The sequence below is a fragment of the Argopecten irradians genome, chromosome 15, assembly GCF_041381155.1.
Source record: "Argopecten irradians isolate NY chromosome 15, Ai_NY, whole genome shotgun sequence".
In the NCBI taxonomy this organism is placed as follows: Eukaryota; Metazoa; Mollusca; class Bivalvia; order Pectinida; family Pectinidae; genus Argopecten; species Argopecten irradians.
In genome coordinates this window covers 22,434,160-22,578,338 of record NC_091148.1, presented here as the reverse complement: position 1 = coordinate 22,578,338, position 144,179 = coordinate 22,434,160, and the positions used below count along the sequence as shown (strand labels likewise).

General features: G+C 36.0%; 6 protein-coding genes across 11 annotated transcripts in view; 5 read left to right on the top strand and 1 right to left on the bottom strand.

Moving 5' to 3' along the window:
• Window positions 1-7,871: 7,871 nt before the first annotated feature.
• LOC138309439 (peroxisomal acyl-coenzyme A oxidase 1-like) lies at window positions 7,872-25,411 on the top strand. The gene is made up of 12 exons (XM_069250635.1): window positions 7,872-8,183; window positions 13,943-14,105; window positions 15,796-15,956; window positions 16,227-16,334; window positions 18,407-18,526; window positions 19,152-19,267; window positions 20,608-20,777; window positions 22,669-22,828; window positions 23,120-23,310; window positions 23,699-24,104; window positions 24,493-24,699; window positions 25,285-25,411. Exons 1-12 carry the CDS (start codon window positions 8,051-8,053, stop codon window positions 25,354-25,356), a joined length of 2,007 nt encoding a protein of 668 aa, XP_069106736.1. The 5' UTR covers window positions 7,872-8,050; the 3' UTR covers window positions 25,357-25,411.
• Window positions 25,412-25,543: 132 nt separating this feature from the next.
• On the bottom strand, window positions 25,544-28,913 carry LOC138308673 (NXPE family member 2-like). The gene is given in 2 exon segments (XM_069249708.1): window positions 25,544-26,346; window positions 28,871-28,913. Coding segments are annotated over 2 exon segments (846 nt in total).
• A 2,067-nt stretch (window positions 28,914-30,980) lies between these two features.
• Window positions 30,981-33,223, top strand: LOC138308538 (uncharacterized). The gene is made up of 4 exons (XM_069249559.1): window positions 30,981-31,090; window positions 31,399-31,449; window positions 32,307-32,418; window positions 32,801-33,223. The coding sequence occupies exons 1-4, from the start codon at window positions 31,039-31,041 to the stop codon at window positions 32,946-32,948; spliced, it is 363 nt and encodes a 120-aa protein (XP_069105660.1). The 5' UTR covers window positions 30,981-31,038; the 3' UTR covers window positions 32,949-33,223.
• A 23,339-nt stretch (window positions 33,224-56,562) lies between these two features.
• On the top strand, window positions 56,563-92,057 carry LOC138309818 (von Willebrand factor A domain-containing protein 5A-like). Of its 4 annotated transcripts, XM_069251045.1 has the most exons (20): window positions 56,563-56,908; window positions 57,579-57,781; window positions 58,240-58,462; window positions 59,950-60,113; window positions 60,410-60,524; window positions 61,111-61,215; window positions 61,413-61,539; window positions 62,524-62,638; window positions 62,987-63,013; window positions 63,674-63,753; window positions 63,886-64,000; window positions 64,418-64,591; window positions 66,703-66,862; window positions 79,333-79,550; window positions 82,688-82,745; window positions 84,030-84,052; window positions 84,418-84,475; window positions 86,337-86,480; window positions 87,549-87,736; window positions 91,223-92,057. In XM_069251045.1, the coding sequence occupies exons 1-20, from the start codon at window positions 56,830-56,832 to the stop codon at window positions 91,241-91,243; spliced, it is 2,397 nt and encodes a 798-aa protein (XP_069107146.1). In that variant the 5' UTR covers window positions 56,563-56,829; the 3' UTR covers window positions 91,244-92,057. The 4 variants fall into 4 exon arrangements, 1 of the variants encoding a protein (XP_069107146.1); XR_011206331.1 differs by lacking the exons at window positions 79,333-79,550; window positions 82,688-82,745; window positions 84,030-84,052; ... (2 more) ...; window positions 87,549-87,736; window positions 91,223-92,057 and adding exons at window positions 67,764-67,945; window positions 70,065-70,122; window positions 70,650-70,817; window positions 71,117-71,176; window positions 76,891-76,953 and having other exon boundaries at window positions 56,594-56,908; XR_011206329.1 differs by lacking the exons at window positions 79,333-79,550; window positions 82,688-82,745; window positions 84,030-84,052; ... (2 more) ...; window positions 87,549-87,736; window positions 91,223-92,057 and adding exons at window positions 67,764-67,945; window positions 70,065-70,122; window positions 70,647-70,817; window positions 71,117-71,176; window positions 76,891-76,953 and having other exon boundaries at window positions 56,594-56,908.
• A 14,276-nt stretch (window positions 92,058-106,333) lies between these two features.
• LOC138309825 (von Willebrand factor A domain-containing protein 5A-like) lies at window positions 106,334-112,385 on the top strand. Its single transcript, XM_069251054.1, is given in 9 exon segments — window positions 106,334-106,594; window positions 107,251-107,453; window positions 107,934-108,023; window positions 108,025-108,157; window positions 109,645-109,808; window positions 110,105-110,219; window positions 110,838-110,942; window positions 111,140-111,266; window positions 112,250-112,385. Coding segments are annotated over 9 exon segments (1,104 nt in total). The 5' UTR covers window positions 106,334-106,548; the 3' UTR covers window positions 112,371-112,385.
• A 17,706-nt stretch (window positions 112,386-130,091) lies between these two features.
• LOC138309816 (von Willebrand factor A domain-containing protein 5A-like) overlaps window positions 130,092-144,179 on the top strand; it is a 43,225-nt gene continuing 29,137 nt past the window's right edge. The window contains exons 1-14 of one of the 3 annotated variants that reach the window (XM_069251041.1): window positions 130,092-130,359; window positions 131,052-131,254; window positions 131,717-131,939; window positions 133,429-133,592; window positions 133,889-134,003; window positions 134,593-134,697; window positions 134,895-135,021; window positions 136,014-136,128; window positions 136,478-136,504; window positions 137,164-137,243; window positions 137,369-137,483; window positions 137,896-138,069; window positions 140,226-140,385; window positions 141,323-141,501. In XM_069251041.1, the coding sequence (XP_069107142.1) occupies window positions 130,281-130,359; window positions 131,052-131,254; window positions 131,717-131,939; window positions 133,429-133,592; window positions 133,889-134,003; window positions 134,593-134,697; window positions 134,895-135,021; window positions 136,014-136,128; window positions 136,478-136,504; window positions 137,164-137,243; window positions 137,369-137,483; window positions 137,896-138,069; window positions 140,226-140,385; window positions 141,323-141,501 (1,866 nt within the window). In that variant the 5' untranslated portion in view covers window positions 130,092-130,280. The remainder of the gene's footprint in view (window positions 130,360-131,051; window positions 131,255-131,716; window positions 131,940-133,428; window positions 133,593-133,888; window positions 134,004-134,592; window positions 134,698-134,894; window positions 135,022-136,013; window positions 136,129-136,477; window positions 136,505-137,163; window positions 137,244-137,368; window positions 137,484-137,895; window positions 138,070-140,225; window positions 140,386-141,322; window positions 141,502-144,179) is intronic. The other 2 variants (XM_069251043.1, XM_069251042.1) reach the window with 2 other exon arrangements.

Sequence of the window (144,179 nt, the reverse complement as noted above, 5' to 3'; positions counted from 1 at the left end):
ACCAGACTCTTCACTAAAATGTCTTTTAACTATATTTAATCAAGTTTACTCTTCTGGCAAAAATTCCCGAGTCTTGGAAGGAATCTACTATTATACCCCTTCCGAACCCCGGGAAAAATGCTACTGATGCCAATAACTATCGTCCTATTTCATTGACGAGTTGTATTTGTAAAACTCTAGAACGTATGATAAATACCAGATTAGTTTGGTTCCTGGAATCAAACAATATTTTAAGTCCTTTGCAAAGCGGCTTTAGAAACCGCAGGGGAACGGTAGACCACTTAGTTAGACTAGAAACATTTATACGAGAAGCATTTGCCAAGAAAGAACATCTTGTGGCCGTATTCTTTGACCTTGAAAAGGCATACGACACAACTTGGCAATATGGAATCATGAACGATCTCCATGATATCGGTATACGTGGTAATTTGCCAAAGTTTATATCAAATTTTATATCTGACAGGCATTTCAAAGTTCGAACGGGTTCAACTTATTCAGAAACAGAAACACAGGAAATGGGCTTCCCTCAGGGTGGTATCTTGTCCGTCACACTTTTTGGACTAAAAATTAACAGCATAACCAAATGTCTTGGCCAATCTACGGAAGGGTCCTCTATTTGTGGATGATTTCTTGATCTGTTACAGATCAAAAAACATGCACACTATAGAACGGCAACTACAACAACGGTGTTTAGGCAAATTACAAAATTGGGCTGACGAAAATGGCTTTAGATTTTCAAGATCAAAAAACTGTCTGTATGCACTTCTGTCAAAAACGAAAACCACACAATGATCCTGACCTCACACTCAATGGAAGTTAAAATTCCAGTAGTTGAACAAACTAAATTTCTTGGACTAATATTTGATTCGAAACTGTCCTTTGTTCCACATATCAAACATCTGAAGGATAAGTGCTCGAGGCGCTGAACATTCTACGAGTTCTTTCCCATTCTGATTGGGGTGCAGACCGTGAAATGCTTCTACGTATCTATCGGGCACTTATTAGATCAAAACTTGACTACGGCTCTATTGTCTATGGATCGGCTCGCAGCTCCTATCTACAGATGCTTGACCCTATACAGAATCAGGGACTGCGTCTGGCACTTGGAGCTTTTCGAACAACACCTGTGAAGAGTCTCCATGTGGAAGCTAATGAGCCATCTCTAGACGATCGACGAAAGAAATTATCCTTACAGTATGCTGCTCAATTGAAATCCAACCCCAAAAATCCTGCATTTAACCTTGTATTCAATCCACAACATCAAGAAATATTTCTACACAAAAGCAAAAGCTCATACCAACATTTTCGGCATCAGAATTTCAAAATTTTTGCTGGAACATTAATAACCATTTCGACACCATTGACGAGTACACCGTATCGGATGTACCACCATGGCTCATTCAAACACCTGATGATGTCAATTTATCTCTACATGAGAGGGCAAAATCCGTGCATTACCCGAAGAACACAAATGCCTTCCTTTCGGAGTGCATTAGGGCTTTCCCTGACCATGTACCAGATCTTACACTGACGGATCAAAAGATGGTGGATAATGTTGCGGCAGCATGCTGTACATCTAATCACTGCTCCTCTATCCGACTCCCGGATATTGCCTCCATTTTCTCTGCGGAAGCATGTGCTATCGGTCTGGCGCTTGACCATTGCGATGAAACACAGCATTGAGAAGGGCAATCATCTGTTCAGGACTCTCTGTTCGGTTCTTAAGGCTTTGAAATCAGAAAGCCATAGAGATTACGCTTAATCCAAATCATGTTTAAATGCCGAACATTTCGATTATCTTTCTGAAAACTCAAATTATCTATATCTCTGGATTCCCAAGTCACTGGGTATAAAGGGGAATGAACAGGCCTGTTATAGAGCAGCTAAGACTGCTCTTCGCATAAGCACAATTCAGATTTGAAATCTACCATACTCGGACAATCAAACCTTACAAATCAGTCAGCCAACAAACACACATTGGGCACCTAAAGAGTGGTCTAAACCGAAACAAACAATACACTGTTTCAAATTCAACCAACACTTAATCCTAAACTGTCCAGTCGGAAAGACCGCAGAGAGGAAGTTGTTCTCTCTCGGCTCCGAACTGGACACACACTTATTTTACACATTCCTATCTATTGAGAGGGGAGGATCCTCCTACATGCCATGCATGTGATTCTCCTCTCACAGTGGAGCATATTTTATTGCATTGTATCGATTTTAAACACATTCGAGATAAATACTAACGATGTCTCCGACATGTACACTTTGTTTCATGCCGTGAGACATAATCGTATTTTTAATTATCTCAAAGAGATCGGTATTTTAAGCAAAATATGAACGTTTTCTCATCATACATCGTATCAACTCAACATTTCATCGTTTCATCAACATTGTGCATGAGTTTTCTCATGTGTTTTTAACCAAATTTATTTTATCCAATACAAACTTTTTTTTATCAAATTACGTTTACAATCTGTGTTTTAGTCCTTACTTGCTTTTTCTTACCCTGAACTTTTATCCTGATATTAATGCATGACTTGTAGTTTGGCCCTAAATGACCTTAGTTGTCGATGGGCCGTAAAACTCAAACAAACAAACAAACAAACAAAGTACATTGTAAATAACGGGAACACTACACTCAATATGTTTCAAGGTGGCTGGGAGAGGACATGAAATAAATAAAAATATTGCGTGGGAATGAAATATTGTTGCGTTCGAACGAAATATTATTGCGTGAGAACGAAATATTATTGCGTGGGAACGAAATATTGTTGCGTTCGAACGAAATATTATTGCGTGGGAACGAAGTATTATTGCGTTCGAATGAAAAATTATTGCGTGGAAACGAAATATTATTGCGTGAGAACGAAATATTATTGCGTGGGAACGAAATATTATTGCGTTCGAATGGAATAATTATTTCGTGGGAACAAAATATTATTACGTGCAAACGAAATATCAACGGCTCACCTTTGGCTATTTCAAATGTGACAGTCTGCAATTTCATATCAATATTCTTTGTAATTGGTCATTTAAAGTGGTTTTGTGTAAACCTTCTTAATAAAGTATATTTTATATAGTATATTTTGCTTTAAAACCATTAATTTAAAGTGTATTGCATATATTGCTTGGATTTGTATTCTATTTCAGTATTTGCCTTCAATGATTTGCATTAAAATTGTAGAAAAGTCATGGAAATTCATTGTTTACTTTTTAAATTAGTTGACTAAGTATTGTTAAAAAATTATGTTCGTTGTAACACAATTTGCACACATTTAAATGGAAATATTGAAACATAATAACCCTATGTATTACAGTCATATAGATTTAACAATTAATTAAAGATGCTCAACCGCCGACACAGCATAAATGGTATTCATCATTTGAACAATAATTGGTGTTTAATCATGTATATACATGCCTAATTAACACAAAAATAGCATAAAATAATTTATTTCGCCGTTGGTGCATGCGCAATTTTTTTTACTTCATTCCATATAAGATTAAGTGCCACGGATTTTTTTCGGGATGCATTTAATTATTTTTCATGTATTTAACTTGAAGTAAAATAAGAAGCTCAAACTTTTCAATGGTGGTAATGGTGTAAAGTAAGTAACTTTTGTAACTGAAGAAAAATACTAAATCGTCTGCTCCTGTTTTTGATAGTGAGAAAATACCATTTGTCAGCGTGGAGCATCTTTAAAGGATTGTTATATTGCATTTATTGGAGATAAATAGAATAGCGCCCTATATGAATATTTATCTGCCACCCAGATTGCATTTATGATGGAATATTGCATTTATGTTGGAAATATAAATGCAATCTAACAATCCTTTAATTGTTATTAATTTCTAGTCCAAAGTAAAACATAATTTAGATGCGAGTAAACATTTTAATTTCCCACTTCAGCCATTTAACCTCAACAGCGAAGTTCAATGTGATAAAAAATAGTCCCTATAAAAAATTGGAAAGATAACAAAATCTCAATGTTTTTCAACAGCTTTTCCGTTTACTTTCAATTATCCAGACATTTAAACGATTTTTTTTCATAAGTTTCATAACCAAAATGGTTCATTCAACTATAATGTCAATTTTCCCGCGCGGACTATCATGGTGTCGGTAAACAAGACTCAAGTTCATTTATGTAGATATTACTACACCAAGTCTAGGCTGCATTTATTGCTCATAATGCAGATCACGGTTATCATTAGAGTAATAGGGGTCGTAGTGGTAAAATGTAAATATACAGTAATATAAAAGCACATAGACTGCTTTTATTTACGGCAGCGTATTAGGACAATATATAAATTTATTTATCATGTCCGTACAACTTATTATCATGTACGTATAACAAACTATTGTTACAGTATCGTGAACTGTTTGTACGTAGTATGCACAAAATATTATCTTGTACGTTTGTATGTACACGTCGTTGTAAGTCATGTACGTACATCAAGTATCAGTTGTACGTACAAGTTACTATCTTGTACGTATAACTTCATATCTTACAAGTACGTACAAGTTATTACAGTATCTTGTACGTACAAACTATTATCTTGTACAGTTGCACGTACAACGTAAGTATCATGTACGTACAACTTAGTATCTTGTATAACTTGTAAAAGTTTATATAATAAGGTGTTCATTACATATACAAGATACTATGTTGTACTGGACAAGATAAAATACAATATATAATATATTTCATTGAATATATAAAGTATTATCAATAAATCAAAACTTTAAATCGTTGAAAAATAAGGAAAACATCTTTTTTAGATAAGTGCCGTTTCATATGTTGTAGGCCATATCATATTACTACGGAGGCATGATTACTGTCATATCATTCATGTATGATAATGAGCTTGATAGTTATTTCGTTTGTACGCAATGATTATTTCGTTCGAACGCAATAATTATTCCGTTCGAACACAATAATTATTTCGTTCAACGCAATAATATTTCGTTCGAACGCAATAATATTTCGTTCGCCCTCAATAATATTTCGTTCCCACGCAATAATTTTATTTATTTCATGTCCGCTCCCAGCCACCGTATATTTGGAAGTAAACCTCAAATCATATACATGTCTATCTTCATCGTCGGTTTTAATACCTAAGGTTGCACATGTAATCAGCCAACACTGCTATACAATATAACCTCGCGGTGTGATTAAAAACGGAGCATAGTGGAGTTTAGACACTACTCAAATTCAATATTTTTTTAAAAAAGGAATGGCCCCAATTAAAAAAGACAGAAAGGAGATTTATTCGTCGACACAGGAACACCGTGTGTATTACATAATGTGTCACGTAATATAGATTTTTCACGTGGGGTAACGTTCCGAATGGAGGCCACGGGAAGGATGGCTGTCAACCCGGACCTCGCTAACGAACGACGAAAAGCGAGTTTTCACGTGGAAAAGCTGACAAACTTTATTTACCATGGGGTAGAACGAGTGAGAACAATGCAGTTCATGCGTAAGTATGGTGATGTTAGGTTTTTACTTCCCTTTGCTCAGTGTATTATTAGTAATACTAGGTTTAAACTATGTTCCCGGCGGCCACGGCAGCCCCGTTTCTAGTCCGCTAAACCTTCCTATATTATAAGGCTTTTTGATTTTTTTGTCTAATATATATATAAGGCGAAAAAATAAATAATTAAAAAAGCCTAATAATATAGGCAGGTTTAGGGACTACTCCGTTTCCAACCGTTTCATGCCACCGTTGACAAAACGTGGTGACCGCGAGACAACGTGAGACAACGCAGAAGGACGTGATAGACAAACGCAAGCGGTCGTGAATACCGTGGATGCCGTGCCAGATTTTTAAACTGTCAAAAAAATTGCCACGGCAGTCACGGTACAGATGGTGAACGCCACAGGACGTAATAAAACGGGATTGACGTAACAAAACGTAACAGCGCGTACGAGGCCGTAATAAAACTTCCATACACTCCGTGGTGGAACGGGAAGCAAGCACGTTCCCCGGAATCTCACGATGATTTCAAGTTTTGTGACGTTCTGTTGCGTTTTTTTTCTACGTTTTATGACGGTTGATACAGATTGGCTGCACGTTTTGTGCCGTTTTGTCCAGATTGTCAAGGTTTTGCTTCTTTGCTGGTCTGTGATTGGTCAAATGTTTTCCGCTGAGCTGCCTTCAATTTCACTATGAAATAGTCCAGGGATGTAGAAATTGTAAGTGATCGTAACCCCTGGAGTATCGAGGATGATGATGCAGACAAACAGCACGTAGTCTTTTCTGAAAAAGAGCTAAAAGTTTTCATTTATCATATACAGTGATAAAGCTGCTACATTTGTACAATCAAGGTACATTTTATAACATAACCGTCCTATCAGAATTTCACCTTGTACCCTACTGTCGAGATTAGATCCATACGAAATACTATAGATTGTACCTCAATCATCCTCGATACACCAGGAGTTACTATCACTGCCGTATCCACCCCACCCTCGATACCTCAGGGGTTACCATCACTGCCGTATCCACCCCACCTCGATACCCCAGGAGTTAATATTACTGCCGTATCCACCCCACCCTCGATACACCGGGAGTTACTATCACTGCCGTATCTACCCCACCCTCGATACCAAATTTCATTTCAACCAATTTTATTGAATCAATCAAAAGGATTGGGCAACAGGCTATGCCTATATAAGCCCTTTCCTAGCCAGAAACTATAATCAAATTGAAGTATATACATGTATTAAGTTGATTAAACAACATCTTAATTAAACAAATTTGGTATGTAACAAAAGAATATTATAATTACTTTTAATATGCCTAGTATTACACTCTTATGGATATATAAGTTTGGGAATAAATTTCAAATTGATAATTTTATATATAACATATTTGTACAAGGGAGATAATTCATTAATAGACTTAATAATATTATAGTAGTAAGATAGTAATTAGTATCATTAGAGTAATGGGAGTCGCAGTGGTAAAATGTAAATATACAGTAATATAAAAGCACATAGACCGCTTTTATTTACGGCAGCGTATTAGGACCAATATATAAATTTATTTATCATGTCCGTACAACTTATTATCATGTACGTATAACAAACTATTGTTACAGTATCGTGAACGTTTGTACGTACGTATGCACAAACTATTATCTTGTACGTTTGTATGTACATCGTTGTATCATGTACGTACAGTTAGTATCTTGTACGTACAAGTTACTATCTTGTACGTATAACTTCATATCTTACAAGTACGTACAAGTTATTACAGTATCTTGTACGTACAAATTATTATCTTGTACAGTTGCACGTACAACGTAGTATCATGTATGTACAACTTAGTATCTTGTATAACCTGTACAAGTTTATATACTAAGGTGTTCATACATGTACAAGATACTATGTTGTACGTACAAGATAAATACAATTAAATATATTTCATTGAATATATAAAGTATTATAAAATAAACAAAACTTTAAATCGTTGAAAATAAGGAAAACATCTTTTTAGATAAGGTGCCGTTTCATAAGTTGTAGGCCATATCATATTACTACGGTGGCATGATTACTGTCATATCATTCATGTATGATAATGAGCTTGATAGTTATTTCGTTTGTACGCAATGATTATTTCGTTCGAACGCAATAATTATTCCGTTCGAACACAATAATTATTTCGTTCAAACGCAATAATATTTCGTTCGAACGCAATAATATTTCGTTCGCCCTCAATAATATTTCGTTCGCCCTCAATAATATTTCGTTCCCACGCAATAATTTTATTTATTTCATGTCCGCTCCCAGCCACCGTATATTTGGAAGTAAACCTCAAATCATATACATGTCTATCTTCATCGTCGGTTTTAATACCTAAGGTTGCACATGTAATCAGCCAACACTGCTATACAATATAACCTCGCGGTGTGATTAAAAACGGAGCATAGTGGAGTTTAGACACTACTCAAATTCAATATTTTTTTTAAAAGGAATGGCCCCAATTTAAAAAGACAGAAAGGAGATTTATTCGTCGACACAGGAACACCGTAACGTTCCGAATGGCGGCCACGGGAAGGATGGCTATCAACCCGGACCTCGCTAACGAACGACGAAAAGCGAGTTTTCACGTGGAAAAGCTGACAAACTTTATTTACCATGGGGTAGAACGAGTGAGAACAATGCAGTTCATGCGTAAGTATGGTGATGTTAGGTTTTTACTTCCCTTTGCTCAGTGTATTATTAGTAATACTAGGTTTAAACTATGTTCCCGGCGGCCACGGCAGCCCCGTTTCTAGTCCGCTAAACCTTCCTATATTATAAGGCTTTTTGATTTTTTATCTAATATATATATAAGGCGAAAAAATAAATAATTAAAAAAGCCTAATAATATAGGCAGGTTTAGGGACTACTCCGTTTCCAACCGTTTCATGCCACCGTTGACAAAACGTGGTGACCGCGAGACAACGTGAGACAACGCAGAAGGACGTGATAGACAAACGCAAGCGGTCGTGAATACCGTGGATGCCGTGCCAGATTTTTAAACTGTCAAAAAAATTGCCACGGCAGTCACGGTGCAGATGGTGAACGCCACAGGACGTAATAAAACGGGATTGACGTAGCAAAACGTAACAGCGCGTACGAGGCCGTAATAAAACTTCCATACACTCCGTGGTGGAACGGGAAGCAAGCACGTTCCCCGGAATCTCACGATGATTTCAAGTTTTGTGACGTTCTGTTGCGTTTTTTTCTACGTTTTATGACGGTTGATACAGATTGGCTGCACGTTTTGTGCCGTTTTGTCCAGATTGTCAAGGTTTTGCTTCTTTGCTGGTCTGTGATTGGTCAAATGTTTTCCGCTGAGCTGCCTTCAATTTCACTATGAAATAGTCCAGGGATGTAGAGATTGTAAGTGATCGTAACCCCTGGAGTATCGAGGATGATGATGCAGACAAACAGCACGTAGTCTTTTCTGAAAAAGAGATAAAAGTTTTCATTTATCATATACAGTGATAAAGCTGCTACATTTGTACAATCAAGGTACATTTTATAACGTAACCGTCCTATCAGAATTTCACCTTGTACCCTACTGTCGAGATTAGATCCATACGAAATACTATACATTGTACCTCAATCATCCTCGATACACCAGGTGTTACTATCACTGCCGTATCAACCCCACCCTCGATACCTCAGGGGTTACCATCACTGCCGTATCCACCCCACCCTCGATACCTCAGGGGTTACCATCACTGCCGTATCCACCCCACCCTCGATACCCAAGGAGTTACTATCACTGCCGTATCCACCCCACCCTCGATACCAAATTTCATTTCAACCAGTTTTATTGAATCAATCAAAAGGATTGGGCAACAGGCTATGCCTATATAAGTCCTTTCCTAGCCAGAAACTATAATCAAATTAAAGTATATACATGTATTAAGTTGATTCAACAACATCTTAAAGATGCTCCACCGCCGACAGAGCATAAATGATATTCATCATTTGAACAATAATTAGCGTTTAATCGTGTATATATATGTCTAAATAACACAAAAAATAATATGAAATAATTTATTTTGCCTTTGGTGCATGCACAATCAGTACTTCATTCAATATAGGATATAGCGCCATGGCTATTTTTTCGGGATGCAATTAATTATTTTGCATATTTTTAACCTGAAGTAAAATTAGAAGCTCAAACTTTTCAATGGTGGTAATGGTGTAAAGTAAGTAACTTTTGTAACTGAAGAAAAATACCAAATCATCTGCTCCTGTTTTTGATAGTGAAAAAAATACCATTTGTCAGCGGTGGAGCATCTTTAATTACACACATTTGGTATGTAACAAAAGATTATAATTACTATTAATATGCCAAGTATTATAATCTTATGGATATATAAGTTTGGGAATAAATTTCAAATTGATATTTTTATATATAGTATAATTGTACAAGGGAGATAATTCATTAATAGACTGATTAATATCATATCAGTAAGATAGTAATTAGTTATGTAATATAACAGACTAGTAAACCACTGAAAACTTTTTTGAAATTTTCTCAGTTTTATTGGGTACATAATCCAGTGATTCTGCCTGTGTCTGGGACTACAAAAGTCCATAGCCAATTATTGGCAAAAGCCCCTAACACAGGCAAATCCTAGATTAGCACCCAATAAAACTGGAAACAGAGAATAATGCTTAGTATGATCATGATCGTGATTTAACATTAAAGATTCATATAATGAGAGGATTTTTTTTTTATATTTTTTTTAGAAGTTCTGATCGCCATCACTACCCACCATCGACATACAAGAAGTTTATAAACAATAATAAGAATATATGGACATAATTTGGATATTTGGAAGACCCAAACAATATCAAAAATGGTATACATGGGTGTACAGACACACCCGCACACACACACACACACACACACACACACACACACACACACACACACACACACACACACACACACACACACACACACACACACACACACACACACACACACACACACACACACACACACACACACACACACACACACACACACACACACACACACACACACACACACACACACACACACACACACACACACACACACACACACATGTTTGGATATATAAATAATTTAGATAAGTCGTTTGGTATTAATTAAAAACCAAACTATCACTGCCGTATCCACCTTACCCTCGATACCCCAGAAGTTACTATCGCTGCCGTATCCACCTTACCCTCGATACCCCAGGAGTTACTATCACTGCCGTATCCACCCCACCCTCGATACCTCAGGGGTTACCATCACTGCCGTATCCACCCCACCCTCGATACCACAGGAGTTACATCACTGTTATCATATCCATCCTCGATACCTCAGGGGTTACTATCACTGCCACATCCACCCCACCCTCGACACCTCATGGATTACTACCACTGCCATGTCCACCCATCCTCGATACCCCAGGAGTAACTATCACTGTCGTCATATATACACATAGGCTATGTTAACCTGACCAATCGCAGGCATATGCAGACTTAATTTTTAGATAACAGAGAGCGATATCTTATTTTAACGCCAAGATCTATACCAAAGAACCAAAGCTACCTGTTAGTCTGTTGTTGCACTTGGAGCTTTTAGTTTTGTTTTGAAACAGTCCAGGGATAGATATAACGACAGTTATAGTAATAAACGTCAGGGAAATCGAGGAGCTACCTGAATAAATATATCAAGATATTGATAACTGTATGATAATGCCTATGAGGTCAGGTCTAATGCAGGTCACCCTACTGTTGGCAGATACCTAAATACAGAAGCAGCCGTTGTCATTATGTAGTATGACCTTTCTATCCAGTTTGCCCATTGTCTGTATACTTTATGTGACCGAGTTGGTTTTGTTCTTCGCACAGTTGAAAATTGTTGAATAGCCCTGAATACATAGTCCGAGGAAAAACAATACCAGAAACTGTTGAACCACAAAACACATATATAGAAATGTACAATGTTACAACATGAAGACAGGCGCGTAGCTGATGGATGTGCAAGCACTTTTAAGGCTAGCGCCACATGCGCGAGTATAAGGTTGGAAGGGGGTCTGAGGGAGTCTCCCAAGGGAAAAAATGAAAATCTAGATTTCAATTTCATTTGGTCGCTTTTGGCAGTTTTTGCGTGACCTACCATTATGCAAAATAGTTTACACCAAATAGATCATGCTGATACATCTGTAGGGCATATAATATATTTGTTAGTCCCCTGATGTCATAGGAAAGGAATTCATAAAATATGGACGCGTTATTTCCAGGCAGGTACGTTATTTTTGATGCTAGGTGTTCAATGAATGTGCACTTATAATGACTTATAAAGATATAAAGATCAGAGACTATGAAATGTATCCCATCTGTAAGCAAGAAGATCTGTTTGTAATTTAGACTTAGCAAAGCTCAGATCATCCTGCAATATATAGGTAACATCATTATTTCTTACTTTGATATGGTTCATGCTATTATTTCATCTCTCTTTTCCACCAGAGAAACTTGTTTACGAAACGTTTGCGAGTCCAAAATACATACCCAAATATAGACCGAATTACCTGTCTCTTAAAATGAGCTCCTTCTAAAATGAGCGTAACAAAAAACGACAACAAAAAGAAAAAGACCTCATTTTAAGAGACAAGTGATTCGGTCTAATCCACATACAGAGCTGAACATTACCACATCCAAATCCAAACACTGATGTTCTCCATAAATGATCTACTTTGTTGTCCACGACTTCCAAACCTGAAATGCCTAGAATCAAATTAACGTTCCTCTCAGGCAATAAACTCCATTAATCTTAATACCTTCTAAATTTAACTGACAGTCCATCATGATGGACCTATAATCTCACCAAAGTAGCTATTCGTTTGGTGTTGATACGAAGGCGAGCTTGGATAGTCAGGAATATTATAAGGTAAAACAATATACAGTTTTTATGTATTAATTTCCAATACTTTTACAATGTATAGACCGTCACTCTCACACGTGGTATACTCATTCTAAAACGAGTTTCACAAAATATACACATAAAACTCCTAAGTTATTGACAAGTACATTCCAAACGTCCCACGAATATTGGAATTTCTGGACTTTAATACACATGTATACTTAGGAAAATGATGTGTAAACACTGGCTTATGCGCTGGTAGGAAAGATGTAGAAGTTAGGACATATATAGAAATGTACAATGTCAAGACATGTAGAAAATGCATAACGTGAAGAATTTTATAACTAGTACTGAGCTATTGATCTCCCTCCGGCAATGATGCACCAAACATTTGTAATCAAGGGATCATACATTTAATAATGGCTTTTATGTTTTGTTGTTTACTGGTGTCTAAACTGCATTTGTTGGGCAGATATTTTAAATGACGCGCGTAAACTTATAATATAATTTCCCCCTACAAACCGAACCAGAGTGAAACACACTCGGTAATGAGATCAACTCCTTAACGGATGACCAAGATGAACCTAAAAAGATAGGTATGCTTCAGTAAGATAGTACTATAAAACATATATGGTCAAGTGCCCTTAATCGTCAGGGACCTGTTTTCGTCATGTTTACAATTTTGCTTACATCTTATGAACTATCGCGTGATTTCATAAAGAGTGTCGTCTGCCAAAGCAGATTTGATCAAGGAAGATTGGTCGATGTAGCAATATACCCGAAAACGAAGGTATTTTTTTCTTAAGTCCATTTTAAATGAAACTTTAAACAATACCGTCAGCGTTTGATCGTCCATGTCCACTGCAGCAGCATATCAACAAAGTACCGGAAGTCACGTGTCTGATCATGTGATTCATAGCCCAGATTTAGAGTTATTACAAATTATTTTGGCGATTCAACTTTCCCGAAATTTGTGGTGTGGTATTGTTGGAAACATTACATTACGTAATAGGAGTATCATATTAGTCGACTGGTCGTCTTCAGATTGCCTCAGTCTAATTTACCACCCATAGATAAGCGACATCTGTCAATCAGAATTTTATAATTTCATTGACTATATATGTATTTAAGCATGCTATGTTTTATAGTATGTCAGTTAGGTCCAAGACTTTGAAAGGAACACATCGGGTACATTCTGGACACTCCAGAATAGCCCTCCGTCAAGTCCAACGTATCGTTATTAAATTCTAAAGTTAAAATTCAACATTCTCTTACGTCATCTTTACATCGTGACAAAACGTGCGGAAGTTACCGTATGTTATATTCATGTTGTTTCTCTTTGTAGTAATGGCACTGTTGATTTGTTCATAATGTCATATCACTGAAGCATGTCACCAAATACACTGAACAACACACCCCACTATATCACATTAATGACAAACCAGTCGTCCCACTATACAGCTTTACATACCAATAAAGCTCCCACCCAATTTGTTTTCCTTCACAATATTCTTTTATTCTGCAGAGAACATCGTCTCCCAAGATGACGTTGTAAAGAAAACAAAACCATGGGCTTTCAGGACAAACGAGGAGAAATTTGACACAAATCTCCGGATATACTCCGCACTCAGCAGGCGGGTAAAGGAACTGGGCATCACCGATGATTTTTCCATGCGATACTTCAATAAGTGAGTTTTTGTACAAACATGATTCTATGGAAGCCACTGCCCATTTTTCTTTACCGCATTCTACCGACAAGTAGCCACCGGGCAATAAGCCATGCCTTTTTAAGAAGTCCTTTTAAACTAAATCAGGCAATTAGTTCCCTTTCTATTTTTGTATTTTGTTTGCTTTTCTCCGTTCTGAAAAAAATCGATGTATAGGGATCAATCTGACTTATTTGCCAATGTAGAAGAACTAAGACAAAATATTTGAGTCATATAAGTATTTTGCAGCTTTTTTAGGCTTTTTAGAAAGACAGCCAATGAAAAATGTCCATAAGTTACGATCCCGACAGGATTTAGGTGACATTCCTTCGTTTGGACATCGGAAACGTTTTGAAAATCTTAGCATAAAATGAATACGATAAGTTAATTACACGTGTTGTAATCTCTATTGGTAATTATTTTATAATAACATTCCAACATGTATATAGAAAATGAATGTTTTCATCTTTTGATTTATCCGGTAATTGCGATGCATAGTTGTGTATATGGATGCTAAGTAGTTTGGTCCAGGGGAGATAATTTAACACTTTGATGACCTGTATGTTAAGACACCTGTCTAATAAGACACATTTCTATCTATCCCTTAGAGTGTCTCACTACACAGGTTTGACTGTATATGGGATATTTCCCCGGTTAGTGACAAAAATACATCTAACGTTTTGACAGAAAAAGTGTGATTGGAACATGATGAACGTGTGTTGTTTTTCTGAAACCTACATGTAAATACAACCAGTTTCCTCGGGTAACAGCCGCGCAATCACGCAACAGTATTTCTACTTCGTGTCAATTTCATATAATTTGTAGACAATATTTGAATCGTTAAACCTGAGATTGTCAATATAGTCTATATGTTAAGATGATAATTTGGTAACTACTAATGGATAACAAACGATTCCCATTTGCTTTTTTTTTGCTTCTTATCGACCAAAAGTGTTTCAAACAAAGGAAAGTCCCTTTCATGACACGAATGTTAACAGATGGAATTCTGAAGCCATTTGCAGGCACTCATTAATCGAGCCGCGAGTCTTCAAAATATCGGAGGACAGGCGAGAATCGAAAGTTATACTGTGACCTAGTGAGAGTAAAGAAAAGTTTCACATGCCGATCTGGTTAAAATACAGATCATTATTATCACTACGTTTGTTAAGAGGATCTGACAACATTCCATTAGGGGTCACGTCCTGGTGACCTTTGGAAATAGCTAAACAAATTGCTGCTATCAGAATCTTGTCTTTGGACAACAGTTTGACAAAGCTGTCAGAATTATTTTCATGTGTGTAGTCATCTCGCCCAAAGCGCACAACAAATCTAATTGGCTGGGACAAAATGACATTTCAAATGATGTAGCAAGGTGTAGAAAATGCATTCGATTTGATTTACAGGTTGCATAAAGGTTATCCGATAATGACCCCTGTATGGGATGTTGTCAGATCCTCTTTGGAACGGAGTGGATTTTATTCAGATTGTTCATATGTGGACATAACTTCTGTTAACGAGATAAAAAATTCCGTTAAAATTCTCTGCAAGCTATGTTATAACCACAGCCATGTTTTGGGTCCAGTTAGAAGCTAGTATTTCAAGAGAATGTCTCTATACTTTATTCCTACATATGAGAAACAATATTGTTATAATATGGATGTTTTTTACACAGAGACGTAGCGCGTAATGAAGTCAACATGCTGTATTTACATAATGAGGTTTTTACTCCGACTATCGCCATGCATGGTACAGAGGAACAGAGGAAGAAGTTTCTACCGCTGGCCAAAAACCTTACGATCATTGGAGCCTACGCACAGACCGAATTGGCACATGGTGATGTTTTTTCGTGTCAAATGTTAAGATTTTTTTATCTTAATGAATGAACTTGTCCAACCTCTCAATAATGTAAACAATTTTGCAGATTAAATCTTGATATTTTATATAAGTTATATATAATTGTCCCTCAATTACTTTACAACAGAACAATCACATTGTTCCCTAAACCGTGAAGGGTGTGTAGTTTCGTTTGATATAGATATGACCAGTTCACAATCATAAATATATGAATTTAAGCAGGACCTTTACGCTGCTGATACTTTGTAGGAACGTTTATCAGGGGCCTGGAGACTACAGCCACATACTGTACAGAAACAAAGGAGTTTGTGGTACACTCACTAACATTAACGCCCACCAAATACTGGTCAGGCGCTCGTGAGTACCTCCGCAGATAAACTGTCAACCAACTTTCTATCACGTGCGAGTTATTTTCGCGAATTTCGCGGTCAAGGTAAATTCGTGAATGTTTATCTTATTATAACACAATTCAATTAAAAGATATCATCGTTCAATTTCAAATCAGCGAAACTTAATCTCAGCGAAATTGGTTGAAACGGAAATCGCGAAATTTAGTAGCCACGAATGAAAGTTGTTTGATAGCCTTGCATTTTTATCTTTATTTATGCAACAAAATTTGCGAAATTATTTCATTTCGTATACTAGTAGACATGATCGATCGTATATTCATTATAATGGTAAGTCATCATTTGATTGCTATGTATGGAATGTGCTACCGAATTTCTGTGAATCATCGGATAATTTTACTATTAAAATTTTGACTTAAAAGTGACTAGTAACACATAGGTGGAGACATCTGAACCAAACAATATTGTCGACTTATCGAAGTTCTACTGTATTTACATCCAGACTGAAATGAAAATGATAATTGTTTTTCTGATGTATACCTTGAAAATAAATGTACTTTTACCATGCATTTTAAGGTCATTTAAGCCGATGGGTCAGGATGACCTATGGTCATCATGCATCGTCCGTCGTCGTCCGCCGTCCGCCGTGCGTAAACATTCATTCAAACAACTTCTTCTCAATAACTGAAAGGTCTTAGGTACTGATATTTGGCTTGTAGCATGCTGTGATAAAGGGCTACCGAGTTTGTTCAAATGAATGACCTTGACCGTCATTCAAGTCCACAGGGGTCAAATACAAAAATGTAGGCTAAAATCTTTAAATGACTTCTTGTGAATAACTATGAGGCCTAGAGACCTGATATTGGGCCTGTGGCATGCTAGGGTGAAGGACTAACAATTTTGTTCAAATTAATGAACTTAACCTTTATTCAAGGTTACAGGGGTCAAATAGGCTAAAATCTTTAAACGACTTTTTGTGAATACTATGAGGCCTAGAGACATTATGATATTGGGCCTGTGACGTGCTGGGATGAAGAGATACCAAGATTGTTCAAATGAATGACCTTGACTTAAAGTCACAGGGTTCAAATAGACTAAAATCTTTTAACGACTTCTTGTTAATAACTAAGAGTGCTAGAGACTCGATATTGGACTTGTATTATGGTGGGGATCAAGGGACCTTCATTCATGGTCTATTTCATAAAATATACCAGAACTTGAACTTCTTTTATTAAAAGAGTATTTGTATTGTCTTAATTGTTTCCCACTTCTATATTCATTGAGGTGTTGTATTGTTCCAATAGTCAGATGACCGTTATGGCCCATCCATGGGCCTTTTGTTTCATTAAACATCGTTTTGAGCTCACCTGACCCGAAGGGCCGGTGAGCTTATGCCAATGCGCGGCGGCGGCCGTCGTCCGTCCGTCCGTCAACATTTCTTTTGGCACGGATCCCTCGGGGGCAGATCGTTCTGCATGGATTCTAACCAAATTTGGCCAGAAATATCCTTGGGGAAAGGAGAACAGAGTTTGTATACATTTTGGCTCTTACCCCCCAGAGGCAGGAGGGGTGGGGCCGAATAAAGGAAATAGAGGTAAATCCTTTAAATCGCTACTAGTCATGGGGTTCGACATAGATTGTAACCAAATTTGGCCAGAAAACATCCTTTGGGGAAGGGAAATAAAGTTTGTAAAATTTTGGCACGGATCCCTCGGGGGCAGGTGGGGCGGGGCCCAATAGGGGAAATAGAGGTAAATCCTTTAAATCGCTACTGGTCATAGAGTTCTGCATGGATTCTAACCAAATTTGACCAGGAACATCCTTGGGAGAAGGGGAACAGATTGTATAAATTATTGGCTCTGACCCCACAGGGGCAGGAGGGGCGGTGCCCTATAAGGCAAATAGAGGTAAATCCTTTAAATCGCTACTGGTCATAGGGTTCTACATAGATTGTTACAAAATTTGGACAGAAATATCCTTGGGTGAATTTTGGCTCCGACCCCCAAAAATAATATAAATATGGAAAATTAACATAGAATCAATTGAAAAGTCGTTTTAAATTTTTGTTCTGTTGAATCCCAGTGGGAAAGATTGCTAACTATTGTATCCTCATGGCCCAGCTATACACCCAGGGCAAATGTCATGGACCACACATGTTTTTGTGTCCACTCCGGGACCTCGTCACGCATCAGTCGCTCCCAGGTAAGGTTCAAACCTGGGTCCAGTTTCGTGGACATTCCTTAACTTTAAGGAATCCCTTAACTTAACTTCCCCGCAGAAAACACTACAAAAGTTAAGAAGAAAAAAAAACTAAGTTAAGGGGCCTTCCTTCAAATCTGTAATGCTTCCTGATGGAAAATTTTGAGTTAAGAGATTCCTTAAATTTAAGAAATGTTCATGAAACTGGGCCCAGTGGGTAAATTATATTATGCCACTTTTGCTTATAAAGTACCATGCTTTTCTATCTATGTGATTAATTGTTTTTAATAACTTTATGGTCTTCAATATATTACCGACGACATTTAGTGAAAGAAAAGAATCAATATAGATACCTAGGATATTATCCAAGAGACAGCTGTTCAGTATCCTGCATTTGTGATGCGTTCCTAGCAGCCATAGTTATAGTTAGTTGATGGACGCAGGCAGGGTTTCCTCTGTGTCCATATATTGTATATTATTGAATAATATGGTCGATATATTGTTAAAAGTTCTTTCTTGACTCAATTTTCTTCAATTTTTCAAAGTTTTCTAATCATACCAGCTACCTCTAGGTATTAGCTTTATAGATGTAAATAAACATTTTCACCAATTTGTTTTTGCATTGTAGGAGTTGAGCTCGGTGTTATTGGACCTAAGTTTGGAGTAAATGAAATAAACAATGGCTTCCTACGACTTAGTAATGTGAGAATACCACGTGACCATATGTTGATGCGCTACTCCAAGGTAATCCTTTATTACACTGATCAGGTTATGATAAAGAAATGAGCTGTTGTCACGACGAATTACACTCAAACCCCGCAGAATTGACCAGATCTCTAGTTTAATATCATTGAATAGATTCCAATTGAATTACCGGAATAATTGGTTATGTGTTACATATTGTGATAGAAGATTAAGGATATTATGATATACATGTAGATATATGTAGTATCCGTGCGTACTTATTTTCAAGGTTTATGACTTTCAAAAATATCATATAAGAAATATTCTTCGTTAGCCTATGAAATCATGTTTTCAAAAAGGTTGTAAAACTAATTTCGTTGTTTTTTATTCGTGGTTCTACGGCATCCACGAAAACAACAAAACAATTCTACACAACGAACGTTTTCAATACAAATCCTTATACTCACTCCTTAAATAGAGGACCTGACAACATCCCATAAGGGGTCATGTTCAGATGACCTTTATATCTCTACATCGTGCTACGTCAATTGTCAACGACATTTCGCCACAGTTTACTTATGCCTTCAGCTTTATTGAGCTCTTTGGACGAGTTGTCTACGTACACGACAGCTTTATCATACAGTTTCGTCCACAGTCAAGATTCTGGCAGCAGCAATTTGATTGGTGTTCTAAAGGTCACCAGAACGTGACCCGTAATTGGATGTTGTCAGATCCTCTTATCAAATGTAGTGATAATAAGGATCGGTGTTTTAATTAGATTGCGAACGTAACAAAACACGTTACAAATCAATATTACGTATTTGCATATTACAGAGTTATCTGTCCTTGCGGGTAGGTATTGATTGTGACTTCATGTGTTTACGAGCGTAACATCATGCTTTTGTGAGAAAACGACATGAGGTTCGCTCACAAAATAATGACGTCACAATGGATACCTACCCGGAAGGGAGTTAATTTTGTAATACGCAAGGAAGGAATGTGACTATTTCAGATGTACATTTATCACAGAAAAGAAAAGAATTTTCTTCCTGAAAGGACATAAAATATAGTAGAATTTCCACATACGTAATAATTTTTCTCAAACCAGAAAATGATCGAGTTATTGCAATTCTGCTGTTGCTACCAAAATTCCTTCTTTAATTATATACTGTGAACGGTGTGCAGTGAAGCACTATTTCACAAGATGTTACACATTTTTTACATAAATGAAAGACATGTAGCATTGAAATCTTATTTGGTTACTAGACATGCATCGCGACAAGAAATGGTTGCTTAAAATTCCTTCAGCTGACATCACACAGGCCTGTATGATGTCCTTTATACATTCTAATGATATTAAAATATAACTTCTAACACTAATTGTTTTCCTTTATTGTGAGGTTTTGGAGGATGGTACATACATCAAACCGGTGAATGACAGACTAGTTTATGGTTCCTTGGTGATGAACCGAGCGACCATCGTTAACGACGTGGCCAATGGCCTGGCTATGGCCTGTACTATCGCTGTCAGATACAGCGCCGTCCGGAGACAGTCTGAATTGTCACCAGGGTGAGTACATACTCCACGTACAGGTTACTACCACTCTCATTGTATTTATCCTTGATGTTATAGAGGTTACTATCACTGTCGTTATATCCATCATCGATACTCCAGGGATTACTATCACTGTCGTTATATCCATCCTCGATACTCCAGGGGTTACTATCACTGTCATTGTATCTACCCTCGATACTAAGGGGTTACTATTACTGTTAAAGTATCCATCCTCAATGTTCAAGGGGTTACTATCACTGTCGTTATATCCACCCTCGATACTCTAGGTGTCACTATCATCGTCGTTATATATATCCTCGATACTCCAGGGGTTACTATCACTGTCATTGTATCTATCCTCGATACTCCAGGGGTTACTATTACTGTTAAATTATCCATCCTCATTGTTCAAGGGGTTACTATCACTGTCGTTATAACCACCCTCGATACTCTAGGTGTCAGTTGTTATATATATCCTCGATACTCCAGGGGTTACTATCACTGTCGTTATATCCATCATCGATACTCCAGAGGTTACTATCACTGTTAAAGTATCCATCCTCGATGCTCAAGGGGTTACTATCACTGTCCTTATGTTATACTAATCCTCGATACTACACTGTTACTATCACTGTCGTTGTATCTATCCTCGTTACTCCAGGGGTTACTATCACTGTCATTGTATCTATCCTCGATACTCCAGAGGTTACTATCACTGCCATTGTATCTATCCTCGATACTCCAGATGTTACTATCACTGTCATTGTATCTATCCTCGATCCTCCAGAGGTTACTATCACCGTCGTTATACCAATCCTCGATGCTCAAAGGGTTACTATCACTGTTGTTATTTCCATCCTCAATAATCCAGGGGTTACTATCAGTGTCGTTATATCAATTATCAATATGTACACATCCTCGATACTGCAGCGCTTACTATCTCTGCTGTTATATTCACCACACCTGGACTATGTTAGTCATAACAAAACTGGAGGCTTTTTGTGCGACGATCAACTGATAAGCGAAATAGCAAAACAGGGGATTGATTTAAAAAAAATTATGGATATATACGTGTACGTTATTGTAAAGCTATGATATCGGCAGTTTTGGTTTTAACTACGAAATATACGAAGGACAAATACCGTGGTGTGAGATGTCTCCAGTTTCGATGTTAAAATGTTAAATGGGGTAAAGATAAGGCCATACCTGGATGTATGATTTAATGTAGCTATACTTACATTTTCTCTTTGAACACCATGGTACCTACTTGCTGAACCAATGGGATGGCGGTATCCCATCACTTGCTGAACCAATGGGATGGCGGTATCCCATCAGTTGTTGAACCAATGGGATGGCGGTATCCCATCACTTATTGAACCAATGGAATGGCTGTATCCCATCACTTGTTGAACCAATGGGATGGCGGTATCCCATCACTTGTTGAACCAATGGGATGGCGGTATCCCATCACTTGTTGAACCAATGGGATGGCGGTATTCCATCAATTAACACCTCAATGATTGATCCGGGTTCTCACCAATATTCAATTGCTTTTCAAATAACTTTTACATAAGGATTTTTGATGCATCAAAAATTCATCGGCTGTTCAGTAGTTTCTTGCAGAATGTGCTGTTTGCTTTTAAACATGCGATTAGTGTCTCGCACTTTGACGTTGCTTTCGTTAGGACAAGCAAGCGGTAATACAAAAAGTTAATTCCTGAGTTCTTTATCGTTCCAAATGGGTTCAAATCATTTCAAATTCTTTTTTGGTCTCATTTTACCAAATATTGAGCAATACCACTTAGTATAAGAAAATTTAGACAAGGTAGAGAGGACATCGAGTCCCTGATCAGCTATTGCGATATTTGTAACGTTTGTGACATACAATACCCTACTGTGGATTCAGACAGGAAGCCCAGATCCTGGACTACCAGACACAACAGCACAAGTTATTCCCTCTGTTGGCCGAAGCGTACGCTTACCACTTCGCCGGAGACGCAGTACAGAACAGCTATCTACAGATGTCCAAGGCGATAGAGGCTGGGGATCTACAGCTGCTCCCCGTGGTAAGTTACGGCCGTTACACTGTGTGGTTATTTTGTTGATATTGTTCATTACTAAAACAGGAGTACAAATGTATATCTTCCGAGCCCAGTTCCAACAATAGTCCTCAACTTTAGAAATTTCCTTGACTTAAAAGTCTCCATAAAAAGCATTGCGTCAATAGTTTCTTACCTTAAATTATCTCCTCTAATCTTACTTTCTTATGGAGAATTGTTTGCCAAAATCGCAGTCTGCTGAATGATATTGTACTTAAATATTTTGTTTATTTCTAAATAATATATTTAATCCTCTAGTTACATGCGTTATCGGCTGGCCTGAAGGCGTTCGGGACATGGGGTGCTTCCGCGGGTATTGGGGTGTGCCAAATGGCCTGTGGTGGTCATGGTTACTCGCAAGCCAGCGGTTTCCCCAAAATATACACTAAAACTACTCCGACCTGTACATTAGACGGCGAGAACACCGTGATGATGTTGCAGACAGCCAGGTAAGGGAGTTAACTCTACGATGTTTTCTAAATACGTATTTAGTTAGGTAAGATAACTCTTCCGTGATGTTTAATTACTTAGTCCTATTAACAGTCAGGGCCTTGTAAGAACGGCCTACCATGTATGCGACGTGTAGTGTGTATGAGGTGCGTGTTGTGCGTTTTGAGTGACAGCGGTATATTCGTTTTGTGCCGTATTGTATAGTGGAACTATTGCTGTTGTTATAGTGCTTCATCACTGAAGCATGCCACCGAAAATATCAACCAGATAGGGAATAAATATGATATTGTAATAGGTAAGATATTCCATTCTAGAGCAAAGTGCAGAAAGATAGAGCAAAAATTAAAAAAAAAACCTGTTCTTAACACTGGTATATTCTCTCCACAGATATCTGATGAAGTGCATGAAGAAAATGCAAAGTGGAGAAAAACTACCAGATCTGGTCCTTTACCTCAGCATGGACCTGTCAGGAAAGTCTTCTATGTCCTCTGACGTAGACCTTCCAATTCTGGTCACTGCATATCAACACAGGGCTGCAAGACTGACCAAAGCTGCCACGACAGCCGCTCAGATGTTAATGAATGATGGTAGGAGTCCTACAGAGGCGTTCAATATGGCGTCTACACAGTTGGTCTGGGCGGCCAAGGCCCACTGTCACCAGTACGTGGTCAATGTGTTTGTAAATACTGTTACTGAGGCCAAGGTGGACAATAACACACGGGCGGTACTGACCACTCTGTGTAAACTGTACGCCGTCAACGGGATCCTAGAAAACCTCGGCGAATTCTTACAGGTAAACTCATAACAATAAGCTATTTCTTCGCTGTTACATTTTCGTGTATTCGATTTTCCGGTACAAGACATGGTCCTGATATTCCTGAAAACATTGATGAGCATTTCATATCTATATAATGAAACCAAACAGAATAAACAACTGTTAACGTATTTATTTTAAGCATAAAGTTGACTTTGAACAGATTAGCGCAGCGACAAATTCGCCCATTTACAATGATAACTACAATAATAAAATACAGAAAATGCAATTAAGCCTAACGCAGGCATATTTCAGCTCAAAAGTTCTGGAGAGAAAAACGTTGTTAAAACTGACAAAATATTTCACGCTTACAGAAGTTACCTCTACTTAGCAATGCATTTATATGAACCATTTATATCCTATATAGGACCAGTATTTCACCGCCGAACAGGTCGACATTCTAACTGATCAGCTGACGACGCTACTGACAGCTGTACGGCCTGACGCAGTTGCCTTGGTAGATGCGTTTGACTTTCACGATGAACTTTTAGACTCCTGTCTCGGACGGTATGACGGAAACGTTTACCACGCCCTCTACCAGTTCGCCAAGTCGTCTCCCCTTAATGAAAAAGATGTAAGTGCTAAATAGTTTACAGAAGCTTTGGCACTAGTAGACACATCTCTAAACAACTATAGAACACTAATATTACTACATGCTCTCGTATATAATATCTCGCGTCTTCGTTATTGTCAAAGTATTCGCAAAAATTAAACTTACATGATGAACTGTACAGTTGCAAATATTCGCATGGACTTAAGTTTTGCTTTATACGCAGATTAACCCTAACTCGCGATTAAATAATAATCATGGTTTTACACTTGAATGACGTTTGTAAAGGCTAGAATGGTGATTCGTGAAAATAACCATCGCGAGTAAGTTGCAAACAGTAAATTACGACAGTTTACACCCGTGAAATTCAAGAACTATGCAGTATAATTCAGGTTATTTGTGGTCCCTCGTATCAAATGAAGCTCTTGAAAACATGTAATGTAGATTTCATGTACAAGGTAAAAAATTTGCTGTTCTGTGAAACTGTTTTTCAATTTCGATACAATCGTTTCAAATGAAGAATTGATCCTTTAGCTAAATCATAATACTGCAAAAGACAAAACCAATTTTCCTTATTAAAGATATCCGGTGTTTTTATTTGTTCACAAGGTCCAAGATTCCTACTACAAGTTCATCAAACCCATGCGAGAAGGACAAGACATTATGCCGTCCCGTTTGTAGATAACTAAGCCATTACCAAATAGGAATGCTCTACGGATGTCAATGTCATGAGTTGAATGAAAGAAAGTACTGTCAATTTTTAGTTACTTTACGACCCGATGCAATTACGTTTGATTTCCAAGATAAACTTTTATCCAAGATTTTCTAGTTCATCATAGGGATGGTAATGTCACGAATTCAGTAAAATTTAAATATTATTGCATGCCAAATTGATAAGGTTATTCAGTGAGATTTCGTCCAACAGTTTATTTGGATGTATATCAACGTTTTCCATCGCCACCGACATATCCCACTGATCAAGGTAGATAACTCTATACGTTAAATTATAAAACTCCTCCAGTAAGATCTGCTCCACAAACATACCGACATATGCATACGGCTTTAAAGCATTAGGATATGTTATGAGATGTGGACCTTTGATAAAAACTTGAACTTCCCGTGACCTCATAAGAAGTCTCAAGACGGCCTCTTTTGCTTTGCGCACGTGTTCACGAAAGGTCATGTGATCACAACACCTGGCGATATGGGCGTACCAATGGATGACTACGATGGCAGAGCTGTTTTCCGGAATCTGATCTATTCGATAGGCTACCGATTTAATATCCCTTCTGTTAGATCCGGGACTTCCTTAGAACGGAAGTTCGTGTGGCTGCCATTCGAGATGCAGTCCTAATGTTTTGTTTTCAGCAATAACGAACTTGTGAAAGGCAGCATGAGAAGGAATGCGAGACGATTTTCGTATTGCCAAAATGTCGACCAGACGTAGAAACCATTGTCGAGTTGTCGAGTCGTCGATCGATATAAGAGGGCGATGCTTTAGACACGCCCGGTACTCCCCTCGACTAGTTGTGACTGTTGATCGACAGAGAAGATTGGTGTACACTCCTTTGTAGAGGAAGCCAGATGGAACCGTGCTGTTCCATGTTGAATAAGGAGGCAAAAACTTGCATACTGTTTTCGGTACAGGGTAGTCGATATCATCTTTTAAACCTAAAACAATAAATGAATAAATGTTATAATATTGTCTCCATAGTAACAAGCGAGGAAAGTATGGCTCACTTTCATGGGCATTTAGTTCAATGTTGACAACGAGTATTAGGCACAAGTTGTCGCATCGCAGAAAGCCTTTTTCTCACAAATTATTTAAATCAATATATTACAGTGTTATAAATATTTTTATACATTACGAATATTCCGTAACTTTAAGAAATTCCTTAACTTAAATTCTCAATATAAAAGCATTACATATGTTAAGGAAAGTTCTTAACATCAGACGTTTTCCTTAACTTTGCAACGCCTTTCTCTTGAAAGTTAAAGAAATTCCTTAAAGTCAATGTATGCTCGTGTAGCTGGAATCCAATGTAGTCTTTATCAAATTTAAATGACATTTCGTCAATGCATTCGTATTGTTTTATTCGTTCGGCAACATGTGTGATAAAATTATTCGAATGATTCACAGCTAGTGAAATCGAACTGTAAACCATGTAACATATAAAGATATATACTGCCTACTGAGTGAGCAAAATACAACTAAATAACATTTGAACTCTCCAACTTCAACTACGTCAAGGCCACCAGAACGTGACCCCTTGGTATCATATCACCATCTCTTTGAATACGATTTGTTGTAAATGATGGAAACCTCTTTATTTTCGCATATACAATATTTTGCGTCATCGATCATCATCAGTATTAACAAACATTTGCGATTAAGAGCTCTTACTGACAATTGCATTCAATTATTCTCGAAACAATTTAATTCGCGAGATTGAATCACTGTGAAAATGATATTGGGCAAATTTGAAACGCGAAAATGAGTCGGCGTAAAATATGCCTTTGTTTGAGAAAAATAATTATCAGTTTGTCATTGCTAAGAAAGGTTTTTAAATGTACAAGAAGAAACTGAAATAACGTAGCAATTAGATAAACACTTACTTGGATAAATTGTCAGTTTGATTTTCTTCAATGGCACATTCTTGTATCTGAAAACGAGACAATCGTAGATTAATTGATTTAATTTTACATGGTATACAAAAAAACAAGTGCTACATCTACACCGCCGACGAAGTTTTATCTGTAAAAAATCCGAACAGAAGAAAATTTCTAATTTGTCTGTTCCTACTAAAACAGGATACTAATTCGTCTGTTCCTACTAAACAGGATACTAATTCGTCTGTTCCTACTAAAAACAGGATACTTATTTGTCTGTTCCTACTAAAACAGGATACTAATTTGTCTGATCCTACTAAAAACCGGATATTAGTTTGTCTGTTCCTACTAAAAACAGGATACTTATTTGTCTGTTCCAACTAAAACAGGATACTAATTCGTCTGTTCCTACTAAAAACAGGATACTAATTTGTCTGTTCCTACTAAAAACCGGATACTAGTTTGTCTGTTCCTACTAAAAACAGGATACTAATTTGTCTGTTCCTACTAAAAACAGGATACTAATTTGTCTGTCCCTACTAAAAACAGGATACTACTTTGTCTGTTCCTACTAAAAACAGGATACTAATTTGTCTGTTCTTTCTAAAACAGGATATTTATTTGTCTGTTCCTACTAAAAACAGGATACTAATTTGTCTGTTCCTACTAAAAAGAGGATACTAATTCGTCTGTTCCTACTAAAAACAGGATACTAATTTGTCTGTTCCTACTAAAAACAGGATACTAATTTGTCTGTTCCTACTTAAAACAGGATACTTATTTGTCTGTTCCTACTAAAAGCGGATATTTATTTGTCTGTTCCTACTAAAAACAGGATACTAATTTGTCTGTTCCTACTAAAAACAGGATACTAATTTGTCTGTTCCTACTAAAAACAGGATACTAATTTGTCTGTTCCTACTAAAAACAGGATACTTATTTGTCTGTTCCTACTAAAAACAGGATACTAATTTGTCTGTTCCTACTAACACAGGATACTAATTTGTCTGTGTGTCTGAGTATATATCTCTATTCAGTTCCTCTGTCTGTCTGTATCTCTGTGTGTTTGAGTATATATCTCTATTCAGTTCCTCTGCCTATCTGTATCTCTGTGTGTCTGAGTATATATCTCCATTCAGTTCATCTGCCTGTCTGTATCTCTGTGTGTCTGAGTATTTATCTCTATTCAGTTCCTCTGTCTGTCTGTATCTCTGTGTGTCTGAGTATATATCTCTATTCAGTTCCTTTGTCTGTCTGCTCTTACATGACATACATTGTGGGAATATCTGTAAGTACAGACAAGTATTGTGGGGATTTCTCGACATTGTGGGGATATCCCCACAATGCATTAACCTCCAAATGTCTGTTCTGGATTTATGGGGCGATTTTGTGTCGAAAAAATAAAAAATCCCCATAATGAATTGTCTGTTGTCTGTTTTCAACTTTGTCTGTCGACGATTTGTCTGTGAGACAAGAGTTATCTGCCCCTTGGTCGCTGACGATGAGGCCTAGCTGCTTGTGATCTAGGAATATAAACACAGAAGTGACCTAGACTAACGGTGCTTCGGAGGTCCTCTGGACTTACTGTCAAACTCTTCGAAGAATTTTCGCGGCATTCCTTCGGACATGGCGGTTTCTTGGCAGGCGGCAACAGACTGATATGGTCTTAAAATGTAGTTTTTCTGGCAGAAACGGTAAGTACCAGGTTCATCAGATAATTATTTGTGTATTTGTCTTTTGTGTTGTAAAGTTAGACAGATGATAGTCTGAGGAATCTGTTATCTGACCGGGCGACTGTTACTACATTCGTAATTATCAAACGACGTAGCCTACAGTTAGAGGTAAAAAAAATGTGAACAGTTAGTGCCTATCAATAAGCCTTCATTATCTCCTCGGTAATATTATCATCAAATTATTTCACTCAAACTAGTGATAGACAAATCATTTTTGCTTCGATTTTTGCGGCCATGGCAAACGATCACTGACCAAGTCTAGGCCTAGTTATATTTAAGTTCGTGAGGTTCCTGCGTAAAAAATATTGGACCGATCTACATTAGCAAATACAGTTAAATTATAACCTTGGCTTATTTTCTTTTGCATTCACATTTTCCTTTTTGTAGAATTTCCCACTTTGCTGTTTTATACTGACTATGTGATAACTAAACATATTTAATTAGCTTGAAATGGATGAATCGCAACTTTCAGTGAAAACGTTGTTTTATTGCGTGAATGAGAGTGATTTAGACGGACAGATCAAATATTAAATTACAAGGAAAATTACCATAATCATCGAAGTATCGCAATTTTATATTTTATTTCACAAGTGAATACTGGTAAGAACTGAAATTTTCATGTTAAAAGTCACCGGCTGTATACAATGTATATTAAACGTGTTGTCATGATCAGCGAGATCAGTTATATATATAGTGTGCTTTATTCTGATGTGGAACCCATGCCAGTGCATGGTCACAAAATCCGGAAATTACCATTTTAAGTAATTATAATACTAAAAAATAATACTAAAAACAACCGATATGGTAATAAAGTCAAACAATTAGATAAAAGTTATAGTTTTGAAATGAAATACATGAACATGCAGGGATACTTTAAAAATTGCATTTCTTTTTTCAGAAAACCATGGAGAAATATGAGCTAGTTGTATTTTGTTTTTATTTTTTTTGCAGTTAGTGCTTCGAATTGTCTCTGCTTTTTCTTACACTTTCACAATGCTATATATATCACTATTCTTTGACCTTTTGTTTGCTTTGGTTTTTTTATTTACGCCATATTTCTCCATTGCTCGAGTGCACGAGGTAAGAATAATAAAGAATTTGATCCTTACAGTATTTTATGAGACCGGGTAGTTCACCAAACCTTCCTGGTATTTAATGTTACTTGGAGTATTTTTTTTTTTTTTTTTTTACTTTCTGGGGTGTATAATTCCAATAGACTGACTTGCGACCACACCTTGCAGGGTTGATTTTAAAAATTATGAAACCTTTTAGAAATTAAGAATATGAGGTAGAATCTACTGGAAATTGTGAAATTATACACCCCTGAGTCCTAAGGGAGTTGCATGAGGGAGTATTTGAGGTCACTTTTCATTTGTAGATGACTTTAATCAGTTGTTTAAAATAATTCTATAGATACAATACTAACAAATCTGTAGGGCTGATGGGATGTAAAAGGAAATATCATCCCCACAATGGACAGTCAATTTGCAGGTCATGTGACCTTTTCTTTAAGATGGCCGACATAGAAGAGCACATGCTCTTGGTGTCTGTGATGACATGTTGTATTGTTTTTCTGCTATTTCTTTTGACCATCATAGAATTATCTTTATACATTTCCATGTTAAGAGTTTTTAACAGATGGAATGCTTTATTTTTAACCTGGAATCAAGGTTTACGACAAACTCAGGAATATTAATTAAGGTACTGTCAGTCCTCAATCCTATAATTGTATGATATATACTATGTGTAGTACCTGTTATATAAATTTTAACCATTTTATTATATTATCATACAGGGCACCTAGTTGAATAAGTGATCATTGATTTTTAGCAATTTTAGAAGTCAAATCAATAAAAAAAAAATTCAGAAATGGTCAAAATATGGTCAACAATACAAATCCTTTACAACCTAATAGAACCTGTAAATACACACAAATTTATTAACTTAAACATGATTTTTCTTCTTTTGATAACAGTTATTGTATTTTCTTTTTCATTAATTGTAGACTTACCAATGCGACATGAAGACACGCAGGTGTAAGACTAGCTCGATAAAGGGTACCGATACCCCAGGTGAGTCACATAAATATGTACATAGATCTGTATATATACATGGTGTTAGTCGAGTATCTTGGAATTATTCTGCGTTACAAGCAGACAAATCTTATAATACCTATTAAATGCATGCATTCCTGAAAAGACCCAAGAGTATATATATAATTGTTAACATTTTAACATCAAGGATTGATCAGGGATATATATACAAATGGTATTTGTTGATTAATACTCCTCTTATATTTGACTACAAAAAGCAAACAAGACCTATGAAAATGTGGTTGTTGTAAATTATAATTCTTACATGTACACACAATTTTTTTAAGATCAATTTGAAGATGGAATGGAGACACACAAAAATTTGCAGTTGGATAAAGGTATGATATTGGATTCCGAATTAGAATGTAAGAACACAATTGTTTGTATACTAATCAAATGTATACCATCAATATGTGAGTACTGCCTAAATCATCGCATGTACATCTCTAGCAATGGTCATTTAGTACTGTATTGACCTAACTTAGACCTGATTTGCAACCCAAACATTTAGCTTATTTGATGTCGCATGACGGAAAAGTGAGCATTGCCATCTTTTTAAACAATATCACAATATCCAAGAAGTCAATAGACCTGATATCTGGTTGATAGAATGCTATAGGGTATAGTGCTACAAAGTTTGTTCAAATAAATGACCTACATTCAAGATCACAGGGGGAAAACAGGCTTTTTCTAGAGGCTTTTAGAGACTGATAATGGGCCCCATTCCCATGGAAATTATTTCAAATTTTAGCCAAATTCCCAATAACTACAGTTTACTCCTGGAAATTTCTTTCCCAATTTCCTTCCCAAAATGAGGTAAAAAGGCCCTTCCCAATTTAGTGAGAAAAAGACCTGTCAAATATATATGCTAAATTATTCAGCAACTTCTCAATTATAACCAAGAGTCTCGTACAGAGACCTGATATTGGGCAAGTGCTACACTTGAATGAAGGGCTGCAAAAATTGTTTCATATAAATAAATCTAGCCAGTTGTATGAAGTGAATATAATGTCAATATCTGCACAAATGACTTAATTTGTCTTCAAAGTTGCATAAATGCATTGGGTTTCTTGTTTGATTTTATTTGTCAAATTATTACAACTTCCATAATATATAGTTATCTGCATATTATTTTATTACAATGTATTATATATTACTTGCATTACTTATTATTGTACTTATTTACTCATTTTAGGTGACCTTGTCTTATGCAGATGGGAGCTAGGGGTATGGTGGCCAGGGTATGTGGTCGATATTCAGCATTCTACCACATCATATGTTGTTGGATTTTGGGATGAAATTGACTGGTATGTTTTTAATTAAAGTAAAGTTTAAGCTATTAACTGTCTTAAATTCAGTTGATGATTCAGCAAATGAAAATATTAACTGACTTTCGGCATGGCCATGTTTGTTAAATCTAAAAATGATTTTTTAAATTGTATAATAGATGCATGCTTAGCTTTGCTAACTTTGGAAACAATTATAATTGATTTAATATTTTAAATAACTATGACAGTAGCATCCCTGTCTTCTGTTATATTTCTAGAAGCTAGATCACAAATACTTATGGGAAACACAAGCACCATTTCCTGGATAAACAATTATTCTTACTTTTTCTTACACTTCAGTAGTTGACGTGTTAAAAAAGATAATTTAGAGGACTAAATGTATATTTTCTGTTTATTACAGTGTAACCAGACAATCTGGAGATGTTTGCCCTTTTGATAATGAACTACCAGTCATTGCCTTGAGTCTGAGTAAGATTTGTTCCTTTGGTAATTTTGTTAGACAAATTCTGATGTCCTATTGTTTCATTATTCATTTATTGAGGAACTAGCAGAAACTGATTTGATAGTTTGGTAGGTGCCCAAAGTGGTCACACTGTTTGTCCTTCCATTCATCCACAAATTTAGGTACACTTTGGCTGATAACTTGTTTTTTTATGACCGTTCACATTAAATGAAGTCAAGATGTTCAACTCGATCACTGAAACTCATGTACAAATCCTACAACATAACATTCACATTAAATGAAGTCAAGATGTTCAACTCGATCACTGAAACTCATGTACAAATCCTACAACATAACATTCACATTAAATGAAGTCAAGATGTTCAACTCGATCACTGAAACTCATGTACAAATCCTACAACATAACATTCACATTAAATGAAGTCAAGATGTTCAACTCGATCACTGAAACTCATGTACAAATCCTACAACATAACATTCACATTAAATGAAGTCAAGATGTTCAACTCGATCACTGAAACTCATGTACAAATCCTACAACATAACATTCACATTAAATGAAGTCAAGATGTTCAACTCGATCACTGAAACTCATGTACAAATCCTACAACATAACATTCACATTAAATGAAGTCAAAGATGTTCAACTCGATCACTGAAACTCATGTACAAATCCTACAACATAACATTCACATTAAATGAAGTCAAGATGTTCAACTCGATCACTGAAACTCATGTACAAATCCTACAACATAACATTCACATTAAATGAAGTCAAGATGTTCAACTCGATCACTGAAAATCATGTACAAATCCTACAACATAACATTCACATTAAATGAAGTCAAGATGTTCAACTCGATCACTGAAACTCATGTACAAATCCTACAACATAACATTCACATTAAATGAAGTCAAGATGTTCAACTCGATCACTGAAACTCATGTACAAATCCTACAACATAACATTCACATTAAATGAAGTCAAGATGTTCAACTCGATCACTGAAACTCATGTACAAATCCTACAACATAACATTCACATTAAATGAAGTCAAGATGTTCAACTCGATCACTGAAACTCATGTACAAATCCTACAACATAACATTCACATTAAATGAAGTCAAACTCGATCACTGAAACTCATGTACAAATCCTAAGAAGTCAAGTTCAACTCGATCACTGAAACTCATGTACAAATCCTACAACATAACATTCACATTAAATGAAGTCAAGATGTTCAACTCGATCACTGAAACTCATGTACAAATCCTACAACATAACATTCACATTAAATGAAGTCAAGATGTTCAACTCGATCACTGAAACTCATGTACAAACATAACATTCACATTAAATGAAGTCAAGATGTTCAACATGAAAAACTCATGTACAAATCCTACAACATAACATTCACATTAAATGAAAATCAGATCTATGAGAAACTCAACACAGGTCAAAAATCCACAAGAGTACATAACATTCAACATTGGAAAAAAATGGAAGTGGACTCAAGAGTTCAACTCGATACTGAACTAATCAATGTACATGAATCTACAACATTTGGTTCAAATCCATTCACATTAAATGAAGGTCATTATAAAGATGTTCACTCGATCACTGAAACTCATGTACAAATCCATACAACATAATACATTCACATTAAATGAAGTCCTTCGGAAACCATGTATCAAATCGATCACTGAAACTGTCATGTACAAATCCTACAACATAACATTCACATTACTGAATGATTACAGTCAAGATGTTCAACTCGATCAAGATGTTTCTGAAACTCATGTACAAATCCTACTACAACATACATTCACATTAAATGAAGTACATGCATCAGTATATATTATTATATCAACTCATTTATCTTATCTAACTCATTAATTGCATTTTCGACAGTTTTCTTAAGAAGTAAATTGCCAATAGATTTTAACATATGTAACAGAAATTTTGGAGAGCTGTAAATATACAACTACGAAGGAAATGATTCCTTAAATGATGAAACTGTTAAGAGTTTATATCATACTATCTAACACAACAGTGACATCATAAAACATCAAAGTGTGTGTTTTGGGAGACTGCGGTATGTTCGTGTTGTTTTCTTGATGAATAGGATGAATCGGATGAATAGTTTTATTACAGGAACCACGTTCTTAGAAAATAGACTATCAAGGTTTCATCTATATAACGATAATTTGATTAAGGTCTGTGAGGAAAACGTTACAATATAATAGTTCGTTAAGTCGAGATTTTTTAATGTTGCTAATAGTGATTTATTTGTTTAATTAATTGACGTCCTTATTAACAGGCAGGGTCATGTAAAGACGGGATGCGATCGATGTATGCGGTGTGGGTTTTTGGGAGACCGTGGTATATCGGTGCTGTGTCGTCTTGTATAGTAGAACTATTGCCCTTTTTATAGTGTTGTATCACTGAAGCATGCCATCGAAGACTTCTTCACCAAGCAACATACCCCACCCGGTACGCGTTACGGCCAAATGATAAAATGTAAAAAATTATTACTTTCTCCATATCATTTTGTTTCATTGCGCTTGAAAACGTGAACACATTGAAGACATTACTTTTAATCGATACACGAAGTCAATACCGTTACAACATTGTCCTGAACCTTTACACGAAAACAAGTATCAGTACAGACCGTAACGGAGAGGACATTTTTTGTGTAATAAATCCCTGAGGTAGTCTCTACCATGTTTGAAAAAAACGTTGGAGCATCTATGACTTGTACTTCTTGACTATGTATACCCCCAATCTGATTAAAATACAGATCCTTTTAATCACATACGTTAGATAAGAGGATCTGAGAAAATCCCATTAGGGGTCATGTCCAGGTGACCTCTGTAAATGGCCAATCAAATTGCTGCTGGGGCAAAATTTTGACAGTGAAGTTTTTTTTGGGAACGAAATAGCTGTTTAATAGGACGTTACTATCAATCAAACAAACAAATATAAACAAAAGGGACGAAATAGTTTGAAAATTCTGTCAGAATTATTTTCCGTGTAGTAGGTAGTCATCCTCGCACCAAAGAGCACAATAAAGTTTATCGTATTTGTATGTTGGGGGCGAAATGGCGTTGTCAATTGACAAAGCAACGTGCAGAAAATGCATTTGATCTGAATTACACGTGGTATACTAAAGGTCATCCGAACATAACCCTTAATCGTGATTTTCTCAGATCCTCTATTGAACGGATGTGGTTATAATGATCTGTATTTCAATGCCAGATTGTGCATACCCATGACAGAATGATTGTTTGTAAAATCAATCTTTGAATCTAATCACAAATATCTGACATATGGAAGGCGGACACTGGTCATCTTAGACCACACGAATCTACATCGATAACACCTGATGCTTACTAGAACTTGCCTTCATACTTGAGAGACACATCTTAATTCATAATCTCCTCACGATACTGTTTCTTCCAGTTTCTCCATGCTGCCATGTTTGTTTTAAAAAGTTGTATTTCTATTTTAACATGTTATTATTTTATAAGCACGATAAATTGTAAAATACTCAGATAAACGTTGGTCCGAACAATCGTGGAGGACATGAGAATCCGTTGTGGACAACAAAATTCAATAAGGAGTATAATATTTAAATAACTTTGATTTTGTCTTATACATATCTCACAATAATTAACGCCACATCTATTTGGGTAATTTAAACTAGTAAACTATAAAGTGAAAATAAAGCTTGATGACGTTTTCTGAGACAAATATGTCATAACCGGAACAAAAGCGTTAAACCTACTATAAAAAGGGCAACAGTTTCCACTATTACAAGAAGACACAAAACTGAATTATATACGCAGTCTCCCCAAAACACGCACCTCGCACATATATACATCGCAACACACACCCGCAACCAAAATCTTGGGAGGGACCGTCCTTACTATGATCCATAGCTGATTAAAAAGGACGGATTAATTAATCAAAACAACACATTGGTGCATTGTGACTGTTTTGCGGCAGACTTGTTCTTGCTGGAGCTTACAGTTAGTTAGGCACACACACTGTATTGCGGTTTTATCAATAATTTAAATGTTTTTCCAGGATCAGAGAAGTATTTGCTCGTGGATTTAGCGATCACATATGATAAATTTCAGAATGTCACACATTGACACTTTATAGACATTTCACAAGATATTTCTCCTATTTCTTTTCTAGGTTTGCGATTTCCCTTTGTTTTTCTACAATTGGGTATGGTCCTTCATAAGTTTGCTTTCTGTAAATCCAAGGTAGGTTTTTACTCTCTTTCTACCCATCTTTTCTATTATATCCTAGGCAAAGCACTGCAGGTCCACGGCTTTTAATTCTCGGTATTTGACTTATTGTTTATCTTGTTTATGTGTTCATGGTATCTTCGCACCTTTTCTTTTTAAATGTGTTCCATTTCCACACATATAGTGCCTTGTTCTTTATCTTGTGCCTTATCTGATTTAGGTGTATTTTTCTGCTCTATTCAGAACATGAGTAACCATCTTTTCGAAGGCCTCCATAGATAGGTTCTCTGTTTTCATAGGACTATAGTGAACAAAAAGATACATACAATAACAAAGATTTAAAAAACAAGCATTCACATTCATAAAGCATTTTATCAAGAACAGGTTCCCTGACCCCTACTATGACACAAAACATCATACTCTCGTCGTTTTAAACAAATATTATAATAACAATTAAGGCGAGTTATGAATGTGAAGACTACATGCACAAATATGTTATCAAGGACAAAAAACGTCCAAGACTACACTCCCAGTGATACAACTACTATGTTACACTAATACGTCCTACAGAAGTCTGCAATGGTATTTAACCCAAATTCTGGATAACACACGATCATTTCCAGATACATGGAATTTACACGACATAAGAGTTTTGTCAAAAATCTGAGATTTTGCCTGATACTGGTATTATCATATGATGACCATTAAAGGGCACACGTAACACTTGTCTTGCACAGTCATTCCTTAATAAAGATATACTAGTGGTATTGGGTTTACACTACCAATTGTTTACCACACTTTGCATTCACGTTGACTTATTTACACTTTATCGAAATTCGCGATCCGAGTAAAGTAGCGAAAGCTTATCTCCGCGAATTAAATATCTATATTAATATGAATTATCATTCAATTGTTAAAACCGCAAATATTAATCTTCGCGAACTTGATTTGAAATGGAAGTCATGAAACTAAATAGCTGCAAAACAACACATTGTTCATTGCTCATTGTTCGTCATCAATAATAATTATTATTTGAAATATTTCACAAATATATTACATATAACTTTGTTTTATTGATATAATAGGACGTTAATAAATCAAATAAACAAACAAACAAAATATAGAAAGGAACACATGTCTGACAAGTAGTCATCTTGAGTATCAACAATATGGGCACTTACTTCAACACCAAAACTTGCTGGGTAACTGACTGGGATACACAGCCTCCCGTCCATAAAGCATGAAAAAGGGCTATATTTTGTTGTTGACTGCAGTTTCGTGCGTTGGGCTAACAGGCCACCATCTAGGTAATTGTCCAGTCAGACTGATGTTCGTTCACCATTTACCGTAATGACCGCCTCACTTTTGGCCTTGAGTTGAGCGTTCGCCCCTGTGAGGAAGGCTCTGGGTTCTGTCCCCTGGCCAAGACGCACCAAAGTCTATAAAAAGAGGTAGTTTCTGCTCCTGCTTAGCGCTCAGCATACAGGGAGTGGGACGACTGGTTCGACCGTTGTCAGTATAATGTGACCGGGTTGGGTGTGTTGCTTGGTGTCTTCGGCGGCATGCTTCAGTGATATAGCACTATAAAAAAGGGCAACAGTTCCACTATACAAGAAGACACAACACGAATATACCGCAGTCTCCCAAAACATGCACCTCACACAACATACACGCAACACACCGCATACATGGGAGGCCGTCCTTACATGACCATAGCTGTTAATAGGACGTTAATTAATCAAACAAACAAACAAACCGTAATGACCTATGATAAATAAATCATAATATTTATAACTATTTTACTTACAAACGAATCACATCGATGAATTAACGCTATTTAATTTGTACAGTAGCTTATTTGGCATGTGGGCCTAGTTATGCTCTTAATAAAAGTACATTTTATTTTTGACAGTAGAATATCATCTTTCAACTTACCGATAGCTACTTTTGAATTTATATCAAAAGCGCCTTTTGTGCTTCGTTTTCCAGTGTCCACCTGTGTGGTTATGTTACACCGTAACCATTTAACAGTGAGGATACTCCCCAGCCCAAGTCGTCTTTCTGATATTGTATCTGCTAGATGTATCGGTGAATCACACAAACGACACTTAAAATTGTTCGCCAAAACACCAAGTTCTACCACTCGCAGGCCACAATTCCAGTCAACTGACTCAATCGACTCAACTGAGTTCTCTGGCAACATTTCTTCTATACAATAATTAACTGTGTAGGTAGACCGTTCAACTTTCACCTTCATCGATGCATGTTTGCTTTTAAAGTAATCAGGCCGCTTAGATGTTTTTTTTGTGTTGTGATAAAAGTTCCTCCACGGACCGCAGTCGACTCGGCCATGTTAACGTTGTCCGGCAAGCGGAGCTGTCAACTCGACTCTTGATCATTAAAGCGTTTGTTGATAAAGACCGTAAACTTTTTCGCCCGAGGAGTTCCGAAAGCATTATCACTTTTCGGTACGTCATTAAGTAATCCTGGTACTACCGATTTGGTGTCTGATTTTTAGCTCACCTGGCCCAAAGGGCCGGTGAGCTTATGTCATGGCGCGGCGTCCGTCGTCCGTCCGTCCGTCAACATTTCCTTTAAATTGCTACTAGTCATAGAGTTCTGAATGGATTGTAACCAAATTTGGCCACAAACATCCTTGGGAGAAGGGGAACAGAACTTGTATAAATTTTGGCTCTGACCTCCCGGTGGCAGGAAGGGTGGGGCCCAATAGGGGAAATAGAGGTAAATCCTATAAATCGCTATTGTTCCTAGAGTTCTGCATGGATTGTAACCAAATTTGGCCAATAACACTCTTGGGGGAAGGGGAACAGAACTTGTATGAATTTTGGCTCTGACCCTCCCCCTCCCCCCCACCCCCCCGGGGGCAGGAGAAGCGGGGCCAAATTGGGGAAATAGAGGTAATTCTATAAATCGCTACTAGTCCTAGAGTTCTGCGTGGATTGTAACCAAATTTGGTCAAAAACATCCATGTGGGGGAAGGTGAACAGAGAACTTGCATAAATTTTGGCTCTGACCCCCCGGGGACAAGAGGGGCGGGGCCCAATAGGGGAAATAGAGGTAAATCCTATAAATCGCTACTTGTCCTAGAGTTCTGCATGGATTGTAACCAAATTTGGCCACAAACATCCTTGGAGGAAGGAGAATAGAACTTGTATAAATTTTGGCTCTGACTCCCCGGGGCCAGGAGGGGCAGGACGGGCGGGGCCCAATTGGGGAAATAGAGGTAATTCTATAAATCGCTACTTGTCCTAGAGTTCTGCATGGATTGTAACCAAATTTGGTCAAAAACATCCATGTGGTAAGGTGAACAGAACTTGCATAAATTTTGGCTCTGACCCCCCGGGGACAAGAGGGGCGGGGCCCAATAGGGGAAATAGAGGTAAATCCTATAAATCGCTACTTGTCCTAGAGTTCTGCATGGATTGTAACCAAATTTGGCCACAAAATCATCCTTGGAGGAAGGAGAATAGAACTTGTATAAATTTTGGCTCTGCCTCCCCGGGGCAGGAGGGGCGGGGCCCAATAGGGGAATTAGAGATAAATATTAAAATTGCTTCAGAAAAGAAACAATGAACCTGTATTCAGAACATTACTTGGCATTACAAACTAGGTGAGCGATACAGGCCTCTGGGCCTCTTGTTTACTGGACTAGAGCAGAATTAGTGGTTCTGAAATAAATATGAGTAGTAGCTAGTGTTGAGCAGGCTGTTGGTAGCAGTCAAGTTACCTCCCCTTGTTACTCTATATATATCATTAACGGAACCTGGGTGACACAATATTTAATCATACAAAAATATTAATAGTTTTATGTCAATTCCTACCGTATTATTCGTTGGTGGGGGATATACAAATGGGTTCCGTCCGTCTGTCTGTCCGTCCGTACGAATGGTTTCCGGAGCATAACTCTAAAACCAGTAGACATATTTCCACGAAAACTTCATACACACATTGGTATTATGGTCTAGTAGTGCCTTTTGCTATTTTTAGGTTTTCATTTTTTGCATTTTTTCCGTAACCATGGAAACATTGCTGAAAATATCATATTTTTGTACCAGGTTCGTTTCCGGAGCATAACTCTAAAACCAGAAGAGATAATTCCACGAAACTTCATAGACACATTGGTCTTATGGTCTAGTAGTGCCTTTTGCTATTTTAAGGTTTTCACTTTTTGTACTTTTTTCTGTAACTATGGAAATATTGCTGAAAATGGCAGATTTTTGTGTAAGAATCGTTTCCGGAGCACAAATCTAAAACCAGCAGAGATATTTCCATGAAACTTCATAGACACATTATTCTCATGGTCTAGTAGTGTCTTTTGCTATTTTTAGCTTTTCATTTTTTGCACTTTTTCCGTAACCATGGAAACATTGCTGAAAATATCATATTTTTGTACCAGGTTCGTTTCCGCAGCATAACTGGAAAACCGGTTGAGATATATGTACGGAACTCCATAGGCACATTAGTCTTATGGTCTAGTAGTGCCTTTTGCTATTTTAAGGTTTTCACTTTTTGTACTTTTTCCATTACCATGGAAACATTGCTGAAAATATCATGGTAAATGGTAAAGGTAAATGTTACTTTGTAAAACTCCACCCATCTTTTTGTATATAGTCTAATATAAATGTCAAGGCTGTATACCTGATTCAACAATTGCAGCCCGCTCTACTTGAATTATACTCCATCTTTCTTTAGCTCAACTTCCTTTTTCCTGTTTTTATTCATACACATAAGTCTCCGCAATCAAACTTACTTCAGCTTTGATATCTCCATTGGCGGGGGATCTGAATGACTATGTCCTTGTTGCCGTTACATTTGCTGCTGATGATGTTGCTGGGACGGTTGTTGCTGCGGATGTTGTTGTGGCTGATGTTGTGGCTGATGTTGCGCGACTGTTCTTGTGGCGGCTTATGTTGTTGCTCCTGTTTTTGTTTTAGCAATATTTTAATGTTTTCGGGAATAAGAGAAGTCATTGCTCATGGATTGGATTATATGAAAAATTTCCGTCTGTCAACATTGACTTTAGATTTCAATGATTTTCCTTTTCTTTCTAGGTTTGCATTTTCCCTTTGATTTCTACAATTGTATATGGTCCTTCACAAGTTTTCTGTAATCCTTTAGTTTTTACTACCATTTTGTCTTATATTATAGGCAAGCACTCTGTCAGCAGCTTTGAATTCGGTTGACCCCTTTTTGTTGTTTATTTTATGGTATCTTGCCTTCTGTTTGTTTTGTGCAATTTCAATGCTTTTTAGTGCATTTTCTGTTGTGCTTTGATTTATTGTTTTTCTTTTTATGAGTAGATTTTCGATGGCCTCCATAGAGGGTTCTGTTGTCATGGGCTGTGTGAACAAAATGATAAGAAATAATAACGCTTTAATATAAGCATTCTTTAAAGATTTTATCAGACCAGTTCTGAACACAATTTGTCAAACACGTCTATCTGTTTAAAATATTATCAGACAAATTAAGCAAGGTATGAATTTGAAGACTGAAGTTTTTCAGGAAAAAAGTCCAGACTAAGCACTATAAAAAGGGCAACAGTTCCACTATACAAGAAGACACAACACGAACATACCGCAGTCTCCCAGTACACTCACCTCGCACAACATACACGCAACACACCGCATACATGGGAGGCCGTCCTTACATGACCTTAGCTGTTAATAGGACGTTAATAAATCAAACAAACAAACAAATCATCCCAGTGATCACATATTTTACGCTAATAGTCCGAGAGGTCTGCATGGATTTTAACCCAAATTTGGTTAACACGATCCTTTGGGAAAAGGAATAGACCTAGAGTTTGTAAAAATTTTAGCTTTGCTGTATTGTATATCATAAGATGACCATTAAGGTCTATGTTCTTGTTTGCAAGTATACCTTAATAAGAATTAGTGTATTGTTTACCAATTGTAACCAACTTTCTTTCACGTGAGATTTACTTTCTCGAAATTCGCGATCCGAGTAAAGTAGCAAAAGTTTATCTCCGCGAATTAATATCTATATAATATGAATTATCATTCAATTGTTAAAACCGCAAATATTAGTCTTCGCGAACTTGTTTTGAAATGGAAATCATGAAACTAAATAGCTGCAAAAGAACGTTGGTTTAAAGTGATAAAAGGGACTTACTAAATTTAGCAAACATTTCAATTGTAAATATCTGTATAATATTTGTCACTGCTCATTGTTCGTCATCGATGATAATTATTATATGAATTTTTTCACAAATATATTACATGTAGCTTTGTTTTATTGATATAGAAAGGAACATGGCTGACAAGTAGTCATCTTGAGTTTCAACAATACGGGCACTTGCTTCACCACCAAAACTTGCTGTTAACTGACTGGGATACACAGCCTCTCGTCCATAAAGCATGAAAAAGGGCTATATTTTGTTGTTGACTGCGGTTTTGTGCGTTGGCGAACAGGGCACCATCTAGGTAATTGTCCCAGTCGGACTGATGTTCGTTCACCATTTTCCGTAATGACCAATGATAAATATATCATAATATTTATAACTATTTTAGTTACAAACGAATCACGTCGATGAATTAACGCTATTTAATTTGTACAGTAGCTTATTTGGCATGTTGGCCTAGTTATGATCTTAATAAAAGTACATTTTATTAGGTCATCTGACCCGAAGGATGACCTATAGTCGTCATGTTTCGTCCGTCGTCGTGCGCCGTCCGCCGTGCGTTAACTTTTCAAATTTTGAACTTCTTCTCAAGTTTGACCAGTGGGATTGAGCTGAAAATTACCTGAAATGATCCTGAGATGGTCCCGACAAAGTGTTGTTATTTTTCGGGTTGATCCGAAATCCAAGATGGCCGCCACATCCGCCATCTTGAAAACACATTTTGAACTTCTTCTCAAGTTCTACCGGTGAGATTTGGCTGAAACTTGCATGAAATGATCCTGACATGGTCCCGACAAAATGTTGTTATTTTTCGGGTCGATCTGAAATCCAAGATGGCCGCCACAGCCACCATCTTGAAAACACATTTTGAACTTCTTCTCAAGTTCTACCGGTGGGATTTGGCTGAAACTTGCATGAAATGATCCTGACATGGTCCCGACAAAGTGTTTTGTTATTTTTCGGGTCGATCCGAAATCCAAGATGGCCGCCACAGCCACCATCTTGAAAACACATTTTGAACCTCTCAAGTTCTACCGGTGGGATTTGGCTGAAACTTGCATGAAATGATCCTGACATGGTCCCGACAAAGTGTTGTTATTTTTCGGGTCGATCCGAAATCCAAGATGGCCGCCACAGCCGCCATCTTGAAAATACATTTTGAACTTCTTCTCAAGTTCTACCGATGCGATTTGGCTGAAACTTGCATGAAATGATCCTGACATGGTCCCGACAAAGTGTTTTTTTTTCCGGGTCTATCCGAAATCCAAGATGGCCGCCACAGCCGCCATCTTGAAAACACATTTTGAACTTCTTCTCAAGTTCTACCGGTGGGATTTGGCTGAAACTAGCATGAAATGATCCTGACATGGTCCCGACAAAGTGTTGTTATTTTTCGGGTCGATCCGAAATCCAAGATGGCCGCCATCTTGAAAACACATTTTGAACTTCTTCTCAAGTTCTACCGGTGGGATTTGGCTGAAACTTGCATGAAATGATCCTGACATGGTCCGGACAAAGTGGTGTTACATCTCTGATTGATCCCAAATCGAAGATGGCTACCATGACACTATATCTAAATTTTCCATATGAATATTGCAAAGGTAATTAGATGACCGTTAAGGCCCTTGGGCCTCTTGTTTTCAGTTTTGTCTCTACCTTTAAAAATATCCCTCAAAATAATGAAATCATCATCAAAACAATCCTCGATTCTCCATGGGTTACTATCACTGACTTAATATCCACTCCTGGATTATCTCATAGTAAAACTGGAGGCAGTTCAGGAGAAAATAACTGAGCAATTGCAGGCCCGCAGAGACCTTCTTCGAAGATTACAGAGAGAATGATGCATTACTTCAAGGCAACACAGGTGACCACAGTGTACTGTAGTACAATTTCTTTGATGCACATTAAAAGATCAAACTACCTGTGTCTTCTGGTGGCTTCAGTAAAAAGCTTTCCTATTGGATAGTCCAGAGATGGATATAACGTCAGTGATAGTAACACCAGGAGTATCGAGGATACATACAAGCGAACATTACTAGCTATACGGAATTCGGTAAAATATATACCATTGGTTAAACAAGCTCTATCACGAAATTCAATAAAACTTTAGACTTTAAACCTTACGATCACCAATGTATAGTAGCACAACTGTATAACACAATTGCGTGGTGATGATGGAATTTACCAACAGTTTGATGTATGGATACTAGTTATCATTGCTGTACGGATACTAGTTATCATTGATGTATGGATACTAGTTATCATTGATGTATGGATACTAGTTATCATTGTGATGGGATACTAGTTATCATTGATGTATGGTATACTAGTTATCATTGATGTATGGATACTTAGTTATCACTTATGTATGGATACTAGTTATCATTGATGTATGGATACTAGTTATCATTGATGTATGGATACTAGTTATCATTGATGTATGGATACTAGTTATCATTGATGTATGGATACTAGTTATCATTGATGTTTGGATACTAGTTATCATTGATGTATGGATACTAGTTATCATTGATGTTATGGATACTAGTTATCATTGGATGTATTGGATACTAGTTATCATTGATGTATGGATACTAGTTATCATTGTATGGATACTAGTTATCATTGATGTATGGATACTGGTTATCATTGATGTATGGATACTAGTTATCATTGATGTATGGATTGGTATGTATGGATGTGATGGATTATTTTATCATTGATGTATATTTGGATACTAGTTATCATTGATGATGTATACTAGTTATATTGATGTATGGATTACTAGTTATCATAGCTTTATGGATATGGATTACCAGTTTATCATTGATGTATGGATACTAGTTATCATTGATGTAATGGATACTAGTTAGATTATACTAGTTATCAATGATGTATGGATACTAGTTGTCATGGATGGATACTAAGTTATCATTGATGTATGGTATTTACTAATGATGATATGTATGGATACTAGTTATCATTGATGTATGGATACTAGTTATCATGCTTGAGTATGGATAGTTATCATTGATGTATGGATATCATTGATGTATGGGATACTAGTTATCATTGATTGTAATGCGATACTAGTTATCATTGATGTATGGATACTAGTTATCAAGTGCTGTATGGATATCGGATACCAGTTATCACTGATGTATGGATACTAGTTACATTGATGTATGGATACTTGTATTAACATTGATGTATGGATACTAGTTGGTCATAGCTTAATGGATATGGATACCGTTTCAGTGTATCACTTGATGTATGGATACTATGTATGGATACTAGTTATCATTGATGTATGGATACTAGTTATCATAGCTTTATGGGATGCTGGCATACCAGTTATCATTGATGTATGGTTACTAGTTACATTTGAGGTAGGATACTAGTTATCATTGATGTATGGATACTAGTTGTCATTGCTTATGGTATGAGATACCCGTTATCATTGATGTATGGATACTAGTTATCATTGATGTATGGATACTAGTATCATTTAGCTATATGGATATGGATAACCAGTTATCTGATGTATGGTATACTAGTTACACTTGATGGTATGGATACTTGTTATCATGATGTATGGATACTAGTGGTCATAGCTTTGATGGATATGGATACCAGTTATCATTGATGTATGGATTATAGTTATCATGATGGATGGATACATGTTATCATAGCTTATGGATTTGGATACAGTATCATTGATGTAGGATACTAGTTACATTGATGTATGGAATACTAGTTATCATGATGTATGGGGGGATTTTTTACTAGTTATCATTGATGTATGGATACTAGTTGTCATTGATGGATATGGGTACCAGTTATCATTTTGATGTATGGTTTACTAGTTTTCATATGATGGTTGGATACTAGTTGTTACATTGATGTATGGATTTACTAGTTACATTGATGGTTGGTATCCACTAGTTATCATTGATGTATGGATCACTAGTTAATCATGTTGGTTTTCCAAATTATGGGATACTAGTTATCATTGATGTATGGATACTTGTTATACATTGCATCGTATGGATACTAGTTATCATTTGATGTTATGGATACTAGTTGTTCATTGCTGTATGGATATGGTTACCAGTTATCATTGATGTATGGTTATAGTTTCTTGATGTATGGATTAATTATTTATCTTTGATGTTTGGGATATCTAGTTATCATTCGGCTGGTATGGTTACTAGTTACCATTTGTATGTAAGATACTCGTTATTCATTGATGTTATGGATTTTATTTATCATGATGTATGGATACTAGTTCATCATGTATGGAATACTTTGTTATCACTTATGTATGGATACTAGTTTCGTTGTTGTTTGGATACTAGTTATTCATTGATGTATGGATACTAGTTATCATTGATGTAGGGTTTAATAGTTACATTGATTGTTTGGATACTGGTTTATCATTGATGTATGGATTCTAGTTATCATTGATGTGATGGATACTTAGTTATCATTGATGTATGGTACTAGGTTATCATTGATGTATGGATACGAGTTCCAATTTATGTATAGATACTGGTTTATATTGATGTATGGATAGCATTGCTACATGATATTATCTTATCATTGATGTATGGATACTAGTTATCAATTGATTGTTATGGATACGAGTTATCGGTTCTTGTCCCCTGGCCGAAGGGACACATCCATAAGTCTATATAAAAGTTGGTTGTTTCTGCTTCTGCTTGCTTAGCGTTTCAGCATACAGAGTGGGACGGCGGGTTCGCCCTGTTTGTCAGTAAATGTGACCGGTGGATAGTGTGTTGCTGGTGTCTTCGGCGGCATGCTTCAGTGATATAGCCTTGCATAAAAGGCAACAGTTCCACTATACAAGAAGACACAACAAGTACAGACCGCAGGCTACTGTACACTCACCTCGCCAAACATACACGCAACACACGTCATATTGGGAGGCCGTCATTACATGACCATAGCTGTATTGTTTCTAGTTTATATATCTAAGTTTAGTTTAATGTATAGTGTTGTTTAAAATATTTTTCGGATTTCTGAACTCATCATCTTTTTTTCTATAGGCCTTAAAATTTGAAATTTTGCTATTTACTCTTTGTATAGAGGAATATTTTCGCTTTGTAGCTTTTAGACAGGCCGCCATCTCAGATTTTGATACTCAAAGTATGTTACCGCTATTTCTCAGAAAGTATTGAAAGGAGCTGTCTCAAATCTTATGTGCATGCTCCCCTAGGTACCTGATTATGCATATTGCATATTGGTACCGATCGGTGAACAAGATGGCCGACAGGAAGCCATCTTTGATTTTGACAATTGACTTTTGTTACCGCTATTTCTCAGAAAGTATTGAAGGGATCTGTGTCAAATTGCATGTGCAGGTTCCCCTATGTGTCTTGTTGTACGTATCGCACTTTGCGACCGATCGGTGAACAGGATGGCCGACAAGCCGCCATCTTGAATTTTGATAGTTGAAGCTTGTTACCACTATTTCTCAGAAAGTCCTGAAGGGATCTGTCTCCAATTTCATTTACAGGTTACCTTAGGTCCCTGGTTAACCATATTGCATTTTGGTACCGATCGGTGAACAAGATAGCCGACAGGACGCCATGTTGGATTTTGACAATTGAAGTTTGTTACCGCTATTTCTCAGAAAGTACTGAAGGGATCTGTCTCAAATTGCATGTACAGGTTCCCCTAGGGGCCTAGTTGTGTATATTGCATTATGGGACCGATCGATGAACAAGATGGCCGACAAGCCGCCGTCTTGGATGTTGATAGTTGAAGCTTGTTACCACTATTTCTCAAAAAGTAATGAAGGGATCTGTCTCCAATTCCATGTGAAGGTTCCCCTATTGGTCTAATTGTGCATATTGCATTTTGGTACCGATCAGTCAACAAGATGGTCAACAGGCCACCATCTTGGAATTTGATAATTAATGTTTGTTACCGCTATTTCTCAGAAAGTGCTGGAGTGATCTGACTCAAATTTTATATGTCAGTTCCCCTAGGACCTTAGTTGTGCATATTGCATTTAGTTTAAACATTGCATTAATTTACAAACCGATTGGGTACAAGTTATTACAACTTATATACACACCCTTTCCACAATATGGTACAAAATAAACAAGTATACGCAATTTGTCCGGAAAGAGAGAGGGAGAGGGAGGGGAGAAAGAGAGAGGTGGGGAGGGGAAGAGGGTTGTAATTTATGCTATCAATACTAGTATATAAGTATTAAACAATTAAGTAAAATAATGCATTTTCGGACTGATCGGTCAAAAAGATGGCTGACAGATTGTATCTTGTATTTTTATTATTGAAGTTTGTTACTGTTATATATCTCAGAAAGTACTCAAAGGATCTTTCTCAAATTTCATATGTAGTAATATGTAGTAAAAGTTTGAAAAGCAGAGAAAAGATCCCTCTTTCGTTTGTCAGACATAGATAATTCTTTGGTGGGCGCCAAGATCCCTCTGGGATCACTTGTTGAGAAAAAAAATGAATTTCGTGACTCTCGTTGAATCCGCGAATTTAGCGAAACAGAAAAGCACGGAACACAACTGTAAACAAGTTATTTACTGTACACAACTATACACTAATGCTTTCTATCAATCAACTTTTAAAGTTATACGCGCCGTATTTTTCATACTCACGAATCAAGATAAGCTTTTTATATGTTATTCATCACCAAAGGTTACTAACATTTTGAAAATTGCAGTACTGTTTATGCATTGGTTTTAATTTTACAAACACCGATAAGAGCACAAAATAGTTTTTAGCAGTACTGCCAAAATCATTATATAGTCATCTTAAGTACGCGAAATGAGTACCTACGGTCAGACCATGAAGCTAAATTGTGATAAACAACTTCATGTCACATTTTTACAGTGTTATAAGTAACTGTAAAGTGATTTCTGCAGGAAAGTTTCCATCTAATACATAATAACAACAATTTACAGTACATAATCTCTGTGTTGTAACTAATGTTTATATGGGATATGAAGCTATTTAATTGGTTTTCACGGCTTAATTCACCAAACCTTATGGTTTACAATAAATTAATGAAGAAAAATTAACATGCCAAAATTTTCGCCCAGTTACGGCACATATATATTTGAAGTTAAATTTATGTACAATGTTTATTGAATATATCTGGTATTACACTGTATACATTATTTACACTGTTAACCTTTGATTAATGTTTTGTAATAGGTAACAGTAGAGTTAGCCAGGATGAACGTAAATTACATCCATCCTCCATTGAACATGACGGAACATCAGGTGTTATGACGCTGGTAGATCTACAGAAATTTGACGGGAGTTGGATACTGGATCGTGAACTTGCTAAAGCAGTTCATCTAAGTGAAGATTTCCTAAAATCAAAACTTCCAGACAATCTTGTAAGTATGACGAAATAATCTGTATGCTAGCATCAATAAGGTGTGCGGTTGGTATGTATGGACGACCGCTTGCTGCCTTATTTGTGTTTGTGGAAATAAATACCGTGAAATTATCGACGGAACTGTTAGTCATCTATTTGTCTATCAAAACACAATGAATACGGTTAGCACATAAATGTTTCATATAACAATTCTACATGCATTTTAACATTTGTCTCATTTTCCCTACAGGCATTTTAACCTTTTTGTCTCGATTTCCCTACATGCATTTTAACCTTTTGTCTCGATATTCCTACATGTATTTTAACCTTTTGTCTCGATATTCCTACATGCATTTTAACCTTTTGTCTCGATATTCCTACATGCATTTTAACCTTTTGTCTCGATATTCCTACATGTATTTTAACCTTACCGTTACCGTTATGTAGAATATAGAGCATACATCAGTCTGGGAGACAGCTTTATTTGTGGCCTGTCTATCTAATTAATTACTCTATTCTTACAGGATACATCAGTCTGGGCGACAGCTTTAGGTGTGGTCTGTCTATATATAATTACTCTATTCTTACAGGATACATCAGTCTGGGCGACAGCTTTAGGTGTGGTCTGTCTATCTATAATTACTCTATTCTTACAGGATACATCAGTCTGGGTGACAGCTTTAGGTGTGGCCTGTCTATCTATAATTACTCTATTCTTACAGGATACATCAGTCTGGGCGACAGCTTTAGGTGTGGCCTGTCTATCTATAATTACTCTATTCTTACAGGATACATCAGTCTGGGCGACAGCTTTAGGTGTGGCCTGTCTATATATAATTACTCTATTCTTACAGGATACATCAGTCTGGGCGACAGCTTTAGGTGTGGCCTGTCTATCTATAATTACTCTATTCTTACAGGATACATCAGTCTGGGCGACAGCTTTAGGTGTGGCCTGTCTATATATAATTACTCCATTCTTACAGGATACATCAGTCTGGGCGACAGCTTTAGGTGTGGCCTGTCTATCTATAATTACTCTATTCTTACAGGATACATCAGTCTGGGCGACAGCTTTAGGTGTGGCCTGTCTATATATAATTACTCTATTCTTACAGGATACATCAGTCTGGGCGACAGCTTTAGGTGTGGCCTGTCTATCATATAATTACTCCATTCTTACAGGATACATCAGTCTGGGCGACAGCTTTAGGTGTGGCCTGTCTATATATAATTACTCCATTCTTACAGGATACATCAGTCTGGGCGACAGCTTTAGGTGTGGCCTGTTTATCTATAATTACTCTATTCTTACAGGATACATCAGTCTGGGCGACAGCTTTAGGTGTGGCCTGTCTATCTATAATTACTCTATTCTTACAGGATACATCAGTCTGGGCGACAGCTTTAGGTGTGGCCTGTCTATATATAATTACTCCATTCTTACAGGATACATCAGTCTGGGCGACAGCTTTAGGTGTGGCCTGTCTATCTATAATTACTCTATTCTTACAGGATACATCAGTCTGGGCGACAGCTTTAGGTGTGGCCTGTCTATATATAATTACTCTATTCTTACAGGATACATCAGTCTGGGCGACAGCTTTAGGTGTGCCTGTCTATATATAATTACTCTATTCTTACAGGATACATCAGTCTGGGCGACAGCTTTAGGTGTGGCCTGTCTATATATAATTACTCCATTCTTACAGGATACATCAGTCTGGGCGACAGCTTTAGGTGTGGCCTGTCTATATATAATTACTCCATTCTTACAGGATACATCAGTCTGGGCGACAGCTTTAGGTGTGGCCTGTCTACAGAAGAAGTTCGCTCTGAAAAGACACTTTGGGAACTGATAGAAAAGATTGCACTGTCGTGGCTGTCCTCCCAGAATCTGGCGGGAAGGACCGTTGGTGAACTTGTTACACTCGCCCGCGATGTCCTGTCATGGACTCCATGATTGTTGTCGGGGGAGACGAACAAAAGCAAAATGTTTCGTATCGGAAATATTTCAGTGTTTTTTTTCTGTGATACAGTTGAACTTCCTAAACTCAAACTTGTATTTATAATTTGAGTACAATGCATATTTCGAAGTATTTGCAAAGACTGAGAACGATTTACGGTATATCGAAATAAACGTAGCTCTAACGAGTAGATACCTGACATGTTACCATATGCATGGTTCCTTCGAATATGGGATGGCGACATTTGACTTATTGTTTTTTACAGATAGTTTGAAACATGTATTAAGTGTAAATGTAATACCCAACGCGTCGCCATAGACTTTACCCGACAACAGAAACAGAGACTCTAACAGAAAACTCAACATCACTTACTAAGAATCCGAGCATTTATACTCGGATTGTTAATGTAAAATGATAAAGTATTTTGTAGATTGAATTTAGGTTTTGGGATTATTTTATAACGTTCAATTGTTATTAATTCATGTGTAATATGCATATATCTAGATGTCATTGTTTATAGTGTGCCTACAGACAGAAAGGTTATGTTGTTTTATTGAACATCTGTTTACTCATCTTAAAATTATTGACATGATATCGTTATTTACAGTAGAGGGAACTAAGTTCTATTTCTACTATATAATTTATGCAGTTTGACAAAATTTAAACTAAGTTGAACAGACTCACTTTCAACTAAAAAATCCTTAAATTTCGGGTGCGCATAGAAAACATTTTGCAGTTTCCGTACATAATCATTGTAAAATTTTCTTCAAGAGATATTCCATGTTACATTTTTATAAATTTCATCAGAAGAATTATGAAGTAAGTAATATGAACAAAGTGATATTAAAATTGTGTTAACTGTATGTAAGCGTCACAAAAAACAAATAAAGGAGATATATTTCAAACATATCAATGCTAACCCAGGCTTATATTTTGTAAAATTTTATGTGCTATTGTACCATTTACACAGAATGTTATTGTCTTTCCCAAACAATAGGTACCAAGTATTATAAATAGAGACAGCATTTGTAATAGCTTATTTCCATGACTAATTTTAAATATTTGTGGGTTTTTTTAAGAAACGCAAAGCTATTAAACAATAAACGTACGTAAAAGTACGTAGGAGAGATAGAATGATGTCAAGCTCACTAATTATTATCTACCTAACCACATACAGTCTGTATACCAGATATTGTTTAATTCTCAATTTTACAATGGAACCTTTGTTCATTACATTAATAAAACATAGTTTTGTCGTTCGTATTGTTAATACAGGTATTCACTACATTGTACAGTATGAATGTACATTGTAAATTCATTACGTTTATACAAAGTCTAAATATACCAAACAAAAGAGATTGGGGTTATTTAATTTCACATCCCCTGAACAGGCAGTGCCATATGGGGGACGTGCAGCATTTGTAGATGGAAGAAAGTCGGTCTATTCGACAATCTGATTAAAATACAGATCCTTAAATCCACTACGTTCAATAGAGGATCTGACAACATCTCATCAGGGGTCATGTCCGGATGACCTTTTTATCAGGTGTACATGCATTTTCTACACATTGTTATGTCAACAGATAACTTCATTTCATCTCAGTATACATATACATTTAGCTTTGTTGCGAAATGACTATATACAGGAAACAATTTTGGCAGCTTTTTCAAACTATTTCTTCCCCGGTCACGATTCTGGTAGCTGCAAATTTGATTGGCCATTTCCAAAGGTCACCAGAACGTGACCCTTATTGGGATGTTGTCAAAAAGAGATTGGGGTTATTTAATTTAACATCATTTATACAGCAATTGTCATATGGTGACGTGCAGCATTTGTAGCTGGAAGTAAGTAGGTCTATCCGATCAACACTCATGACTTACGGTCAATGCCAGATATCTGTCCCAAGTTCAAAATTTGTGACTTATAGAGGATAGACACTAGTTATTGTGGTAATATATCAGAACACAAACCATATTTCCAACAAAATCATATTCATGCAGAAAAGGCTCTGTACACTTTTACCAATCACTGTGAGTGTACAAGAAATATTAAATCATGTGTTTCCGGGGAGTGAGCGATCTGTGGTTCATTCACGACACCCGCTAAAATATCAAGTAAAAACATCGAACACACCCTACTTCAACGAGAAACATGATATAATCTAATATCAAAAAATGTTGTCCATTCAACTGCCATAGAGTATTCATGAACATCATCTGACAATGGAATATGATATTCTTCCTACTGTTACTGACAAAAAAACCCAATTTCATACCTGTACAACGCCGAGGTGGCCTGTTTAGAGTGTCGTAAAATGCGTTCAATCACAATAGGAGTCATATCTCAAAGAACGACTGATGTTTTACCCAGATACTGAACAGGTAGGATTTAGATCAAGGTTGACAATTAAATATGAACTGTCGAAATATTATAAGGTAACTTATTACTGGAATCTAAAAAATAACCAATGTGTCAGAAATTAATAATTTCGAATGTAAAATGCTTATGTGTTCACTCTTTCAATTTCAATAAATTTTATTGATATATATTATATACAGTCAAAATAAATAGACAACAGGCAAGAGCTTTCAAACATATCAAGTAGATTTCAACAGTTATGTGCAATTGAAAGAAAATATGATGAAAAATCATCAATTTTTCTCCTTAAAGTGACAAGTGGCAAGAAATAAAGACAAAAATACATTAGTATATATACAAGTACACATTCATACAAACATTTACTCTTTTGTGGTTGTTACATTATATACATCAACGCGGAAGTAAATATGTTAGAGAGCGTGAACGGGTCCGTTGTTATTGTGATCCACGTATATTTACAGTCAGTGGAGAATTGATACCGCGTTTATTTCAATCAAAGCCTACTCACCTTTTTTCTCGATACATTAAGTAAATGTCACTCGTAATTTGTTGCCACGCGGATATATGATGGTCCACATTAAAACCTCTTAGTGTTTTCAGTAACGATAATACGATCGAGGAACATGTATCAGAATAGGTTTGAACACATTTATACATGTACGTGTGTAAATTGTGGAAAAAATACCTTGTTAATGATACTAACTGTATCTCTGTAGGCAATTCTTCCTTGTGTATGATACATATGCAATGGTGTAGAATGTAGTTTTGTTTTGTACATTCCGATGACTTCACAATGATAGCATGTATATGTCGGCAACGCTGAGTTGTTTGCTACAACAGGTACATCACATTTGTATTTGGAACAATTCCGTGGCATGCAAATGTTAAGATATGACATCACAACAAGAGTCTTTGAGCTGGATAAGCTTAACCAAAACGACATATTGCTAGTAGCACAACAATACATTGTATCCACATGTAGCTCAGGGTCTGTTCGTAATCTATGAGGATCGTCCGAGGCTGCACTTCCTACGTTTGATTGATTCAAAATATAAATAATGAAATTGAATCCTACCATTGTAGATTTTATTTTTATCGTTATACATAATTTATGTAAGATTTCTTGAACTGATGAAACAACAATGTAGCTCTAAACTAACATCATGAAAGCCCACCTGTGTTTCTACATGTTCTACGACCAACGTCAAATATATTGAAGACCTCCAAAACCGGAGAATAATGATATATTTCAATACGGAACACCCGTGTATTCAAGTAATGTTAAACGTCAACTAAGTAGAGTTCAAATTATCTCTCAGTCGAAGAAACTATATTATATATACAGTTGGCAGCACTTTATAAAAAAGACGGGAGAGGTGGGGGTGAGGGGGTTAATGAGGGGGGAGGGGATTGATGGAGGGGGGGTGAGGGGTTATGGTCTGTATCTCTCAACTGGTTAATTTGGATATGTACAAGACATATCTGCTTTTTTCATACGTTATTGGATTGAACATGGTGAACAATTACGCTGCTGTCGATGTTTTCTTGCGTTTAATATTTGCATTGCGATTAAATTTAACGAAAAAGTGGAAACATCACGATAACGACTGGATTAGTTAGTGTTCTGTGGAAATACCCTTATCAACACGGATGGTAAAATGCTAATTAGGTGGCTACATCGACCATGACATGTTGACGTGATACACTGTGATAGCTCACTGTCAACAGCTAGTAATTACTACAGATACCGCACGAGTATTGGTCTAAACCAAAGTATATTGGTGGAGTGTTACAGTAGCGGAGACAATGTACGGTCTTAGGATACAACATGAAGTAGGAACCAGCTCTCAAGGTAAGGCAGGTGTTCTACCGGGATCTAAAACAGGTAGGATTGACATCAGGGCTAGCATTAAATGTTACAAGCCAAATAAGGTTAAAATCTACCGTATTTTAGAGAAATGTTAATTACTGGAATATATAAATTGATCAAATTGTTAAAATATTATGTAAATCATATTTGCGTGTGGGTTGTTGTAGCAGAAGTTGTTATATATATATATCAATGAGGAAGTAACGCTAGACTACGGCTAGAGAGGGTGACTGGTATGTTTGTATTGTTATACATGTATATATGGGACAAGGAAGTTATCCTAACCGTGTACACATATGTACACACAATATGTTACAGATTGGCAATTTAATTTGAGGACCGTTCACCCCTTTATCAAGACACACAGAACATATATTTGCACTTGTTATCTGGTCACGTTTTTTCTTATTTTGCGAAGCGATATACCCTAATTATTATTATTCCACTTTTCTTATTTTTTATTTATTTTTTCCATTTGTTTTTCTTTTTGTATGACAATATGATATATGTAGGGAAACAAATACAATATAACCGCTAACGGAACCACACGGGATAAGAAGACACACTAAGACACGCCAGCCATTGTCTGTAATACCCGATTTAGATGTTTATAGGCTTCTTTAAAACGAATCTGAGCTGACAAAGTTGCTTCATAAATTGATTTTAATTTTTTTTATTTTTGTAGTACCCCTAAAGTCGGTAGGAGTTGATGTGACGATCAAGGGGTTCGTTGCCAACGTTCAATCGACCTTGACCTATGAGAACCAGAAGGAGGCTGCCGTGGAGACGGTGTTTGTGTTCCCGATCGACGACCAGTCGGCTGTGTATCAGTTCGAGGCTGATATCGACGGGCGTCACATCGTCGCGGAATGTCAGGACAAAGAACAGGTGCACATGTGTCTAAGGATAATGTAGAAAGAAAAATCATTGTACAGAGACATGCGTTCGATTTTGTATGTATAGCATTCTTGGTTGAAGCAAAATGCGCATAAAATAATGATTGGTTGTTTTGTCATTGTATGTCTTTAAACTGTGTTATTTATTAACTGTTCAAACTAAATTTACCATCGGACATTTCTATGGTACAATGACTATGCTTTGTCTATACATGTTATCGCAGCTCCATTCATAATTCCTTTTGTGCCAAATTAGAAAACTAATGATGTCGAAACTATTTGTTTAAAAATCAAATAACTGCTATAACACATTTTCCCATCCACTTAGCACATCACACATTGTTTGCGTGAATGTTTTTGCATTGTTTATTAGGTATTCTAGATGATAAATCAACAATACATTTACCTGTTGTCCTGGTAATGACGTATTATGTTTATTATTCTTTCCAGGCCAGAGAAACCTATAAGGATGCTCTTAAAACTGGTCACACGGCCATGTTGCTCTCCGAGTCTGATACATCCGGGGACGTGTTTGAGTGTAAACTCGGCAATCTACCGCCTCACGGAGCTGCCACGTTAACCTTTTCCTACGTCACAGAGCTGACCACCGACAGTGAAGGGATAGTGACCTTCACATTACCTACGGTCCTTAACCCGAGATACACTCCTCCGGGTAAGGTTCAAAGATTTAAACCATTAGATTTCAAATCATTATTAGAAATGTTTTAACAAATACCGTATTCGCCGTAATAAGCGCTCGTGGCTTATTAATGAACCAAAATGTAACTTGTGGACGAATAAGGTCAGCTATATTATACATATTTCTGTACTCATGGTACATTAATCTGAGGCGTATTATCATGTCGTGATTCATATGTAAAACACTCGCAAGCTCATGCAACATGGGAAACAATGCTAATGTTAGAGGCATCTCATGTTCTAAACATTGTTAAATCAATGTTATGTGGCGTTTATACAACTTCAAACCTTCTTCAGAAAAATGGAGAAGCTCTTATAGGGGTAGGGGCAGTTATTACGCCAAATACAGAATTGTGTATAATGTTTCCCATTTCATAGGAGTAGGGGCGGTAAATACGGCGAATACGGTATATTGTAAATTGTTTCCCATTTTATAGGGGTAGGGGCGGTAATTACGGCGAATACGGTATATTGTATCCTATTTTATAGGGTAGGGGCGGTAAATATGGCGAATACGTTATATTGTCTCCGATTTTATAGGGATCGGGGCGGTAATTAAGGCGAACATGGCATATTGCATAGTGTTACCCATTTTATAGGGGTAGGGGCGGAAATTATGGCGAATACGGTAAATTGGATATTGTTTCCCATTTTATAGGGATTGGGGCGGGTTGAATACCATATATTTTATATTGTTTCCCATTTTATAGGGGTTGAAGTGATAATTACGGCGAATACGGTATATTGTATATTGCTTTCCATTTTATAGGGGTATGAGGGGTTATTACAGCGAAAACGGTACATTGTACAATTTTTCCCATTTTATAGAGGTATAGGTGGCAATTACGGTATATACGGTATCTTATATATATTGTTTCCCAATTTATAGGGGTAGGGGCGGTAATTACAGCGAATACGGTATATTTATTGTTTCCCATTTTATAGGTTTAGGGGCGGTAATTACGGTGAATACGGTATATTGTTTATTGTTCTCATTTTAAAGAGGTAGGGACGATAATTACGGCAAATGCGGTAAATTGTATATTGTTTCCAATTTGATAGGGTTAGGGGCGGTAGTTATTGCGAATACGGTATATTGTATATTGTTTCCCATTTTGTCTGATTATTTTCGCGGGTCTACATTTAGGTTTTGTTTTACTTAAAACTGGAAAAATAAAATTTTGATAGATTAGAACCTTAGTGGTATTAATTTACATCTTCTGAACGTTTTAAATGTGCACGTCATTATCACACAAATATACCATCTCAATTCGTGGTTCCTGTTTCATAACTGTTGAGTGAGGTAAAACTAACGCAAAAGAAAGTTTACAAACAGTATATGCAAATGAAACATTTATAATCACGTGAATAACATACACATTTATATAATGATTTATGTCGCCGATTTTCAGATAGAACATTTGTTATCTGTATAAGTGTTATCGATTTTGAATTTGACAGGTTTCGAGATGTCCCCTCCCTCCTCTGACGCCATTCAATATACAGACATTCAATACCAGATGCGATTTGTGACTAAGGTCGAAGGTCAACATTTGATAAAAGCAATTGTGCCAAAGATGGACATGCTGAAAGTGGACTTGGCAGAGGACAAAAAGTCAGCAAATGTAAGGTGTAATTATCAATATGGTTTTAACATAGGTTTACTGCCAAGGTATTTTAAATTTCATTAAATCTTCTGAAAAAGGCTGAGAGCCCTGAACAATTCGCGTGACTATGTTGATACCGTAGTGCCGGTTTAACTATAATAATTTCATTGTTATGAAAAAATACGATATGATCTGGCTTCAAGAGCATGCATAACTAAACCATATCAATGTCTCGTATATATCATCTCGGCGAAATGATTTGGATATACATATATTCAGATTAGCAACAAATTACATACGGCGTAACGTTACAGGTAACCCTTGACGATGCCACAAAATTCAAATTCGACCATGACCTTTCCCTGACTCTGGAATATGAAGATGTTTTTCAACCGACGGTTATTTTGGAGAAAGGCCAAAACAGCAAAGGTAAATTTAATAGGCTTTTCTTGATATATACTTTATAGCTTTTTTAAAGATATCAGTTTCATTTCATCCTGTATACATTCTGTACACGACGTTTTGGATTGTTTGTATGATATAAGGGTTATCTCCCGTTGTGTATGATATAAGGGTTGTCTCCCCTGTGTGTGATATGTGGAGTATATACCAGTAATGAGAGTGCGCGTGTTTTGGACGACTACGTGGATTAAAACAATTATATTTCCCTTAATCGTAACGAGGTTTCAAATTGGCTTAAAATGAATGTTATCAAAACACGTAATATTTGACGACAGCGTTTGTAACATCACCCCTGAATGGCTGATATAAATAGACCCTCAAAATTTAGGATTTTCACGGAAACAGATTGAGTTATCGTGATATAACATCACGGTTTATTTATAGTTCAGTCGGATCTGTTTTTATATCCCCGTAACGTTTTTTTTTAAGTTTATTCTTGATAATTTGTTGTGTCGTTTTTACCAAATACGTGTCTTTGAAAATAGTCCTGAATCTCAACGACATATGCAAGAACGTTATATCGATCTTGGTTACTGTTTTTCATTGTTTACAGAAGGGTTCCTGAAAAGTGACGTTGTGATGATGGATTTCCTGCCTGACTTAAGATCAGTACCAGAAATGACAGAAGCAGAATTTGTCTTCGTTATAGACTGCTCAGGTATAAACTCCATCGATTATGTTTTGTATTTGGAAATTTGTAGCAACACTTGAATGAATCTGAATACAGTGTAAATAGTCTGTCCTATAGTACATCTTACATGTGAGATATACATTGTAAGTTTAGAGTACAGAAATCCCTGGAATACCTCAGTAATGAAAACGTTGTCGATGATCGGTCCACATTTTCCTTGCTAGGGAGCATGAAAGGAGATCGAATCGCGAAGGCAAAAGAAACCGTTCTACTCCTACTCAAAAGCCTGCCTGTAGGATGCTTCTTTAATGTGGTAGCTTTTGGGAGTTCATTTAAGTGGTGGTTCACAAGGTAAGTGACGTTCATAGAGCCTTTAACGTTATTGTTATTGATACAGGATATATCCTGTAATGAATTGTTCATATGGGTTATGTCAAGGTAAGTGCCAGTAAGTTTTGTACCAGAGGAGAGGATATTTGAAAAAAAAGAAAGTAATGAACGAAAGTGATTTGTTGTTGATTTATATATTTTATATTTCATTTCCCCATATTAGGAAAAATAAATCTATATTATTGATATATTAAGCTAAATTATGAATATATATATATATAACTTTATGAATGTTGAATGCAATGTGTTAAAGGGTATGTAATATGGTATCGGAGTATGTTGAAAGTGATAAGGAAACATTGAAAGAGTGACATATTGTGTGAGTTATTTATTGTAACAGAACTGGCCCCAAGACTCCCAACTCCGACAACTCTCCATTGATTACTTGGGAAATGTAATTTGTTTTTTTTTTGTTTTGGAAAAGGCTACGTGGTTTTCGTAGCATTTAAGAATGTTGCCATTGATATAAAAATGGGAAATTGCGTAGTCCTTGAATGAATAGTAATACTTCCCTTAGGAATTGCTACAAATTTCAAAATTCATTATAACAGAAAGGTATATTAAACTGACAATGTGTAACGTCCGCCTACATAACTGTCAAGCAACAATTTGTTGTTTTTGTGGTGAGATCACTAAACTTGCCATGCCTAACGACTTTTTCAAAATAAATTTATTTCGCAGTCAAAACACTTTGAAATTATTTTTAGTTTTTGCTGCAACACGTGTATATGTTTGAGAAACCTAATAAACCGTGAATTATACGAAATTTAATCGAATGATTTTTGGTTTTTGTTTTTGTTTTTTTTTTGTTTTTTTTTTACATATATAGATTTTTATTTGGAAATAGCTTTTGTAATGAGATGATAGAATGGCCGAACATTCTGATATATCAAATCAGTTTTCTACAATTATTTTATAATAATAAAATTTTACATTTAATGATAGTTCTATGAAATATGACGAAACAAGTTTAGAGGAAGCACTTGAACTACAGAAAGTTTTGGACGCTAACCTTGGCGGTACAGAAATACTGCAACCTTTGGAATCTCTTTATGCCCAGGTAAGTAGTACCACAATATGATGATACGTGTACATATTTGTGGTTTGTTTAATTAGATAAACGGCCTCTGAACAGCTAGTGTCAATAAATTGTGGAACATTTCTTGGTAATGATGGAGCAACCCCGGTCACATGATACTGACAACGGGCAAAAACATAATGAACCAATACTGATGTAATAAATTAATATTAAATAGTTTCTAATTAGCGTATAATTTTGCGCAAAAACTCATTCGAAATGGGTTACATTAAACAACTCCTGGCATACATATTACATACTTTCTGGAGTTACCCTTAGCATGATCTCATCAAGTTGAGCGGGTACTGATTTTAGATTTTCCTTTTTCAGCCACTTCATACAGCCACATTTCGACAGGTAAGTGGCCTTATCAATTTATTTTTGGAATCTATGAAACTACTGTTCCAGTTGCTGATGCATGTGTCCAGTTTAATCTTCATTAAACAAAACGCCTATATTTCACAATAAACGCACAAAAAGAACCAAAAGAATAGGAATTTCGTAATTTTGATGTTCCAAAAATTGAATCCGCTGCTTTATGTTAAGTGATGAGTTAATCATATTTCTTATTAAGAACGGTTTGTAGAATCTTTTTAATTTGTTACAATTTTATTTTCATATTCAAGTGAATATTGCAAAAATAGTTAAACGTGGAAATAACTGGCGATATGGTAATTCTATCACGATAATCAAGAAATTCAGTCTAAAATCAGAACATCCAAGACGGTTTGATCTTCAAAGACTTTAAGTATATAATACTTGATACTTGAAGGTGTTCCTGTTGACGGATGGACGCGTATCCAACACCAACCATGAATTTGGTTTTCTAGGTTTAAGCCAAATTTGTGAAATATCAAACCTCTATGCAGTCTTTTGAATAAACAGGTCGTTTAACTTCTTAAGACCTAAGTAAGAAGAATCATCTAATGTTTATGAATGCCGTTTTGACCAATCGAGTGCCCCCTCACAGACTATTAGCGTATACTAACACTCTCATATTCCACTGCATTCGTGAAGGTGTTCCTGCTGACGGATGGAGGCGTATCCAACACCAATCAAGTCATCACACTGGCGAGGAAGAATGCCAACAATACAAGGTCTGTGACAGTGAAGTTGTTTGTTAACGATTCTCCATCCTATAACTGAACTATGTTTGCAATGCTGGAGACATCATTTGAATTATGCTCACTTTCTCTCTTCATTCTATATTTTGTTTGATTTAATTTCAGAATCTTTACCTTTGGTATTGGAAAAGGAGCATCCACATCACTCGTGAGGAATGTTGCTAAGGTTACCAATGGGTTGGCCACTTTTGTTACAGACAAGGAAAAACTACAGAACAAGGTGAATATGTAGATAACGAGTTCAAATTAACAAAACATAACATATAATCAGATATAATGTAAAATAATTACCACTATAAGCATAGAGCTACGATGACATATCAAACTACCAATATATGTTGCTCTAATAGGATTCTTATGTAATACATAATTCAGCGTGAAACAATAATAAATATAACTCAGAATGTTGATTTAATGTTCCACTTTACTTGCTATTATATCTTACCTTCAATCTTTATTATCCAGGTTGCTATTACAAAGACTGAATTACATTCCTGGCCCAGAGGTAAATACTTGGTAGTCTGCCAAGTCCCGAGGAATGTTCTTACACTTCATCACAAATAAATCTGATACTTCAGCTCATACACACTTGCTTCCATGACAAACATTGTCAATCAATGTTTAATTATATTAACAGGTTATGACTGTTCTGAATCATGCCATGCAGCAGCCGGTAACCAACCTAAATCTAGAATGGAATCTTCCACCAGGTTGTACAGCTATCAATATTCCCCAACAAGCGCCAGTTGTATTCAAAGGACAGAAAGTTATCACTTATGCTCTGATCAATGGAGTAGAACACCTAACTGAGGTAATTTCCTTCCTTTTTTCTGTCTATCAGAAGTACGACCGGTTCAAGAGCGCTATGAAAATCTAGGTTATATTTGTATAAACATTTTGACAAGTATATTTACACTAACCATCTGCAAGGGAGGTTGACCACTGGTTATTCTTTATTTGCATATTACAGAGTTATCTGCCCTTGTGTGTAAATATTGCTTGTAACGTCATAGTTTTCGGAGAAAATGACGTAAACTGCCCTCAAAAATAATAACATCACCATGGATACCTTAGCTACCACAAGACAGTGAACGGAATAGTTATATTATACAATTATCGACCTATTTTCAGGTGGATACGTTGAGTTATCAACTCGAGTAAGTGATATATCCCGAGGCCAGAGGAATATATCACTTTCGAGGGTTGAGGCTTAGACTAGTAGCACCGGAATGTTTCATCGCTGCATCAACTGCCCGTCTGGCATTCTTGAACGTTTTCCATAAATTGAAGTTCGCAGTTGATCACCGTTGAATACGAAGTTATCCCGACGTCATTGAATTAGGTAACTCCCGTTACGCTATATTTGGGTACGACTCGACGTCAAAAGTTAGTATGACGTCACATCTAAAGGGAGTTTCCCTCGATCTATTTTTGTCACAGATTACTTGACTTGCGAGAGGGATCTGGAGTCCAGTAACCTCGCGTGGTGTTTGCCGCCGATTTCGGGGTTGATATCGCAGTTGATTAATACTTATGAGAAACGTATCGGCTAATCAAAATACAGCAAAAACACGAGTCATATAATATATATATATATATATACAGGTTACAGGGTAAAAAGTTTTGCTCGGTGTAGTTGCAGCATGCTAGAGGGAAGTAACGTTATAAGTGTAAATACATCAGTTTTCTTGTAAAATTATATACATTTGACTATTTCTCGCCTAACATTATATTTGTGTCATTTTATTATGTTTACATATGCCCCTATATGGGAGTTGTGTTGCGTTCAAATTAGACAATGGAAAGATGAATCTTTTCTCTGCTTTTCAAACTCTGACTAAATACTACATATCAAATCTGAGACAGATTGCTTCAGTACTTTCTGAGAATAAGCAGTAACAAACTTCAAATATCAAAATCCAAGTTGGAATCCTGTTGGCCGTTTTGGTCACCAATATGTCCCAAATTTCAATATGCACAACTAGGGCCCTAGGGGAGCCTGTACATAAAACTTGCGACAGATCCCTTTAGTACTTTTTGAGAAATACCGGCAACAAACTTCAACTATCAAAACTCAAGATGGCGGCATGTCGGCCATCTTGTTCACCGATTGGTTACAAAATGCAATATGCACAACTAGGGACATAGGGGAGCCTGAACTTAATACATGCGACAGATCCCTTCAGTACTATCGAACCTTCATAACAAATTTAAGTACAGTCCCTTTAGTACTTTCAGAGAAAAGGCGGTAACAAACTTCAACTATCAAAATGCAAGATGGCGGCCTGTCCGCCATCCTGTTCACCGATCGGTAACAAAATGCAATATGCACAACTAGGGCCCTAGGGGAGCCTGAGCTTGCGACATATTCTCTCAGTGCTGCTGAATTTTCATAAGAAATTTAAGTACAGTCCCTTTAGTACTTTCAGAGCAATAGCGGTGACAAACTTCAACAATCAAAATCAAAGATTGCGGTCTGTCGGCCATCTTGATTACCAAAATGCAATATGCACAACTAGGGCCCTAAGGCAACCTACGTGTGAAACCTGAGAAAGATCCTTTCAGCATTTTCAATTTCAATAATTGTTAACGGACGGTCCAAGGACGAAAGCGATTCCGTAAAAGAAAATGTTATGGCTATGAAGAATTTAGAATTTAGATTTCTATAGCGTTCGTAGACTGATACATCCATGACATACATTCAGTACTTCTTTATATATATATAGATTGAACATTGGTTTGAACGCAATTGGATACAGACATATTCTAAATGTAGCTCATTCATACCACCTTTAACGCAATCAAGATAACGTTCAACCTCTATATAAACACGTACCTGTGATTTTTCATTTTTAGAAAACTATAGATTGTCTTAATTATTTTAATTTAATTTTTTCTATTATTTAATTATTGTTTGTTAAGGATACTCAATGTTCAGTAGTACTGAAAGGTGACATTGGTAAGGAAAATTCAATACACTACACCCTGAACTTTGACCTCATGACCGTGGTCAAATCTGACGACTCATTTCCTGTCCATCGTCTTACAGCAAAGACCCAGATAAAGGACTTCGAGACATCAGGTAACTCTATGGTACACGATACATGTTTACGTAATATACGATATTGACGTCATTGAAGTTGCAATAATTGTCATACTAAATTTAAATGTTATTCACATCCAAATGTTGCCAACATTTTCAGAATTGCAACAAATAAAACATAGGTTTAAAATTGAACACTCTTAAATAAAAGCTGAAAATAAACTTTGACATTATTCCCACTTTACCTTATATTCAAGCCTGCCTAGCAGTATAATGAGTCAAACAAAGAATCCAAACAACATATCAATGTTTTGTGGCACATACAAGTCAATAGTCCACACCATGTGGCTTTTTCGTGTGTATAGGACACAGATAGGACAATTTGATTAAATTACAGTTACTTATACCCACTCTGTTCATCATAGTGATAATAAAGATCGGTATTTTAATCAGATTGCAGATATGATACCAAAGCGATGCGATTGAAATAATGGAAACCCAAATGTTTTAAGATATATGTATCACACAACGGACACGTTCAGCTATGTCATATGGCAGTGTCATAAGTATCGTGAGAGTCGGTTCGATATAGAGACGAAATTTAAAATTGTGCTTATATTTCCGTAAACAGGAGTTAATAGGACTGGATAAATAATTGTATTTGATTATTTAACTCATTTAATACATTTCATATTACACAGAAAATCATGTAAGATCCTCGATATAAATCTTAAAAGGGCAAAGAACTGAAAACGTTTTTATTCAAACTGTTTTAGAACAATGTAATTTCCGCACACAAATCATAAATATACAAATGTAGTATTAGAATCCATTTTTTTTATTTAGATTGTCATATAACTTAAAATAACTTAAAATATCCTTCATATAACCATAAAGACATTATTTTTTATTTCTTATAACTCTTATTAAATATTTACAGGTGATGATAGTAAGAAAGGAGAGATAACACTTCTCAGTATGTCGGCAAACGTTGTGTCTCGGTACACGGCATTTGTTGGTGTGGACAAAGAAAATAAGGAACTTGTGGACGGAGGAAGACTAGTACAAAGACATGGATTCCCAAAATCTAAAGTGAGGAGATGTGGTATGCCTATTGGTGGGGTACGTATTTTATTGAACTGTTATATTGTTATGCCAAAAGGATAACAGAAAAGTCCGTGTCACCATGTTTATTCATATTATCTGATACAGGTGTCCTAATGGCTCTATATAAGTGTCAATAATAAGTGTGAATAATGATAACAAATGCCAAATATTGTCTAATATTGCCGAAGTAATGGTAACGGTGAAACATAGTGTGTGTGATATATTTACAGATATGCAGAGCCAAGCAAACGCGTTCTTCAATTTGCTTCGGTAGAATTATGTTATGGTAAAAACCACGAGGAACCCAAATCAGTTCATAAATGTATCCCTGGTCAAACAATCGATAACTATATCTAATAAGGCCAGATCACATATGTTTCTCTGTAAATACGGGGTTATAATCATGTGAATTGGTTTTGAATAACACGTGCAGAACTGGTTACAGTATTAATTGTCCTGCAACAAAGTTTCAACGGGTTTTCATTTTCCCACCATTGTAATTTTTATCATTATCATTGACCATTTATTATTAATCGACATCTATCAATATACGTGAAGGACTTCACAATACTGATAGGCAAGCGTTGCTATACGGAAAAGGTACCAAGGAATCATGGGAGATTTTTGCTGCAATAATAATGACATTAGTACAAAAAACATACCAGCAAACAAAAATCAACATGGATCGTCCAAAAAACCTCTAGACAAACAAGCACGCGAAAACATCAAAGAAAAACGAAGAAAATGACATAAAAATAGCAACAGTGTCATACAACAGAAAACTGGGAACTAAATACCATTTCGAACAAAATATCGCCAATCAAATAAGGAAACCCGAAGCAGTTCTGGAAATATGTAAGGTTTAATACCAAAACAAAACAAAACAAAACAAACCGTAGAGGATTTGGAGATCTTAAATGGCTTAATATGTAGTGACAGCAGAGAAAAAAAAACTGAACTGTTCAACGAATATTTCCTGTAGTGTATTTACTGTTAAATCAGATACAGATCTACCCCATATTAATGATTTAACCGTAGACACCCCACTGCAAAACATAAACATCACATAAGAAAAAATCAAGTCGGCGATTTGTGAGTTAAAATCAAATTCTTCTGCAGGCCCTGATGTATTGCATCCAAAGCTGATCATTGAAACATTCTATGAAATTCTAGAACCTTTCGAAAATATCTTTAACAAAATATAAAACACATATGTTTTTTTTCAAAATTATATGAAAAACAACAATATACACGTAACGTTGCGTCAAAATATAAAAAAAGTCTTTTTTTTTTTAAAGTAGCCCCTTTACGTTGCACAGAACATTTTCATACGCAAGTTCAAAGTTCAATGTTACCATGCAGTTATGCAATTATCTTACTAAAACACTGATCCTTATTCTCACTGCGTTTACTAAACGATCTGACACCATTCAATTAGGGGTCACATTCTGATGGTTTTTAGTATTGGCTGATAAAATGTCTACTCCCAGAAACTTTGAAGTGAGTTTTAGTATTGGCTGATAAAATGTCTACTCCCAGAAACTTTGAAGTGAGTTTTTGTATTGGCTGATAAAATGTCTACTTCCAGGAACTTTGATGTGAGTTTAAGTGTTGGCTGATAAAATGTCTACTCCCAGAAACTTTGAAGTGAGTTTTAGTATTGGCTGATAAAATGTCTACTCCCAGAAACTTTGAAGTGAGTTTTAGTATTGGCTGATAAAATGTCTACTCCAAGAAACTTTGAAGTGAGTTTTAGTATTGGCTGATAAAATGTCTACTCCCAGAAACTTTGAAGTGAGTTTTAGTATTGGCTGATAAAATGTCTACGCCCAGAAACTTTGAAGTGAGTTTTAGTATTAGCTGATAAAATGTCTACTCCCAGAAACTTTGAAGTGAGTTTCCGGGACGGAATGGTTGCAAGAGCTGTCAGGATACTTTTGTGTTATGTCAGCTCACTGAAATAGCACAACATAACTAAATGTAACAGAGATAGAAGAGGTAGCTGTATTATAATCAGTTGTATTTACGGGTATTCGATGGTTAACCCTAGATATACTGAAATTTAATTCCGCGAATAAACTACAATTTAACAGCATTTTATATGTTAAATATGCTACATTTATTATATTTGCAGTTTCCATGCGGAGATATTGGCTATGATGGTACTTATGAATTCGCCAGTTATGGATCAAGTATGTCGCATATTCTAATATTTTATATTCCTCACACAAAAAAAAAACAATATTTCATCTTTGTGTTGTTTACCTTTTAACTAGAAATAATGTATTACATAAATACCTTTGTGTATCAAATAGATGTTGCAATCAATGACTTAATATTCTCAATGGCCTCTGGTAACTTATTTTAAAAGGAGTCCGTACAGCAGATCTTGCAAATGTATTTGTGTAACAAAGTGGGTTGAGAATTAGTATAGGAAACTGTAAGGTATTCAGTTTAATATGTAGGTATAATAGAAGTACATTTGGGAAAGTCAAAACAACAATATATTGTTGGTTTTACTTTCCCAAGTGTACTTCTATCACTAAAATTTGATGAAAATATTTTTGTCTCTACTACATGTCTGATTCTAGTCTGTCAGTTTTGGGGATCTTTATCAAAGCGGTCAACCGTCAGGCCATCGTGATAGCGCAACAAAGCGTAATGTTTTGTGGGTAAATGGGAATTAGATATTAGATAATGAGGTTTAATTTCTTAGCAGAAGTAGTTCGGGGAGAGACAGTCTCCAGAATATATGGAATAGGTCAACGTCCCCGGGACGGGGTATTCCCCGACAGATGAGTTCCGGAGTGACTCCAGGATATAGGGGACAAGGGAACATCCCCGGACGGGGGTCCGAGGGGTTAGTAAGAGTCGGGCACAAATAGGGGTAAGAACAGGACTAGCGGAAACTGTGAAAACAACTTAAAGTACTATATAAACTGTCATTGGTAATTACCATGTTGTTATGATGTTGTTTCACATTTGTTCTCATTACCATCTGGCAGGAAATGTGTTTATCAAAGAAGTATCGATGGTTATATAGTTACTTCCCTATGGTAACATTTCTTACCAATCGGGATGCCGCATTCCGACTCAAACCCTTCAATTAAAACTTTATGTAAAGTTAACAAGGTGTTTTTCCTGCCAGACGATTATAAGAACAAATAATTTTGCAATCTCTTTTAGGGTCATCCACAGATAACTTCGAGGGACCACCTGGCATGTTTCACCGGTCCCAGCATACAGGTACGGCAATAGATATCCGATATCTATAAAAGTTTTGGAATTGAAAGTAAATAACTCATTTGGTTATGTAAAAAAATAAGGGCAATGCGCTTTGAAAGCATTTATACCTGTATATAGATCTAAATTCTTGTCCGTAGCCAACCGGCAATAGAGCGGATGGTAAAACAACATTTCCGTTTCTATGCGCAACAACCTCAATATGAAGATATACAAATAAGCTAGCTATTCGAGAGTGAATACGCGAAATTAAAACCCCGCGAAAATTTGAACTAAACACTAATATTTTCCATAGATCAAATTTAGATGAAATGATCCTGACATGGTCCCGACCAAGTGTTGTTATTTTTGGGGTCGATCCGAAATCCAAGATTGCCGCCTCAGCCGCCATCTTGAAAACACATTTTGAATTTCTTCTCATGTTCTACTGGTGTGATTTGGCTGAAACTTGCATGAAATGATCCCGACATGGTCCCGACAAAGTGTTGTTATTTTTCGGGTGCATCTGAAATCCAAGATGGCCGCCACAGCCGCCATCTTGAAAATACATTTTGAACTTCTTCTCAAGTTCTACCGGTGCAATTTGGCTGAAACTTCCATGAAATGATCCTGACATGGTCCCGACAAAGTGTTGTTACATGTTTGGTTGATCCCAAATTGAAGATGGCTACCATGAGACTATATCTAATTAATGTTCCATTTGATTATTGCAAAGGTAATCAGATGACCGTTAAGGCCCTTGGGCTTATTGTTTTCAGTTTCGTCTCTACCGAAAGCGATTATTCCTAGCTATACGGAATTCGGTAAAATATATACCATTGTTTAAACAAGCTCTATCACGAAATTCAATAAAAGTGTAGACTTTAAACCTTATGATCACCAATGTATAGTAAGACAACTGTATAACACATAGGTATTGGATTGCGCTTTTATGTTTACCATGCTTGTATGGAGCAATTCCTCTAAGAATATATTCTATGGGGCGCATTAGCGCCCCATTTTGAATATATTCTTAGAGGAATTGCTCCATACAAGCATGGTTAACATAAAAGCGAAATCAAATCCCTATATTTACACTCATACGACTTTTTTATTTATATTTTATGCTATAACAATCTGATTAAAATACAGATCCTTATTATCACTATTAAACGGAGTGGTTATAAGGATCTGTATTTCAATCAGATTGATGCTATAAAATCGTCATTTGAATTTGACGTATTTATTCAATAAAAGCCGGTCAAAAGTTGGAGGAGCTTACTCAATTGAACAGCGAAAGATGACTCTTCACGTAAGGTAGAATTATTCATCCACGACGACAATAAAGTTCACTATTTCATTGTAAAATAAACATGACAAATAAAGTAAATTTCAGAGATAGTCTTATTTAATCCGATCAGAACTTTAAATATATATTGAATTTTGCTAAAAGTTAATATATAGCGTAATAACATAAAGAATTTGTACTCGGCCACATTTGTGAACTCGGTGACCGTTTTGAGCAGCGAGGCGAACCTGACGCACGCTTACACACTGGAGTTTGCCGAAGTTGTCAAAACACCGATATTCAAGTAGCTCAACGTGTTTGAGATTGTCGTCTGACCTGACGATATTACATCGTTGGGAGCCATGTGATTATATAATCTACGCTTAGATCTATCGCCATCTACAGACGGAACATTTTCACTTTTGTTCGATGGGTACAATGTATTTGTGGTGACGCGCAACTGGCAATACGTGGATTACTAGCAGTGCATGTTTTATAATACACATGATTGAATTCTCAAAGAACAAAGACAAGAGGATATGTTTATAACTGACCTCTGTCAGAGGTGCTCACGCCCGTCCAACCAAAAGACGCGATCGTAGGATGAACACAGACACAGAGGTAATGTTTACATTTGACAGTACTGCACGTCGCCCCGGTCGGGATATTTTCCCGTTTCTTTATACAATTGTTAATTTAAAAAAATGTTAGTATCATATAGAAATATAAAACATATATATATTGTTTACATCTTCCCAAAATTCTATGAAAAACAACAATATACATGTAATGTTGTGTCAAAATGTAAACAAAGCCATGTGTTTCTTTTAAAAAAGTAGCCCCTTTACGTTGCATAGAACATTTTTATACGCAAGTTCAAAGTTCAATGTTACCATGCAGTTATGGTTATCATTGATGTATGGATACTGGTTATCATTGATGTATGGATACTGTTATCATTGATGTATGGATACTAGTTATATTGATGTATGGTATATCATGATGTATGGATACTAGTATATGATGTATGGATACTGTATGGTATGGATACTAGTTATCTGATGTATGGATACTAGTTTCATTGATGTATGGATACTAGTTATCACTGATGTATGGATACTAGTTATCATTGATGTATGGATACTAGTTATCATTGATGTATGGATACTAGTTATCATTGTGTATGGATACTAGTTATCATTGATGTATGGATACTAGTTATCATTATGATGATATGTATATATGGATATGATTGATCTGTTATCATTGATGTATGGATACTAGTTATCATGATGTATGGATACTAGTTATCATGTGTAGATATGTTTTATGTATGACTTATCATGATGTATGGATACTAGTTATCATTGATGTATGGATATAGTTATCTGATGTATGGATACTGTTATCATTGATGTATGGATACTAGTTATCATTGATGTATGGATACTAGTTATCATGTGTTGTATGGATACTGTATCGCATGATGTATGATACTAGTTATCATTGATGTATGGATACTAGTTATCATTGATGTATGGATACTAGTTAATGATTATTATGATATACAAGGATATACATTGATGTATGATATAGTTATCATTGATGTATGGATATTTTCATTGATGTATAGATACTGGTTATCATTGATGTATGTATATTATTTATCATTGCTACATAGATATTATCTATCATTGATGTATGGATACTGGTTATCATTGCGGTATGAATACTTGTTATCATTGAGGAACACGTATAGTCAATCCATTTCACAAATCATTTTTAAAAAATTGAAAATGAAGAAAACGCTCTAAAGGAGGAATTTTAACGGTTGCTAGTTTTAAAACCAAATCTAGAGATGAAATCATATTTAACCGGACATCTCACCCAAAAATGAAATACAAAGACAAGTAAGTAAAACTATGGAATCAAAACGCCTTTGGTCATCATCCAACTGTTCAAGAATGAAAGGAAAAATCGTTCTGACTCCAGCGTACTTATCTGAGCAAAACTATTATTTAACAACACCGACATAATCATGTGTTCTTTTGTACACGAGAAATGAATAAAGTTTCATAATGACTGGACATAATTATTCTTAAATCCATACGCATTTCTGAACTCATCATCTTTTTCTATAGGCCTTAAATCCATACGCATTTCTGAACTCATCATCTTTTTCTATAGGCCTTAAATCCATACGCATTTCTGAACTCATCATCTTTTTCTATAGGCCTTAAAATGTTGATATAATCTTATTGTTTCTAGTTTATATATCTAAGTTTAGTTTAATGTATAGTTGTTAAAATATTTTTTCGGATTTGAAATTTTGCTATTTACTCTTTGGAGGTATATTTTCGCTTTGTAGCTTTTAGACAGGCCGCCATCTCGGATTTTGATACTCAAAGTTTGTTATTGCTATTTCTCAGAAAGTATTGAAAGGAGCTGTCTCAAATCTCATGTGCATGCTCCCCTAGGTACCTGATTATGCATATTGCATATTGGTACCGATCGATGAACAAGATGGCCGACAGGACGCCATCTTGGAAATTGACAATTGAAGTTTGTTACCGCTATTTCTCAGAAAGTACTGAAGGGATCTGTGTCAAATTGCATGTGCAGGTTCCCCTATGTGTCTTGTTGTAGGTATCGCCATCTTAGATTTTGATAGTTGAAGCTTGTTACCACTATTTCTCAGAAAGTACTGAAGGGATCTGTCTCAAATTTCATGTACAGGTTACCTTAGGTCCCTAGTTAAGCATATTGCATTTTGGTACCGATCGGTGAACAAGATAGCCGACAGGACGCCATGTTGGATTTTGACAATTGAAGTTTGTTACCGCTATTTCTCAGAAAGTACTGAAGGGATCCATCTCAAACTGCATGTACAGGTTCCCCCTGGGGGTCTAGTTGTGTATATTGCATTATGGGACCGATCGATGAACAAGATGGCCGACAAGCCGCCATCTTGGATGTTGATAGTTGAAGCTTGTTACCACTGTTTCTCAAAAAGTAATGAAGGGATCTGTCTCCAATTTCATGTGAAGGTTCCCCTATTGGTCTAATTGTGCATATTGCATTTTGGGACCGATCAGTCAACAAGATGGTCAACAGGCCACCATCTTGGAATTTGATAATTAATGTTTGTTACCGCTATTTCTCAGAAAGTGCTGGAGTGATCTGACTCAAATTATATATGTCAGTTCCCCTAGGACCTTAGTTGTGCATATTGCATTTAGTTTAAACATTGCATTAATTTACAAACGGATTGGGTACAAGTTATTACAACTTATATACACACCCTTTCCACAATATGGTACAAAATATACAAGTATACGCAATTTGTCCGGAGAGAGAGAAAGAGAGAGAAAAAGAGGGGAGAGGGAGGAGACAGAGAGAGAGAGAGAGGTGGGGAGGGAAAGAGGGTTGTAATTTATGCTATCAATACTAGTATATAAGTATTAAACAATTAAGTAAAATAATGCATTTTCGGACTGATCGGTCAAAAAGATGGCTGACAGATTGTATCTTGTATTTTTATTATTGAAGTTTGTTACTGTTATATATCTCAGAAAGTACTCAAAGGATCTTTCTCAAATTTCATATGTAGTAATATGTAGTAAAAGTTTGAAAAGCAGAGAAAAGATCCCTCTTTCCTTTGTCAGACATAGATAATTCTTTGGTGGGCACCAAGATCCCTCTGGGATCACTTGTTGAGAAAAAAAGATTGAATTTCGTGACTCTCGTTGAATCCGCGAATTTAGCGAAATAGAAAAGCACGGAACACAACTGTAAACATAACAGCTGTAAACAAGTTATTTACTGTAAACAACTATACACCAATGCTTTCTATCAATCAACTTTTAAAGTTATACGCGCCGTATTTTTCATACTCAAGAATCAAGATAAGCTTTTAATATGTTATTCATTACCAAAGGTTACTTACATTTTGAAAATTCGGTACTGTTAATACATGGGTTTTACTTTTACAAACACCAATAAGAGCACAAAATAATTTTTAGCAGTACTGCCAAAAATAATTATATATTCATCTTTAGTAAGCGAAATGAGTACCTACGGTCAGACCATGAAGCTAAATTGTGATAAACAACTTCATGTCACATTTTTACAGTGTTATAAGTAACTGTAAAGTGATTTCTGCAGGAAAGTTTCCATCTAATACATAATAACAACAATTTACAGTACATAATCTCTGTGTTGTAACTAATGTTTATATGGGATATGGAGCTATTTAATTGGTTTTCAGACCTTAATTCAACAAACCTTATGGTTTAGAATAGATTAATGAAGAAATATTAACATGCCAAAATTTTCGCCTAGTTACGGCACATATCAATTTAAATTTATGTACGATGTTTATTGAATATATCTAGTATTACACTGTATACATTATTTACACTGTTAACCTTTGATTAATGTTTTGTAATAGGTAACAGTAGAGTTAGCCAGGATGATCGTAAATTGCATCCATCCTCCATTGAACATGACGGAACATCAGGTGTTATGACGCTGGTAGATCTACAGAAATTTGACGGGAGTTGGGTACTGGATCATGAACTTGCTAAAGCAGTTCATCTAAATGAAGATTTCCTAAAATCAAAACTTCCAGACAATCTTGTAAGTATGACGAAATAATCTGTATGCTAGCATCAATAAGGTGGACGATAGGTATGAATGGACGACCGCTTGCTGCCTTAATTGTGTTTGTGGAAATAAATATCGTGAAATTGTCGACGGAACTGTTAGTCATCTATTCGTCTATCAAAATACACTGAATACGGTTAGCACATAAAAGTTTCATAGAACAATTCTATATGCATTTTAACCTTTTGTCTCGATATTCCTACATGCATTTTAACCTTTTGTCTCGATATTCCTACATGCATTTTAACCTTTTGTCTCGATATCCCTACATGCATTTTAACCTTTTGTCTCGATATTCCTACATGCATTTTAACCTTTTGTCTCGATATTCCTACATGCATTTTAACCTTTTGTCTCCATATTCCTACATGCATTTTAACATTACCGTTATCGTTAGGTAGTATAATTGATATATATTTACTCAATTCTTACAGTATACATCAGTCTTGGCTACAGCTTTATATGTGGGCTGTCTATATATGATTACTCCATTCTTTAGAATACATCAGTTTGGGCGACAGCTTAAGGTGTGGCCTGTCTATATATAATTACTCCATTCTTTAGGATACATCAGTCTGGGCGACAGCTTTAGGTGTGGCCTGTCTATATATAATTACTCCACTCCATCAGTCTGGGACAGGATATATAATTACTCCATTCTTAGGATCATGGGGCGACAGCTTTAGGTGTGGCCGTCTTATATAATTACTCCATTCTTACAGGATACATCTGGCGACAGCTTTAGTGTGGCTGTCTATATATAATTACCATTCTTACAGGATACATCAGTCTGGGCGACAGCTTTAGTGTGGCCTGTCTATATATAATTACTCATTCTTACAGGATACATCAGTCTGGGCGACAGCTTTAGTGTGGCCTGTCTATATATAATTACTCTATTCTTACAGGATACATCAGTCTGGGCGACAGCTTTAGGTGTGGCCTGTCTATATATAATTACTCTATTCTTACAGGATACATCAGTCTGGGCGACAGCTTTAGGTGTGGCCTGTCTATCTATAATTACTCTATTCTTACAGATACATCAGTCTGGGAGACAGCTTTAGGTGTGGCCTGTCTATCTATAATTACTCTATTCTTACAGGATACATCAGTCTGGGTGACAGCTTTAGGTGTGGCCTGTCTATATATAATTACTCCATTCTTACAGGATACATCAGTCTGGGCGACAGATTTAGGTGTGGCCTGTCTATATATAATTACTCCATTCTAACAGGATACATCAGTCAGGGCGACAGCTATTAGGTGTGGCCTGTCTATATATAAATTACTCCATTCTTACAGGATACATCAGTCTGGGTGACAGCTTTAGGTGTGGCCTGTCTATATATAATTACTCCATTCTTACAGGATACACCAGTCTGGGAGACAGCTTTAGGTGTGGCCTGTCTATATATAATTACTCCATTCTTACAGGATACATCAGTCTGGGCTGACAGCTTTAGATGTGGCCAGTCTATATATAATTACTCCTCCATTCTTACAGGATACACCAGTCTGGGCGATTTTCATTGGCTGGAAATTCATTGTGACATCAGACAGAAACAATAAAATGACGTTAGGAAAAATGACGTGACGTCAGAATTACGAGGACGGTGGAACAAAATGGCAGCATTTTCTGGATTTCCAGAATACAGTTGGACGTAAAATTATTTGATTTTTTTTAATTTGTGTTCATTATATGAGATTTTATGAAACTCGTCTCGAAGTTTTAATTTTTGCTCGCCAAGGCTCGCAAAAATAAAAACTTCTTGGACTCGTTTCATAAAATCTCATATGAAATGATCACTCATATAAGATCCTTTATTTATCACACAACGGACCCGTTCAGCTATGTCATACGGCAGTGTCATAAATATCGTGAGAGTCAGTTTGATATAGAGACGAAATTTAAAGCTGTGCTTATATGTCCGTGAACAGGAGTTAATAGGACTGGATAAATAATTGTATTAAATTATTGAATTCGTTTAATACATTTTATATTACATAGACACTCATGTAAGATCCTCTATATAAATGCTAAAAGGTCAAGAACTGAAAATGTTTTTATTTAATATTTTTAGAACGATATAATTTTCCGCACACAAATTATTATTCGTGCATAAGAATCCAGTTTTTTTACTTAAATTGTCATATAACTTGATGAAAATATTCTTCATATAACCATAAATACATACATTTTTACTTCTTAATTAAATATTTACAGATGATGATAGTAAGAAAGGGGAGATAACACTTCTCAGTATGTCGGCAAACGTTGTGTCTCGGTACACGGCATTTGTTGGTGTGGACAAAGAAAAGAAGGAACTTGTGGACGGAGGAAGACTAGTACAAAGACATGGCTTCGAAAATTCTGTATTGTACGGATGTATGCCTCGTAATTACTGGCATTTACCGTTAGGTACGAGTATGCCTCGTAGTGCGGTACGTATTTTATTGAAATGTGTTATTTGTTTCTACCTAAAGGATAACCGAAAAGTCCGTGTCACCATGTTTATTCATTGTATCTGGTACAGATGTCCTAATGGCTCTATATAAGTGTCAATAATAAGTTTGAATAATTTGTAATAAATGAATGCCAAGTATTGCCGAATATTGCCGAAGTAATGGTGAAACATAGTGTGTGTGACATATTTACAGATATGCAGAGCCAAGCAAACGCATTCTCCCATTTGATTCGGTAGAATTCTGTTATGGTAAAAACCACGAGGAACCCAAATAAATTGATAGATTTTTCCCAGGTCAAACAATCGATAACTATATCTAATAAGGCCAGACCACATATGTCTATCTGTAAATACGGGGTTATAATCAAGTGAACCGAGGAATATAACTGGTTACAGTATTAATTGTTTCCTGTCACAAAGTTTCAAAGAAATTATCATTTTCTCACCATTGTCATTTTTATCATCATCATTGACCATTTATTATTAAACAACATCTATTAATATACGTGAAGGCCTATACAATACTGATAGGCAAGCGTTGCTATGCGGAAAAAGTACCGAGGAATCATGGGAAATTTTTGCTGAAACAATATCAACATTAGTAGAAAAAAACATACCAGCGAACAAAAAACAGCATGGATCGTCCAAAAAACCTCTAGACAAACAAGCACGCGAAAACATCAAAGAAAATGTTATAAAAAATATCAACAGTGTCATACAACAGAAAACTGGTAACTAAATACCAATTCGAACAAAATATCGCCAATCAAATAAAGGAAACCCGAAGCAGTTCTGGAAATATGTAAGGTTTAATACCAAAACAAAACAAAACAAAACAAGCTGTAGAGGATTTGGAGATCTTAAATGGCTTAATATGTAGTGACAGCAGAGAAAAAGGCTGAACTGTTCAACGAATATTTATGTAGTGTATTTACTCTTGAATCAGATACAGATCTACTCCATCTTAATGATAGAACCCTAGACACCCCACTGGAAACATAAACATCACAAAAGAAAAAATCAAGTCGGCGATTTCTTAAGTAAGATAACATTCTTCTGTAGGCCCTGATTTATTGCATCCAAAGCTGATCATTGAAACATCCTATGGAATTCTAGAACCTTTCGAAAATATCTTTACCAAATCCGTTAACACCTATTTACAAAAATACCGTTCGATAAGTCTCACTTCCGTTCCTTGCAAGTTATTACAGCGAATTATTAAAGACGAAATAACAACACATATGGAACTAAATGGCTTTTTTAAATAACTACCAACATGAATTTACAAAAGGGACATCGTGTGTGACACAACGTAGTGAAGTTGTTGACTATGTCACGTCAGAAATGGAGAAAGGAAGAAACGTTGACGTCATTTACCTCGAGTTAAGTAAAGCTTTTGACCGAGTACCACATGGTCGATTACTACTCAAGATGGAAAAATGTTTGCCGAAGTTGCCAACACACCGGTGTTCAAGTTAGTAGCTCAATGTGTTTGAGATTATCGTCTGACTTGACGATATTACATCCTTTGGAGCCATGTGATTATATAATTAACGATAGATTCATCGATAGATGGATCAATTTCACTATTCCAAAATTCTATGAAAAACAACAATATACACGTAATGTTGCGTCAAAATGTAAACAAAGCCATGTGTTTCTTTTTTTTTAAAGTAGACCATTTACGTTGCATAGAACATTTTCATACGCAAGTTCAAAGTTCAATATGTTACCATGCAGTTATGGTAAACAAAATCGGCTAGTATTTTCGTACAGAGAACAAGCCTAGCAAGTCTAAATAAAGATCCGTATTATCACTACGTTGGATAAGAGGATCTGAGAAAATACCATTAGTTGTCATGTCCAGGTGACCTTTGAAAATGGCTAATCAAGTCTCTGCTGGTAAAATTTTGACAGTGACTTTCAGGGGACGAAATAGTTTGAAAATCTGTCAGAATTATTTCCGTGTACGTAGTCTTCTCGCCCATAGAGCACAACAAAACAAATAGTAAAAGTATGTTGAGGCTTAATGGCGTTATTAATTGATATAGCAACGTGCCGAAAATGCATTCAATCTGAATTACACTTGGTATAAAGGTCATCCGAATATGACCCTTTATGGGATTTTGTCAGATACTCTATTGAACGGAGTGGTTTTAAGCGGGGGCAAGATTTAATAACACAAAAAGCAAATTCAACAGTAGCATTGTGGTAAACGGAACAGCCTACCTGAAAATGTGGTACATTGTATCTGCAATGACACTGAACTCATTCAAGTCACGCCTAAACAAGTACTGGCACAATGAGCCCTCTATATTTACTCTTACATGTTTTTAATGTTACTTTATTGGACGTCGAATATATACAAGGATACGCCTGCAGAAGCCATTAGAACTTACAACGGTGTTAATTTACATAATTAAATTACAAAATGACATAATTAGATTAACTTCTTTTATGAAATTAAAGTGTACATATGATACAAAATTTTATGAAACGAGTTATACGTTGAAGAAAGTGTGTGTTTTTTTTGTTTGCGTGCTTAAGTTAGTGCCAACAAATCGTTTCATAAAATCTCATATCACATGTTCACTTTAATTTTATAAAAGAAGTTAAAAGATGTTGATTGATAATGAATGATCAGTGATGCTGCTGCTGCTGCTGCTGCTGCTGCTGATGATGATGATGATAAAACTGATTGTGTAGATTCTTGAAAATGAAAAAATGAGATATTAATCTTACTAAAACACCGATCCTTATTCTCACTGCGTTTAATAAAGGATCTGACACCATCCAACAAGGGGACACGTACTGATGAGTTTTAGTATTGGCTGATAAAATGTCTACTCCCAGAAACTTTGAGTTTTAGGGACGGATTAGGTTGCTAGAACTGTCAGAAAATATTTGGTGACATCAGCTCCCTGAACATCATAGCTAAATGAAACAGTCAGAATAAGTACAAATGTATCTGTATATTAATCAGTTGTATTTACGGGTATTTAAGTGTTCGATGGTTGACCCTGGATATACTGAAATTTAATCCCGCGAATAAACTACAAGTTTGCAGCATTTTCTATGTTAAATACATGTATGCCAAATTATTCATATTTGTAGATGCTAGATGGAGATGATGACGATGATTCTACTGAAGTTTACGACGGGTATGAACCAGGTATTTCGTGTATAATAATATTTCATACTCCAAAAAAAATCATCTTTGTGTTGTTTACTTTATAGCCTGGAATAATGTTTTACATAAATACTTTTGTGTCCCAAAGAAATAGGCTCAGTGTTAAAATCCAAATTGCCTCTGGTAACTTATTAAAAATGAATCTGTGCGGCAGATTCTTACAAATGTATTTGTGTAACAAAATAGGTGATAATTAGTTTAGGATATAATAAATATATACCATTGGTTAAACAAGCTCTATCACGAAATTCAATAAAACTTTAAACTTTAAACCTTACGATCACCAATGTATAGTAGCACAACTGTATAACACAATTGCGTGGTGATGATGGAATTTACCAACAGTTTGATGTATGGATACTAGTTATCATTGCTGTACGGATACTAGTTATCATTGATGTATGGATACTAGTTATCATTGATGTATGGATACTAGTTATCTCTTATGTATGGATACTAGTTATCACTGATGTATGGATACTAATTATCACTGATGTATGGATACTAGTTACATTGCTGTATGGATACTAGTTTTCATTGATGTATGGATACTAGTTTTCATTGCTGTATGGATACTAGTTACATTGATGTATGGATACTAGTTACATTGATGTATGGATACTGGCTATCATTGATGTATGGATTTTATTTATCATTGCTACATAGATATTATCTATCATTGATGTATGGATACTAGTTATCATCGATGTTTGGATACTACTTATCATTGATGTTTGGATACTAGTTATCATTGATGTATGGATACTAGTTACATTGATGTATGGATACTAGTTACATTGATGTATGGATACTAGTTACATTGATGTATGGATACTAGTTACATTGATGTATGGATACTAGTTATCATTGATGTATGGATACTAGTTACTACTGATGTATGGATACTGGTTATCATTGATGTCTGTATATTGGTTATCATTGATGTTTGGATACTAGTTACCATTGAGGAACGCGTATAGTCAATCCATTTCACAAATTATTTAAAAAATTGAAAATTAAGAAAACGCTCTAAACAAGAAATTTTAACAGTTGCTAGTTTTAAAACCAAATTTAGAGATGAAATCATATTTTGTTTCTAGTAACCGGACATCTCACCTAAAATGAAATACGAAGACAATTCAGTCAAACTTAGAAATCAAAACGTCTTTGGTCATCATCCAACTGTTCAAGAATGAAAGGAAAAAGCGTTCTGACTCCAGCGTACTTTTCTGGTATGTTATATGGATCATGTGCTTTTATTTGCAGATAAATCCGGCAGAAAGTCAAAGGTAAGTGTTATAAAACTATGTCAGAACAAAATGTGAGCTAAAATTAAAACTTTGAAAGAAGTTCAATTCAAGATGCTACAACAACCTACACCCTCACGTCAAACTGTATTGTGTAAATCCATCGGGAGCTGCCATTTGGTCTCGCCGTCTTCAAAATTCTGACACCAAATCTTTTTTCCTGGCGTCATTTGATAGCTTCTATCATGATGCTACGTTTAATTTCAAGACAATAAAATTCACCCCAGGTCATATTTCACTAGGGGTTTGTTCCTTGATTTTTGTTGGTTTATAAATGTGTATATGCAATTACTATTATACACTTGGAAATATCGCCATTGAAACAATGTTTTTAATTGTATTTGCAGGCTAATTATGGACGGAGTGGATTTTCATTTTCATTAGGTTCAATGGTGCCTGACAAACGTAAGTATAGTGATAGGAAATATTCCCTAAAATCTTTGGAGTCAGATTACGGTATTTTGAATAAATCTGTAAATGGCTCGTAAAATAGCTCCTTAGTGACGTCACAATCGATGACATCGATATACCTTTGATAACGTCTCCATTCTATTAAACTTGAAGGGACAATTCAGTCTAAGAGTACATTATAATTCGCCTATATATCGGAAACAAACCAGTTCTAAGTGATGGATGGCAAATTCGTTGGTTTTACTGTGATATGCTAGAAAAGCTCACTGTAGTGAAATGTGTGTAAAATGTTCAACCTTACTCGCTGTCTACCATTACACATTGTAGTCGGATGTCTTATGTGCCCAACCCTGGCCCTTGCCTGTAGAGTTAAGTAACTTTTGTCTAGATCTATTTCAATTGCTCTTACAGTAGTGTGATTACCTTATTAAATATATGGTCCTATTTAATAACAATTTTACAACTCCTCGGTGGTTATGTATTGCATTTGTTTAACTTATATGATTGGCCTGGGTGTGGGTACAGCATACATATTTTACATGTTTTACCATTTGGGATTTCAGCGGTATCAATTAAAATACATTGTTATATGACTGTGAGTTTTGCCGTTTTCTGATTGGTCTAGACCGCTCGGACAGGTCTTGACAAAATGCAATGTCAACCTGAGACCGATGAACACCTGTTCAGAGGTTGACATTGCAATCAGGTGACCTGGTTAAAAATAGGCACGGGGAATTCCCCGTCTCTTCAACATTTTGGACCAATCACAATAGAGCATTGTCGATCATCGGGCAATAGCCAAATCCAACGTTAACATGGCTGGCAACAGTGAGGTAGGATTAGGAAAGATGTTAGGCACATTTTAAATGCAGCTGTATGTTTTTAAATTATCCTGTGAAGAAGTACAGCAAAAGTACTAAATGTAACTACTGAGGATACGTGGATGAAGATCTTCTTGTCTTTTTGTTTAATTAGTAGTCATTGCGCTGTCATTGCTTCGAATATTGTTCGAAGTAGCAAAACTTACATTTATACAAGTATCAATGTATCGTTTCATATAACAAAACAATTATTGACTTTTTGTAGGTTAATACGAGGAATTTTTAACCTGAGAAAGGTGATATTCCCCGAGGCCAAAGGCTGAGGGAAATATCACCTTTCAAAGGTTTAACAATTCCTCGTATTAACCTATAAAAAGTCAATATTTGTATAATGTCATGGAAGTTGTCAATAATCTTTGTTTTAGTGTTGTCTTCATAAGGAATGTAAAACAATATATTTATACCATATTATAATTAGTGGTTATGTAAAAATACGTCCGACTGAATTGCCCCTTTAACCACATGGATTGCTGGTCTCACTGATTTTTTCTTCTTATCGGATTGTGACAATTTGATTAAAATCCGGATCCTTGTTTAGAGGATGCGACATTATAACTTAGGATCACTCTCTGAAAACCTTGTTAATTGACTACCCCAAGTGCCACCACCATACAAGGACGTAATAGAGATGTCATAATCATTTTCGTTCATGTAGTCATTTCGCCCAAAGAGTACAATGCTCTAAAAAAACATCGCTTTCAGCAGATATAACCAAATGGCGAAAATACATTAGAATTGAATTATAGCTAGTAAAAAGGTCAACATAACGTGATCCAAGATGGGATGTTGTCATATCCTCTATGGAACAAAGTGGAGATTACGATATGTATATTAATCCATTTATGTATTTTGAAAGCTTTTGTAGGAATCTTCTATCCTAATTGGGAACTGTTTTATTTTAAATTACATTCTTTGGGTTTTGAAACCTTTTTTACAAGCAGATTAATCTCAATTTTCAAATTTTCATTTCACAGTTCGCAACCTCTTTAGCCGACAAAGGAAATCAGTCAGCAAGGATCCTTCGGAGACGAGCCGTAGGAGTGACTCTGTGGATGATATGGATGAATGTATGGATGATGCGGATGATTGCATCGCGTTTAACGGTAAGGAACTTATCGGTACACTTTGTAATGTTCTATTAAGGATTTATTACTGTATGTTGTGAAGAAAACACAATTTCACTTGTATCACAACAAAATACAAAAAAGGTTTTAGTCTTTAATCACGTATATCTAGTCGCATCATTTGAAAATGAAATGAGATCGACATGTGCTTTTTTTACACGAGAAATGAATAAAGTCTCATAATGACTGGACATGATGATTCTTAATTCCATACGCATTTCTGAACTCATCATCTTTTTCTATAAGCCTTAAATCCATACGCATTTCTGAACTCATCACCTTTATCTATAGGTCTTGAAATGTTGATATAATCTACATTATTTATAGTTTATATATCTAAGTTTAGTTTAATGTATAGTTGTTAAAAATATTTTCGGATTTGAAATTTTGCGATTTACTCTTTGGCACTACTCGTGGAGGTATATTTTCGCTTTGTAGCTTTTAGAAGATCCATTCTGTACGAGCAAATTTTTGAAAGAAAAAAATGAATTTCGTGACTCTCGCTGAATCCGCGAATTTAGCGAAATAGAAAAGCATGAAACACAACTGTAATTAGCATAGCTGTTAGCATAGCTGTAAATATACACTAATGCTTTCTATAAATCAACTTTTAAAGTTATACGCGCCGTATTTTTCATACTCACGAATCAAGATAAGCTTTTGATATGTTATTCACCACCAAAGGTTACTAACATTTTTTTGAAAATTGCAGTACTGTTAATGCATTGGTTTTAATTTTACAAACACCAATAAGAGCACAAAATAAGTTTTAGCAGTACTGCCAAAAATCATTATATATTCATCTTTAGTAAGCGAAATGAGTAACTACGGTCAGACCATGAAGCTAAATTGTGATAAACAACTTCATGTCACATTTTTACAGTGTTATAAGTAATTGTGATTAAGAGATTTCTGCTGGAAATTAACATGCCAAAATTTTCGCCCAGTTACGGCACATATATATTTGAAGTTACATTTTTGTACAATGTGTATTGAATATATCTAGTATTACACTGTATACGTTATTTACACTGTTAACCTTTGATTAATGTTTTGTAATAGATAACAGCAGAGTTAGCCAGGATGATCGTAAATTACATCCATCCTCCATTGAACATGACGGAACATCAGGTGTTATGACGCTGATAGATCTACAGAAATTTGACGGGAGTTGGGTACTGGATCGAGAACTTGCTAAAGCAGTTCATCTAAATGAAGATTTCCTAAAATCAAAACTTCCAGACAATCTTGTAAGTATGACGAAATAATCTGTATGCTAGCATCAATAAGGTGTGCGGTTGGTATGTATGGACGAACGCTTGCTGCCTTAATTGTGTTTGTGGAAATAAATATCGTGAAATTATCGACGGAACTGTTAGTCATCTACGGTTAGTACATAAATGTTTCATAGAACAATTCTACAAGCATTTACCCTTTATCTCGATTTCAATACATGCATTTTACCCTTTATCTCGATTTCAATACATGCATTTTAACCTTTTGTCTCGTTTTCAATACATGAATTTTAACTTTGTCTCGATATCCCTTCATGCGTTTTAACCTTTTGTCTCCATATTCCTACCGGCATTTTAAGCTTTTGTCTCGATATTCCTACATGAATTTTAACCTTTTGTCTCGATATCCCTACATACATTTTAACCTTTTGTCTCGATATTTCTACATGCATTTTAACTTTGTCTCGATATCCCTACATGCATTTTAACCTTTTGTCTCGATATTCCTACATGCATTTTAACCTTTTGTCTCGATATTCCTACATGCATTTTAACCTTTTGTCTCGATATCCCTACATGCATTTTAACCTTTTGTCTCGGTATTCCTACATGCATTTTAACCTTTTGTCTCGATATTTCTACATGCATTTTAACCTTTTGTCTCGATTTTCCTAAATGCATTTTAACCTTTTGTCTCGGTACCTTAAATGCATTTGAACTTTTTGTCTCGATATTCCTACATGCATTTTAACCTTTTGTCTCGATATTCCTACATACATTTTATCCTTTTGTCTCGATTTCCCTACATGCATTTTAACCTTTTGTCTCGATATTTCTACATGCATTTTAACCTTATGTCCCGATTTTCCTAAATGCATTTTAACCTTTTGTCTAGGTACCTTAAATGCATTTGAACTTTTTGTCTCGATATTCCTACATGCATTTTAACCTTTTGTCTCGATATTCCTACATACATTTTATCCTTTTGTCTCGATTTCCCTACATGCATTTTAACTTTTTGTCTCGATATTCCTACATGCATTTTAACCTTCTGTCTCGATATTCCTAGATGCATTAGTATATACAGCATACATCAGTATGGGAGACAGCTTTAGGTGTGGCCTGTCTATATATAATTACTCCATTCTTACAGGATACATCAGTCTGGGCGACAGCTTTAGGTGTGGCCTGTCTATATATAATTACTCTATTCTTACAGGATACATCAGTCTGGGCGACAGCTTTAGGTGTGGCCTGTCTATATATAATTACTCTATTCTTACAGGATACACCAGTCTGGGAGACAGCTTTAGGTGTGGCCTGTCTATATATAATTACTCCATTCTTACAGGATACATCAGTCTGGGCGACAGCTTTAGGTGTGGCCTGTCTATATATAATTACTCTATTCTTACAGGATACATCAGTCTGGGCGACAGCTTTAGGTGTGGCCTGTCTATATATAATTACTCTATTCTTACAGGATACATCAGTCTGGGCGACAGCTTTAGGTGTGGCCTGTCTATATATAATTACTCCATTCTTACAGGATACATCAGTCTGGGTGACAGCTTTAGGTGTGGCCTGTCTATATATAATTACTCCATTCTTACAGGATACATCAGTCTGGGCGACAGCTTTAGGTGTGGCCTGTCTATCTATAATTACTCCATTCTTACAGGATACATCAGTCTGGGCGACAGCTTTAGGTGTGGCCTGTCTATATATAATTACTCTATTCTTACAGGATACATCAGTCTGGGCGACAGCTTTAGGTGTGGTCTGTCTATCTATAATTACTCTATTCTTACAGGATACATCAGTCTGGGCGACAGCTTTAGGTGTGGCCTGTCTATCTATAATTACTCTATTCTTACAGGATACATCAGTCTGGGAGACAGCTTTAGGTGTGGCATGTCTATCTATAATTACTCTATTCTTACAGGATACATCAGTCTGGGCGACAGCTTTAGGTGTGGCCTGTCTATCTATAATTACTCTATTCTTACAGGATACATCAGTCTGGGAGACAGCTTTAGGTGTGGCCTGTCTATCTATAATTACTCTATTCTTACAGGATACATCAGTCTGGGCGACAGCTTTAGGTGTGGTCTGTCTATCTATAATTACTCTATTCTTACAGGATACATCAGTCTGGGCGACAGCTTTAGGTGTGGCCTGTCTATCTATAATTACTCTATTCTTACAGGATACACCAGTCTGGGCGACAGCTTTAGGTGTGGCCTGTCTATATATAATTACTCTATTCTTACAGGATACATCAGTCTGGGCGACAGCTTTAGGTGTGGCCTGTCTATCTATAATTACTCTATTCTTACAGGATACACCAGTCTGGGAGACAGCTTTAGGTGTGGCCTGTCTATCTATAATTACTCCATTCTTACAGGATACATCAGTCTGGGCGACAGCTTTAGGTGTGGCCTGTCTATCTATAATTACTCTATTCTTACAGGATACATCAGTCTGGGCGACAGCTTTAGGTGTGGCCTGTCTATCTATAATTACTCTATTCTTACAGGATACATCAGTCTGGGCGACAGGCCTTAGGTGTGGCCTGCCTACAGAAGAAGTACGCCTCTGAAAAGACACTTTGGGAACTTATAGAGAAGAAGGCACTGGCATGGCTGTCCTCCCAGAATCTGGCGGGAAAGACCGTTGGTGAACTTGTCACACTTGCCCGCGATGTCCTGTCATCGACTCCATGATTGTTGTCGGTGGAGACAAACAAAAGCAAAATGTTTCGTATAGGAAATATTTCAGTGGTTTTTTTTCTGTGATACATTTGAACTTCCTAAACTAAAAGTTGTATTTATAATTCGAGTACAATGCATATCTCGAAATATTTGGAAAGTCTGAGAACGATTTGCGGTATATCGAAATAAACGTAGCTGTAACAAGTAGATACCTGACATGTTACCATATGCATGGTTCCTTCGAATATGGGATGGCGGCATTTGACTGATTGTTTTTATAGATAGTTTGAAACATGTATTATGTGGAAATGTAATACCCAACGCGTAGTCATAGACTTCATCCGACAACAAAAACAGACACTCTAACAGAAAACTCATAATCGGTTACTAAGAATCCGAGCATTTATACTCGGATTGTAAATGTAAAATGATAAAGTATTTTGTCGATTGAATGTAGGTTTTGGGATTATTTTATAACGTTCAATTGTTATTAATTCATGTGTAATACGTATCTATCTAGATGTCATTGTTAATAGTGTGCCTACAGGCAGAAAGGTTGTTTTGTGTTAACTCATCTTAAATGTATCGACAGTAGAGGGAACTAAGTTCTATTTCTACTATATATTTTATGCAGTTTGGCAAAATTTAAAATTAATTTAGCAGACTCAATTTCAGCTAAAACTCCTTAAATTCCGGGTGCGCATAAAAACATTTTGCAGATTCCGTACATAATCATTGTAAAATTTTCTGTTTAATTCAAGAGATATTCCATGTTACATTTTTATAGATTTCATCAGCAGAATTATGAAGTAAGAAATAACAACAAAATGACGTCAAAATTGTGTCAACTGTATGTAAGCGTCTATTTCACACAAAAAAACCCAAATAAAGGAGAAACATTTCAAACATATCAAGGCGATTTCAATAGTGGTGTACAATTTAAAGAAAATATGATGAAAAATGACACCATTAAAGGAAAATTAAAATGTTATTGTCAAAACGAATGAAATATGAAATATATACTGAAGTAAATATATGACTTTTTACAATACGTTTGTACATGTATTATACCTGTTAAACTCAATATGTTTTATTTCGTTGTCCAAATTACCTTGTGATCACTATATGTTGTACCAACGATATCTCCCTCACCGCAACAAGCCCGCCTCAAAACCAGGCTAATCCAGGTTTCTATATCGTTATAATTCATGTCTACACTGTTTTTTTATTATATTATCAATATTTTACTTTATTTAATATACAATGTATTCAACTTTATTTATGTTTATAATGTGTAGCTGCTAACCCAGGCTTATAATTTGTAAGATTTTATGTGCCATTGTACCATTTACACAGAATGTTATTGTTTTTCGCAAACAATATATACCAAGTATCTTAAATAGAGACAGCATTTGTAATAGTCTAATTCCATGACATATTTGAGATATTTCTGCTTCTTTAGAAACGCAAAACTATTAAACAATAAATGACAAGTACGTAAGAGAGACAGAATGATGTCAAGCTCACTAATTATTATCTAACCACATACAGTCTGTATACCAGATATTGTTTTATACTCAATTTTACAATGGAACTTTTGTTCATTACATTAATAAAACATAGTTTTGTCGTTCTTATTGTTCACTACATTGTACAGTTTAAATGTACATTGTAAATTCATTACGCTTATGCAGAGCTTAAATATACCAAACAAAAGAGATTGGGGTTATTTAATTTCACATCCCCTGAACAGGCAGTGTCATATGGGGGACGTGCAGCATTTGTAGATGGAAGAAAGTCGGTCTATTCGAAAATCTGATTAAAATACAGATCCTTAAATCCATTACGTTCAATAGAGGATCTGACAACATATCATCAGGGGTCATGTTCGGATGACCTTTTTACCACGTGTACATACATTTTCTACACATTGTTATGTCGACAGATAACTCAATTTCATCCCTCCCAGTATACATATTCATTTAGCTTTGTTGTACTCTTTTAGCTAGATGACTATATACAGGAAAATAAGTCTGGCAGCTTTTTCAAACTTTTTCTCCCCCTGTCACGATTCTGGCAGCAGCAAATTTGATTGGTCATTTCCAAAGGTCACCAGAACGTGACCCTTATTGGGATGTTGTCAAAAAACAGATTAAACATAATTTAACATCATCTATACAACCAGTGTCATGTGGTGACGTGCAGCATTTGTAGATGGAAGTAAGTCGGTCTATCCGATCAACACTTATGACTTACGGTCAGTGCCAGATATATGTCCCAAGTTCAAAACTCGTGACTTATAGAGGGACATCAGTTATGGTGGTGATATATTTGAACGCAAAACATATATTCCAACGAAATAATATTCATTCAGAAGAGGCTCCTTACACATTTATCAATTCCTGTAAGTGTACAAGAAAAATAAAATTAGGTGTTTCCGGGGAGTGAGCGATCTGTGGTTCATTCATGACACCCGCTAAAATATCAAGTAAAACATCGAACACACCCTCCTTCATAGAGAAACAAGATATAATCTAATATCAAAAGATGTTGTCCATTTAACTACCATAGAGTATTCATGAACATCATCTGACAATGGAATATGATACTCTTCCTACTGTTACTGACAAAACAAAACAATTTCATACCTGTACAACGCCGAGCTGGCCAGTTTAGTGTGTTGTGAAATGCGTTCAATCACATTAGGAGTCATAGCTCAAAGAACGACTGATGTACTACCCAGATAGTGAACAGGTAGGATTTAGATCAAGGTTGACAATTAAATATGAACTGTCGAAATATTATAAGGTAACTTATTACTGGAATCTAAAAAATAACCAATGTGTCAGAAATTAATAGTTTCGAATGTAAAATTCTTATGTCTTTCACTCTTTCAATTTCAATAAATTTTATTGATATAAATTATATACAGTCAAAATGATTAGACAACAGGCAAGACCTTTCAAACATATCAAGTAAATTCCATCAGTTATTTGCAACTGAAAGAAAATATGATGGAAAATCATCAAATCTTCTCCTTAAAGAGACAGGTGGCAAGAAATAAAGACAAAAATACATTAGTATATATACAAGTACACATTCATACAAACATTTACTCTTTTGTGGTTGTTACATTATATACATCAACGCGGAAGTAAATATGTTAGAGAGCGTGAACGGGTCCGTTGTTATTGTGATCCACGTATATTTACAGTCAGTGGAGAATTGATACCGCGATTATTTCAATCAAAGCCTACTCACCTTTTTTCTCTCGATACATTGAGTATGTCACTCGTAATTTGTTGCCTCGTGGATATATTGTAACGGTTTTCGCCCCTGGCTCAACCCCTTTACATATGGAGCACGTCCTATTTAATTGACTTGACAAACCCCCAGGAAATTATAGGTATTTCCAAACCGATCTAAATGTACCTGAGTACAGACTAGTTATTAACCATAAAGAACTAGGAATCAAAGATTCAGTTTACGCACACCTTTACGGTTACCGTTTATTCATTCACTGACAGATAGACATAAAGACAATTGACAAGTTAACAATTATAATATCAGACACACTCGAGATACTCTCATAAATATATGTTATGGATAAGAACTATAATGGACAATTTGAACTATTACATATACCTTAACTTGACCTCTGGATATCAGAACTTTCTGATATATGTAGAGGACAAAACAACAAGGTCTTTACCTATCTTTACTATAAAACTGATAAAACAGACATGAACCAAGTGCCAAGGAATATAACTACTAAGTATTGCAATATAAGGAACTATTATGTACCAACTCTATTAGATATAGAAGTATCAACAATAGATAAAAGATATAAACTGTACACTAAGGCTCAATATACATTATCCTAAACTGATATAAATTTGATAAGTCCAACTCCTTACAATCTCCTATAAAAGCTATAAGAATAGCTAGTATAATATTATTAAAGTATGAAAAATCTCCCGTCCATCCCCATTATTCCTACGAGTTGCTTCCCTTTACCTAGCTAGAGCATACCAGACAGCTATACGGTTTTGGAACAATCCAAAGGTGTATAAGCTGACGGCAGCGGAAAATAAAAACACAGCCTTACCCTCTAAAATTTGCTGGCAACTAACTTCCCATATCCCCATACGATCCCTACGCCTATCCAATATAATATAAGTACAACTAGGCAACGCACGAGATCGCCGGGAAACACCCATTCCCGGCGGATTCTGACGGGAGTAACGGTGTCCCATCAACGATCGGAACGTAGTACCCGTTGAACTTATAAAAATCCTACGATCTCCAATGGCACTTGTATGAAAAATAAGTATTAAATAAACTATTACATATCTATATTTTATATTAACCGCTCTCACAACTCTTTCGTACCGTCATTCTCTCTCCGATCCGAATCCAATATTTCCAATACACCCCATACATCGAACGATCCCACATTCCAATACTCCAATACACATTGGATACACACTCACACTCAAATGACCCCGAGGCAGTTCAATAGGTCACGAGAGGTCGCTACTATGCACTGCTACTGTGCACAAGATGGCGGCTCCCATACTTTCACGCAACGTGCACACTCTCTGGCAAAATATTAGCTTTCTCGCTCGTTTTAGACGACTCATACGCCGGACTTACAGTTAAACCAGACTTTAAAGGTAAAAAACATATAAACAGCGATAATAAAACACGTGGAAAACTCTTTTAGTAAACAATAATGAGCAAGCATGCTCGTTTTACATCTAACACTGTACTGTCTATAGTGACAGCTCAATTATCACAGTATCAGAGTATCTCAACTCAGTATTAAAAATACAAACTTTACAACTCTAGAATCAAAGATTCTTATGCACTCTTGACAATAAATATTGTCATTAATACTATCAATATACATAAAATACTGCTATTTACATAGTAAAAATGCATTTTTTTTACATCTCCCCTCACTTAAATTTTTGTGTCCCTACAAAACACAACTGTACAGAGTATAATAATCTTACACAAGGGTTTTCACACAAAAGATTCACACTCTCATATATATGGGATCTCTTTCTCTCCCTATTTAAAGAATAAATACAGTTAAAATTTGAGTTTCAAAACTCAAAATTATATCACAGTCTGATACCTTCGTATAAGTGTAGTACAATAACTCACTGATATGTTTATGCTTTCCAGCTGACAGTTAATAAATAGATAATAAATAATTTAAGTGTAACATTTCTCTACCACGAATTTAAAGTGAACATTTAAAGTTTCAATTCTTTACAGAGTTTGATAATTTTACCATTTCTTAATATAATCTGATCTTCGCTTTTACACAACATTAAGCGAATACATAATAAAACTTAACTGTCAATATTACCATTATGCATATTAAATTTCAAAACTATACATCTTTGTTGTTCACTATATAGTACTTTTGTACTACCGTACTGAAAATACAGATATCACATACAAGTGACATTCTTATTTACATTTCTCATATAATTCTCACAAAAAATGATAAATCTCACATATGAGATCTCCAATTATTTTGGAATATGAATTCCGTGGATACAATTCCCACTAAATACAACTGCTGTTCCTGTTAGAACATTTAAACTAAATACTGGCATAGCATGAGAACAATTCTCATAGAACTCTAGAAGTCTTTTCTCACAAATGAGAATTCTCATAGATATTTTACAATATTTTCAAGTATTATAAAAATACTTTACACTATTTCTTACAGAAATATTTTCTAAAAATTTCTTACATAGAAATTTTAGGTATTACTTCACAAATAAAATTCTGGAAACCAGATTCACAAATCCAGAAGGTATACTATAAGTTAAACTGGAATACAACATTTTCCACCACAAGTGAACATTTCACTTATATATAAATAGATATACAGAATACAAAACTTACTAAGAACCTGGCCTATCAGTATCAATTTGAACTGGATGTACAATTGTTTCAAAAATTTATATTATCTCTATCATTATTTAATAAGATTAAAGGTTAATTATCCAATTATTATAGAACTACTACATTATTTTACTTACTCTGTTATTTAACACTATATACTATAAATGACTAGAAGTATCAACAGTTTCATCCTGAATATAATTTATCTAAAGTTCACTAATACGTGAGTTAACCTTATATGAAATAATTGATGATACTCTCTGTTATGCAGCAGGCCAAGTTTACGGGATTTTACGCCGCGCCAGTGACTTACGATCTTACAACTTTTTACAGTACGCCAGAGGATCGCATCCTGTTCTGCAAAACATGTATTACCATCTACCCACTTATTTTAACCCCTAATTTCCCAAGAAGAAAAATTACATTTAGGACAAAATAATTGAATACTTACATTTAAAAAGATATATTCAGTTCCTTCCCCGAACGGCATGCACCTCACTCCTAGGTATTCTTGGTTGGGTTCTTCCTGGCCTGGTGGTCTGCCTAGATGGTGGATTCGGCCTAGGTCGCTGAAATGGTCTGCGGATTGCTGCAGGTCTCTGGCCTCTGTTCTCCATCGACATCTCTCTCAAAGTCTGGCCCTGATGGCGGAGTTCACGCAACATCTGAAATAAGATGTTCTGAGTGCGGCCGCTCTCCTCTCTGATTGTGTCCGTCAACCGACGTAGTTCCTCCTGTACCGTTGTTGTTGGATGGTTAGGTGCTGTTGCGATCTCAGGAGGGGCTGCTGTCACTGGGGCGGGAACGGCGTCGAGCAGTTCATCTGTCCCCTCCTGAGTCTCTGTCCACTCCAATAAGTCGTCCAGAAAGCTGTCGACGGCTGGCACTGTACATATAGCATCCTGCGGTGCGTCCACCTCCATGACTGGTAAGGTAGGTGAGGCTAGGGCTGAGGCTGATACTGAGGCGGAGACAAGGGTTGGGGCTGAGGCTGATACTGAGGTGGAGACAAGGGTTGGGGTTGAGGCTGATACTGAGGTGGAGACAAGGGTTGGGGCTGAGGCTGATACTGAGGCGGAGACTAGGGATGAGGCTGGAACTGGCACTGCAGGATTCTCTCTGCGTCTCTCCCTCCAGATCTCTTCGCTCTCCTGCCTACTTAGCATGACCACGTGTTCCCCAGTAAGACCTATGGGTTCAGTGTTCCGGTGAATATACATTCGGTCCTCTTCCGGCTCAACTCCTTTCTCTTCCATCTGCCTCCTCTGTCTAAGGTGGCCCCCATATCCTTTTAAGTGCTTCTTCACCTCCGTTTCTGTCGTGCATGTAAAACGACACAGAGAACAGTAGAAAGGAACCTTGTCAAGGGCAACATGATACTTGTAATAATGCGCCTCTACCACTCTCTTTTCGCCAACAAACTTATAGCATCCATTGCATCTGTATGCTCGTCCTCGCTTAGATACCAGCATTGAAGCCATGATGTTCTGTAGATTGCCTGTAAATATATAATGTGTTCCATGGTATCATTATTAATATTCATATATCTGGTCAACACTGATGGCACCTGGTTCATTACTGTCTTAGCAATATTTATATTTGCATCTGTATATATATATATGTTTTTAAATTTTTCTTGACAGGATCTTCTTCCTCCAAGATGGTGGATTCTTGCCTTCATACGGCTTGAGTTTGTTGTGGTGTACTATGCGATGGGTTCCCTGCTCGTCTAGTTGTATCCGGAAGTTGAGGTTTGACAGTTTTTCTAGCACCACATATGGCCCACCATAGATTGACTGCAACTTCGGGACTGACACCTTCTCTTCGGAGTTCGTGCATGTACCACACAACATCTCCTTTTCCGTATTGGACACTATTAGGATTTATGTCGTAGTACTGTTTCTGTCTTCTAGTGGCTGTCTCTAAATGTTGTCTAGCTATACTGTGTGCTTTCTGGAATTTTCTTTTCAGCAGCTCAACATATTCTCCATAGTATGTAAGTTCTTCACCAGTACAGGTCTGGCTGCCATAAACAATCTCCGTTGGAAGACGGACCTCCCTGCCCAACATCATAAGGTTTGGAGTCATGGATGTAGACTCATGTTGACTAGATCTGTAAGCTGCTGCTATACAACCAAGGTTCAGGTCCCAGTCTGTCTGTTCATCTTGTAAGTATGAACGTATCATACTAATTAATGTACGGTTAAATCTTTCAGTCAATCCATTACATCTGGGATTCCTGGGACTGGTTCGAGTCTTCCTTATTTCAAGCAAACGACATAATTCTTTGAAGACTTCGCTCTCATAGCAACCTCCCTGGTCGGAATGCATGGACAATGGACACCCGTATCGACTGATGAATTCGTCCAAGATCTTGTTGGCGCATGTAATAGCAGTCTGGTCTGGAACTGGCAGGACCTCTACCCATTTGGCAAAATAATCCGTAACGACCAAAATATATCTATTTCCTCTTCTGGAGCGTGGTAATGGACCAATCAGGTCTGTCGCTACCCTATCTAATGGTGCTCCGACACCCATGGTTCCCATTGGAGCCTTCTTCTTCTTGTTAGCTGGTTTATTCTTAGCACATTTGTCGCAACTGGCTACCCATCTGTCAATGTCTTCATTCATTCCGAACCAATAGAAGTTTTGCTTTACTCGTGCCTTGGTTTTCTTTCGACCTAAATGACCTGAAAGTAAACCGTCATGCATGTACTGTAAGACTTCATTTCGTATCTTTTTAGGTACTAATAACTGTGAAAATTTCCCTGATTCGTCCTTGCGTTCAAACTGCTTAACTAATACCCCCATCTTCAATTTCAAGATTCTCCCAAACATTCCAATAGTGTCGCACTGCTGGGCTATCTTGTTGTAAACATTTTCCATCTGGACGCTGATTCAAAAGTTTATACTTAAGTATCGCATTGATATCATCATCTTCTTTCTGCAGTTTGGATAGCTCTCCTTGTGTGTACCCAGCGCGCCAAGTGGTTGCATCCATATTGACTTCAAGACTGGAGGGGTCGCTGATTGAACTCTGGGGCTGCTGGATTAAGGTGCTATCTTCTTCATCTGCTATCTCCATAGCTCTGGTGGTAACTATTGGTATATCTTCTGACTCTAAGTCAAGTACATTTGTGTTGTCATCTTCAGCCCTGTCCATAGCTCTAGTTTTCACCATTTGTACTTTGTCGCTATTAGAGTTGTAGCTAGTAGAGTTGATATGGTGCATGTCAACACTTCGCTTTCGACACTTTTCGCATGGGTCACACCTAAGTGGTTCTAAGTTGTCTTCTTCGTCACAGTTACAGTCTTGTGGGTTTAAACATCTAGACATGAAATCTGAGTTTCCATGCTTTTGTCCAGGACGATAATCTATAGCAAAATTATAAGCTGACAAAATCTCTATCCAGCGTGCTATACGTCCTTTGGGCTCCTTAAGTTTAAACAACCATACAAGGGCCTGATGATCTGTTCGAACTAAGAACTTTCTGCCTAACAGGTATTGACGATAATATTCTATAAAGTATCGTACTGCTAGAAGCTCTTTGTCAGTAATACAGTAGTTCTTTTCTGCCTTGTTCATCGTACGACTTCCATATGCTATTACTCTCTCTCTACCATCTTGTATTTTGCTTAATACTGCTCCAAGGCTATGATCACTAGCATCAGTATCCAATATAAACTCTCCAGTATCCTGTGGGTATCCCATGATAGTGGGTCCTGATAGGATTGTCTTTAAAGTGTCAAAGGCTTCTTCACATTCCTCACTCCAAAGGAATTTTATACCTTTCTTGGTTAACTCAACCAGAGGTTTTACTATCTTTGAGAAATTTGGTACAAAGCGACGATAATAGCTTCCCATCCCTATCAGTCTTCTAACTTCAGTTACATTGCTGGGTTTAGGTAATTGTTGTATCTTAATAGTGTTATCTGGACTTGGTCTTACACCTTCAGCGGAAACAATGTGTCCTAGGAAATTAACTTCAGCTTGAAATAGATGACATTTTTCCCCTTTGAGTTTTAATCCTGCCTCCTGTATCCTGGTTAGAACCTCATCTAATCTTTCCATTTGTTCTTCAAAGTTCTTCCCAATGATAACTATATCATCCAAGTATATAAGACAACTTTTCCATTGTAGTCCCTGTAACACAAGTTCCATAAGTCTCTGGAATGTAGCAGGAGCAGTAGAGAGTCCGAACGGCATTGCTTTGAATTCATACAACCCGTACTTTGTGACAAATGCTGTTTTTGGTATATCTTCCTCTCGGACTGGAACTTGGTGATATCCTGCAGTAAGATCTAAAGTACTAAAGAATGTTGCACCAGATACTGAGTCTAAACAGTCTTGGACTCTTGGTAAAGGAAAAGCAGCATTAGTGGTTACAGCATTAAGCTGTCTGTAATCAACACAAGGTCTGACTTTACCATTCTTCTTCTTTACAAGCACAATAGGGCTTGCCCATGGTGATGTTGATTTTCTGATTATTCCTTGTGATTCCATCTGTTGAATAGCTTCCTGCTCTTTGTCTGCAAAAGCATGAGGGACTCGACGAGGACGTTGCTTTATCGGTCTAGCACTGCCTGTCTCTATAGTGTGTTCTATCAGATGTGTAATACCCAGATCTGTCTCGTCTTTTGAGAAACTATCTTTAAATTTATTTAGGAAGCTGGCTATTTGTTGTTTTTCTTCTGGCGGTCTTCCGTTACTGGCTGACTGATACAGTTCTTCTAGATGTGTTGGTACAGCTTTTGGTTTTCGTTCTACTGTCGTCACCTTGGTTTGTCTTAGCTTCTCGAGTTTCTGATCTCGTCTAGTCTCTGTAAGTTTAATTCTCCTAATTCCCGTAAAGTTATTTCTTTGTTCTACATCTTCCTCCTTCAGCACTTCACAACAGTCGTCTATAAACTCTGCTTGACCTATTACAGCATTTTGTTTAATCTTCACTGTTTCATCAAAAGGATTCATAAGGCGTACTTTAGAGGTAACATTTTCTTTTATATCGGCTAGAGAGGCTGACATCAATAATGGATATCTTTCTGAAAAGTCTTCAGATTGCTCGATTATACAGTCTTGATTAGATAATTCATCATCTGTTTCAAATCTGTCTACATAAACATTAATGATCCTCTCACAACCTCCAGGCACTTCATCATCTTCAGCAGCTGTAACCTTCCGCAGCGGCTGTGGACATCCAACCTGAATGCAGGCTATTTCTTCACCATTCAATTTTAGGATACCTTCACTGAGTTTAATATCTGCTGGTCCTTCCTCTCCTTTCATAAGAACATCCAGCCCCAGTAAACCTTCATCCTCTATTTCAGCTACAACTAATTCTTTCCTGAATTTAAGTTGGCCTAATTGAATGTCAAATTCTGCTCTGCCTTGCTCTCTTAGTGGTTCTCCACTGACACCTGTCAACATGTCCGAAGGAATCAGGGTAGGTTTCCTCTCATCTGGTATCTTCTCATATACCCTATTTGAAAGTACAGTTCGAGCAGCACCGGTGTCTGCTGTGAACATCACCTTGGTCCCCTGGACCTTACCCCTAACATACACGCCATCACTCCTTAGTACTTGACGCCCAAATTATGTTTGATTCTCCATGTTTTCTCTTAAGTGTTGTCTCACAAGTTTTTTTCAGGTCGTCCATAGATTGTTGGCCTTCACTTTTCTGGTGGGTCTCCTCCTGGCCTACTGAGTCAACCCTCTCTAGTTTAAAGCTTCTTGTCGACTGTGCTGCTGATGTGATGATCTCTCTGAAGCAACTTTTCCGTCTGTTTCTCTCGGTAAGTATGGTTTAGCCCTAGGATTAAGATTTGTATGAGTTCTGAATCCTGGCCTACTTCTGTTGTCACTGACAGGACAATTCCTAGCAAAATGACCTTGACCTCCACATGCATAGCATTTGATATCTCTAGGTTGATCACCATCCTTTCTTTTGTTATATTCTTGAGCTTGAGTGGTTTTCTTCATCTCCTGTATTATATTTTGTAAGTCTCCCTTTGTCATTGTTATCAATTCACCTTGACCTTGTTTCACTGGTGACCTTGGCTTTTGACCTTTAGATTGACATGTATTTTCTTTATCTGTTTTAGGTGCTTGCTGAATCTGCCTGGTCGGCTTCTTCCGTCCATCTCTTCCTTTAGGATATTGCACGGTCTCCTCATATTGAACTACGAGAGCCACTGCCTCATCGATATTACTGGGATCTTTGTTGAGTTCTACATGTATTCTTGCCTTGTCATTCAGCAACCCAATGTAAAATCTCCGAAGTAAATCTTCACGTCTAGTTTCAGGTGATCGGTGCTTATACCCTTTATCATACAATCTCTTCAATTCACTGGCATATCTTTCTACAGTTTCTTCATTGTTCTGTACTCTGTTTTCAAATTTGGTTTTGTAGACTTTGGTTGTCTCTACCACATCAAAACGGTTCTTAAGTTCTCTAATAAGCTGAGGATAGCTTCCTAAAGTCTCAGGGCGTAGCTGTCCAAATGCAAAATCCCCTGCATCTCCCTGGAGTCTTGGTAAGAGTTTCTTCCAATTTATCTGCGTTAGACCATCCCTGGAGTGAAGATACAGCTTCAAACGGTTAAACCACACTTCCCATTTTTCTTTCCCAGTGAAAACTGGTAGCTTCACATTAGCTCTGGAATGTCTTCGCCTATGTCTTTTGGGTTCTTGTTCAACCTCAGATTCGCTACTGCTTCTTGATGAAGAAGCGGTAGGTATTTTTCTGTTTATTCCCCACTGATTGGAACGTCGTCTTGGTGCTGATTCTTCTGTTGGAGAGTTACGCCTTGTATATTCATTACTTGAACCAGATTGTAAAGCTGGTGTTTCTGGTCTCCCATTAATAGCTTCCCTAACTGCGGTCACTAGAGTTGATGTCATGTCCTGGAAAGCTCCCTTCATTATACTGATGAAACTGGAGGATACGGTTGCCTGATCACCGTGTACAGTATTTTGATTGACATCCTTTGGGACTGGAGTTGTCCTCGATCGGCTGCCTCTAGAGCGAAGTGGAGTAGACTGTCTAACTATGGTAATATCAGCTCTGTCAGAAGTGGAGGTGTGATCCAATCCACTGTTATTCTGTGCTTCATGTAGATGTACATTTTCAACTGTGTCTAGATACAAGTGTTGTCCATCAACGTCGCTATCTGTCTCTGTGCACTCAGACTCTGAGTGAGTATCTTCAATTGATGAATCGCGTGCTCTCAGTTGTTGTCTAGTTCTGCCTGGCATCTTGATGCTGGACAATGGTTCGAATCACTGGACTCAATGGATGTTAAAATATTGAATCCCGGACAAGCCCCCAAAAATATGTAACGGTTTTCGCCCCTGGCTCAACCCCTTTACATATGGAGCACGTACTATTTAATTGACTTGACAAACCCCCAGGAAATTATAGGTATTTCCAAACCGATCTAAATGTACCTGAGTACAGACTAGTTATTAACCATAAAGAACTAGGAATCAAAGATTCAGTTTACGCACACCTTTACGGTTACCGTTTATTCATTCACTGACAGATAGACATAATGACAATTGACAAGTTAACAATTATAATATCAGACACACTCGAGATACTCTCATAAATATATGTTATGGATAAGAACTATAATGGACAATTTGAACTATTACATAGACCTTAACTTGACCTCTGGATATCAGAACTTTCTGATATATGTAGAGGACAAAACAACAAGGCCTTTACCTATCTTTACTATAAAACTGATAAAACAGACATGAACCAAGTGCCAAGGAATATAACTACTAAATATTGCAATATAAGGAACTATTATGTACCAACTCTATAGGATATAGAAGTATCAACAATAGATAAAAGATATAAACTGTACACTAAGGCTCAATACATTATTCTAGACTGATATAAATTTGATAAGTCCAACTCCTGACAATCTCCTATAAAAGCTATAAGAATAGCTAGTATAATATTATTAAAGTATGAAAAATCTCCCGTCCATCCCCATTATTCCTACGAGTTGCTTCCCTTTACCTAGCTAGAGCATACCAGACAGCTATACGGTTTTGGAACAATCCAAATGTGTATAAGCTGACGGCAGCGAAAATAAAAACACAGCCTTATCCTCTAAAATCTGCTGGCAACTAACTTCCCATATCCCCATACGATCCCTACGCCTATCCAATATAATATAAGTACAACTAGGCAACGCACGAGATCGCCGGGAAACACCCGTTCCCGGCGGATTCTGACGGGAGTAACGGTGTCCCACCCAACGATCGGAACGTAGTACCCGTTGAACTTATAAAAATCCTACGATCTCCAATGGCACTTGTATGAAAAATAAGTATTAAATAAACTATTACATATCTATATTTTATATTAACCGCTCTCACAACTCTTTCGTACCGTCATTCTCTCTCCGATCCGAATCCAATATTTCCAATACACCCCATACATCCAACGATCCCACATTCCAATACTCCAATACACATTGGATACACACTCACACTCAAATGACCCCGAGGCAGTTCAATAGGTCGGAGAGGTCGCTACTGTGCACTGCTACTGTGCACAAAGATGGCGGCTCCCATACTTTCACGCAACGTGCACACTCTCTGGCAAAATATTAGCTTTCTCGCTCGTTTTAGACGACTCATACACCGGACTTACAGTTAAACCAGACTTTAAAGGTAAAAACATATAAACAGCGATAATAAAACATGTGGAAAACTCTTTAGTAAACAATAATGAGCAAGCATGCTCGTTTTACATCTAACACTGTACTGTCTATAGTGACAGCTCAATTATCACAGTATCAGAGTATCTCAACTCAGTATTAAAAATACAAACTTTACAACTCTAGAATCAAAGATTCTTATGCACTCTTGACAATAAATATTGTCATTAATAATATCAATATACATAAAATACTGCTATTTACATAGTAAAAATGCATTTTTTACAATATGATGGTCCATATCAGAAACTCTTAGTGTTTTCAGTAGCGATAATACGATGAGGAACATGTATCAAAATAGGTTTGAACACATTTATACATGTACGTGTGTAAATTGTGGAAAAATATCCTGTTAATGATACTACCGTATCTCTCTAGGCAATTCTTCCTTGTGTATGATATATATGCAATGGTGTATAATGTAGTTTTGTTTTGTTTTGTTTCACAATGATAACATTATATGTCGGCAACGCTGAGTTGTTTGCTACAACAGGCACATCACATTTGTATTTGGAACATATCCGTGGCATGCAAATGTTAAGATATGACATCACAACAAGAGTCTTTGAGCTGGATAAGCTTAACCAAAACGACATATTGCTAGTAGCACAACAATACATTATATCCACATGTAGCTCAGGGTCTGTTCGTAATTTATGAGGATCGTCCGAGGCTGCACTTCCTACGTTTGATTGATTCAAAATATAAATAATGAAATTGAATCCTACCATTGTAGATTTTATTATTATCGTTATACATAATTTATGTAAGATTTCTTGAACTGATGGAGACAACGATGTAGCTCTAAACTAACATCATGAAAGCCCACCTGTATTTCTACATGTTCTACGACCAACGTCAAATATATTTGAAGACCTCCAAACCGAAGAATAATGATAATTTTCAATACGGAACACCCGTGTATTCAAGTAATGTTAAACGTAAACTAAGTAGAGCTCAAATTATCTCTCAGTCGAAGAAACTCTATATAAAAAGACGGGAGAGAGGGAGGTGGGGGTGAGGGGGTTAATGAGGGGGTGAGGGGATTGATGGAGGGGGTGAGCGGGGGTTGAGGGGTTATAGTCTGTATCTCTCACCTGGTTAATTTGGATATGTACAAGACATATCTGCTTTCTTCATACGTTATTGGATTGAACAGGGTGAACAATTACGCTGCTGTCGATGTTTTCTTGAAACATAATATTTGCATTGCGATTAAATTTAACGAAAAAGAGGAAACATCACGATAACGACTGGATTAGTTAGTGTTCTGTGGAAATACCCTTATCAACACGGATGGTAAAATGCTAAGTAGGTGGCTAAAACGACCATGACATGTTGACGTGATACATCGTGATAGCTCACTGTCAACAGCCAGTAATAACTACAGATACCGCACTAGTATTGGTAATAACCAAAGTATATTGGTGGAGTGTTACAGTAGCGGAGACAATGTACGGTCTTAGGATACAACATGAAGTAGGAGCAGGCTCTCAAGGTAAGGCAATTGTTCTACCGGGATCTAAACCAGGTAGGATTGACATCAGGGTAGCATTAAATGTTACAAGCCAAATAAGGTTAAAATCTACCGTATTTTAGAGAAATGATAATCACTGGAATCTATATATTGATCACATCGTTAAAATATTATGTAAATTATATTGGTGTGTGGGGTTTTTGTAGCTGTAGTTGTTATATATATACATCAATGCGGAAGTTACGATAGACTACGGCTAGAATGTGTGACGGGTAGGATTGTATTGTTAAACATGTATATGGGACAAGGAAGTTATCCTAACCGTGTACACATATGTACTCACAATATGTTACAGATTCAATATAAATTTAAGACACTCCACCCCTTAATCAACACACAGAAAACAAATTTGCACTTGTTATCTGGTCACGTTTTTTTCTTATTTTGTTCCCTAACAATTTTACATGTCGAATATTTCCAATTTCATTTCAATTTTTTTTCATTCTTATTTTATCTATAATTTTTTGTATGACAATATGATATATATAGGGAAACATAAATACAATAAAACCGCTATTTAGATAATTTAGATGTTTATAGGCTTCTTTAAAAGGAATCTGAGCTGACAAAGTTGCGTTATAAATTGATATCTATATAGCAGCCATTTATTTTCGTAGTACCCCTAAAGTCGGTAGGAGTTGATGTGACGATCAAGGGGTTCGTTGCCAACGTCCAATCGACCTTGACCTATGAGAACCAAAGGGAGGCTGCCATGGAGACGGTGTTTGTGTTCCCGATCGACGACCGGTCGGCTGTGTATCAGTTCGAGGCTGATATCGACGGCCGTCACATCATCGCGGAATGTCAGGACAAAGAACAGGTGCACATTATGTCTAAGGATAATGTAGAAAGAAAAATCATTGTACAGAGACATGTGTTCGATTTTGTATGTATAGGATTTTTGGTTGAAGCAAAATTCGCATAAAATAATGACATACATAACATAGTCGTGATTGGTTGTTTTGTCACTGTGTTATTTATTAACTGTTCAAACTAAACAGAAAACAAGAACATTACCATCGGACATTTGTAAAAAAAAATTATGATTACGCTTTATATATATATGTTATCGCAGCTCCATTCATAATTCCTTTTGTGCCAAATTAGAAAACTAATGATATCGAAACTATTTGTTTAAAAATCAAATAATTGCTATAACACATTTTTATCATCCATTTAGCACATCACACATTGTTTACGTGAATGTGTTTGCATTGTTTATTAGGCATTCTAGACGAGAAATCAACAATACATTTACATATTGTCCTGGTAATGAAGTATTACGTTGATTTCTTTCCAGGCCAGAGAAACCTATAAGGATGCTCTTAAAACTGGTCACACGGCCATGTTGCTCTCCGAGTCTGATACATCCGGGGACGTGTTTGAGTGTAAAACTCGGCAATCTACCGCCTCACGGAGCTGCCACGTTAACCTTTTCCTACGTCACAGAGCTGACCACCGACAGTGAAGGGATTGTGACCTTCACATTACCTACGGTTCTTAACCCGAGATACACTCCTCCGGGTAAGGCTCAAAGATTTAAACCATTAGATTTCAAATCATTATTAGAAATGTTTTAACAAATACCGTATTCGCCGTAATAAGCGCTCGTGGCTTATTAATGAACCAAAATGTAACTTGTGGACGAATAAGGTCAGCTATATTATACATATTTCTGTACTCATGGTACATTAATCTGAGGCGTATTATCATGTCGTGATTCATATGTAAAACACTCGCAAGCTCATGCAACATGGGAAACAATGCTAATGTTAGAGGCATCACATGTTCTAAACATTGTTAAATCAATGTTATGTGGCGTTTATACAACTTCAAACCTTCTTCAGAAAAATGGAGAAGCTCTTATAGGGGTAGGGGCGGTAATTACGCCAAATACAGAATTGTGTATAATGTTTCCCATTTCATAGGAGTAGTGGCGGTAAATACGGCGAATACGGTATATTGTAAATTGTTTCCCATTTTATAGGGGTAGGGGCGGTAATTACGGCGAATACGGTATATTGTATCCTATTTTATAGGGTAGGGGCGGTAATTATGGCGAATACGTTATATTGTCTCCGATTTTATAGGGATCGGGGCGGTAATTAAGGCGAACATGGCATATTGCATAGTGTTACCCATTTTATAGGGGTAGGGGCGGAAATTATGGCGAATACGGTAAATTGGATATTGTTTCCCATTTTATAGGGATTGGGGCGGGTTGAATACCATATATTTTATATTGTTTCCCATTTTATAGGGGTTGAAGTGATAATTACGACGAATACGGTATATTGTATATTGCTTTCCATTTTATAGGGGTATGAGGGGTTATTACAGCGAAAACGGTACATTGTACAATTTTTCCCATTTTATAGAGGTATAGGTGGCAATTACGGTATATACGGTATCTTATATATATTGTTTCCCATTTTTTAGGGGTAGGGGTGGTAATTACAGCGAATACGGTATATTTATTGTTTCCCATTTTATAGGTTTAGGGGCGGTAATTACGGTGAATACGGTATATTGTTTATTGTTCTCATTTTAAAGAGGTAGGGACGATAATTACGGCAAATGCGGTAAATTGTATATTGTTTCCAATTTGATAGGGTTAGGGGCGGTAGTTATTGCGAATACGGTATATTGTATATTGTTTCCCATTTTGTCTGATTATTTTCGCGGGTCTACATTAAGGTTTTGTTTTACTTAAAACTGGAAAAATAAAATTTTGATAGATTAGAACCTTACAGGTATTAATTTACATCTAATGAACGTTTTAAATGTGCATGTCGTTATCACACAAATATACCATCTCAATTCGTGGTTCCTGTTTCATAACTGTTGAGTGAGGTAAAACTAACGCAAAAGAAAGTTTACAAACAGTATATGCAAATGAAACATTTATAATCACGTGAATAACATACACATTTATATAATGATTTATGTCGCCGATTTTCAGATAGAACATTTGTTATCTGTATAAGTGTTATCGATTTTGAATTTGACAGGTTTCGAGATGTCCCCTCCCTCCTCTGACGCCATTCAATATACAGACATTCAGTACCAGATGCGATTTGTGACTAAGGTCGAAGGTCAACATTTGATAAAAGCAATTGTACCAAAGATGGACATGCTGAAAGTGGACTTGGCAGAGGACAAAAAGTCAGCAAATGTAAGATTTAATTATCAACATGGTTTCAACATAGGTTTATTGCCAAGGTATTGTAAATTTCGTTAAATCTTCTGAAAAAGGTTGAGAGCCCTGAACAATTCGCGTGACTATGTTGATACCGTAGTGCCGGTTTAACTATAATAATTTCATTGTTATGAAAAAATACGATCTGATCTGGCTTCAAGAGCATGCATAACTAAACCATATCAATGTCTCGTATATATCATCTCGGCGAAGTGATTTGGATATACATATATTCAGATTAGCAACAAATTACATACGGCGTAACGTTACAGGTAACCCTTGACGATGCCACAAAATTCAAATTCGACCATGACCTTTCCCTGACTCTGGAATATGAAGATGTTTTTCAACCGACGGTTATTTTGGAGAAAGGCCAAAACAGCAAAGGTAAATTTAATAGGCTTTTCTTGATATAAACTTTATAGCTTTTTTAAAGATATCAGTTTCATTTCATCCTGTATACATTCTGTACACGACGTTTTGGATTGTTTGTATGATATAAGGGTTATCTCCCGTTGTGTATGATATAAGGGTTGTCTCCCGTGTGTATGATATAAGGGTTGTCTCCCCTGTGTGTGATATGTGGAGTATATACCAGTAGTGAGAGTGTGCGTGTTTTGGACGACTACGTGGATTAAAACAATTATTATGTTTCCCTTAATCGTAACGAGGTTTCTAATTGGCTTAAAATGAATGTTATTAAAACACGTAATATTTGACGACAGCGTTTGTAACATCACCCTTGAATGGCTGATATAAATAGACCCTCAAAATTTAGGATTTTCACGGAAACAGATTGAGTTATCGTGATATAACATCACGGTTTATTTATAGTTCAGTCGGATCTGTTTTTATATCCCCGTAACGTTTTTTTTTTTTAAGTTTATTCTTGATAATTTGATGTGTCGTTTTTACCAAATACGTGTCTTTGAAAATAGTCCTGAATCTCAACGACATGTGCAAGAACGTTATGTCGATCTTGGTTACTGTTTTCATTGTTTACAGAAGGGTTCCTGAAAAGTGACGTTGTTATGATGGACTTCCTGCCCGACTTAAGATCAGTACCAGAACTGACAGAAGCAGAATTTGTCTTCGTTATAGACTGCTCAGGTATAAACTCTATCGATTATATTTTGTATTTGGAAATTTGTAGCAACACTTGAATGAATCTGAATACAGTGTAAATAGTCTATCCTATTATACATCTTACATGCAGGATATACATTGAGAGTTTAGAGTACAGAAATCCCTGGAATACCTCAGTAATGAAAACGTTGTCGATGACCTGTCCACATTTTCCTTGCTAGGGAGCATGAGAGGAGATCAAATCGCGAAGGCTAAAGAAACCGTTCTACTCCTACTCAAAAGCCTGCCTGTAGGATGCTTCTTTAATGTGGTAGCTTTTGGGAGTTCATTTAAGTGGTGGTTCACAAGGTAAGTGACGTTCATAGAGCCTTTAACGTTATTGTAATTGATACAGGATATATCCTGTAATGAATTGTTTATATGGGTTATGTCAAGGTAAGTGCCAGTAAGTTTTGTACCAGAGGAGAGGATATTTGAAAAAAATGAAAGTAATGAACGAATGTGATTTGTTGTTGATTTTTATATATTTTATATTTCATTTCCCATATTAGGAAAAATGAATTTATATTATTGATATATTAAGCTAAATTATGAATATATAGATATATACCTTTATGAATTTTGAATGCAATGTGTTAAAGGGTATGTAATATGATATCGGAGTATGTTGAAAGTGATAAGGAAACATTGAAAGAGTGACATCCTGCGTGATGTTATTTGTTGTAACGGAACTGGCCCCAAGACTCCCAACTCCGACAAATCTCCATTAATTACTTGGGAAATGAAATTTGTTCTTGTTTTGGAAAAGGCTTCGTGATTTTCGTAGCATTTAAGAATGTTGCCATTGATACAGAAATGGGAAATTGTGTATTCCATGAATGAATAGTAGGAATTGCTACAAATTTCAAAATTCATTATAACAGTAAGGTATATTAAACTGACAATGTGTAACGTCCGCCTACATAACTGTCAAGCAACATTTGTTGTTTTGTTGTTTTTGTGGTGAGATCACTAAACTTGCCATGCCTAACGACTTTTCCAAAATAATTTTATTTCGGAGTCAAAACACTTTAAAAGTATTTTTAGTTTTTGCTGCAACACGTGTATATGTTTGAGAAACCTAATAAAACCGTGAATTATACGAAATTTAATCGCAGGTCCGAATGATTTTTTGTTTTTGTTTTTTTTGGGTTTTTTTTTTACAGATATCGATTTTTATTTGGAAATAGCTTTTGTAATGAGATGATAGAATGGCCGAACATTCTGATATATCAAATCAGTTTTCTACAATTGTTTTATAATAATAAAAAAATTTTAACATTTAATGATAGTTCTATGAAATATGACGAAACCAGTTTAGAGGAAGCACTTGTACTACAGAAAGGTTTGGACGCTAACCTTGGCGGTACAGAAATACTGCAACCTTTGGAATCTCTTTATATGCCCAGGTAAGTAGTACAACAATATGATGATACGTGGATATATTTGTGGTTTGTTTAATTGGATAAACGGCCTCTGAACAGCTAGTGTCAATTAATCGTGGAACATTTCTTGGTAATGATGGAGCAACTTGCGGTCACATGATACTGACAACGGGCAAAAACATAATGAACCAATACTGATGTAATAAATTAATATTAAATAGTTTCTAATTAGCGTATAATTTTGCGCAAAAACTCATTCGAAATGGGTTACATTAAACAATTCCTGGCATACATATTACATACTTTCTGGAGTTACCCTTAGCATGATCTCATCAAGTTGAGCGGGTTCTGATTTTAGATTTTCCTTTTTCAGCCACTTCATACAGCCACAGTTCGACAGGTAAGTGGTCTTATCAATTTAGTTTTGGAATCTCTGAAACTACTGTTCCAGTTGCTAATGCATTAATTTTAATCTTCATTAAACAAAACGCCTATATCTGACAATAAACGCACAAAAAGAACCAAACGAATAAGAATTTCGTAATTTTGATGTTCAAAAATTGAATCCGCTGCTTTATGTTAAGTGATGAGTTAATCATATTTCTTATTAAGAACGGTTTGTAGAATCATTTTAATTTGTTACAATTTTATTTTCATATTCAAGTGAATATTACAAAAATTTTTAAACGTGGAAATAACTGGCGATATGGTAATTCTATCACGATAATCAAGAAATTCAGTCTAAAATCAGAACATCCAAGGCGGTTTGATCTTCAAAGACTTTAAGTATATAATACTTGATAATTGAAGGTGTTCCTGTTGACGGATGGACGCGTATCCAACACCAACCATGAATTTGGTTTTCTAGGTTTAAGCCAAATTTGTGAAATATCAAACCTCTATGCAGTCTTTTGAATTAACTTCCTAAAGACCTAAGTAAGAATAATCATCTAATGTTTATGAATGCCGTTTTGACCAATCGAGTGCCCCCTCACAGACTATTAGCGTATACTAACACTCTCATGTTCAACTGGATTCGTGAAGGTGTTCCTGCTGACGGATGGAGGCGTATCCAACACCAACCAAGTCATCACACTGGCGAGGAAGAATGCCGACAATACAAGGTCTGTGACAGTGAAGTTGTTTGTTAACGATTCTCCATCCTATAACTGAACTATGTTTGCAATGCTGGAACCATCATTTGAATTATGCTCACTTTCTCTCTTCATTCTATATTTTGTTTGATTTAATTTCAGAATCTTTACCTTTGGCATTGGAAAAGGAGCATCCACATCACTCGTGAGGAATGTTGCTAAGGTTACCAATGGGTTGGCCACTTTTGTTACAGACAAGGAGAAACTAAGAACAAGGTGAATATGTAGATAACGAGTTCAACTTAACAAAACATAACATACAATCAGATATCATGTAAAATAATTACCACTATAAGCATAGAGGTACGATGACATACCAAGCTGACAATATATGTCGCTCGAAAAGAACTTTTATGAAATACATACATTAACCCTACTTGAATTTATAATTCAATAGAACCACTAAAAGACACTTTAATCCTTAAGTATAGTTGTCCCTTTCTGGTGGTTTTATCAAAGGATAAAGTTTTGTTACATGGATTCTTTAATCCTTAAATAAACATAGAATGTTGATTTAATGTTCCACTTTACTTGCTAATATCTCTTACCGAGTACTTTATAACATTCAATCGTTGTTACCCCGGTTGCTATTACAAAGACTGAATTACATTCCTGGCCCAGATGTAAATACTTGGTAGTCTGCCCAGTCCCGAGGAATGTTCTTACACTTCATCACAAATAAATCTGATGCTTCAGCTCATACACACTTGCGTCCATGACAAACTTGTCAATCAATGTTTAATTATATTAACAGGTTATGACTGTTCTGAATCATGCCATGCAGCAGCCGGTAACCAACCTAAATCTAGAATGGAATCTTCAACCAAGCTGCACAGCTATCAATATTCCCCAACAGGCTCCAGTTGTATTCAAAGGACAGAAAGTTATCACTTATGCCCTGATCAATGGAGTGGAAAACCTAACTGAGGTAATTTCCTCCCTTTTTTCTGTCTATCAGAAGTACGACGGGTTCAAGAGTAATATAAAAATCTAGGTTATGGCAGAATATTTCGGACTACTATACATTGAGACTGATGTGTGTATTGGGTTTGTTGTTTGGATTTTTGACAAACTCTTTATATTCGACACCTTGACTGAGAAAATGGTATGCAAGTGAGCTTGACCACTGGTTATATGTTTCTGGGTAGAAAGTTCTTCTCGGTGTAGCGATAGAATAGTACAGCGAAGTAGCATTATATTTGTATAAACATTTTGAGAAGTATATTTACACTAACTATCAGCAAGGGAGGTTGACCACTGGTTATTCTGTATTTAGTAGGTATTGATTGTGACGTCACGTGTTTACTAGCGTAACATCACACTTTTCTGAGAAAACGACGTGAATTGCGCTAACACAATAATGGCGTCACAATGGACACCTACCGCAAGAGAGCGAACTATGTCACATGCAAAGACGGAATAGGTTACTGGGTAGAATGTTCTGTCGCTTTAGTGGCAGCATGCTACAGCGAAGTAGCTATTTACACTAACAATCTGTTCTCTTTTAATGTAATATAAATTTGACTATTTCTCACCATACACTATATTTGTGTCCTTTTGTGATATTTACATAAGCCCTATATAGTCAATGAGAGTTTGCGTTGCGTTCAAATTAGCGTAATTGCAATAACGTATGAATGCAAACACAGTGCAGGATCGAACTGCTTGTCTACGCTTGGATAAGATATTGCGTCCTATGATAATCTAAATTAATTTTAATTGGTATATTCTACCTTTTTAAATATGACAGACTTGTTTTGAATTTATAACAAAAATTGGTTTTCGGTTTAATATTGGTCTCAAGACTGATCCTTAGGCGGCACAGACAATATTATGTCAGTACTCAGCTGACAGTAGGAGATTTTACATTGAAATGTAAACAAAGTTTCCACGTCATAAGTTGACGGATTTCAAAATAGCAATAAAGAGATGTTATAAGATCCAATTAAATATGTATTTGACATCAAAACAGAATATGTGTTCAAAGCATTTTAAAAGTAATAAACAACTAAATTAATCGCTGGTCGGGGCAACAACCGGGTGCTTTCCTCAGGGGAATTCCATAGATACATCGGTATACGTATATGGTAATTCCTCTCATTAATTTATACAGAACACCGGAGAACTATTCTAGGAGAACTATTCTAATCAAACATTAGTTTCACGGACAGGTTCCCATAAAAAAATACATCATCCGAAACAGTATCATCGGCTTTTTCCTCCGTGATTACACTCAAAATAGGCTTACATACACCATACAAACGCTTATATATATCCTCCGTACAAGTAAATGTTATGACTTACGTAGACCGATACATCCATGACATGCATTCTGCAGTTCAACGGACAGTAGGCTATATTACAGTAGCCTACATTTTCTCGGTTGAAAAAATGAAATATGGCGCTCCACTTCGGACCGCATCACTACACTGATAACGATACAGATAGTCGTCCCACCTCAGTCATCTTCATTTTTTCTCAAAATGGATATTATTGGTATATTATCAAATTTTAAAGTTTGAAAAAAACCTCATTTTGAAAAGATTTGAATGGCGTCATTGTTATATTTCAAATCAAGCTACAACTTTCAACAATCGGAACTATATCTTCGGTCATCCCGACTACCGTAGTTATCCAACGTAGTAACGAACACCGTTTTAAATCTGATGACAAACATGTAAAAGTAGACTTATTGATGTATATATATATATTGAACGCGCTGCATTTAATGTGTCTGTATCCAATTGCATTCATACCACTTTTAACGCAATCAAAACACCGTTCAATCTCTATATAAATACATACCTGTGATTTATCATTTTAGAAAACCATAAATTGTCTGAATTATTTTGATTTTTAATTATCTATTATTTGATTATTGTTTGTTAAGGACACTCAATGTTCAGTAGTTCTGAAAGGTGACATTGGTAAGGAAAATTCAATACACTACACCCTGAACTTTGACCTCTTGTCTGTGGTCGAACCCGACGAGTCATTTCCTGTCCATCGTCTTGCAGCAAAGACCCAGATAAAGGACTTCGAGACAACAGGTAACTATATGGTACACGAGATGTAATAAAAGTTAGTGACGTCATTGAAGTTATATGTGCCATAATTGTCATACTAGCAAGTTGAGAAAAAACATTTAATATGTTATTCACTATGTTGCCAACATTAAATAAAAGCTGAAAATAAACTTTGGCAGTATTACCACAATACCTTATATTTGAGCCTACCAAGCAGTACAATGAGTCAAACAAAGAATCAAAACAACAATGTTTTGTGGCACACACAACATCAATAGTCCACACGATGTGGCAGTTTCGTGTGTATAGGACACGGATAGGACAATTTGATTAATGACATATCCTTATACCCACTCTGTTCAACAAACGTAGTGATAATTAGGATCGGTATTTTAATCAGATTGCAAATATAATAAAGCGATGCGATTGAAATTATGGAAACCCGAATGTTTTAAAATATATGTATCACACGACGGACCCGTTCAGCCATGTCACACGGCAGTGTCATAAATACCGGAGAGTCAGTTTGATATAGAGACGAAATTTAAAGCTGTGCTTATATGTCCGTGAACAGGAGTTAATAGGACTGGATAAATAATTGTATTAAATTATTGAATTCGTTTGAAACATTTCATATTACATAGACACTCATGTAAGATTCTCTATATAAATCCTAAAAGGGCCAAGAACTGAAAACGTTTTTATCTAAACTTTTTTAGAACAATGTAATTTCCGCACACAAATTATAAATATACAAATGTATGACAATCTGAAATTGTCGGATGCACTGTCGTATTAGAACCCAGTTTTTTTATTTAGATTGTCATATAACTTGATGAAAAAATCTTCATATAACCATAAAGACATACATTTTTACTTCTTATAACTAATTAAATATTTACAGGTGATGATAGTAAGAAAGGGGAGATAACACTTCTCAGTATGTGGGCAAACGTTGTGTCTCGGTACACGGCATTTGTTGGTGTGGACAAAGACAAGAAGGAACTTGTGGACGGAGGTAGACTAGTACAAAGACGTCATTTAGACAGTGGTATACCGTGTGGAACGAGGGTACGTATTTTATTGAAAGGTCCAATGGTTCTGCCAAAAGGATAACAGAAAAGTCCGTGTCACCATGTTTATTCATTGTGTCTGGTACATATATCCTAATGGCTCTAAATAAGTATCTATAATAAGTGTGAATAATGATAATGAATAAATGCCAAAGATTGCCGAAGTAATGGTAACGGTGAAACATAGTGTGTGACATATTTACAGCTTTATACAGATGCCGCAGTACACCTGTAGGACATAGATTGTGGTAATAAGTGTGAATAATGATAATGAATGAATGTCGACGATCGGCAAGGTAATGGTGAAACATAGTGAGTGCGACATATCCTAATTACTTTAGTTAAATTAGAAAATACAACGCCGACAGAGCATAAAGTTACTCATCATTTAAACTATAATTGGTGTTTAATCATCATGTATTATATATGTCTAATTAACACAAAAATAATATCATTATATAATATCATTTCATATAAAACATAGTGCTACGGATTTTTTCGGGATGCAATTAATTATTTTTGATATTTGTATCTTAAAATAAGATTAGAAGCTCAAACTTTCCGATGGCGGGTAATTGTGTAAAGTAAGTATATTTTGTAACTGAAGGAAACTACTAATTCGTCTGCTCTTGTTATAGTTTGCGAAAAATACTATTTGTCAAATATTTACAGATTTACTTCGGTAGAATTCTAATAACGTTTAAAACCACGAGGAGCCAAAATCAGTCGACAAATTTATCCCAGGTCAAACAATTGATAACTATATTTAAGAAGGCTAGACCACATATGTCTCTCTCTAAACACGGGGTGATAATCAAGTGAATTGGTTTTGAATAACGCGTGCAGAACTGAGAAATATAACTGGTTACAGTATTAATTGGATCCTGCAACAAAGTTTCAACGAGTTTTCAGTTTCCCAACATGTGCTAGATTCATTTATACGAGATTTTACAAAATGGGTTATACTGTTGAAGAAAGTTGACTTTTTTGCCTACGTAAGCGAGCGGAAGCAAATCGTTTCATTAAATCTTTTCATATGTACACTTTAATTTTATAAAGGATGGTAATCTGTGTTGACGTAATGATCAATGATGATAAAAACTGATCGTGCTGATTCTTGAAAATGAAAAAAATGAGATATTAATCTTACTAAAACACCGATCCTTATTCTCACTGCGTTTTACTAAAGGATCTGACACCATCCAACAATGGGACACGTACTGATGATGTTACTAATAGTATTCATACATCCAGAATCCTTGAATTTAAGGGACGAAATAGATTGCAGGAGCTCTCAGAATAATTTCGTCTTGGATAATTGGATAAGATATGTCTTTGGTCAGCATAAAATTGTGGACAAAATTTGACTAATCTTATCGTATATTATGTTAACAATCTACCTATATTTTCTTGTTGATTTGTAGCAACTTCTATATATAATTCCGATGTCCACCCAAGCTTAATTATGCATTGATATTATACAATATAAGTTACTTAAAATTTGCATTACAAGTGTATATTTTTTACAATTTCTGTTGTATATTAGTTCAAAAAAGGATCGTTAGGTTTTTGTTGCATTGACTCAATAAAGGGGTAAAACGAAATTTAGAGGATTGATACCCCATTTGATTCACTCTTCAATTATATCTGGGTATTATGCTGTAAATTTGGGTTTCCATAGGTAGGGGCCATGTATATAGTATGTTCCAGGTGTCTTTTAGAGGGAGGATGATCCTACTGTATTTGTAAATTCGGCTGTTAACTACTCGGTCTCCTCTATAGAGCTATTGCTCCCTCACCTTTTCCTATTACCAGTGTAACGGCACACACCACAGCGATTACGGTGTAGGGGCAGCTTCAGATGTCGCTACGATGGCTATAGTCTACTGTATTCTATTAGGCAACATGGCTGGTTATTTTTTTTTTTCATATAACTTATGTTATATTGGACCATTTTGTCAACTATCATATATCTCCTGTGTATAAGCTGACATAAGAAATCAGAAACCTGGAACCCATGAACTTAGTAATTTAAACTTATAAGTTACCAAGACCATAAAAAACGTTAAGAATTAGGTGGTGTATGAGAATTGTTTATCATACTACTATGGTATAAAATATATGTATTCATACTCCGATCACATGTGTATTACTCGTTCATGAAGTTAATTTCATCATTGTGATTACTGTCTATAAAATTAATAAAACAATTTATATGATTACAAAGGTATTAGGACAATTTCATATCGAATAACGCAGGGATGATGGTGTAGGGGACAGCTTCAGATGTCAGAGAAGCCGATGATGCTTTTAAACAACTCTATTGTATTTATTAGCAACATGACGGGTTAGGTTGATACAATTTGTGTATGGTTATTCTACATAAAGGTATACATATGTATACTATTTTGTGAGTTGATATACTTTATCCGGTTATTAAAATAGTATAGATCCCATTTTTGTTTTATATACAATATCAATGTACCTGAATTTTATTGTTGTTATAGTCTCTGTCCATGTATTTCTTGTATAAAGTCTGCCTACGTAATTCATCTCTAAACAGAATGTTGGTCCCCCAACCTAGAATCAATGGTTACAGAATGTATGTATCGTGCGCTCACATGTTACTGGACCTATTAAGTTCACAGTCATTTGTGAATTATTATTCCATCCGCATTTTTATGGGTACAATGGAACGTCATTTTAACCATTTCTTACATTGTTTGTATTTTGACAAAATCTTGCCCGGTATTATTGTTTTTAGTTTTGAAACACCAAAGTGGACTCTCCATTCTGTCGTGCATGTACACATGTGTGCACAGGGAAAATTCAGGACTAAAAGGAGTTGGATTAAATTACACATACTGTTTGGTGGTAGTCTCACAAAAGTATGAGTATTTTATGATGGATTAAAATACACATATTTACTTGTCTCCACCAAAATGTATGTGTAATTTAATCCGTTGTTTTCACGGGTATTATTTAAAATTAACTCGGAAGATTGACCTCGGATTGTACTACTTTCTAATTTCGCGAATAAAAAGCTAATTCTCGACGGTATTTTTACTCTGTTAACACCATGTTAAATTAATATACATTTGCAGGAGGACGAAGGTACGTTGTGGCGCTGACACTTGGTTCCTTGTTATTCATTTCAACAGTATGAATCTATGTAGGTCGTGTATTTTACAATTTATAACATATAAATATTTTCAGTGCCCCAAAGAGAGAATCTTTTTCGGAAGTTGAGATTAATTGTACATTATTCACTATTAATTACTTATTGAGTTCTGCTGAAATTGTACTTCATATTCAATCTTTAAAATTTTTACATTCTATTCTTTATATTGTAATTATTAATGTTCAAGGTTTTTAAGCGGAATGCAACGTCCGATTGGTCATGTTAAGGTAGGAAAATTGTACCGTTGTCAATGTCACTATAATGGCATCTCGATACATACACTGTCCTCTAAAAGTATTGCTACATATGTAAAAATAAGTGCTATCTGTTTATCTCTGAGAAAACTCCCGAAAAAATTACATTCTCTTTATTTGGAGAAGGATAAATAAGTTGTTTAATGATATAAGTTAATGACTGTATTAACAAGGTTTACATATTACGTACTATATGTATATTTGTAAAACTGTACGGCGTAACAGATCTTTTGGAAGTTGAGTGTATTTGATAAATAAAGGTGTATTTCTATTTTACTGTAGCGTATTAAACTATATTGTAATTGCACCTCACTTTATTAGTTTATAACGTCCTATTAACAGCCAGGGTAATGTAAGGACGTGTCAGGTTTGTTGGTGGATGAAAAACCGCAGTATCCGGAGAAAAACCTCCGACCAGCGGTCAGTACCTGACAAATGCTCGATCTTGGGATTCGAAACTCGCGACTACAGAGGTGTCGAGACATCTTATCCACTTCGGCCACCGCGGCCCTAATTGAAACTGTTTTTTTTTTTTACATTTGTATAGTAACTAAAATATGGACATCACTGTTTTTTGTCATATACAAATGTAAAGTCACAAGGAATAAATACATTGTGCATAGCTCCACATATTTTTATTTTCTGATGTTTTTAATAACTTTATAAGTAGGGGGGCTGCTAACGGATTCATAACGTGTTCAATTGTATGTTTTTATGTATTTTATTGGTCTTAAATTTTCGTAATTTTTATTGCGAAAGGTAACAACCTCCAAGGCAAAAAACTATCTTGCAGACTTTCGGCGATATGGCTTGGGAACTATCAGTCTACCTGCAGCCCTGCCAAGCAGAGTATACAGTTACACGGAATCATGAAGAGGGAGTGTTGTTTGGTAGTCTTGCACATCTTGGGGCACAAGGGGTGCAGTTTTCACATCTTTCCATTGACACATGGCCGAACATCAGGTGTCATGGAACGTTGATAGATCTACAGAAATTTGACGGGAGTTTGGTACTGGATCGTGAAACTTGCTGGAGCACTATATTAAAGTGAAGTTTTCCTAAAATCATAACCTTCAGATACATCTTGTAAGTATTGACCTATTAGTTTTGTATCTGGCTCCGAGAACATCTATATATTAAGTGGTAGTTTTTGCTCCTGTGAAGCGTCATGCATATAACGAGCAGGGACGACTGGTTCTTTTGTCAGTATAATGTGGTACAAGATGTATCGCTACATTTAGAATATGCCTGTATCCCAATGCGTTTCATACCACCTTTTACGCAATGAAAACACTGAATCTATGATAAATAAGTCCCTTTTTATGTTCGTGATAATTTAAAGCGATCTCGGTTGCTAAGCTGGGTAATTGCGGTAGTCAGGATGACCGAAGATATAGAACCATTGGTGAATGTTTTACAGCTGCAGTTTTGGTTTGAAATATTACAATGACAGCTTTCTATTATTTTAAAATAGATGTTTTTTTTTTTTCAAATCAAATACGTTATCGAGATGTCTATTTCGAATAAAAATTGAGATAACACGAGGCGGAACGACTACCGGTATGTATCGTTGTCATGGTAGTGATGCGGTCCGAAGTGAAAAAGAGCCGCCATATTTGATTTTTCAACAGAGGAAAGTTTCTGTGCTGTAGCCTATATTATGGTATGAATGGCTGTTGAGCTGCTGAATGTTTGTCATGTATGTATCGGTCTACGAACGCGATATAGACTAAATTCTTCATAATGTCTTCTTGATAGACAGTCAAGTGTTTTGTATGTACGTGTACGTGTGTAGGCCTATTTTGAATACAAAGACAGGGGTAAAGCTGATGATACTGTGCGGATAGGCTACCTGTAATATTTTTGTTTCTGGAATCCTGTACATGACCTTTTAAATTGTTCGCTTAGACGCTCCCAGAATTGTTCTCTAACTATCAGATATTCTGTATATTTAGGCGAGATTGAAATGTACACATACTCATGACTGACGTAACTATGGAAAAAAGAATTCCCGAACATTCTTGAGGAAAGCCCCCGGTTTTAGCCCCGACCGGCGATTCATTTTGTTGTTTATTACCTTTACAATGCCTGAACACACTTTTTTGTTTTCGATGTCAAATACATATTTTTTATTGGATTAATAAAATATTTTTATTGTTAATATGAAATCCGTCAAATAATGACGCATAATCATACGCATTTTTCCAACTTTTTTGACATTATATAGAATTTTGACTATAAAAACTATGGCAATATGGGATTGTTCTAAATGATGCATGTCATCATAATGATTGTCTAAAAACAACCGACCACTTTTAGCAAACCCGACATCCTGATTTTTTACATTATTTACTAAACTGTTACCATTAACCATCTTTTTTGTCTATCAAAATTCACACTGAATTTTAATGTTTAAATGAATAAAATTTATACAGATTTGAATTCCTGTATCCAAATTTTAATAAATTTTTATGTTCATGCATTTTAACCTTTTTCTCCGATTAATTCAAATTACATTACGGTTCGTCATGTTTAAACATACATGGATTACATTAGAAGGAAAGGGTCATTTTGTCTGATTATTATGTCTACACTCATATTAATTACTCTATTCTTACAGGACACATCAGTCAGGTTCAGGGCGACAATTTAGGTGTGTATCTATATAATATAATTTACTCCATTCTTACAGGATACATCAGTCTGGGCGACAGATTTAGTTGTGGCCTGTCCTATATATAATTACTCCATTCTTACAGGATACATCAGTCTGGGCGACAGCTTTATTGTGTCCTGTCTATATATAATTACTCCATTCTTACAGGATACATCAGTCTGGGCGACAGCTTTAGGTGTGGCCTGTCTATATATAATTACTCCATTTACAGGATAAATCAGTCTGGGCGACAGATTTAGGTGTGGCCTGTCATATTATACTTACAGGATACATCAGTCTTTCACAGATTTAGGTGTGGCCTGTCTATATATAATTACTCTATTCTTACAGGATACATCAGTCTGGGCGACAGCTTTAGGTGTGGCCTGTCTATATATAATTACTCCATTCTTACAGGATACATCAGTCTGGGCGACAGATTTAGGTGTGGCCTGTCTATATATAATTACTCCATTCTTACAGGATACATCAGTCTGGGCGACAGCTTTAGGTGTGGCCTGTCTATATATAATTATTTCATTCTTACAGGATACATCAGTCAATTAATGACGCAGATTTAGGTGTGGCCTGTCTATATATAATTACTCCATTCTTACAGGATACATCAGTCTGGGCGACAGATTTAGGTGTGGCCTGTCTATATATAATTACTCTATTTCTAACATGATACATCAGTTGGGGCGACAGATTTATGTTGTTGGCATGTCTATCTTAACTTTACTCTATTCTTACATGATACATCAGTCTGGGCGGACAGATTGTAGGTGTGGTCAGTCTGTATTAGATATAAATTTACTCTACTTCTTACAAGGATACATCAGTCTAGGGCGACAGCTTTAGGTGGTGGTCTGTCACATTTATAATTACTCCATTCTTACAGGATACATCAGTCTGTGGTGACTAGCTTTAGGTGTGGGTCTGTCTATATATAATTACTTCTCCAATTCTTAACAGGATACATCAGTCTGCGGCGAGCAAGCTTTAGGGTTGTGGTAATGTTCTATTATATTATTTACTCTATTCTTACTGGGATACGTCAAGTCTGGGCAACAGCTTCAGGTGTGGTCCTGTTCTATTCTATAATGACTGCTCCATTCTTACAGGATACGTCAGGTCTGGGCGAACGATTTAGTTGTGGCCTGTCAATATATTATTACTCCATTCTTACAGGATACGTCGGTCTGGACAACAGTCTTTAGGTGTGGCCTGTCTGTTACATAATTTATCTCTATTCTTACAGGATACATCAGTTGGGGCTAAAGCCTTTATGTGTGGCTGTCTATATTTTAATTACTCCATTCTTACAGGATACGACAGTCTGGACAACTGCATTTAGGTGTGCGCTGTCTTTATACTAATTACGCTATTCTTACCGCGATAAATCCGTCTGGGCGACGCCCTTATGTGTGGCCTGGTATACAGAAGAAAGTTAGGCTCTGAAAAGGACACGTTTGGGAAATGATAGAGAAGAAGGCTTTGGGCATGGATGTCCTCCCAGAACCCTAGAGAGAAAGGACAGTGAGTGAAATTTGTCACACTTTGCTCACGATATTCCTGTCATCGATTCTCATTGTTTTTTGTTGTGAGCGCACCACGAGCAAAAATGTTTCGCATAAGGAATTATTTCCGTGTTTTTTCTGTGTTACAGATTGAACTTCCTAAAAACTACAATTTTATTTATAATTGGCAGTGCAATGATATTTCGAAGTATTTGGTAAGTCTAGAGAACGATTTACCGGGTATATCGAGATAAACGTAGATCTAACAAGTAGCAAAAATGTTACTATTTTACGACATCAGAACAGATCCTTCTAATATGGGAACTCAACAATATACCAAGAATACGGGCATTTACAGTCAGATTGTATAAACATGTATCAAGTGATAAATTGTATTACCCTAACGATTCGCCATAGACTTTACCCGATAACAGTTAAAACATTTAATTGTTATTAATTCCTTTGTTATCATAATATATCTAGATCCGAGCATGGATACTGGATTGTGTTAAAGGTAACTGATAAAGTAGTTTGTAGATTGGAATTTAGGAATATTTGTTAGCTCTATCTTCAAGTGTTTATACAAGTTTGTAGTAGACCTATTCCTTACCATTACGATCTATGTAAGTTCATCAATGTACTATGGTAATTGTGTCAACCCTGACGAGTACAATGTAAAGTAGGAGTTAATCTCTATGTATATGATACAATCTGTTTGCTCAATCTAATCCGGAAATATTGGAATGATCTCTGTTATATACAGTAGAGGGAACATAAGTTCTATTTCTACTTTTATAATTTATGCAGTTTGACACAAATTTAAACTAAGTTGAACAGATTCACTTTCCCAACTAAAAGAATCCTTAAATTTCGGGTGTGCCTAGAAAACGCTTTTGCAGTTACCGTAAAATAATCATTGAAAAATTTTCTGTGCTTAATTCAAGAGATATTCCATGTTTCATTTTTATAAAATTTCCTCAGCAGAATTATGAATTAAGAAATATGAACCAGTGATGACGTCAAACTAGTGTTAACCGTTTGTCAGCGTTATTACACAAAACAAATAACAACATAAGGGAGATTTATTTCAAAACATAATCATGGCGATTTGTTTTGTGGTGTAAATTTTAAGAAAAGATAATGAAAAGACTTCCATTAAAGAAAAATTAAATTAAATTTATCAGAACGAATGAAATATACTATGTAGTAAAGGTTTGAGTTTGGAATACGTTTGTGTACGTGCATTTATACTGTTTAACTCAATGTTTTTATTCCGTTGTCAATTTACTGTGAACACTTACCTCTGTACAAAGAGATCTCCTCGCCGCAACTAGCCCGGACACAAACCCAGCTAATCCAGGAGGTTTCTATATCGTTCATCATAATGTTTTACACTGGGTTTTTTAATTTCATTATTAATATTTTAATTTATTTAATAGTATTCTACTTTATTTATTTATGTCTATAATGTGAAGCTAGCTAACCCAGGCTTATATTTTGTAAAAATTTTATGTGCTATTGTACATTTACACAGACAGTTATTCTGTATCGACAAACATTAGATACCAAGTATTATACCTCGAGACAGGCATTTGTAATAGCTTGACTTCCATGACTAATTTTAAATATTTGAGGTGTTTTCTAGAAACCGCAACGCTATTCAAACAATATAAGTACGTAAAAGTACGAGAGAAGAAGATAGAATGATGTCAAGCTCTCTGATGTATGTATCCTACCTAACCACATACAGTCTGTATTACCAGATTTTGTTTTATTCTCAATTTTACAATGGAAACCTTTGTTCATTACAATAAAATAAACAATTACAAAATAGTTTTGTTGGTTCGTTATGTTAATACAGGGAATTCACTTACATTGTACAGTATGCGATGCACATTGTTCAATCCAATCAGGCCTTTATACAATGTCTTAGAATATACCAAACAAAATAGTTTGGGTTATTTAATTTAACTTCCCCTGAAACAGGCAGTGTCTTATGGGGGACGTGCAGCAATTTGTAGAATGGAAGGAAAGTGGGTCTATTCGACAATCTGATTAAAATACAGATCCTTAAATCCACTACGTATACTAGAGGCTCTGACAACATTTCCATCAGGGGTCATGTCCGAATGGACTTTTTATCAGGCTGTATTATGGCATTTTCTACACATTGTTATGTCAACCGATCAACTTCATTTCATCTCAGATCTACTTTATACATTTAGGCTTTGTTGTACTCGTTTAGCGAAATGACTATTATACCGCGAAAATTAATTCTGACAGCTTTTTTCAAGCTATTTCTTCCCCTGTCACGTTTCTGGTAGCCAGCAAATTTGATTGGCCATTTCCAAAGGTCACACCAAACCGTGACCCCTTATAGGGATGTTTGTCCTCAGGAAGCAGATTGATGTTATTTAATATAACATTCTTCTATAACGCAATTGTCATATGGGTAAAAAAAACGTTTTGCCCTGCATTTGTAGCTGGAAAGTAAGGTTGTCTATTCGGATCAAACTTGTTGGACTTAAGGGGGAGTTCTTGCAGATATCTATCCCATAAGTTCAAAATTCGAGGACTGATTGAGGGTAGACAACTAGTTATTGTGGTGATATATCGAAACACAAACCCTATTTCCAACAACAATCATATTCATTCAGGCAGGGCTCTGTACACTTTTACTCAATTCCTGTGAGTGTACAAGAAATCATTTAATCATGTGATTACGGGGAGTGAGCGATCTGTGGTTCATTCCGATACCCGCTAAAATTTTAAAATAAAAACATCGAACACACCCTCCTTCATAGAGAAAACATGATATAATCTAATATCAAAAAATGTTGTCCATTCAACTGCCATAGAGTATTCATGAATATCATATGACAATGGAATATGATACTCTTCCTACTGTTACTGACAAAAACACCCAATTTCATACCTGTACAACGCCGAGCTGGCCCAGCTTCGAGTGCCGTAAAAATGCGTTCAATCACAATAGGAGTCATATCTCAAAGAACGACTGATGTTTTACCCAGATACTGAACAGGTAGGATTTAGATCAAGGTTGACAATTAAATATGAACTGTCGAAATATTTATAAGGTAACTTATTACTGGAATCTAAAAAATAACCAATGTGTCAGAAATTAATAGTTTCGAATGTAAAATCCTTATGTGTTCACTCTTTCAATTTCAATAAATTTTATTGATATAAATTATATACAGTCAAAATGATTAGACAACAGGCGAGACCTTTCAAGCATATCAAGTAGATTTCAACAGTTATGTGCAATTGAAAGAAAATATGATGAAAAATCATCAAATCTTCTCCTTAAAGAGACAAGTGGCAAGAAATAAAGACAAAAAATACATTAGTATATATACAAGTACACATTCATACAAACATTCACTCTTTTGTGGTTGATACATTATATACATCAACGCGGAAGTAAATATGTTAGAGAGCGTGAACGGGTCCGTTGTTATTGTGATCCACGTATATTTACAGTCAGTGGAGAATTGATACCGCGTTTATTTCAATCAAAGCCTATTCACCTTTTTTCTCGATAAATTGAGTATGTCACTCGTAATCTGTTGCCTCGTGGATATATGATGGTCCATATCAGAAACTCTTAGTGTTTTCAGTAGCGATAATACGATGAGGTGCATGGATCAAAATAAGTTTGAACACATTATACATGTACGTGTCAATACTATTGTGGAAAAAGTACATTGTTTATATTACTACCGTATCTTTTAGGCAATTCTTCCTTGTGTGTGATGCATATACATTGGTGTAGAATGTAGTTTTGTTTTGTACATTCCGATGACGTCACAATGATTACATGTATATGTCGGCAACGCTGCGTTGTTTGCTGTAACATGTACATCACATTTGTATTTGTGACAATGACGTTGCATAAAAATGGATAATATGTGGCATCACAACAAGAGTCTTTGAGTTGGACAGGTTTTACCAAAACGACATATTGCTAGTAGCACGACAATATATACATTGTATTTAGCATAGGGGACTGTTTGTTATCTACAATGATCGTCCGAGACTTCCCTTCCTACGTTTGAGTGATTCAAAATAATAATGAAATTAAATCCTACTATTGTAGCTTTTATGATACTTATAATCTGTATACATAATGTCTGTAGGATTTCATGAACTGATTGAAACAACGATGCAACTCTAGACTAACATTCTGAAAGCCTACCTGTGTGTCTACATGTTCTACGACCGACGTCCAATATATTTTAAGACCTCCAAACCCAGGAAGTAATGATATATTTCAATACGAAACATCCTTGTATTCAGGTTATGTTAAACGTCAACTAATCAAAGTAGAACTCAAATGATCTCACTGTCGAAGAAACTCTCCACCTCCTTGACACAAGCTGTTTGAATCCGACGTAATAAGAAAGATATTAAAGAGATATAACTTTATAGACAAGACGGGGGCAGGCGAGGGATAATGGGGGGTGAGTGAGAACGGGGGGTGAGATGGTTGAGGTTATGGTCTGTATCTCTCACCTCACCTGGTTTAATTTGGATACGTAACAAGACATGTCCGCTTTTTTTTTCTCATCAATATAATAAACACTTCCCAGTAAAAAGTGTTTGTGTTTATGAACTGATCCAACGAACATCATTGGATTTTAACATGGTAAACCATTACACTGCTATTGTTGTTTGATGATTTTCTTGCGTTTACATATTTAACGATGCGAAAAAAAATAACGAAAAAAAAAAAAAAACAAAGAAAACATCCACATTTCCACCTTTTCAGAATAATTCCACTTTAAAAGTAGGTTCGATTTTTTCCTAGGGGTGTTGATTTCTACTTTAAAGTACAAATATCACGATAACGACTGGATTAGCTAGTGTTCTGTGAAATACCCTTATCAACACGGATCGTAAAATGCTAAGTAGGTGGCTAAAAAACGACCATGACATGTTGACGTGATACATCGTGATAGCTCACTGTCAACAGCCAGTAATAACTACAGATACCGCACTAGTATTGGTAATAACCAAAGTATATTGGTGGAGTGTTACAGTAGCGGAGACAATGTACGGTCTTAGGATACAACATGAAGTAGGAGCAGGCTCTCAAGGTAAGGCAGGTGTTCTACCGGGATCTAAAACAGGTGGGATTGACATCAAGGCTAGCATAAAAAGTTACAGGCCAAAAAAGGGTAAAATTTACAATATTATAGAGAAATATTAATTACTGGAATTTATAAATTGATCAATTTGTCAAAATATGTAAATTATACATGTGTGTGTGTGTGGTTTTGTAGCAGTAGTTGTTATATATATATATACATGTACATCAATGCGGAAGTAACGATAGACTACTGCTAGTGTGAACGGGTAGGGTTTGATTGTTATGCACTCACATATGGGACAAGGAAGTAATCTTAACCGTGTACACATATGTACACACAATATGTTACAGACTGGCAATTTAATTTGAGGACCGTCCACCCCTTTATCAAGACACACAGAACATATATTTGCACTTGTTATCTGGTCACGTTTTTTCTTATTTTGCGAAGCGATATACCCTAACTATTTAACACGCGAATTATTCCACTTTTCTTATTTTTTATTTATTTTTTTTCCTTTTGTTTTTCTTTTTGTATGGCAATATGATATATGTAGGGAAACATAAATGCAATATAACCGCTAACGGAACTACACGGGATAAGAAGACACACTAAGACACATCAGCCATTGTCTGTAATACCCGATTTAGATGTTTATAGGCTTCTTACAAACGAATCTGAGCTGACAAAGTTGCTTCATAAATTGATTTTAATTTTTTTTATTTTTGTAGTACCCCTAAAGTCGGTAGGAGTTGATGTGACGATCAAGGGGTTCGTTGCCAACGTTCAATCGACCTTGACCTATGAGAACCAGAAAGAGGCTGCCGTGGAGACGGTGTTTGTGTTCCCGATCGACGACCAGTCGGCTGTGTATCAGTTCGAGGCTGATATCGACGGCCGTCACATTGTCGCGGAATGTCAGGACAAAGAACAGGTGCACATTGTGTCTAACGATAATGTAGAAAGAAAAATCATTGTACAGAGATATGCGTTCGATTTTGTATGCATAGGATTTTTGGTTGAAGCAAAATTCGCATAAAATAATGACTTACAAAACCGAGTCGTAATTGGTTGTTTTGTCACTGTATTATTTATTAACTGTTCAAACTAAATTAACCATCGGACATTTCTATGGTACAATGACTATGCTTTGTCTATACATGTTATCGCAGCTCCATTCATAATTCCTTTTGTGCCAAATTAGAAAACTAATGATGTCGAAACTATTTGTTTAAAAATCAAATGAATGTTATAACACATTTTCCCATCTACTTAGCACATCACACACTGTTTGCGTGAATGTGTTTGCATTGTTTATTAGGCATTCTAGATGAGAAATCAACACTACATCTACATATTGTCCTGGTATTGAAGTAATATGTTGATTTCTTTCCAGGCCAGAGAAACCTATAAGGATGCTCTTAAAACTGGTCACACGGCCATGTTGCTCTCCGAGTCTGATACATCCGGGGACGTGTTTGAGTGTAAACTCGGCAATCTACCGCCTCACGGAGCTGCCACGTTAACCTTTTCCTACGTCACAGAGCTGACCACCGACAGTGAAGGGATAGTGACCTTCACATTACCTACTGTCCTTAACCCGAGATACACTCCTCCGGGTAAGGTTCAAAGATTTAAACCATTAGATTTCAAATCATTATTAGAAATGTTTTAACAAATACCGTATTCGCCGTAATAAGCGCTCGTGGCTTATTAATGAACCAAAATGTAACTTGTGGACGAATAAGGTCAGCTATGTTATAGATATTTCTGTACTCATGGTACATTAATCTGAGGCGTATTATCATGTCGTGATTCATATGTAAAACACTCGCAAGTTCATGCAACATGGGAAACAATGCTAATGTTAGAGGCATCACATGTTCTAAACATTGTTAAATCAATGTTATGTGGCGTTTATACAACTTCAAACCTTCTTCGGAAAAATGGAGAAGCTCTTATAGGGGTAGGGGCGGTAATTACGCCAAATACAGAATTGTGTATAATGTTTCCCATTTCATAGGAGTAGTGGCGGTAAATACGGCGAATACGGTATTATTGTAAATTGTTTCCCATTTTATAGGGGTAGGGGCGGTAATTACGGCGAATACGGTATATTGTATCCTATTTTATAGGGTAGGGGCGGTAAATATGGCGAATACGTTATATTGTCTCCGATTTTATAGGGATCGGGGCGGTAATTAAGGCGAACATGGCATATTGCATAGTGTTACCCATTTTATAGGGGTAGGGGCGGAAATTATGGCGAATACGGTAAATTGGATATTGTTTCCCATTTTATAGGGATTGGGGCGGGTTGAATACCATATATTTTATATTGTTTCCCATTTTATAGGAGTTGAAGTGATAATTACGACGAATACGGTATATTGTATATTGCTTTCCATTTTATAGGGGTATGAGGGGTTATTACAGCGAAAACGGTACATTGTACAATTTTTCCCATTTTATAGAGGTATAGGTGGCAATTACGGTATATACGGTATCTTATATATATTGTTTCCCATTTTTTAGGGGTAGGGGTGGTAATTACAGCGAATACGGTATATTTATTGTTTCCCATTTTATAGGTTTAGGGGCGGTAATTACGGTGAATACGGTATATTGTTTATTGTTCTCATTTTAAAGAGGTAGGGACGATAATTACGGCAAATGCGGTAAATTGTATATTGTTTCCAATTTGCTAGGGTTAGGGGCGGTAGTTATTGCGAATACGGTATATTGTATATTGTTTCCCATTTTGTCTGATTATTTTCGCGGGTCTACATTTAGGTTTTGTTTTACTTAAAACTGGAAAAATAAAATTTTGATAGATTAGAACCTTACAGGTATTAATTTACATCTAATGAACGTTTTAAATGTGCATGTCGTTATCACACAAATATACCATCTCAATTCGTGGTTCCTGTTTCATAACTGTTGAGTGAGGTAAAACTAACTCAAAAGAAAGTTCACAAACAGTATATGCAAATGAAACATTTATAATCACGTGAATAACATACACATTTTATATAATGATTTATGTCGCCGATTTTCACATAGAACATTTGTTATCTGTATAAGTGTTATCGATTTTGAATTTGACAGGTTTCGAGATGTCCCCTCCCTCCTCTGACGCCATTCAATATACAGACATTCAGTACCAGATGCGATTTGTGACTAAGGTCGAAGGTCAACATTTGATAAAAGCAATTGTACCAAAGATGGACATGCTGAAAGTGGACTTCGCAGAGGACAAAAAGTCAGCAAATGTAAGATTTAATTATCAACATGGTTTTAACATAGGTTTATTGCCAAGGTATTGTAAATTTCGTTAAATCTTCTGAAAAAGGTTGAGAGCCCTGAACAATTCGCGTGACTATGTTGATACCGTAGTGCCGGTTTAACTATAATAATTTCATTGTTATGAAAAAATACGATCTGATCTGGCTTCAAGAGCATGCATAACTAAACCATATCAATGTCTCGTATATATCATCTCGGCGAAGTGATTTGGATATACATATATTCAGATTAGCAACAAATTACATACGGCGTAACGTTACAGGTAACCCTTGACGATGCCACAAAATTCAAATTCGACCATGACCTTTCCCTGACTCTGGAATATGAAGATGTTTTTCAACCGACGGTTATTTTGGAGAAAGGCCAAAACAGCAAAGGTAAATTTAATAGGCTTTTCTTGATATAAACTTTATAGCATTTTTAAAGATATCAGTTTCATTTCATCCTGTATACATTCTGTACACGACGTTTTGGATTGTTTGTATGATATAAGGGTTATCTCCCGTTGTGTATGATATAAGGGTTGTCTCCCCTGTGTGTGATATGTGGAGTATATACCAGTAGTGAGAGTGTGCGTGTTTTGGACGACTACGTGGATTAAAACAATTATTATGTTTCCCTTAATCGTAACGAGGTTTCTAATTGGCTTAAAATGAATGTTATCAAAACACGTAATATTTGACGACAGCGTTTGTAACATCACCCCTGAATGGCTGATATAAATAGACCCTCAAAATTTAGGATTTTCACGGAAACAGAATGAGTTATCGTGATATTACATCACGGTTTATTTATAGTTCAGTCGGATCTGTTTTTATATCCCCGTAACGTTTTTTTTTAAAGTTTATTCTTGATAATTTGTTGTGTCGTTTTTACCAAATACGTGTCTTTGAAAATAGTCCTGAATCTCAACGACATATGCAAGAACGTTATATCGATCTTGGTTACTGTTTTCATTGTTTACAGAAGGGTTCCTGAAAAGTGACGTTGTTATGATGGACTTCCTGCCCGACTTAAGATCAGTACCAGAACTGACAGAAGCAGAATTTGTCTTCGTTATAGACTGCTCAGGTATAAACTCTATCGATTATGTTTTGTATTTGGAAATTTGTAGCAACACTTGAATGAATCTGAATACAGTGTAAATAGTCTGTCCTATTGTACATCTTACATGTGAGATATACATTGTAAGTTTAGAGTACAGAAATCCCTGGAATACCTCAGTAATGAAAACGTTGTCGATGACCGGTCCACATTTTCCTTGCTAGGGAGCATGAGAGGAGATCGAATCGCGAAGGCAAAAGAAACCGTTCTACTCCTACTCAAAAGCCTGCCTGTAGGATGCTTCTTTAATGTGGTAGCTTTTGGGAGTTCATTTAAGTGGTGGTTCACAAGGTAAGTGACGTTCATAGAGCCTTTAACGTTATTGTAATTGATACAGGATATATCCTGTAATGAATTGTTCATATGGGTTATGTCAAGGTAAGTGCCAGTAAGTTATGAACCAGAGGAAATGATATTTGAAAAACAAATTGAAAGTAATGAACGAAAGTGATTTGTTGTTGATTTTTATATATTTTATATTTCATTTCCCCATATAAGGAAAAATAAATTTATATTATTGATATATTAAGCTAAATTATGAATATAAAGATATATACCTTTATGAATGTTGAATGCAATGTGTTAAAGGGTATGTAATATCATATCGGAGTATGTTGAAAGTGATAAGGAAACATTGAAAGAGTGACATTTTGTGTGAGGTTATTTATAGTAACAGAACTGGCCCCAAGACTCCCAACTCCGACAAATCTCCATTAATTACTTGGAAATGAAATTTGTTTTTGTTTTGGAAAAGGCTACGTGATTTTCGTAGCATTTAAGAATGTTGCCATTGATATAAAAATGGGAAATTGTATATTCCTTGAATGAATAGTACTTCTTCCCTTAGGAATTGCTACAAATTTCAAAATTCATTATAACAGAAAGGTATATTAAACTGACAATGTGTAACGTCCGCCTACATAACTGTCAAGCAACATTTGTTGTTTTGTTGTTTTTGTGGTGAGATCACTAAACTTGCCATGCCTAACGACTTTTTCAAAATAAATTTATTTCGCAGTCAAAACACTTTGAAATTATTTTTAGTTTTTGCTGCAACACGTGTATATGTTTGAGAAACCTAATAAACCGTGAATTATACGAAATTTAATCGCAGGTCCGAATGATTTTTTGTTTTTGTTTTTTTTTTTTTTTTTACAGATATCGATTTTTATTTGGAAATAGCTTTTGTAATGAGATGATAGAATGGTCGAACATTCTGATATATCAAATCAGTTTTCTATAATTGTTTTATAATAATAATAAAATTTTACATTTAATGATAGTTCTATGAAATATGACGAAACCAGTTTAGAGGAAGCACTTGAACTACAGAAAGTTTTGGACGCTAACCTTGGCGGTACAGAAATACTGCAACCTTTGGAATCTCTTTATGCCCAGGTAAGTAGTACTACAATATGATGATACGTGGATATATTTGTGGTTTGTTTAATTGGATAAACGGCCTCTGAACAGCTAGTGTCAATTAATCGTGGAACGTTTCTTGGTAATGATGGAGCAACCCCCGGTCACATGATACTGACAACGGGCAAAAACATAATGAACCAATACTGATGTAATAAATTAATATTAAATAGTTTCTAATTAGCGTATAATTTTGCGCAAAAACTCATTCGAAATGGGTTACATTAAACAATTCCTGGCATACATATTACATACTTTCTGGAGTTACCCTTAGCATGATCTCATCAAGTTGAGCGGGTACTGATTTTAGATTTTCCTTTTTCAGCCACTTCATACAGCCACATTTCGACAGGTAAGTGGCCTTATCAATTTATTTTTGGAATCTGTGAAACTACTGTTCCAGTTGCTAATGCATTTGTCCAGTTTAATCTTCATTAAACAAAACGCCTAAATTTGACAATAAACGCACAAAAAGAACCAAAAGAATAGGAATTTCGTAATTTTGATGTTCCAAAAATTAAATCCGCTGCTCTATGTTAAGTGATGAGTTAATCATATTTCTTATTAAGAACGGTTTGTAGAACTTTTTAATTTGTTACAATTTTATTTTCATATTCAAGTGAATATTGCAAAAATAGTTAAACGTGGAAATAACTGGCGATATGGTAATTCTATCACGATAATCAAGAAATTTAGTCTAAAATCAGAACATCCAAGGCGGTTTGATCTTCAAAGACTTTAAGTATATAATACTTGATACTTGAAGGTGTTCCTGTTGACGGATGGACGCGTATCCAACACCAACCATGAATTTGGTTTTCTAGGTTTAAGCCAAATTTGTGAAATATCAAACCTCTATGCAGTCTTTTGAATAAACAGGTCGTTTAACTTCTTAAGACCTAAGTAAGAAGAATCATCTAATGTTTATGAATGCCGTTTTGACCAATCGAGTGCCCCCTCACAGACTATTAGCGTATACTAACACTCTCATGTTCAACTGGATTCGTGAAGGTGTTCCTGCTGACGGATGGAGGCGTATCCAACACCAACCAAGTCATCACTCTGGCGAGGAAGAATGCCGACAATACAAGGTCTGTGACAGTGAAGTTGTTTGTTAACGATTCTCCATCCTATAACTGAACTATGTTTGCAATGCTGGAACCATCATTTGAATTATGCTCACTTTCATTCTATATTTTGTTTGATTTAATTTCAGAATCTTTACCTTTGGTATTGGAAAAGGAGCATCCACATCACTCGTGAGGAATGTTGCTAAGGTTACCAATGGGTTGGCCACTTTTGTTACAGACAAGGAGAAACTACAGAACAAGGTGAATATGTAGATAACGAGTTCAACTTAACAAAACATAACATACAATCAGATATCATGTAAAATAATTACCAACATAAGCATAGAGGTACGATGTTATATCAAGCTGACAATGTCGCTCGAAAAGGACTTTTATGAAATACATACCCTATTTAAAAAAATAGAATGTTGATTTATTGTTCCACTTTACTTGCTATTATCTCTTACCGAGTACTTTATAACATTCAATCGTTGTTACCCCTGTTGCTATTACAAAGACCGAATTACATTCCTGGACCAGATATAAATACTTGGTAGTCTGCCCAGTCCCGAGGAATGTTCTTACACTTCATCACAAATAAATCTGATGCTTCAGCTCATACACACTTGCGTCCATGACAAACTTATCAATCAATGTTTAATTATATTAACAGGTTATGACTGTTCTGAATCATGCCATGCAGCAGCCGGTAACCAACCTAAATCTAGAATGGAATCTTCCACCAAGCTGCACAGCTATCAATATTCCCCAACAGGCTCCAGTTGTATTCAAAGGACAGAAAGTTATCACTTATGCCCTGATCAATGGAGTAGAACACCTAACTGAGGTAATTTCCTCCCTTTTTTCTGTCTATCAGAAGTACGACGGGTTCAAGAGTAATATAAAAATTTAGGTTTTGACAGAATATTTCGGTTTACCATACACGGAGACCGAGCATAGACACCACCTTGCCATGTGCATTGGATGGGTTGTTGGGAATGTTAAGAAACACTTTTTATCAACTCCTTGACTGAGAAAATGATGTGCAACGGAAGTTGACCAGCTGGTTATAAATTTCTGGATAGAACGTTCTGCTTGGTGTAATGGTAGAATGGTACAGCGAAGTAGCATTATAAGTGTAAATACATTTTGACAAGTATATTTACACTAACCATCTGCAAGGGAGGTTGACCACTGGTTATTCTTTATTTGCATATTACAGAGTTATCTGCCCTTGCGTGTAAGTATTGCTTGTAACGTCATAGTTTTCGGAGAAAATGACGTAAATTGCCCTCAAAAATAATAGCATCACCATGGATACCTAAGTACCCACAAGAAAGTGAACGGAATAGTTATATTATACAATTGTCGACCTATTTTCAGGTGGATACGTTGAGTTATCAACTCGAGTAAGTGATATATCCCGAGGCCAGAGGCCGAGGGTTATATCATTTTCGAGGGTTGAGGCTTAGACTAGTAGCACCGGAATGTTTCATCGCTGCATCAACTGCCCGTCTGGCATTCTTGAACGTTTTCCATAAATTGAAGTTCGCAGTTGATCACCGTTGAATAATAAGTTATCCCGACGTCATTGAATTAGGAAACTCCCGTTACGCTATATTTGGGTACGACTCGACGTCAAAAGTTAGTATGACGTCACATCTAAAGGGAGTTTCCCTCGATCTATTTTTGACACAGATTACTGGACTTGCGAGAGGGATCTGGACTGAGTCCAGTAACCTCGCGTGGTTTTTGCCGCCGATTTCGGGGTTGATATCGCAGTTGATTAATACTTATGAGAAACGTATCGGCCAATCAAAATACAGCAAAAACACCAGTCATATAATATATATATACATATATACAGGTTACAGGGTAAAAAGTTTTGCTCGGTGTAGTCGCAGCATGCTAGAGGGAAGTAACGTTATAAGTGTAAATACATCAGTTTTCTTGTAAAATTATATACATTTGACTATTTCTCGCCTAACATTATATTTGTGTCATTTTATTATGTTTACATATGCCCCTATATGGGCAATGGGAGTTGTGTTGCATTCAAATTAGACAATGGAAAGAGGAATCTTTTCTCTGCTTTTCAAACTCTTCTAAATACTACATATCAAATCTGAGACAGATTGCTTCAGTACTTTCTGAGAATAAGCAGTAACAAACTTCAAATATCAAAATCCAAGTTGGAATCCTGTTGGCCGTTTTGGTCACCAATATGTCCCAAATTTCAATATGCACAACTAGGGCCCTAGGGGAGCATGTACATAAAACTTGCGACAGATCCCTTTAGTACTTTTTGAGAAATACCGTTAACAAACTTCAACTAACAAAATGCAAGATGGCGGCCTGTCGGCCATCTTGTTCACCGATTGGTTACAAAATGCAATATGCACAACAACTAGGGACATAGGGGAGCCTGAACTTAATACATGCGACAGATCCCTTCAGTACTATCGAACCTTCATAACAAATTCAAGTACAGTCCCTTTAGTACTTTCAGAGAAAAGGCGGTAACAAACTTCAACTATCAAAATGCAAGATGGCGGCCTGTCGTTTACCAAAATGCAATATGCACAACTAGGGCCCTAAGGCAACCTACGTGTGAAACCTGAGAAAGATCCTTTCAGCATTTTCAATTTAAATAATTGTTAACGGACGGTCCAAGGACGAAAAGCGATTCCGTAAAAGAAAATGTATGGCTATGAAGAATTTAGAATTTAGGATTTCTATAGCGTTTGTAGACTGATACATCCATGACATACATTCAGTACTTCTTTATATATATATACATTTTGTAGATTGAACATTGGTTTGAACGCAAGTGGATACAGACATATTATAAATGTAGCTCATTTATACCACCTTTAACGCAATCAAAATAACGTTCAACCTCTATATAAACACATACCTGTGATTTTTCATTTTTAGAAAACTATAGATTGTCTTAATTATTTTAATTTATTTTTTTCTATTATTTAACTATTGTTTGTTAAGGACACTCAATGTTCAGTAGTTCTGAAAGGTGACATTGGTAAGGAAAATTCAATACACTACACCCTGAACTTTGACCTCATGACCGTGGTCAAATCTGACGACTCATTTCCTGTCCATCGTCTTACAGCAAAGGCCCAGATAAAGGACTTCGAGACATCAGGTAACTATATGGTACATGATACATGTTAACGTAATATACGATATTGACGTCATTGAAGTTGCAATAATTGTCATACTAAATTTAAATGTTATTCACATCCAAATGTTGCCAACATTTTGAGAATTGCAACAAATAAAACATAGGTTTAAAATTGAGCACTCTTAAATAAAAGCTGAAAATAAACTTTGACATTATTACCACTATACCTTATATTTAAGCCTGCCTAGCAGTACAATGAGTCAAACAAAGAATCCAAACAACATATCAATGGTTTGTGGCACATACAACGTCAATACTCCACACCATGTGGCTTTTTGGTGTGTATAGGACACAGATAGGACAATATGATTAAAATACAGATCCTTATACCCACTGTTCAACAAACGTAGTGATAATAAAATCGGTATTTTAATCAGATTGCAGATATGATACCAAAGCGATGCGATTGAAATAATGGAAACCCAAATGTTTTAAGATATATGTATCACACAACGGACACGTTCAGCTATGTCATATGGCAGTGTCATAAGTACCGTGAGAGTCGGTTCGATATAGAGACGAAATTTAAAGTTGTGCTTATATTTCCGTGAACAGGAGTTAATAGGACTGGATAAATAATTGTATTTAATTATTTAACTCGTTTAATACATTTCACATTACATAGACACTTATGTAATATCCTCTATATAAATCCTAGTACATGAAAAGGTTCAAGAACTGAAAACGTTTTTATTTCAACTCTTTTAGGACAATGTAATTGCCGCCCACAAATTATATTTATACAAATGTATGATAATCTGAAATTGTTGGATGCACTGTCGTATTAGAATCCAGTTTTTTATTTAGATTGTCATATAACTTGATGAAAATATACTTCATATAACCATAAAAGACATTATTATTTTATGTCTATATAACTCTTATTAAATATTTACAGGCGATGATAGTAAGAAAGGGGAGATAACACTTCTCAGTATGTCGGCAAACGTTGTGTCTCGGTACACGGCATTTGTTGGTGTGGACAAAGACAAGAAGGAACTTGTGGACGGAGGTAGACTAGTACAAAGAAAGTCTTTACGCGGTACACCGGTAGGACATAGTTTGCCTCGTAGTGCGGTAATTAGTGTGAATAATTATAATGAATGAATGCCAAAGATTGCCAAAGTAACGGTAATGGTGAAACATAGTGAGTGGGACATATCCTAATTACTAATTACTAATTACTAAAATTAGAAAAAAAACACCGCCGACAGAGCATAAATGATACTCATCATTTGAACAATAATTGGTGTTTAATCATGTTTATATGTCTAATTAACACAAAAATAATATCAAATAATTTGTTTTATTTTTGGTGCATGCGTAGTCAGTACTTCATTCATAAAGAACATAGTGCTACGGATTATTTCGGGATGCAATTAATTATTTTTGATATTTTTATCTTGAAATAAAATTAGAAGCTCAAACCTTTCAATGGTGGTAATGGTGTAAAGTAAGTACATTTTGTAACTGAAGGAAACTACTAATTCATCTGCTCTTGTTTTTTATTGCGAAAAAATACTAATTGTCAGCAGTGAAGCATCTTTAAATATTTACAGATTTACTTCGGTAGAATTTTGTTATGGTTAAAAACCACGAGGAGCCAAAATTAGTCGATAAATTTAACACAAATCGATTCATTAAATCTCATGTCATATGTACACTTTAATTTTATAAAGGATGTTAATCTGCGTTGACTAATAAGTAATGATCAATGATGTTGATGATGATGATAAAACTGATCGTGCTGATTCTTGAAAATGAAAAAAATAAGATATTAATCTTACTAAAACATTTATCCCTATTATCACTGCGTTTACTAAAGGATCTGACACCATCCAACAATGGTACACGTACTGACGATGTTAGAATTGGCTAATAGTATTCATACATCCAGAATCCTTGAATTTAAAGGACAAAATATATATTGCAGGAGCAGTCAGAATATTTTCATCTTGTTTAATTGAATAATATGTCTTTGGTCAGCATCGTTGTAAAATTGTGGACAAATTTTGATTAATCTTATCGTATATTCTGTTAACAATCGACCTATATCTCTTGTTGACTGGTAGCACTTATATATAATCCGATGTCCACCCAAGCTATTCTGTATTGAAGTTATCAATGTCAGTTACATAAACTTTGCGTAACAAGTGTAACATTTTGCATTTCAGTTGTATTAGTACATAATGGAAGTAGGTTTTTATTGCAGTGACTCAATATAGGGTAAACGAAAATTAGAGATTTGATAAACAATTTTTTTTCATCCTCAATAATATCAGGTTTTATGTGTAAATTTGGGTTTCCCTAGGAAGGGGCATGCAATAATTTGTTCCAGGAGCTTTAGGTGAGTTGAACCCCTGTATTAAATTCGGCTGTAACTACTCGATCTCCTCATTAGAGCTATAGTCCCTCCCCTTCCCTAACACAGAGTAAGGTACACACCACATAGGGATTGGATTTCGCTTTTATGTTAACCATGCTTGTATGGAACAATTCCTCTTAGAATATATTCAACGCGCCCCATATTTAATATATTCTTAGAGGATTTGCTCCATACAAGCATGGTTAACATAAAAGCGAAATCCAATCCCTATTTTTACACTCACACGACTTTTTTTATTTATATATTATGCAATAAAATCGTCATTTGAATGGGACGGAATTATTCAATAAAAGTCGGTCAAAAGTGGGAGGAGCTTACTCAATTGAACAGCGAATTATGACTCTTCACGCAAGGTAAAACTATTCATCCGCGACGACAAAAAAGTTCAATATTCTATTGTAAAATATACATGACAAACAAAGTAAATTTCATGGATAAGTTTACTTAATCAGATCAGAACTTTAAACATATATTCAATTTTGCTAAAAGTTACTATATAGCGTAATTAAATAAAGAATTCGTACTCGGCCACATGTGTGACCTCGTTGACCGTTATTGTGCAGCGAGGCGAAGCTGACGACGCTTACATACTGTAGTTTGCCGAAGTTGTCAAAACACCGGTGTTCAAGTAGCTCAATGTGTTTTGAGATTGTCGTCTGACTTGATGATATAACATCCTTGGGAGCCATGTGATTATGCAATCTACGCTTAGATCCATCGTCATCGATAGATGGAACTATTCCATTTGTGTTCGATGGATCCAATGTATTTGTGGTGACGCGTAACTGTCAACAAGTGGATTACTAGTGGTGCATGTTTATAATACACACGATTAAATTCTCAAAGAACAAAGACAAAAGGGTATGTTTATAACTGACCTCTGTTAGAGGATCTCACGTCCGTCCACCCCAAAGACTCGATCGTAGGACGAACACAGACACAGAGGTAATGTTTACATTTGACATCCATCATTTTTAACAAAAAATGAAAGCACTGCACGTCGCCTTGGTCGGGATATTTTTCCCCGTTTCTTTGTACAATTGATGATTTTAAAAAAATGTTTGTATCATATATAAATATAAAACATGTATGTATTGTTTACATTGTTCCATATGATACAAACATATTTAAAACTAACAATTGTATAAAGAAATGGGAAAAAATATCCCGACCGCGGCGACGTGCAGTGCTTTCATTTTTGTTAAAAATGATGGATGTCAAATGTAAACATTACCTCTGTTTCTGTGTCCTACGATCGAGTCTTTGGGGTTGACGGGCGTGAGACCGACCCTCTGACAGAGCTAGGTCAGTTATAAACATATTCTCTCGTCTTTGTTCTTTGAGAATTTAATCATGTGAATTATAAAAC

Excerpts from the sequence above, each read along its gene's own strand:
- LOC138309439 (XM_069250635.1), top strand. The coding sequence starts at position 8,051 with ATGGCGGCCACGGGAAGGATGGCTATCAACCCGGACCTCGCTAACGAA. Across the intron at positions 14,106-15,795 it reads TCCATGCGATACTTCAATAA|AGACGTAGCGCGTAATGAAG; the intron begins GTGAGTTTTTGT and ends TTTTTTACACAG. Across the intron at positions 24,105-24,492 it reads ACCTCGGCGAATTCTTACAG|GACCAGTATTTCACCGCCGA; the intron begins GTAAACTCATAA and ends TATCCTATATAG.
- LOC138308538 (XM_069249559.1), top strand. The coding sequence starts at position 31,039 with ATGAAGACACGCAGGTGTAAGACTAGCTCGATAAAGGGTACCGATACC. Across the intron at positions 31,091-31,398 it reads AAAGGGTACCGATACCCCAG|ATCAATTTGAAGATGGAATG; the intron begins GTGAGTCACATA and ends AATTTTTTTAAG. Across the intron at positions 32,419-32,800 it reads TTTTGGGATGAAATTGACTG|TGTAACCAGACAATCTGGAG; the intron begins GTATGTTTTTAA and ends TGTTTATTACAG.
- LOC138309818 (XM_069251045.1), top strand. The coding sequence starts at position 56,830 with ATGTACGGTCTTAGGATACAACATGAAGTAGGAACCAGCTCTCAAGGT. Across the intron at positions 57,782-58,239 it reads AATGTCAGGACAAAGAACAG|GCCAGAGAAACCTATAAGGA; the intron begins GTGCACATGTGT and ends TATTCTTTCCAG. Across the intron at positions 58,463-59,949 it reads CCCGAGATACACTCCTCCGG|GTTTCGAGATGTCCCCTCCC; the intron begins GTAAGGTTCAAA and ends TGAATTTGACAG.